Here is a 115,897-nt window from a genome sequence, read left to right as displayed (position 1 = left end):
CCTGTCGCCCGCACTTTTGTCAACCGGCCAAAGCATTTTACGTAAGTTCGACATGAATTTTTGTCATTTTTGTCGCAAATATTTTATCTTTTGTGCAAAATATATGAAGTTTTCATTCAAAATATTCTGATCTTCAAGGAATCCAGAAATGTCAATTATATTATCCTAACTTTAGTCTGAGTTATTATTTATTACTAAAAATGTAATATACTGTTTTCTCCCAAACATTTCTGGTAGGGAGGGAAGGTGAGTGAGGGTAGGGGAGGAGGGACCAACCCAGCTAGGGCGAGGTGGGTATTTGATTGACAGATAGTGTCTGAAGAATATTTTTGTTTATTTACTGAAGATATTTGTTTTAGCTCATAAATTCATACAAATTACCCGGCCAGAATATAATTTACATTCTGGAATTCTTATAATATGATGATCATTTTGAATATAAACATCATGGATTTTGCATTAGACATACAAATTTTAGATCTGTAATAATTTGGTTTACACAAGCAAATATTTTATCTTTTGTGCAAAATATATGAAGTTTACATTCAAAATATTCCCTGACCTGAAGGAATCCAGAAATGTCAATTATATAATCCTAACTTCAGTCTGAGGTATTATTTATTACTATACGTTAAAATCTAGTGATTTCACCCAAACATTTCTCAGAGAGGTAGGGCCAGTGAGCTGGGAAGAGGGGGGATGAGTCCAGTATTTGAATGGACATTAACCTGGCGACTGTATTTTCTTAAATACTGTGTGTGCATACCATCATAAAATTAAGATGTTATTTTACTACAACATAGGTATTGTGTCGAAAAGTGGAGTTTGGGTGGGCCAGTCTCTATTGAATTAATCCCATATGTTCTGTTGTTCACTCTCTCCTGTACCCGTGTTCAAAATGACCGTAAATCAGGGTACTACCGGACTTAAATATGTTCTTATGTTTACTTATTTTATGTTGACGCAAGCATGACCTTCAGTATGATGCTGACCACTAGAGTACAGCCCTGGGAGTATAATTTAATCCCTGAGTATAACTTAATCCTTTCAATATGACGATTTAACCCTTTAAGTATGATGATTTAATCTCTTGAGTATGATGACTTTACATCTTGAGTATGATGATTTTACACCTCAATATGATGATTTTACCCTTTGAGTATGACAACTTAATCCCTGGGTATGATAACTTTACATCTTGAGTATGATGATTTAGTTGAATGGAATGATTTAAACCCTTGAGTATGATGACTTTATCCCTTTAATATGCTAACTTATTCTCTTGAGTATGATGAATTAACCCCCTTAAGTATGATGATTTAACTCCTTCAGTAAATAAATGTCTTAACTCAAGAGGCTAAGTCATTTTCCTCATGAAGTTAATTAATTTTAATTAAAAGCTTCAGACTACAGTACAGTACTATTTCATCCCCTGACCAAAACTAAATTTACCTACAGTGATTACAAACATATCTCTCACCCACCGTGTCCTGGGTTTGAGTCCTGACCTTGGACATATGTGAAGGGTAATCAGTGTGACACTACCAAACATGGCAGGTTTTCTCCAGATACCCGATTCCAGTGCTAACACGACAATGTCATAACAGAGCACAGTAGTACTAACAGCACAGACCAACTGCCTGAATGACTAGTAAAATGATATCTTCATTACCGAACAATTGCAGAACACTTCCGGGAATGAGAGATTTCCGGTAACAAGATGACTCTCAAAGCCGAAAATAAATTCCTCATCCCTGAATTTTACGAAGTAACGAAAAATATTCTTGAGATTTCGAAATTGTGCATTACATCATCCTCAAACAACTAAAATTTTTCCGAATTTTCGGTACCGAAAATTTAATTGAATTTTCAGAATATGTGCCCTCAAAATTTGCTTCAAAGCCAGAATTTTCTGAAATTCTGGCGGAACGATTTTCAAGAAAATTTAAATTCCAGCTATCGAGGAGCTCCGGGTTTGAGGATTCCGCCACGGAGATATTACTGCACTCTGATAAGTGGTGAAATTATAACTTAAATTACTTAAAATTAAACTCTAGGATACTTACTTATACAGTATTAAATATACATAATTAAACATAACATAAGCTAAACACTTAATTTTTATGATCTAATATCCAGGAAGGGAATACCATAAAATAACACATCTATCAAAACAGACAAGTCCTGTCGCTGAACCATGATTCAGACTGTGAACCTGCAGGTAGACACTGATACATTATTCTGTCCATAAATGCTTCGATTCAAGAGTCTGAATCCGGGTCTCATGGTTCGCTGACAGGACTTTTTGGGTGACTGTACTGTACTGTACTCAATTTGCATTTGTTACTTTTTCATTTCTTTTTGGCAAGAACAATTTGTTTTAGGAAGGTACTATACTATACTTACGATTTAAATTCAAGGCCAGTACCACTGAAGACCCTACTGTAGCGTGCAAGAAGGTTCTTGTTGGGTCTCCCAGCACCACATTCTCTTCAGGACGCTGAGCGGTGATTGTGACAGCAGTACAAGGGTCACTGCTGCTCTCTGTTGTCTGGTGATTCACATGAAGTTGATACTGTGAAGAAAGTGGAAGTCAAAACATCACAGTATTTGATAATTGATCGTCATTATTATTTTTATTTTTTTTATTTGTATTTTATTATTATTATTATTATTATTATTATTATTATTATTATTATTATATTATATATCTTTGCCCCCAGGCCCTGATGTGGGTCATTGACCTGTACGGGTGGGCTACTCCCCTAAAAAAAAAAAAAAAAAAAATCCAACACCTGACAAAGCACAGTCTTATCAATGCATCCCAGCACAGTTTAATGGAGAAAATCCTGCCTAACAAATACTCACTTTCCTTCAAAAGGTAACAGGGTATGTGGACCAAGGGCTACCAGTGGATGGGTTGTACTGTATATGGATTTTTCTAAGACTTTTGACAAGTCCCACATGCAAGAAGGGCCTCTAAGATCCAGGCACAAGGCAATATATTGAAATGAATGTACAGTTGGCTAAAAGGATGGAATTAAATGGGGTAAATTCAATTTAGAAAAAGGTTCTGTCCTTGGACCCACCCTATTTGTGAACTAAATTAATGATGTAGATGATAGTATATTACCACACTGTAAAGATTGTGGACAACACAAAGATATTTGGGAAGGCACCAGGTCAAGATGATGTCACATCCATGCAAAAAGATCTGCTGGAGCTGTGCAAATGGTTGTATGGCTAGCATAGGCTTTATATCATTATATAATGAAAGACTGCATGTAAGGTACAATAACCCTAATTGCAACTATTCTGTTAATAACACTTTCATGGACACTGTTAAGGAAAAAATCTAGGCATTGTGATAAACCAATCACTGAGGGCGGCACAACAAGTAGGGGCAGCGATGAAAAAAGCTAACCAAGATTTAAGAATTAAAAGTAGTACCTTCAAATATAAAGCTAAGAAAAGGCTCCTTCAACCTTATAAGTATCACGTAGGTAACCATCTGAATTACTGTATTTAGGCACAGAAGCTTTACCTCCAGAAAGACTTAACAATAATATAAATGGTGCAACACAGAGCGACTAAGATGATTCCTGAACTACGGTACATCATCCCGATTATCCACGTAGACTGAGTGCCTAAGGACTAACAACTCTTCAGACAAGACACAATATGGCAGATCTCATAGGGACATTCAAAATCATGAAAGGGATGGAAAATGTTAACCTGGGCCATTTTTTGTGATGTTATGCACCACCAACACGAGGGGACATTACTATAATTTCACCAAGTTGTCGTGCAGGACAAATACTATAAGGAAATACAATACTTCTTCACAGAGAGGCTGGTAGACCTACAGTATGGAACAGTCTACCAACTCAAGCTGTGGAATCGAGAAAACAGAACTGGGTTTCAAAATAGCCCAATACAAGATTATGAAGAATGATGGAGGGATCCTACAAAGGCCACTGGCCTTCTTCCCTCTGTATGGCCACCTGTAGTGGGTGGCCATTAGGTAAATAAGCTAAAAATAAGTTAAGATGAAGATAAGACCATGTTATTGACTGTACTAAAACTTAAAAGGCATCTATGAGCACCACAACTGCAAATTTGGAAGTACAATGAACATGGACAAAGATTCCAAAGAGATTGTGAATAAAATAAATAAAATTACAGCGTGCTATTTACAAAAAAATCTAAACTGTTTTCAGAGGCGCCATACACAGCATTCAAATAGGATTTGTTTTGTGAAGAGGCTTCTGTTGTTTTCTGAACAAACATGTAAATCATTACCTGTAAAACTATTTCAGTGTCATGATGCATCAGAGCCAGGCCAGTTAACCCTCTCGTAGCCTATCTATGCAGATTGCATTACTGAGCGCCCGTGCTGGCGTGAACCCTCCTGCTCAGCAGTCTCACACTGAGAGCACCCATCCTGTTAGCAGAAATGCAGAAACAGTGGACAAGCCCTATCAACCACTTAGCTCCTCTCACTAGCCTCATGGGCTGGCAGATGCATCTCTAAGGGTGCAAATTAGGTCTGGATCACTCTACCCAATGTTTACAAAAATGGAAAAATCATTCCTGTTACCGATGCAACCTGTGTTGAAAGACTGCAAGGGGTTGAGATTTCTAACCATGAGTACCAGAGGGTTTACCTTTCCACTGTCATCCTGTTTCTCAGGCAGCTCTAAATGTGCCTTAGTCCAGAGACAGCATTCAGCTTCAGAAGAACCTACTGGAGAGAGACAACCAATAGACAGTAGTTCATACAGATTTAGAAATACTTTACATCTGTCACAATATATGAGATTCAATGAAATTAGATGGCGACATTTCTTTTTTTGGTATTCAGAGTTTTCCGGCACCTTAACTCAAAAGGGAGAGAGATAAAGCAAAGTAAATTTTCCAAAATAGCAAATTATTTACAAACAATGCCAAGGATATTTTTACCTTATTTATTTGTTTTTTATAATTTTACCACTTATTAGATTACTAGCCATTTGGAATGATTTGGAAGAGGGCAGCACATGTCCTTGACTCTGTATTAAAGTGGGTTTCCATCTCATTTAAAAGGTGACCACGGTATGGAATGGCTAGATTTTTACTGTAGTTGCAATTTACTTGATGCCTACTGTACTTATACATGACTTTGATACCATTTCACCAACACTCTCAACAAGCTGGGAGGCCTTGGTCAACCTCATACTAAAGTTAAAGTAATCTTTCAGATCACTATTAATTTCCTTGATTTGTTCAATGGCCATGTTTATCATTTCGTACACCTCAAATTAATCTAAATTGTGAGGCTGAAGTTTGGCAGAAGCGTGTCAATTCAGACATGCCTGTTTGAATTGTACATGCTCAGCCAGAAATTATTAGATAGAAAGAAAGCCTTCATTGAAGATGTGATTGATCATTTTGGAGTTAATCAGCAAAGCCTGAAGCATTTATTTAACCATTGAAATTATGCTGCTAATGTTCTGAGCAAGTCACCATCGTGACAGACAGTCATCCCTAGATTTTTACAATCAATGATATAAATTTAATTATTTTCTTTAGTTTTTAATGCTTAAGGTCAACCCTATGATAATTTCAGTGATTAATAATTTGGTGATAACACTAATAAGAGATATTGCTGATTATACATTACTGGAAAGTAACTACAATACTTTATCATACTTTTATATGGATCTATGCAAGTGTATGTACCTGTTTTGAATAAACTGATACGTCAGGTCTTGTCTTGCTTTCTTGCACCGCCCCCCACCCGGAAAAATCCTACGGCCGCTAGTGGCAGCACCTGTCCTCTCTTGTATTGGTGAAGGAAGGCTACGGAAGCTTGATATCCTGCAAAACGAAGCATTGAGAATAATTTAAGGAAGTCAAAAGAATGCAATGATTGAGATAATAAATATGGAGCTAGGGTTACAGGACATTTCACACGGGGTCAATGATATTAATACAGTTGCAACAATTAGATTAATGAGAGAGAATAGTGAGGGTAAACTTTTACAAGATATAGATGTTGGCTTGAAAAATGAAAGGACCTTCTGGAGGCAAGGTACGAGAGGATACATGAAAGGATTAATTAACATAATTTTAAAATATAATCTGACAAACTAGTGTACAGTTGTTTGGAAAATTTGTAAGGATCCACCCTGGGAGTAATAATTTACATAAAATAAACACATTGCATGTATATTGTGATGGTTCAGCTGTGCCAAGTGGCAGGGCAGGGTGTGGGATCCTTATAAGGCAGTACACAGAACAAGGTACTGATGACACCAAAACTGGACTTCGGCTGATCAATTTAAATCATCATCACAAGCTGAGTTACAGGATATGCAGTGTTAGCAGCATGGGAAAATGTTGTAAAGAGGAGTAAAGATTTTTTTTTTTTTTTTTAGATAGTCCAGCAGCTGACTTGTGTGCAGGCCATTAAGAAACAACTTAAAGACTTTTTTTTTTTAAAGAACTTTCTATCCGGACCTTCTGGCATATCAAACAGAAAGTACTTATTTTATAATATCTGGTACTAATGAAAGCAACTTTCTTAAAGTGGCATTGGTGTAATTGTGCATTTTTTGTGGACCTGAGAGTATGCTCGGACTGAAGAGACTGCATTGACTGAGACCAAATGTGAAAAAGACTTGGGTGTGTATGTCAACAATGGACTTAAGTTCTCGGGCCATTGTGAAAAGAAGGTGAAACAGGCATATAAGAAGGTCATTTAGAGTGAGCTACTTCCCCATCTGGAGGTATGCTAGAGACTGTCAATTGATTGAAAATGTCCAAAGGAGGGACACCAGACTGGTGCCTGCTCTATGGAACCTCAGTTCCACAGAGAGATTAGAATGCCTGCAACAACCAAGCTTATACTACAGAGGGGCAAGGGGCAACCTACTCAGTCAAATGTACATGCCTGGAGCTGGCAAACATCCACCCCACAAGGGGTCACAGCTCAAGGTTGAAGAAGCCAGAAAACTGTGAGGGCGAGCTTTTTTGTAGTGAGAATTGTGGACTCTTGGAAGTATCTGTCACAGAGCGTTGTGGCGGCACCGAGTGTGAGCTCATTCAAGGCCAGACTTGACCATCACTGGAGCAGGTTCCGATATATTCAGGAGCCAATGCATGCCTAGTACTAGCCAACAGTACAGAACAGAGACGTGACCGACCGTCCAAGCAGCTAACGAGCCAATCAGTGGCGAAGAGGGTAACTGTAAAAGTAAAGTAAAGAGCAGGTCGTTTGTTGCCCTGAAAAAAAGAGCAGATGACAACATGCACCGAAAAAGCAGATTTTTCTGTGGCATATTTACAGCAAATAATTAATTTCTTCATGTACAAAGCATGTACAGACATCATTTTAGTGTTAAATGATCAGTTATCACTGTTTTATCCTGCAATTTCCCTCACCCTTCACGCCCTGCACACTACAGGTGATTTATTATTGTCGAGAAAAACTAAAAAAATATAAACAATTTACTTATACCTGTAATTCAAATAAAGAGGGTGCTCCTATAGCATGCAGGTTACAAGACATTTAGGCTTGGTTAAGTAGGGTTAGAATAGGTCATGTTGGGTTAGGCTAGGTTGGGTTGGATTAGGTTGGGTTGGGATGGGTTAGGTTATGTCGGGATGGATTAGGTTATGTCAGGTTGGGTTATAATAGGTCAGGTTAGGTTGGGTAAGATTAGACTAGAGATATCTTTGTAGATGGCACACTATAGTAACACCATAAAAAGTTCTTGCATGGCTTTATTACTCCTTCTGGTGTTACCCGCCTGCTGCAGTATTACCGTAAATTTAAAAAACAAAACACAGGTTTGAAAGTTAGGTTAGGTCAGGTTCTAATAGGTTCTGTGCATTCTCACTTCCATTTTCGTGTTAGGTATCATATAATATTATCTCCAGAAATTTTGGTTCGATTCCATAAGTTATTTCTGGTATAAACCTTCACTCAGCTCACTATTCATGGTAAAAAATCGCTTTATCCCAATTTTCCCAATTTGTAGAAGATATCTTTCTGGTATATTGGTGAGGTTAGGTTAGGGTAGTAGGTACATGGTAACAGGCTAGCCTATTTTGGCATGATAAATAAATTTTCTGGTGAATTTTGTATTTTTTAGTCGATTCTGAACTTGTATTCTTTCCAATTTTTATGAGTATATTAAAAGAAACGACAACTTTCTATTATAATTTTAAGTATTTTTAGGAAATTTTTATTTACTCTAACCCGCTTCGCAATTCTCCTCCCGGCACCAATTTTGTTGTTCATCTCGCTAAATCCATTTTCAAGTGACGTTTCCTAGTGATGGTAAACGCTTCCACATATTCCTCCTCGCCATTGCTGATGGTACATCAACCTCAATATTAAGATAAGTTGTTTAACACATAAATTAACACGATAATGCATAGAACCTTATAAAATCTGACCTAACAAACCCATAGGTTGGCTATGTTAGGTCAAGTTCTATTTGGTTCCATGCATTGTCATTTCCATTTTTGTGCTAAATATCATATTAGTGTGTAGAAAAAAATTCAACCAATTTGGACAATTCCTTCTTGTGGTCACCCTTTTCTACACCTTTACCAAAAACTAATCGTATTGATAATGGTAAAAAATCTGGGTACTGTAGTTATATAGGACTAACCGGAGAGCGAAATTGATTGAAAACAATTATAAAAACGCCGGATTTTCATTGTTATATTATCGTGGGCACTGTTGTAGTTTGTGGAAATTTGTTAAAAAAAAATTATTTTTAAAATAAACACTTCTTAACATTTGTGGGTATGAAGAACAGACCTAACCAACCAAGCCAAACCAAAACAAACCTACCTAACCTCCCCGGTATATTAAACAGAATAACGGTACAGTATTTTTGCGTTTACACATTCCACATTCCTACCACTAATCTATTATCATATTCTAATAAGACATCTAATTATAAGATCATTTTCATCTATTACATTACCGTCGCAAATGTATAATAACGGAGATATATCCAAAATTTTCTCTATTTCCTTCCGTTAATCTTCCGCCATTATCGCCTACCTCACCTCTCACACTGTCTCTCCTGCGTATCTTCTTCATAAATCATAACGTGCATAAATCATAACGTGATTTGTGGTTTAATTCGCGATATTTTTGGCCCAATCAAAATCGATTTTTATTTTGGGTCTCATATTTCGAAATTCAACTTCCTTTCCGACCATGGAAGTCTGCGATGGGTGTCACTTCAATTGTATGGAGCTGATTGAGAGTTTTGGGGAAAAAACGAAGAAACTAAAGCATTTTCTCGATCACATGGTGTTCTTCCAACCCCAGTAAAGTGTCTTTAGTGCAAGACAATGTAAATATCGCAAAGAACAACATATGTGGCGTTGTGTAGAATCTCAGACTCCAACGACGAACAAGAAACAGCCCAATAAGGTAAGAAAAAAGGTGATTCCATCATATGGTGAGTCACTTAGGTTAGGTTTGTTTTTCTAGTGTGTTTTGGTGTATTTTTTATTCGCTTAGCCATTAATTTTTTTCGAAAAACGTGCAACGAAAAAAAAAAACAGGCCAATTTCCGACGGAAATGAAGGTCATATTCGGTCTAAACATACTGTACACAAATACACTAGAAAAATATATTTTTGACTTTCTAACAAAGTGGGAGGTGGAAGTGCAAATTTACCGAAAAAACTTACTATAATACAGTGAAATTTGAGGCATTTTTTGGACGGGAGATAAGGCCACATCGGCGGTATGCAGCACTGACGGGTTAGTCCTCTATATTAACCAAAATCTGAAATACCTATTGGGATAAAAACGAATATTAGCCCAATTAATTTTTGTCAATTCACCAAATCGTTGACGGCAATTAATTATTTCTTACTACAAACACCAATATAAACTACACAAATACCAAGGCAGCATAATATATAAAATGGCGCAGTTTATTTTTGCAATTACCCTTTCATAAAACATCTTCACCTGAATTTCCATTTGATGACGGATTAAAACTCAAAAACTACTTGTTGGGTTGACAAACTACCATGGCGGTGGTTAACCAACTCTCTAACATCACATGTAACTTAATTATGAGAATAAAAATACCAACAATTTACTCACCACAGAGGACGGTAGCGACATAAGCTTGTGTTTAAATAACTTAATATAAAAATTACTAAAAATTTAATCACAACACAACAGCCAGTCGAAACACATCTTTCCCTCACGGCTCACTCGGGCAAATGGCTTGTTAGCGGCGTCACAACGGTGTGTTATACCCAAGATAGGAAACCGTCTACTGAGCTCCGATCTCGCCATCTGTTGGCAACGCGGCTAACTAAAAGCCCGGGGCGCGCGAGGGTAGCATAACCATGTTTCCGTGGTAACCAACGGAGTGAACTTGTGTTTCATGTTTTCACGTTGCTATATATCATTGATCATATAGAATTTACTGTGTGTATTGTATTTGTGCGTGTCAGTATGTTTGTGTACGTGTCAGTATCTATGTGTGTGTGTGTGTGCATGTGTACACCTTAAGAACGTCAAGGCAAAGACGTTCTTAAGGTGTACACACATACATACATACAATATCACACAGTAAATTCTATATGATCAATGATATATAGCAACGTGAAAACGTTAAACACAAGCGCAGGGTGATCTGTTAAAGGCACGCGGGTGATGGTGACGCCCATTCATGGTTAAATGTCATGGTCTTCATGTAAACCATGGGTCCGCAACCTTTTCATACTAGTAGGCCAATTCAGGTGGAAATGATCAGCGATCTGCCGCAGCTGTACTCAGAACACAAAAGTCAGCAACGCATTCCACAGGATTGATTGAGCAACCAGAATGCAGGAATATATTTTACTTGAAGAATAATTCTTACAAACTACACCGATATAAAGGCATTCACATTTTAAATAAAACAATACAAAAAACTGAGAAAAGTACTTAACTATATATTGTAGAGCAGAAACAACAAAAAAACCTTGTGATATTTTTAAAATAAAAATGTCTTTCAGCTGTTACTATAAGGTAGCATAAAGCTGACTTTTTGCAATGCAAAATAAGGGTTCACACTCCAAATACAGATACACAGAACAATACTAAAACTAATGAGAGGGTTGAGCCTGGATATGATTTGCAATTTCAGCAAAATTTGATTTAAATTTGGTAACAACAGCTTTCACAAGTTCTGTGATGTGAATGTTGGTGAGCTTTGAACGGAACTTGTTTTCACAAAGGTAAGCAAATACAGTTCTGATTGTATTTCAATAACAAAGAATTCTCTTTTCAAAGAGGGTTAAATTTGCGATATTCTTCTGCAATGTTTCGTTGCAGAGTTGCCAACTTAGCGACTTTGTAGCTAGATCTAGAGCTTTTTGTTTTTTTCTAGCGACATTTTAGAGCGATTTGCGACTTGTCGCAAATCTAGAGATATCCACAGAAATCTAGCGACTTTCTGGATACTTTTGGACTGTCCATGAAAACTCGGTTTTCCTAATTTCGAGCCATAATATATAGCAACGGGTTACAGGGACAATAAATAATAAGAAAAGTTTAATACATTTGAACGGGTCGTGGTACAGAAGGAGGGACACGTCTATTTCCTGATCACTTGATGTCAGCCCGTCCATGCATCTAACACCCTAAAATTGTGGTCAGAAGTGGCAAATTACAGAGATGCGACAGGTGAAAACCCTTACCATGATCTGGCTGAAATTGCACTCGCTGCCTTATCTCTTCCGCATTCAAACGCAGATGTAGAGCGCACATTTAGTAGTATGAACTTTGTGAAATCAAAATTGCGCAACAAAATGAAACTATCGACATTAAAGGCAATTCTTACAATAAAGTATGGGTTAAAAAGACAGAACACCTGTTGTGCAAGTTATGAACTTCCTAGTGATATTTTAAGAAAGATAGGGACTGTGGAGGCATACAGTTACAAGAGAACCTGAACCAAGCACTTCACATGCTTCCAGCTCTACAGTTGTTCACACTGCCGACGACTACGAAGAGGACTGGGATGCAATTACTATTGAATAATAGGTAAGTGTGCACATTAAGCTTTAAAAAAAATAATATTTTTATTTTTACATAATGCATTTTATTTATACTCCGTCCATTATAGTCGGCATTATGAAAATATTATTTGCATCAAATTATTGAAGGGGGGGAATAATAGCTAGCGACTTTCCATGGAAGATTTAGCGACATTTAGCTACTTTTAGGTACCAGCCTAGCGACATTTGAAAATCCGAGTTGGCAACCCTGTTTCGTTTCTTTGTTGTTGGAGGAGGCGGCATGTCAGGTCTGACACAGAATACCTACAGTATATTACAGAACCTCTCCCTGCCACTTGACTAGAGTCACTCATATTTCAAAAAGTATTAATTATAGCAATTAATTATAGACACAGTAATTGGCAAAAGCTAAATTTGTAGGTTATTAAAAATAAGGTAAACAAAATGCAATACAAAATTAGCCTAGCCTTGCCCAGCATTCTGCTGAACCAAGCAGACGAAACTTGTCAGCAAGCAACTTGTCCCTACACACAGCTGTGATGTATGCACAAATCCCCTCGTGTTTGTTATAAAAGTGTATATGACCATCGTAATTCCAGTGAAGTTATCGGAAATATCTACGGTAGTGGGCGTAGACATCAGTTGATGCAGTTTTGAGGTAACAACAGACGAGTTGCGATAACACACGCTCTATTCTTCTACATTACGAGTAAATAATTCATTGTTATATAAACTACCTTGTTCTACACATATCCACGATTAATTTATAATGTTATTATGTATAAAATTTACCAATAATTGGGGCTGTGCAAAGAAAACTAGGGAGCACTCAGCGTGGATCAAGCCTGGGATGATGTCACGGTTTGTAGTGGAGCGGCAGCTGTCAACGTCCACCAGCAAGTCGCACGAATCCCATGCTCGCGGTTAAAACCTCCGGCCGCATAGCCCGAATTTTGAACGTCTTTCAGCTGACCGCATGTATATCACTTCCCGGCCACGTACGGCCGGAAAAAGGAAGGTTGCGGATTCCCGACAGACTACGTTCAGACGACCCGCGTCTTGAACACTACCGCCATCTGTTGATCCTGCGGCCAACTGTATGCTGTAGCTAACGCGGTTTTCGCCTTGCGTTCCTGTCTTTCTTATTATATAATCTTTGTTTGGGTATAAGTATGGGACCCAAGCTTGTGCATAGTGGTCAATCACTGCTCAGGTATCCGTGTTCCTTAACAAAGACAATACTTGTTATTATTTGATACAGAAGATGAACTGTGATGAATAATCTTTAAACAATGTTTAACAGAAGGTCCGACCCTCAGATGATTTAAATCCTATGGGAAGACATTATGATGATGGACATGCTGCTAATGGTAAATGTATTTACTCACTTTTTTTGTTGATTAAGCAGATTAATTTAAAGGGAAGCGTGCTTGACTATTTGCTTATACGTACAGGTATTAGAATGTACAATTAAGGCCTGAAGGGCTTAAAACTCCCAGTAAAAATAGTCATCTTGACTAGATTTATTCCCAGCATACTTCAGCTATCAAAATTATGAACCTGAATTAACCCAATAATTGCGTGGGTGTACACCTGCTCATCTCCTTACAGCTGTTCTCTCTGGGCTGTAAGCTGTGGTCTGATAAACAATCAATAGAGACACGGCAGGGTATAGTAGGACACGGCGGGGTATAGTAGGACACGGCAGGGTATAACAAGACACGACAGGGTATAACAAGACACGACAGGGTATAACAAGACACGGCAGGGTATAACAAGACACGGCAGGGTATAACAAGACACGGCAGGGTATAACAAGACACGACAGGGTATAACAAGACACGACAGGGTATAACAAGACACGACAGGGTATAACAAGACACGACAGGGCTATAACAAAGACGGGCAGGGGCATAACAAGACACGGCAGACATAACAAGACACGACGAAATTATAACAAGGCACAGGGTATAACAAAGACACGACAAGGGGTATAACAAGACACGGCCGGGAGTATAACAAGACACGGCATAACAAACACGACAGGTATAACAAGACACGACAGGGTATAACAAAGACACGACAGGGTATAACAAGACACGACAGGGTATAATAAGACACGCCAGGGTATAACAAAGACACGGCAGGGTATAACAAAGACACGACAGACAGGGTATAACAAGACACGACAGGGTATAACAAGACACGACGAAGTTATAACAAAGACACGGCAGAATTATAACCATACGGCAGGGTATAACAAGACACGGCAATATAACAAGACACGGCAGGGTGTTATAACAAGACACGACAGGGAATATAACAAGACACGGCAGAGTATAACAAGACACGGCGAAATTATAACAAGACACGGCGGGGTATAACAGACACGACAGGGTATAACAAAGACACGGCAGGGGTATAACAAGACGGCAGGTATAACAGACACGGCAGGGTATAACAAGACACAGACAGGGTATAACAAGACACGGCAGGGTATAACAAGACACGTAACAAGACGGCAGGTATAACAAGACACGGCAGAAGGGTGGTATAACAAGACACGGCAGGGTATAACAAGACACGGCAGGGTATAACAAGACGCGGTAGCATGACGCGGTATGGGAACGCGCGAGAGTAAAATATTGAGAAGGACTTGACGGATTACGTAAGCATTAGCCACTACAGTTTATTTCACCTGGGGTTGGGCAGGGTGGAGTGGGGATGGGATGGGGTTGGGCAGGTTGGAGTGGGCGTGAGGTGGGGTTGGGCAGGGTGAGTGGAAGTTGGATGGGGTTGGGCAAGTTGGAGTGGGCGTGAGGTGGGGTTGGGCAGGGTAGAGTGGGGGTTGGATGGGGTTGGGCAGGGTGAAGTGGGGGTTGGATGGGGTTGGGCAGGTTGGGGTGGGGTGGGGCGGAGTGAGGTGGGGTGAGGTGGAGTGGGGTGCAGTGGGGCGGGGTGGAGCAGGGCGTGGTAGGGTACAGAGAGTAACGATAGTAGGTGTTATAAAAACTCCCCCTGTGGCACACCAGCCCAGGGAGAAAGTCATTCCAGCAACCTGCGGTCATCCATTCACTCACGACCACCTCAACCTTCCCTCTTCCTCTTCTTCGTCCGGGTTATTACTTCCACCACCACAACAATGTCCGTCATCACCACCACAACCTCCACCCTCACCACAAAAACCACCACTATCACCACAACAATAACCTAAAGTAATCATATCCTCCACAACACACACATTAGTCGACTCTGAACAGGCCTCTTACACAGTCTATTACTATAACTGGGTCTTGTATTAACCCGGCGTGTTAAATGATAGACTATTGAACATTAATGAAGTATCTTATGGATAATAGGGACGGTAGGAATAAATTGGTTGGAAATAAATCGTAGCTTTATAATCCCATGCATCATTATTTGTTGACGATATAAAAAAAACTTTGGGAGAGATGAGATAATGGTTACTATCAAGCCTATTAAAACTTGTGAATGAGTGAAGGTATTTGGGATTTCAAGAAGATTAGACACCCCAGCTTATTTCACCTAACGATTAAACACCCTAATGGTCACCTAACCTAACTTAACACAGCATAACTTAATCTAATAAAAATAATAATAATAATAATAAACGGTTTATTAATAGAGTTGCAGCCGGTGGCTGAAAATATACAGACTTACATTTGATTTAGACATAATGATATAATATGCGTTGAATACATTTACAGGGCTGTGCAGTACATAAATCAGGAGTTGCTTATTATTTTAACAATAGATGGGATGGTGCTATTCTTATATCTATCGGTGCGGGCTCTTATGGGCTGAATTTTGTTGTAGTGGCGGACTGCGCGAGGTGGGTGGGGGGCTGCCGGTGGCAGGAGGTGGCGATGACGAGGGTGATGCATTAGTTGGCTGCCAAACCTTTCCAGTGCATGGTGGTGGAGGTCACTAAGGGATGGCATTTCCAGGGTGGAGAGCGTTGATGTAGCCAGAGTATTCTGCGCCGAGCATGATTCCGCAGGCCCTTTTCTGTACCTTCTCTAACCGACGTTGTTGGGTGGAGTTGAGAGAAGACGTTACACCCAGGAGTTTGGCAGACTGCACCAGCTGGAGAAGATGGGCACCCACTGTGACTGCTGGGGTCTTGCACTGGAGTGGTGGCGGTATTGATGTGCATGACTATGGTTTTGGTGTGGTTGATGTTGACCTTGTTCTCCGTAGTCTATGCCTGTAGCCCCCTCTAACCCTCTCATGTATGCGTTAGGGTGTTTAATCATCAGGTGAAATAAGCTGGGATATCTAGTCTTCATGAAATTCGATCTATGAAGCAGGATACGGAGGTATACTTTATGGTATGTAAGTGAGGGAACCGTCGTGGTGTGTGTGTGTGTGTGTGTGTGTGGAGAAAGGGGAGGTGGAAGAGATAATAAGTTGTGACAGTGAGCAAAGTGAAAGCAAAAGGGAGGGTGTGCCCTGGGCTGCCCTCCCCCACTACCCCAGCCAGTAGGTGGGGCGTCATACTTGCCCGTCAGTGACTCGCCCGCATCTCCTTCAGCGCAAACCAACTTTTCTCCACATTGTTCACAAACCCAGTTTTTCTTCACACAATACGAGACAGTACAGTATACAGGTCATGAGGTCCTTCCATTATAGAGATGGTGTGTAGTGTTTATTATAGGGAGGCTACGTGGTGGTCAGGTTCTAGTACAGCCTGGATGTAGTGTACAGTACATACTTGTATTAAAAATACATCTCTCAAAACGCCTACCCGGTACTCCGTGGTATTCATCTTCCTCAAGGTTCCTCTTACAGGTCTCCAGAGGAAACCAGGGCTCTAGAATTTGACGTGAGCTGGGTACAAGCTACCCGATGTAAAAGTTCTAAATTCATTAAGTTCAGGAGGAAGTTGACAAATATTCGTAAATAAAGGTTTCAGGTGCTGCTATACCCCTGTAACATTCTCAATGATGCTCCTCTTAACTCTAGTAGTGTCTGCCAGTGAAATGTTGGTGACGTCCTACCATAGGTCATGGCACCTGAAATCAAAACAATGTGATGTCACCTGAGGCCCACACAGTGTGTTGGAACTTGTGTCAAGGTGGGTTCCCTACATGGTGGCAGGACCTGGGGCCTCACACTGCATCGAGAGGAGGGCGTGGAAGAAGTGAGGTAAAGGTAGTGAGTACCTCCATCTCGGCCAGGTGGCTACACCACCAGGGAGCAGATGTACCCACACCATCACTGCGCCACACCATATGATCAAGTCCAACATCTGATACGAGTATTTGAGATATAAAAAAAACAGGGAGATAATAAGTAGGAAGACGGAGAGGAGGTTGTCTGGGCGTGGCGCACCTGGTCAGTATCGTGGGGTCGCTCCTCACCTGGGAGTCAACAGTCGTGGTGAAAACCTTTACTAGCTACAGGAGAAAGTCAGCAAAAACTTGAAGTCGTCTTATTTTCCTTAGTTAGTTCACGATGCAAACCTCAGGTGGTGGAGCGATGAATCAGCGAGCATGAGGTGAGGTGTGTCGCTGTTGGCTATGATCGTGAAGCCGGAAAAGGAGGAAGATACGGCCTGTGTCGCCACCTACCCATATCTCCCACACCTCCAGCCACTACCTCTGCTGCAACACATCTCGTTCTCCAGTAACACAGAGATTATGAGTGCAAGAAAAAACCGTGGTTATAAACGTGGTGGTGTGGAAGATGTGCAGGGTGGAGGAGGGTGAAGTCTGCGAGTCACCTCCGGTCAAAGTGAAAGCTGCGCCGCCCCCATGACGAGTTCGCCAGACCATATTCCCAGCAGGACGACGATGGATTCCGCCGGCCAGGTGCGCCACTCATTACCTGCCTGCTGTGAGGTAGTGAGTGTCACACCCCTCCACACTCCACCCCACAGTTGTATTAACGTCAACAATGGTTACCAACATCCGGTTCCGCGTTATTCACAATCGCGTGGTTATGACGTCACACATGGTTGGTGCGAAAGGGAGAGTGGAACTTCTACTGGCGTCCACACGGCGCCACTCCTCGGTTTTGTTTATCATATGCTGCAGAAAGTGAGAAGTGCGTCCCTTGTTAAGTGTAGTTTCTCTGCACCCAGCAAGAGGAAGTATGTGAACCCAGTGTGTACACCAACAAAACTTTCACTGCTTGCATAAGTGCTCCCCCGCACAGCCTTCTCCCACATGCTTGAGTAACCCGTCACCACACTCCCCACACTCCAACATTTATATAACCCAACATTCCTCCCTGTAAGATAACCTCGTAAAAATGGCTCCTCCAACACTATTATCACAACACGTATCAGAAACAAAATAAAATACTGGTAATAATAACTGAACTTACATATATATTCAGTAACTACTCTATTTGTTTACTAAGCTGCATCTGTCTTTTTTTCCATTTCCCACGCTCGTGTAAAGTAAATCAAAGGTCACGTGAGCCTTAAAGAAGGAAAGTAGTATAGTCACAGGTGAGTCAAGACAACACAACATATCCTTAACTTGAATATGCAGTACAATATACAGAGTGACTCTTCGCCATCCATAATGATTCGCAAACGTTAAATTAATTAACCATACATACTAAATTATATTTTCTTAAGAGGGAATCAATATAGAGAGAGAATGACAACACGAGACAGATTTACGCCAATAAATACACATTCTCAACAGTAATGGGTGACTGTTAGCGACCAACACTGGCGGTGGAGGAGTAAAAGTAAAACAACATAATAATACAGTAATAATAACCACAAAAACTTACCAGGAAATTAACAAGAAAACAGTGTTAGCTTTATGTCACACGAGTTAAAATAACCCTCAATTAATTATTTCCCCTGAATCATTGTATAAAAATAATTCCATTGTATACATCTGTGAACGAGGTCCCTGGTGTGGGGAATGACGCGGGTCCGTCCTCTTACTGTGGCCTGTCCTTATGAACGTGATAATTCTTAGAGGATGAAAATATTTTGAAATTTGATAGGAGCACTGACCACCCGTCCATCCCTCCAATCCCAAAAGCTGTGATGAGTCAGTGATGAGAGTTAATACCAACACGATTCCTTAAAACAATCACTAACAACACTTCTATACAGTATCAACAACAACACACAGGCGACACAACACATCAAGCTGTCAACTTCTCCCTCCCGACAGTTGTCAAAATAGAGCTGTCAACCTGAGGGCGAGGGAAACCAGTCATGTCATACAGGAATAGAAATGTCCCCAGTGATATATATAGTGAAGGTAAGTATAGTCACCGTGTAGACTACTGATGAACCTTTGTTTTGGTAGAAGAAACTCGTATCAGTAATACGGCTTCATAAGAGAGAGCAAGGACGTGCATGCATAATGGCTTCGTCAAGGCTTCAGACTTTCAAAACCTCCAATGTTAAATTTCCTCATGAGTGGATGTGAGAAAGTCTAACTAGCTGACTTAAATGACGACATGTTGATGACGCCCAAAATGATGCAGAAATTGACTCAGACACTTAAAATTCATCCCAATTTACAGCAACACTTGGGGAGGATTATCAAAGGTTCGTACATTAAAATTTCCCCTTAACTGTAGAGGTATAAGCTCATTTAAGTGGCGGACTTCAGTTACAGCGTAAAGATGTGTCCAAATGAGCAACACCATGACACTAACGGGTGGCAGACCGTGTCAAGAGATGGGTGGTGGTGACGACGAGGAAGGGGGGGGGGGTTGTAGGTGATGGTGAAATGCAGCCACCATCAGCGTCTCCTGCGCCGCACTCCTGCCCATCACGAGGTTGTGTGCCACATTATCACACCCTAATACCCACCGCCGCCCCTTCCCACACACCCCAGTACCCACCCTCCCACACCGTACCCAGTCACCCACCCATCACCAAGGATCCATCAGTAGTGTTTCTGCACCAACTTGTAACTAGATCACCTTAAACTTTACAAGAATGGTTCTTAACGAAGTTTTCACGTTACCATACAGCATAATGCCTCAACAAAAAATACAAGTATGTAGTAACAGTGAGGACGTCTGGAACACTGTACTGATGTTGATGGTATAAGGCTGACCTCTCACTACTGCGACCTGGGTATAATTCCCTTTTGGGTGAGAAACCAGATGAATGCTGTCTAGTGTGACCCCCACCGAACCATGGACACACACACACACACACACAGGATGGCTCCGTCTGAAGAAAGAAAACAAATAGTAAAATAAATTAAACTCTGAACTTACAGGCGTAAAAGCTTCCGTTACCCTAAAATGTACCACAATTCCTGCAGGTAATGAAAGCATCTCGCCCAGCTTGCCTACACGTACTGTATACGGACGTTCCTACACGCCGTCCGCAGTGGCCTCCATGTACCATCAACACACCTCGATTATAAAACTAAAACACGATCAAAATAAAACGTTGTGTGTTGATGAATGATACAGTAAATTGCTTTAATTAAACTGAGTTACAGGGAGGTACTACCGCCTGGGAAGTTATTGGAAGCATAATGTATTGTCTAATGGTAGACCCTGCTGCCATATGGCATCAAAAAAGTTGGAAACAAAGTCCCAGGTTGTTGATCTGACTTTGTCTCATTTACACACAATTGCAGGGTCTCAATTGTTTCTCTTACCATTACAACACAACATACAGTACATATATCGTTTCTCACTATTGACTTTTTTTATTTGTGGTCCTTTATTATTATTATTATTATTATTATTATTATTATTATTATTATTATTATTATTATTATTATTATTATTATTTTTGTTTTTATAATTATTATTATATAAATAGTCTATTATATTTTTATTTAATATTTTAATTTTATTATTATTATTATTATTATTATTATTATTATTATTATTATTATTATTATTATTATTATTATTATTATTATTATTATTATTATTATTATTATTATTATTATTATTATATCCCCCCCCAGGCCCTGTTGGGTTAATCCCGTAAAAAAAATAATAATAAAAATAATACGAGCCATACTATCAACAACAAATATGGTGGAGTCTTTTAAGAGCTCAAACACTTTATATGGGACATGATGTATAAATTTAGATAATATAAATAAATACATAAATAAATAAATAAATTAATTAATTAAATAAATAAAACGCGTTAGTAAGACGAAATGAGAAGACAAAATCCTGTACCGATTCATCCCTTGGCGACATTTAAATATACCGTAGTGTAATATCTAACAGTTGAGTACAAGTTAAGTGAAAGTCGGTAGTCATGAACAGCGAAAGTTAATATTATCACAGGGTCATGTATTTTTTAATTAAAAGTTAACAACCAAATATAATTACCATGGTGTTATCAAACTAAATTTAATATGAAGAACGCGTGTGTTTTGTACTGTGTATCAAGGGACCATATAACAGTGATTCTCTGCCGGACCGCAAGGTGGCTTTCTCATCATTATCTCATTATTTCATTATTTAGGTCAATTTTTTTTTTTTACATCACACATCACTAACTCACACTATCCCTATATATTATTTTAATGGGATTATCTGAAGATTAGCCATTTCCTCTTTGCTTATTTCACCTTATGATTAATCACCCTAATGCTAATCTAATCTAACCTAACCTCATACAAACACCCATACAAACACACCTCCCACACACACACACCCATACAAACACACCTCCCACACACACACACCCATGCCCACACACACACACACACTCCATACAAACACACACACACACACACCCATACAAACACACCTCCCAACACACACACACACACCCATACAAACACACCTCCCCACACACACACACACACCCATACAAACACACCTCCCAACACACACACACACCCATACAAACACACCTCCCACACACACACACACACACACACCTTTTGAAACCCCCGAAATGACCCGTAAAGGCAAGGATATAAACACACTGCAAACCTCGTGTCAAATAAGAGCTGACAATATACCAGTCCATGGAACACACACTGTCACACACCCCCGAGCTTAACGCAGTCTGTCTTGCTGTAGTGTTTGTCGCGTCCATCTTTGGTGTAAACTGGACAGCTCTTGAAGGAATGGACGGATCTTTCTTTATCTCTTGAGTACGATGATTTAAACCCCTTGAGTACAATGAATTAAACCCTTTGAGTACGATGATTTAAATCCCTTGAGTACGATGATTTAAATCCCTTGAGTACGATGATTTAAACCCCTTGAGTACGATGATTTAAATCCCTTGAGTACGATGATTTAAATCCCTTGAGTACGATGATTTAAACCCCCTTGAGTACGATGATTTATATCCCTTGAGTACGATGATTTAAATCCCTTGAGTACGATGATTTAAACCCCTTGAGTACGATGATTTAAATCCCTTGAGTACGATGATTTATACCCCTTAAGTATGATGATTTAAACCCCTTGAGTACTATAACATAATCCATTGAGTGTGACGTCTGAAAATCATCGTATTCAAGGGAATTAAGTCTATCGTACTCAAGGGGTTAAAACACTATGATTTCCCAAACAGCTCGGATAAATTTAACAAACACAGGGATTTTTTGACACTTGGGAAATGATATACTAATTAACACTCCAGCGAATTGTGCAACACGAGTATCTGAAAGAGTCATTAAAAATTCAGTTTTCTTTAGCTTACTCTAAGTCTAAGGTGTAGTGAGAGAGAGAGAGAGAGAGAGAGAGAGAGAGAGAGAGAGAGAGAGAGCTGGGGTAAGGCGCAGCACGAGAGTCTTCACCAACACTCTTATTAACACTAAGACTTGTTCCTCGTATGTCGCTTGTGCCTTCAGGTTCCTGGATCATATTCTATACTGCCAGTCTTCGTTATCTAAACATTCTTGTGTGTGTTTCAGGCATCGTATGAGGTGTCGTGTCGTCATAAATCTTGCCGTTCTGTTATCATAAAAACATATCATATCAGGAATACTACACAATAGGGTCTCGTTCAACGCAGATTTGACTATATAATTAAATAAATGTTTAGCCACAATTTATATCTAAAATAATACAAAGGGACAACAAAACTGGTATAAATTCTACTGATCATTGCAAACAAACAAACACACACACACACACACACACACACACACACACACACACACACACAAGGAAAAGACTTCCAGTAACAAGAGGAAAAAACAAAACATTTATTCTGATAAAACTTGTTCCTCTGTCACGTTTAAAAGATTCAGTAAGTCAGGTCATTCACATTCACTATAATTCAGAGGAGATTAGAAAGTTTAGATCACGTAAAGATTAGTCCCTATCCCCCCTCCAGCTTATTTCACTTCAGATTAAACATTCAAGAATCCATGGAGGGGGTAACTCAAGAATGCATGAAGAACTCAAGAATCCATGGAGGGCACTCAAGAATGCATGAAGGGGAACTCAAGAATCCACTCCATGGAGAGGAACTCAAGAATCCATGGAGGGGGCACTCAAGAATGCATGAAGGGGGAACTCAAGAATCCATGGAGGAAAACTCAAGAATCCATGGAGGGGGGAACTCAAGAATCCATGGAGGGAACTCAAGAACCATGGAGGGGGGAACAAGAATCCAAGAATCCATGGAACCCATGGAGGAACTCAAGAATCCATGGAGGGAACTCAAGAATCCATGGAGGGGGAATCAAGAACATGGAGGGGAACTCAAGAATCCATGGAGGGAACTCAGAATGCATGGAGAAACTCAAGAATCCATGGAGGGGGAACTCAAGAATCCATGGAGGAACTCAAGAATCCGTGGAGGGGGACTCAAAATGGAGGGGGGAACTCAAGAATACATGGAGAGGAAACTCAAGAATCCATGGAGGGGGAACTCAAGAATCCATTGAGGGGAACTCAAGAATCCATGGAGGGAACTCAAGAATCCGTGGAAAAATCCATGGAAACTCAAGAATCCATTGAGGGGAACTCAAGAATGGAATCCATGGAGGGAACAAGAATCCGTGGAGGGGGAACTCAAGAATCCATGGAGGGAACTCAAGAATACATGGAGGAAACTCAAGAATCCATGGAGGGGGAACTCAAGAATCCATTGAGGGGAAGAATCCATGGAGGAACTCAAGAACATGGAGGGGTAACAGAATCCGTGGAGGGGGAACTCAAGAATCCATGGAGGAACTCAAGAACATGGAGAGAAACTCAAGAATCCATGGAGGGGAACTCAAGAATCCATGGAGGGGGGAACTCAAGAATCCATCAAGAATCCATGGAGGGGGAACCCAAGAATCCATGGAGGGGGGGAACTCAAGAATCCATGGAGGGGAACCCAAGAATCCATGGGGGAAGAATCCATAGGGGGGGCTAAAGTCAAGAACCGTCAGAGAACTAATACACGTCATCATACACGTCATCATTACTATTACACATCAGCCGAGGTTCTCTCAGAAGTCCGTAAGTGAGGCGTTGATGTGAGACCTGTACCGAGACTAGGACACGACGCCCCTGGGTGAACACACACACACACACACACACACACACGGGGAAAACCGAGGCTACAGGCACCAAGGCCCAAGGACGAGCCCACATACTGGACAGACACTTAAGATCTCCACACCCAGGTAGAGACAGTCACAAGCTTAGCAACTTTGTAGTAAGTGCTGGAACGCGGGAAAGTTTTAAAAGGAGGCTAGATAGATTCAGGGATGATAGAGAGTGGTTGTAATTCTAGACAGGAGCTGCTATGCACAGGACAACCGGCCTAGTGCAGACTCCTTATTTTCTTATGTTCTTATGTACAGCCCCAGGTAGAGACAGTCAGATTTACACACCCAGGTAGAGACAATCACATGTATACACACACACACACACACACACACACACACACACACACACACACACACACACACACACAATCAAATTGGTATTTTTATTACTAGCACGCTCGTCCAATCACTCACACTTGTTATTGCTTGGTTAAATACAGGTAACAGTGGTAGGACATAACAGGTAGACGGTGATGTAGGACCTCCACCACTCAGCAGATAATCTAGTATATCACCATTGAGGAGATAAATGTCGAATTGAAGTTATGTTTGAGGTTAGTGTTTATAATATATCCTTGACCCGACAAGCATTTGTTGGTGAGGAAAACCAGAGAGAGAGAGAGAAAGGAAAGTGAGAGTTTAAGTCCCACGTCACTGTGTCTGTCTGGTTCACGCGGAGACACGCACGTAGATACTCTTTGGTGGGCAGTGAACCAACCCACAAGGGCACACACAGACATCGAGCCCACCATCCGCAGCCATCACGTAAAATTGCTAGAAACTTTATCTAATAATCTGTTCAAATTTCCATTCTGTGATTTTTGTTAAGAGGAGATTCTTAAAGTGATCCAATAAGTCATTTAGAAAAAAAAATCCTGGCAGTAACCTAAGTGATAAACTCCATGCACGACCTTCTTGTGTCTTGAGCTGTGCGTCTACTGCGATGAATCTAACATACTGTAGACGGGTTTCACGACTACACTTTACTATTTTGCTATGATATGGAAATTGACCGTAAAACGAGGATGATTATGTCCTGTAGTGTTGAAAGCCAAACTCTGTTGTAAAGGAGGAGGGAGACAAAGGTTCGCAAGTGGGCGTCCACAACTTGCTCCTCATCTAGTTTAACACAGCCAAGGTTATCACCACCTTGCCAAGACGACGTATAGCCACACCACTGAATTGCAAGTCACACTTGGTCAACAAAACCAGTCGCCTAGTTTAATGATTACAGGGGGAAGAAGGAGCGGCCCAGCTTTGGTCACAGCACCCGGAGCTGCCTGGGGGCTTTAGTGTATAAAAAAGAAAAGAAAAAAAAGTAAATCATGAACTATCGAGCCCAGCATTGGTAAACTTGATACAAAGAACATAAGAACATAAGAATGGAGGAAACTGCAGCAGGCCTATTGGCCCATACTGGGCAGTCCCATTTGCACCCAGTCCCTATTGCTCATACAGTATATCCATCCAACCAAAGTTTGAAGCTATCCAGCGCATTCGAGTTAATGATGATATTTGGTAACTTGTTCCAGTCGTCCACTACTCTATTTCCAAACCAATGTTTACCTGTTTCGCGCCTAAATCTAAATTTGTCTAATTTAAAACCATTGTTACGAGTTCACTCCTGGTTGGAAAGTTTGAGTACCTTTGTAATGTCCCCTTTGTTTAGCCCTGACTTCCATTTATACACCTCGATCATGTCGCCCCTCACTCTACGTCTCTCGAGGGAGTGCAAATTAAGATGCTTTAACCTGTCACTGTACTCAAGGTTCCTAATGCCCGGGATGAGTCTTGTCATTCTTCTCTGAATTCTTTCCAAGGATTCTATATCCATTCTGTAATACCGTGACCAGAATTGAACTGCGTAATCCAAGTGAGGTTTCACAAGGGCAAGATATAGTTTTAAGATGACCTCGCTAGTCTTGTACTATATTAGCTTTGTTTCGAGGACTCCGCAAAACTACAGGAGGATCTAAAAAATTTTTCGAATGGTCTGAAAAATGGCAGATGAAATTCAACGTGGACAAATGTAAATTACTCAGTATAGGAGATGTAAACAGGGAAACCAGTTACCAGATGAACAACGATGCCATTGAGAAATCCGACTGCGAGAGAGATTTAGGAGTAATGATAAGTAGGAACCTTAAGCCACGTAAACAATGTGTTTTTGCTCGTAACAAGGCTAATAAAGTAATTGGGTTCATACAAAGGAGTGTTAGTTACAAGACTAGCGAGGTCATCTTAGGATTATATCCTGCACTTGTGAGACCTCACCTGGATTATGCAGTTCAGTTCTGGTCACCGTATTACAGAATGGATATAGAATCCGTGGAAAGAATTCAGAGGAGAATGACAAGACTAATCCCGGGCATTAGGAACCTTGAGTATATAGACATGTTAAAGCATCTTAATTTGCACTCCCTCGAGAGACGTAGAGCGAGGGGCGACTTGATAGAGGTGTATAAATGGAAGTCAGGGCTAAACAAAGGGGACATTACAAAGGTACTCAAACTATCCAACCAGGAGCGAACTCGTAACAATGGTTTTAAGTTAGACAAATTTAGATTTAAGAGCGAAATAGGTAAACACTGGTTTGGTAACAGAGTAGTGGATGAATGGAACAAGTTACCAAATATCATCATTAACTCGAATATGCTGGATAGTTTCAAACATAGGTTGGATGCTTATATGAGCAATAGGGGTTGGGTGTAAACGGGACTGCCCAGTATGGGCCAATAGGCCCGCTGCAGTTTCCTCCATTCTTATGTTCTTAAATACACATTGTTTACTTGGCTTAAGATTCCTACTTATCATTACTCCTAAATCTCTCTCGCAGTCGGATTTCTCAATAACATCATTGTTCATCTGGTATCTGGTTTCCCTGTTTACATCTCCTATACTGAGTACTTTACATTTGGCCACACTGAATTTCATCTGCCATTTTTAAGACCATTCGAAAAATATGTTTAGATCTTCCTGTAGTTTTGCAGAGTCCTCGTCAGATTTAATTACACGTTCTATTTTAGTGTCATCAGCAAATTTACTTATGTTGCTGTTTACGCCGATATCTATGTCGTTTATGTATATAATAAATAATAATAGTCCAAGTACTGAGCCTTGGGGAACTCCACTAGTGACGTTGCTCCAATGGGATTTAGTGCCTTAATGTTCACTCCCTGTTTTCTGTCCTGTAACCACGCCCTAATCCATTTTAGAATATCACCTTTAATACCGTGAGCCTCCACTTTTCTTATTAGTCTTTCGTGGGGTACTCTGTCGAAGGCTTTGTTAAAGTTGAGATATACCACATCATAATTGTGCCCCTCGTCCACTGATTCGAAACTCATGAAAAGAATGTTAATAGATTAGTTAGACAAGAACGCTCTCTTGTGAAGCCATGCTGGGAATCATTGATCAATCAGTGCTTCTCCAGGTGATTTCGAATAGAGTTTGAAATGATTGCTTCAGTAATTTGCCTACGATTGATGTTAGACTGATTGGACGGTAGTTAGAGGATAGTGGTCTATCTCCCTTCTTGAAAATCGGTATTACATTCGCTATCCTCCAGGATTCTGGTACTACACCTGTTTCTAGGGACATGTTAAAACAATTTGCTAAGGGCATACTTAGCTCTGCCTTACATTCCTTTAATACTCTGGCAAATATCTCATCGGGACCAGGTGATTTATTAGGCTTTAGTTTGTCTATTTGCTTACTAACATCGTTACTAGTCACTACCATTTCGCTTAATTTATTTTCTTCACTATCTCTGTATGGCTACCAACTAATACTGTAACATTAACTCTTTATGATAATCTAGTAAGGTTTTCTCAAATTAACGAAGAATCTTTCACAACACATATTTGGGTGTGTGTCAAGGAATTATTTTTAGGGTAATATTCGTCACAGGTGAAGGTAAATGATTGTGTGTTGGGCGAGGTCTTGTGAACTGATCGTCCACCAGGTTGCTGTGTTTCCTTGGTGCTTTAATATTTTGACTTAAAATAATGCAGTGTGGGAGTTTAAACCTTCAACTTATGCTGGTGGTTGTGTTAGTGTTATAGTGGTGTTGTGGTGGTGTTTTGTTGTGGTGGTGTTATGTTGAGGTGTTCTGGTGGTGTTGTGTTAGTGTTGGTGTAGTGTAGGCGTTGTCTTGAAGTTGTGTTGGCATTGTGTAGGTGTTGTGAGGCGTTTGTTATACATATAAAAACAAAATCTATTGAGAATCCAAAGGAAAAATGGCAAAAATCTCTCGTCACTACCAGGTCGGCTTGTGTCTGGTAATGGTCAGCCATAAATCTTGACAATTTGGAGGGAACAGAGGACACAACAAGACGGGCGTCGACATCTAGTTTACTGAATCAGATCATGTGCGAAAATTTTACACTTACACAAATAAAAATAATAATCTAGTGTGTTTGTTTTTATAACCTACACATGAAAAGAATATAATAACAAAAAATATATATGTATATATTCAAGACATTTGAAGATGTCTTGAATAAAGACGAAAGCCAAGGTGCTCCGTTGTTTCCCTTTTCCCGTGTGGTTTTATCAAGGTATATATAAACGTATACTTAAAAATATACATTATATGAAAACACAACAAGGTGACTGTATTGGGTCAGGTCACCCGGGGATGAGGAGGGGGTTGAAGAGGGGGGGTGGAGAGGGGAAGGGGGATGGAAGAAGGAGGGGAGGGATGGGGAGGTAGTGTGGTAAAACCTCTATTGGTCAAGGAAATGCCACTTACACCGTCATAATGTTAATAAATATAATGAAGTAAGTAATAGAATACATAATGGGAAAACCACTACGAGAGACAGAGGAGGAGGAGGAGGAGGAGGAGGAGGAGGAGGAGGAGGAGGAGGAGGAGGAGGAGGCAGAGCAGGTGTGAGGAGGAGAAGACTGCTTGAAGGCTCCCAACACCACACCCACTTTATACCATACCACCACCACCCATCACACCCACACTATACCATACCACCACCACCCACCACACCCACACTATACCATACCACCACCACCTTCCCGAACACACCTGCTCAGAGTATCTTTCTTCATGCCCCCAAGTGTAATTTCTCTTAGGTATCTCCACTCGCTTGTGAAGGTGGCTGCTCACACGAAACGTATCCATTGGTCTCTTGTGCCGGTGTGTGTGTGTGTGTGTGTGTGTGTGTGTGTGTGTGTGTGTGTGTGTGTGTGTGTGTGTGTGTGTGTGTGTGTGTTTTGTCTTGACGCAATCCCAAACTTCCCTAGAAATACATACCACGACAATAAAACAAAACTGTGATACACCAACCCGTCACAGTTGGTGTTTCATAAACTTCCAAGAGTGTTACACAATGTTACACTTAAATGGTTAAGAAAAAAAGAAAAGAAAAAAAGGCTGCAAATCTTGATCTCTTAAAAAATGGACCTTCTGTTATGAGAATATTTTGAGCATTTGTGTGTTATAAATCCTGGGGGGGCTAGGTTGAGATATCAGTAAAACGAAATACCTTCCGTCACCATATCTACCATCCCTCCATCCTTACACCCCTACCATCCCTCCATCCTTACACCCCCTACCATCCCTCCATCCTACACCCCTACCATCCCTCCATCCTTACACCTCCACCATCCCTCCATCCCACACCCCCACCACCCCTGCATACCCCCACCACCCTCCATCCTTACACCTCCACCATCCCTCCATCCCTTCCTCCATCCTTACACCCCTACCACCCTCCATCCTTACACCTCCACCAACCCTCCATCCTTACCTTCACCCATCCCTCCATCCATACACCCCTACCATCCCTCCATCCTTACACCCCCATCACCCCTCCATCCTTACACCTTCACCATCCCTCCATCCCTTACACCCCTACCATCCATCCACTTCTCCATCACCCCTCCACCACCCACCCCCACCCTCCATCCTTACACCCCACCACCCCTCCATCCCTACACCCACCCCTCCATCCTTACACCCCCACCACCCTCCATCCTTACACCTCCATCACCCTCCATCCTTACACCCCACCACCTCCATCCTTGCACCTCCATCACCCCTCCTCCTTACACCCCACCATTCCTCAACCTTACACCTCCACCACCCTCCATCCTTACACCCCCACCATCCCTCCATCCTTACCCCCCACCACCCCTCCATCACCCCTCCATCCCTACACCCCTACCATCCTCCATCCTACACCTCCATCACCCCTCCATCCTTACACCCCATCACCTCCATCCAACACCCCCACCACCCCTCCATCCTTACACCCCATCACCCCTCCATCCTTACACCCCACCACCCTCCATCCTTACACCCCACCATCCCTCCATCCTTACACCCCACCACCCTCCATCACCTCCATCTTTACACCCTACCATCCCTCCATCCTTACACCTCCATCACCCTCCATCCTTACACCCCACCATTCCCTCAACCTTACACCTCCACCACCCCTCCATCCCACACCCCCACCATCCCCTCCATCCTTACCCCCACCACCCCTCCATCACCCCTCCATCCCCTACACCCCACCATCCCTCCATCCCACCTCCATCACCCCTCCATCCTTACACCTCCATCACCTCCATCCTTACACCCCCACCACCCTCCATCCTACACCTCCACACCCACCACCCTCCATCCTTACACCCCACCATCCCTCCATCTACACCCCCACCACCCCTCCACCCCACCTCCATCTTTACACCCCTACCATCCCTCCATCCTTACACCTCCATCACCCCTCCATCCTTACACCTCCATCACCCCTCCATCCTTATATCCCCACCATTCCCCTCAACCTTACACCTCCACCCTCATACCCACAAGAGGAGAGAGAGGGGTCAGTTATGAACAAAAAAAACTATTGCCAGACACTCACTTGAAGGCTAGTTACTCCAAATACCTTGAAGTCAGACAGTCAGACAGTCACTAATATGAAGGTCAGTTACTCCAAATACCTTGAAGTCAGACAGTCACTAATATGAAGGCTAGTTACTCCAAATACCTTGAAGTAAGACAGTCAGACAGTCACTAATATGAAGGTCAGTTACTCCAAATACCTTGAAGTCAGACAGTCAGACAGTCACTAATATGAAGGCTAGTTACTCCAAATACCTTGAAGTCAGACAGTCACTAATATGAAGGTCAGTTACTCCAAATACCTTGAAGTAAGACAGTCAGACAGTCACTAATATGAAGGTCAGTTACTCCAAATACCTTGAAGTAAGACAGTCAGACAGTCACTAATATGAAGGCTATATAATCTCATCCCAGTCACGAGGAGAAGACAGTCGTCACAACATTAGAGCAAATGTCTCACAGCAGAGGAGAGAAGGAGGGAGGGAAGGGAGAGAGGGAGGGAAGGGGTTCAGTCACATGTTTATCAGCCACAGAATTTAACGAGTCACACACACACACACACACACACACACACTATTGACTGAGCAGCAGCAATGGCGATGGTAGTGGTTAAAACTTTCTCAGGAGGAAAAGTTCAGAAGGTTAATGTACTGAGCGAATATCACCGTATATATATACCGTTGAACAGGAAGACGACCCCCCGACCCCCCGAAGCTCTTAAAAAACAAACACTCTCTCTCCCCATCATTGTGTCTCCGGGAAAATTGTTGGTTGTAATTAGTTTTAAGGTCGAATATAAATGGAAGTTTCTATATTGTGGTTTACTGTTGATTCTTCATGATGCTCTATAATACACACAGATAAACAACATTGTATTATATCTTCATTATTCCTAGTTTCCATACACAGTAGTAGTCATTTATAGGTACAATTATCCCACAAAAAAAAATCCTGACTAATTTGGTTGATAATAATTGCAAAACACACATAGACACACATACAACACATCCCACCACACACCCCACACACACAACACATCCCTCCACACACAACACCCCCCCACACACCCCACACACACAACATCCCCCACACACAACCCTCCCTACACATACACAGTTTTAAGTATGAAGTTAACAGATCCCGGGGTCATGTTATAGAAGAGGAACACCACAAGAGACAAGATGATACAACAGCCACTAAGAATGAATGACGGTGAAGGGGAGAAAGAGAGAGTGTGTCTGTGTGTGTGTTGGTCTGGGTTAGACTTCCTACGTGTGCCCAAGAGAGAAAGTTTTTGTAAGAGTATGAGAAAAATATTAATGAATTAGTAAGTCCCTGTGTGTGTGTGTGTGTGTGTGTGTGTGTGTGTGTGTGTGCGTGTACTGGCCTTAGTAATATGATCACATTATTTAACCAAACACCAACTTGGAATAATTCTCCCACCAGACAGACAGACAGACAGACAGACACATGAATCGATCCACCACGTCCCTCAGTATCTCCGTGTTATAAATCTCCTGTTGTATGAACATGTGCTTGAGTTGTTCTTCTATCACCACCTCCTCCTCCTCCTCCTCCCTAACATGGAACACTTGACGTCAATGTATTGTTCTTCAGCACCACACACACACACACACACACACACGTCAGCTAGCATTCCTCCCACCCCCCCAATACACTCTCTCTCACCTCCACCAGCCAGAATCATCATCTTCACTACATTACACACTCGCATTCTCTCTCTCACCTAATGGTTCAACATGCAAACAGACAGTGCAGGTATAGAATGATAAACAATATATGAATTAATTTAACCAAGGATAGCCGAAGATAGCTGACAAATGTCTATATATCCATTGGAGATCCTTAATTTACCTCACCTGAACTAAATTCACCAAACTTAACCTAAACTAACCTTACGTAACCTAACCTAAACTAGCCTTACCCAGCTTAACTTAACCTAATATTAAGTTGTGTGGTGTGCGTGTGTGTGATGTGCGTGTGTGTGATGTGCGTGTGTGTGGTGTGCGTGCGTGTGTGTGTGTGTGTGTGCTGTCTCTTTCATCATGTTTCTGTAAATAAGGAAATGCATCTGACTTGCATATACACGTCATCTGGAAGTTGCACCACCTTAACACACACACACTTGCTTTACCCACGTTTATCATCCTTTACCTCGTCATCGTCAGCTGTCGCTCTTTTGTTTTTTGTTCCCACTACTTCACTGTCACTTTTTTATGTGTATCACTTAACATAAATAATGGTAAAACTCTCTCTCTCTCCAGTGCCGGATTTAGACCTGTAGAGGCCCATGGGCAGCCTCTTTGTGGAGGCCCCCCTCATTATAACTACCCAAGAGGGTGGAGTGGCGAGTGAAGCGAGCCTAAACATCTGGGAGTTCCGGGAGGCGCTGTAAGCCCCCCGGGAAAATTTGAAATTTGAACACTTCTTTGGAGAATTTTGAAGCCATATGCAGTTATATTAAAAATATTAAAAATACATGGTTCATAGGAAAACCAGGTATTCATGAATTTCAAGGAGTAGCTAGCCTAATTTCTATCACGCTTCTTGCTGAACATAGTTTTACGTGATGGAATAGATAAACATGAATTTTAAAGAATGAAAATAAAAATAATCCAATTGAATAAACAAACAAATAAAATATTGTAATATGTGGAGGCCCCCAGATTGTGGAGGCCCCTGGGCAGCTGCCAACTTTGTCCACTCCTGAATCCGGCCCTCTCTCTCTCTCTCCACACACAATATTGATAAAAAACTATTACAGTACTTCTTATAATCCTCACCCTCCTCCTCTTCTCTTCCTTTTCTTCCTCCTCCTCCCCTCCATTTCCTCCCTTTTCCTCCTCCTCCTCCTCCCCTCCTCTTCCTCCAAATTAGTGAACATACACAAACAGAGTCATACAAACAACATTACTCTTATACCCCCCCTTCCCCCATTCATGTCACCCCACCCTCTTCCCTCTCATCCTCCTTATCTATTAAAGCCTATATCATTACGCTGGGTAGTTCATGTTTCACACCAACCAGCTATAAGTATACGTATTAGCTGGGTCGGTCACAGCAAACAACGGTGCTGGCGAACACAAGGACGAGAGACGACAACAAAAAATCCTAACATGTTTTTCTGATAGCTGCTATATACTGTAGATGACGTGACCAGCGGTACTCGTCCTACATATCTGTGCTGATGACTATAGATACCGAGAGAAAGAGAAAAAGAGAAAGAAGAGAGAAAGATAAATAGAAAGAGAGAAAAGAAAGAGAAAGGGAAAGACAAAGAGAGAGAGAGAAGTACAAATATGTATGTTACTCACTTATGTAACTTCCAGATAGAGCAGCTGCGGGAACTGTGGTATGTGACACAATACTGGCACACAACACCAATGAGGGATGGCGTATGGTATTGAGGTGAGGTTAGCCACTTCCTAAACCTGTCATAATACTGTCCACTCACCACTAATAATGAACAGTTATACAAACAGTACACACGTACACACAATAATGGTTGCCCTTCGTGTAACGAGGATGACCGGTCCTAGGGCCACCTAGGTGTGAAATTGTTTAAGGTATAGAAGCTGTCGCCAACGCAACAACCACACCCTGAGTTAACGAACTGCATGACCCAGTGTCAAGCAATAGTCCGAGAAGACCGGACAACTCGCCAACTGCACTGGCTAGCCATTACTCCGGAATACGATCCGCAAATCGATTAACATCCAGGTTCCCAATTACTGCTGGGCAGACAGAGGCAAATGGCGTAAAGAAACTTGCCCATAGTTTCCCCCTGCCCGGGAATCGAACCCGGGTCCGCTCGCTTACGAGGCGAGCATGCCGATCGTTACACCACAGGTCGCCATACACACACACACACACACACACACTTACAAAAACAACAAACACCACATCAATACACAACGAACAAACACACAACACACCAATATAATTCTAAACTTCTCTTAAAGCAGAACTTTTACCTAACGATGACTGGCCAGATGTATTGACAGAATGAAGAGCAGAACAAATATATTACCAGGAATTACTCACTTTAAATACTTGTCAGCGTGGAGACTTTAGATCTGGGAACACAGGTAAGAGGTGACCTTTACTACTTAATTAATAAAAAAAAGGGCATGGCAATATGAGGTTTGAGAGAATTTCGTTTATTTATTAAGAAATTTCAAAGGGTTAACACACAGTTTATGTCACCTTAACCACCCTAATGCTAATCTACTAACTTAACCACCCAGGTAACTTTAGGGTGGGTGATTAATCCTCATGTGATCTATAAGTCTCCTCCACCCGAGTGCTCATATGTTCCCCTAGCAGTTTAAAGACTTCAAAATATGTCGAAGTCTTTAAACTGCTAGGGGAACACAGTAGCACGGGGGTGGAGGAGACTGCAGTGGGAGCGGGTAAACAAAGTGAAAGGTTACAGAGAAATAGTGCTAGGAATTATGACAAAACTAAATTAGGCAGGGAGTTAAAACCTAAACGCGTCAAAGAGAGGACTCAGAATACGACTAACTTAAATGTCTACTATGCAAACAGTAGGAGTATGAAAAACAAAAATGAATGAATTCAGGACGTTGGTATGTACCGAAAAAAATCGATATAATAGCATTCACCGAAATATGTATAAACCTAGACTCACGTGAGTTACCTGTCGAATGCCAAATTGCAGGTTACAAATTATTCCATGCCGATAGGCAGATTAGGAAAGGAGGCGGTGTAGCAATTTATGTCAGGGATAATCTGAAGTGTGAAAATAAGGAAATAAAAACTGAAGTGAATACAGAAACAATTTGGATAGAATTTGCCGATGGTAGGGAAAAATTAATCACAGGAGTAATATATAGACCTCGTAATCTCGATAGAGTTAATGAGCGACTTATTTGGGATGAAATGCGCAGGGCTTCTAGACATAGCAAAGTCTGTATAGTAGGCAACTTTAACTTTAGCCAAATAGATTGGATCGACCTTATGGATAACTCAGAATTAGAGGATTTTCTTGAAGCAATCCAGGACTGTTTCCTAAGCCAACATATAACCGAACCCACCCGAGGTAATAATATACTCGATTTAGTTCTGTTAAACAGAAAAAACCTCATTGGTAATGTTGAGGTAAGAAACGAACTTGCTGACAGCGATCACAAAGAAATGAGATTCCAATTAGAATTTAAGGGCAGTCGCAAGGAAAATTCCATTAAAGTCCCAGATTTTAGAAGGGCAAACTTTGATAGTTTGAAGAGGCAGCTGAGAGAAGAGGTATCAAGCTTGGGGGTGAATTACATGACCTCACGTGAGGTGATCACACACAATGTACCCACAGGGGGCGACCTCACTTTACCTGGAGACCTGAACGCGATAACCTCACAAAATATGACGGTTGAGGATGACCTGATCACGAGAGATCTGGGGTTGACGAGTTTAACAACAATTTAAATAATGAGTTACTTAATGCACAGAGGCAGAACATACCATACAGAAGACTCAGATCAAACAACAATGACCCTAAATGGATAAATCATTATTTTAATAATATTATTGGACAAAGGAAGGCTATGGGTAGGAGAATAAATCGTGGTGAAGTTTACCTCCGACATTAGTATAAGGTAGGAATAATGAACTGAAGATAGCAAAGGAGGTGAAGTCAAACCCCAAGGTGGTGGTGATGTAATATGCTACCAACTGTAACAAAAATTAACGTGGTCACTTTATCATACTCAAGGTGGTACATTGCGTGTAACTCCTTAATCTACTACATACAGTACGTCATACCACGTGCCTACATCCACCTTCCTGTTACGTCATAGCTCTGCAGTCTCCAGAGATGCCTCAGTGTGGTCATTACAATGCGCAAAGTCACCATTATTTATTGCACTGCGCATCAACCACCTCTACACAGTGGTCACTCAGCCATGGAGCTTTCAACCTGACGTATAAGAGGTAAGTGGAGCGGCACCTCACACACACAGTAGGTATTGTGAAGCTCTTCGCCAGCACTAGGGGAGTCATCATCCCTTATCACAAAGAACTGTATGTTTAATTGATTATAATGCACCTGGTCGCGTCAACATAAACCCCAGGTCACCAGATCCTTCGGCATCGGCCATAATTGTTGTTGTTGTCCTCTTGGCTCTCAATAAACACCGAGACACAGACCAAGGCACTGTCTCTTCCTCCCAGGCACCACTATCCAGGTTCATAAGAAAATAAGGAGTCTGCAATAGGCAGGTTGGCCTGTGCATGGCAGCTCCTGTCGAGAGTTACTACCACTCTCTACCATCCATGAATCTATCTAGCCTCCCTTTAAAACTATCCAGCGTTCCAGCACTTACTGCAAAGTTGCTAAGCTTGTTCCACTCGTCCACCACCTTATTTGTGAATCATTTCCTTCCTATCTCCCTCTTAAACCTAAACTTATCCAACTTAAATCCGTTGCTACGAGTCCTATCCTGCTCGGATATTATAAGAACTTTATCTATATCGCCTTAATTGATTCCTTTCGCCCACTTAAATGCTTCTATCATATCTCCCCGCACTCTTCGTCTTTCTAGGGAATGCAAGTTTAGTTTATTGAACCTATCATGACCTGGAAGGTTTCTAAGTCCCGGAATCATTTTCGTCATTCTTCGCTGCACCGACTCCAGTGAATTGATATCCATTCTATAATAGGGGCACCAGAACTGAACAGCATAATCGAGGTGCGGCCTGACTAACGCAAGATATAGTTGCAATAAGACCTCTGCACTCTTATTACTTACACTTCTAGATATAAAACCTAATACTCTGTTTGTCTTATATCGAACATTAACGCACTGTTTTCTAGGTCGTAGGTCCGGGCTTACAAGTACCCCTAAGTCTCTTTCACAAGTCGACCTCTCTGGGCTAACAACAACTCACAGAAGCTCTTTAACACCCAGATCACAACTCCTGAACGTTACTTATAACACAACCACAACGACTTCAATATCCATTGTACTATCAAACCAACACTGACACAAAATATTAACTCAATGCAGTTTCTAAATCCATCCACCTCCTCTTCAGTTGACTGTAGTGTACTGGGAGGAGTGAGACCCTCTGTACATGACACTGAAGACCATGCCATTGTACCATAGCTAAACAGATTTCATCCATCAAAAATGCATCGTGTCCACCTTTTTTGTTCTCATCTAAACAATACATCACAATAGACAATGATCTTATTTAACCACAAGACATGACTCCACCATCCACTAAATCAGTACAGGTCTATTGTGTTTACGTCGGCAGCCTCCTCGTCACGCGGGGGAGGGGGGGGGACCCTGGTAACTTTCACCTCTTTGTAACAACGAGTGTAGCTCAGGTGGTCTTGTGCTGAGGTGCTTCTTAAGGGCCTAAAGACTGGACCATCTGTAGCCTGCTGAATGTTTTTTTTCCTATTTACAATTAGGATAAATAAATTACACTATAAACAAAATACTGTACTGTATTTGAGTGGTTGCCGCCAAGAATTATTCAGACATAGCAAGACTTTAATTAATTTTTCTATCCATGTCTAAGAACACGTAGAATTGCAAATACCGCATTAGCCAAGTAGAATGGACGTTACATAAATGATGCGCCTTCCATATTACGGTTAGACCGATGCAGACTACACGAAAATAATTATGCAATACGACCATTTAATTATTACATCATCATGCACAGGTCACTTTGATACACAGATGGGTAATTAATCAACTAAACTAACCAACCAACTAATGACCTAACCAACTTATTATCTATTTAACTAACTACTTCATATGAGAGCATCACAGCCTAGTCTGGATAGCGTACTCGATTCACATGAAAATTAGACATCCCAGCATATTTAACGTGAAGATGGGTTTAGGTTAGGTAAGGCTAGTGTGAGGGTGGTTAATCTTCAGGTGATAAATCAGCTGGGGTGTCTAAGTTCAGGTAATCCAGGTGTATATAACAAAATCAAACTCAAGTGCATGAAACTTAAATAAAAGCAAGTAAGCCTTTACATAATAAGGTTAAACTACAAGTAACCATTTGCGTAGAGTGAGGGGGCGATAAGATAGAAGTGTTTAAATGGAAGTCAGGGCTAAACAAAGTTGTTGTTTTTTTGGGGGTCACCTACATCCTTGTGTAAGGTAAAGCGCAGAAGCGTTTACAGCTCCCAACAGGGAAGCATGCTAAGTTCATGCGTAGAAGCCTGAAGAGTCAAGGGCGTAGAAGCCTGAAGAGTCAAGGGCGTAGAAGCCGGAAGAGTTAGTGGTTTATGTCATCAAGTTATTGGAAGCTCCAACAACTCCCTGAATACGAATTCGCAACTCTCGATTTGCAACAGGTACCTACTTTACTGCTAGGTGAACATGGACTAATGGGGGCTAGGAAGTAAGTCCAAACAACTTCCACCAGCCCGGGAATCGAACCCGTGACAACTCGCTTGCGAAGCAAGAACGGTACCGCTTCTACCACCGGTCTCCCCCCTAAACAAAGGTGACATTACAAAGGTACTCAAACTATCCAACCAGGAGCGAACTCGTAACAATGGTTTTAAATTAGACAAATTTAGATTTAGGCGCGAAATAGGCAAGCATTGGTTGACTGGCTGGGAGGCTGGCTGGCTAGCTGGCTCAAAGGCTGGCTAACTGGTTCAGCGGCTGGCTGAATGTCAAGGCGTGTGTGAATGTCGTATATCCCCCCCCTCCCCCCTGGAGTAAAGTGATCCCCCAGGGAACCAGGGTCACCTTCAGGTAGCTCCTCCCCCCAATTACCATCCATCAAGCTGCCCTCCAGATACAAATAAACCGGGTAAAATTATTCGGTGGACTGGTAGGAGTGATGCAATACTGATATGGTCACTATTCGGCCGCATTCCATGACCGGGCGTATGTGTGTGAATAAATATTTTTCAACAGTTTTCACCATCGAAAATTTAAATATGATACCCGAGGCACCGACTCTATTCAGAGATAGTGAAGAAAACAAATTAAGCGAGATAGTGGTGACTAGTAACGATGTTAGTAAGCAAATAGACAAACTAAAGCCTAATAAGTCACCTGGTCCCGATGAGATATTTGCCAGAGTATTAAAGGAATGTAAGGAAGAGCTTAGTATGCCCTTAGCAAAGTTGTTTAACATGTCCTTAAAAACAGGTGTAGTACCAGAATCCTGGAGGATAGCGAATGTAATACAGATTTTCAAGAAAGGGGATAGATCACTATCCTCTAACTACCGCCCAATCAGTCTAACATCAATAGCAGGCAAATTACTGGAAGCAATCATTTCAAACTCTATTCGAAATCACCTGGAGAAGCACAAGTTGATCAATGATTCCCAGCATGGCTTCACAAGCGGGCGTTCTTGTCTAACTAATTTATTAGTATTCTTTTCATCAGTTTTCGAATCGGTGGACGAGGGGCACAATTATGATGTGGTATATCTCGACTTTAGCAAAGTCTTCGACAGAGTCCCCCACGAAAGAGTAATTAGGAAGGTAGAAGCACATGGCATCAAAGGTAATATCCTTAAATGGATTAGGGCGTGGTTACAGGACAGGAAACAGTGAGTGAGCATTAACGGCACTAAATCCCATTGGAGCAACGTCACTAGTGGAGTTCCCCAAGGCTCAGTACTTGGACCATTATTATTTATTATATACATAAACGACATAGATATCGGCATAGACAGCAACATAAGTAAATTTGCTGATGACACCAAAATAGGACGTGTTATTAAATCTGACGAGACTCCACAAAACTACAGGAAGATCTAAGCAAAGTTTTCGAATGGTCTGAAAAATGGCAGATGAAATTGAACGTGGACAAATGTAAAGTACTCAGTATAGGAGATATAAACAGGGAAACCAGTTACCAGATGAACAACGATGACATTGAGAAATCCGACTGCGAGAGAGATTTAGGAGTAATGATAAGTAGGAACCTTAAGCCAAGTAAACAATGTGTATTTGCTCGAAACAAGGCTAATGAAGTACTTGGGTTCATACAAAGGAGTGTTAGTTACAAGACTAGCGAGGTTATCCTAAAACTATATCTTGTGCTTCTGAGACCTCACTTGGATTACTCAGTTCAATTCTGGTCACCATATTACAGAATGGATATAGAATCCTTGGAAAGAATCCAGAGGAGAATGACAAGACTAATCCCGGCCATTAGGAACCTTGAGTACAGAGACAGGTTAAAGCATCTTAATTTGCACTCCTTCGAGAGACGTAGAGTGAGGGGCGATATGATAGAGGTCTATAAAGGGAACAAATGGGACATTACAAAGGTACTCAAACTATTCAACCACGAGCGAACTCGTAACAATGGTTTTAAATTCGACAAATTTAGATTTGGGCGCGAAATAGGTAAACACGGGTTTGGTAACAGAGTAGTGGATGAATGGAACAAGTTACCAAATATCATCATTAACTCGAATACGCTGAATAGCTTCAAACATAGGTTGGATGCTTATATGAGCAATAGGGGTTGGGTATAAACGGGACTGCCCAGTATGGGTCAATAGGACCGCTGCAGTTTCCTCCATTCTTATGTTCTTATGTTCTTATGAATTGTCGATAAAAATGGCTTGGAAGTTTAATGGTCACAGAATTTATAGGACATCAGACATGTGTAGGTGAGCAGGTGAGAGGCGGCTCAACAAACACACACACCTGTCCTCTAATAGTGTGTAGAAGCGAGGTATAAAGTGTCATAATCCACACGACCTACGAGTCTCCACCAGGAAGTGTCTTGAAGGTTGAGTAGGGCTAGGCTGGGCTGGGTAGAGCAGGTTAGGGTAGGGTACGGTAGGGCTCGGGAGGAGGGCCAGTACCGCGGTGTGATGTCTTCCTGGTACTCCCTCAGGTGGCCTTGGTTGGTCCTTTGCGTGAAAATCCTTCTTGTGTTGGCCACCTGATGATGACTCCCTCCAGCATGACTAGCAACTTAAAAGGGTTTACATGATGTAATGTTTGTGGTCGTGATAGTGCAATGTACTGGTGTGTGGGTGGGTGAGTGTGTGTGTGGGTGTGGGTGGGTGTGTCTGGGTTGTGTGTGAATGCCCCTGACCCCTAAACACTAACTACCCCTTTAACCATTAAATGAAACCTCAAGAGTGAAAGATCCAACCTTGCTTCTTGACCCAATACCATCCCCTTTCCGGTCCGCCACACAAGCTCAAATTTCTCCTTAGTGTTCAATTACGTCTAACTTCACACACTTGTTCGCTCGTCTGGTCAAATATTCCAAATTAAAGTTTATTGTTGATGCTTTTGTATTTCATATCCAAATGTGTATTCATTATTTACAGTCATTCAAATTCATTATATAATTGTTTTTTTTTTTTTTCAATTTGGTTACCTGTTAATATCTCTCTCTCTCTCTCTCTCTCTCTCTCTCATACAAGTACTGGACTGTTAATCATCACTCGGTCCCCTAACACCCACTTACCACAACCCAGACCCACCTACCATACCAACACATCCACCTACCATACCAACACATCCACCTACCACACTTAACACACTGGATTAACTAGTATCTTATCTAAACTGACGCATGGATCTTTCCTCACCGTATCTGTGTCAATACATTATACACCGCACAATGTAACACCCACACAGTTTATCTATAGCCAATACCGCCCCAGACTCTTAACACAAGACGTCGACACTATCACGGTAAAAACCTTGACGAGGAGGTAAAGGCAAACACCCACAGCGAACGACACGAGGCACTAAAAATAAATACCTTTCTCTTTTCTGCCTCGTAAAACCAAGCTTAAAATAACCTCTTGGATGGTTTTAAGATGCATTCTAAAAATATTTATTAAACCATTGGGCATAAATAGTGCCACGAGTAAAGTTTAGATTAATACGTATTTTATAGTTGATTTTATTGATAAGTAAGTAATAAGGAAATGTTGTTTATGGTCTCAACGTGAACAGGACCACAATGTGACCCCTCTCCTCATTCTAAATAGGTCATGAGAGGTCACAGATCTTTCGGTGTAAAATTAAGTTAGGTCACATATTTCGTGTAAGGTTAGATTAGGTCACAGATCCTTCGCTGTAAGATTAGGTCCCAGATCATTCCACATAAGGTTAGGTTAGGTCACAGATCTTTCAGTGTAAGGTTAAGTTAAGTCACAGATCCTTTGGTCTAACGTTACGTTAGGTCATAGATCTTTCGGTATAAGGTTAGGTTAGGTCATAGATCTTTCGGTATAAGGTTAGGTTAGGTCACAAATTCTTCGGTGTACATAAGAACATAAGAATGGAGGAAACTGCAGCGCCTATTGGCCCATACTGGGCAGTCCCGTTTACACCCAACCCCTATTGTTCATATAAGCATCCAACCTATGTTTGAAGCTATCCAGCGTATTCGAGTTAATGATGATATTTGGTAACTTGTTCCACTCGTCCACTACTCTGTTTCCAAACCAACGTTTACGTATTTCGCTCCTAAATCTGAATCTGTCTAATTTAAAACCATTGTTACGAGTTCGTTCGTGGTTGGATAGTTTGAGTACCTTTGTAATGTCCCCTTTGTTCAGCCCTGACTTCCATTTATACACCTCGATCATATCGCCCCTCACTCTACGTCTCTCGAGGGAGTGCAAATTAAGATGTTTTAACCTGTCTCTGTACTCAAGGTTCCGAATGCCCGGGATTAGCCTTGTCATTCTCCTCTGAATTCTTTCCAAGGATTCTATATCTATTCTGTAATACGGTGACCAGGTTAGGTTAGGTCAAGTCACAGATCCTTCAGCGTAAGGTTAAGTTACGTCACAGATCCTTCTCTTTCTCACTTACATACCTTCACCCCCCACCCTCCTCCCTCTCACTCCCCATCCCCTATATGAAAAACAAACCTAAACCAGGATTTAAACATCCCTGACCCCTATAGACACCCCTCCCCCCTCATTGCCTAAGGTGCTGTGACGAGGACGACTACCGGACACAATGGAGGAAACAGTAAAGACGCCTACTGTCAACAGAGTGTGTGTGTGTGTCCTTCCTGCAGTAGGACACAGGCGATTGTGACTCATTATAACGATGGTGTGGTATTTTCCTGTGTTGGCTTCACTGGTAGAGGAGTTTAGTGTGGCTGACTGGGAGAGGTGGTGAGCCACACAACTATCCAGAGGTCAGGTACTTTCTACTTCCTGTCTGAGCCACAGTGAAGGTTGTCTGAGCCGCGAGATGTGTGCACACTGTCTCATATGAAAAAAAGTAAGTTCCCCCGTGGTAATTTCTTCATGAAAATGTTATTTACTTCGAGGGAACGATAGTAATGAGTGCCATCTAGTGGTATCTCTCTACACTACACCTCATCCACTCATCTCATCCCTCACATATCCCCCAAACCTCCAATATGCGCCTTTAAAAAAAGTTTAATAATAATAAAAATAATATTAATAACAGTTTAACAAATGCAGCAATCATAAACTGAAAATATACAAATGCGAAGGTGTGTACAACGGTCTACCTGCAGTACCTCGTCAGTGGTCCAAGAACACCACACTGCCCTGCAGGTGCCCCAAGCAGTTTGTAATCCACGCTTGCCTACCTTGTTACAATCTCCATGCTAACCACCTCTTACGCACACGCACGCACACACACACACTAATATTGTCCTTTCACTTTCGTCTTCAGTTTCCTTCTTGAATTCAGAATTAATATCATTGTATTTTTTCAGTTTCTACAGACATTTAGAAGACATACCAATTTTAGCATCATTTTCTTTTTTTCTTTTTTGGGGGTAAATTAAGACAAAACAGAAAGGTGACTGATGCAGTTTATATATCCTCCCCCCCCTCTCTCTCTCTGGGGCTGGAGACAGATGAAGCAGGATATTTAGAGGTATTTGAGATTACATGATAGCTGAGACTCACAGTGTTGGCTACGAGTCCTGTTATGCGCTTCCACTCCATGTCATAACAATTCCCACAACGAAGAAAGTATCATACCTTAAGTTCATACAATAAAGAGTGAACGTGATATGAATGTCAAGGTAGACTGATAGTATACACGTGTGGTGCTTTGAGTATGATAACTTAACCTCTTAAAATACAAGGACCTAATCTTTGAGTACGATGACCTTATACTCCTGGGGGGGTAGAGTCATCGTGCTGAAGAGGTTAGACACACACACACACACATATATTAACCCGTTTCTAAGCTATAAGACTTGCAATACAACTTACCAGGCACCAGGAAGCTCTTTGTTGACACGAGATTACAAAGCCGTTTACCTTGGCAAGAAAAAACTTCTTCTCCGTGCTTTCAATGTTGTCAGTCACATGTGCTGGATCAACGACCACCTGTGGAGGATGGTGAAAATGAGACCACATGGTCATCTTCTGGTGAATGTCGCTAACCTACCTAACCTAATCAGACGACAACCCTCAATGCTTGGTAAATGTTAAATTGGGATGACATGTACGCTTGTTAAGGGTGTGATAATTACCGGTTTTTATGATAAATTTAAAAGAATAATATTGAATTGTTATTTGGTTACTCATTATGAATATCCCATAGACGTTGTTCATTGGTCTGTGAGGTGTGTGCTGTGAGGTGTGTGCTGTGAGGTGTGTTCTGTGAGGTGTGTGCTGTGAGGTGTGTTCTGTGAGGTGTGTGCTGTAAGGTGTGTTCTGTGAGGTGTGTACTGTGAGGTGTGTACTGTGAGGTGTGTGCTGTGAGGTGTGTTCTGTGAGGTGTGTTCTGTGAGGTGTGTTCTGTGAGGTGTGCTGTGAGGTGTGTGCTGTGAGTGTGTGCTGTGAGGTGTGTTCTGTGAGGTGTGTGTGAGGTGTGTGTGAGGTGTGTTCTGTGAGGTGTGTGCTGTGAGGTGTGTTCTGTGAGATGTGTGTTGTGAGGTGTGTTCTGTGAGATGTGTGTTGTGAGGTGTGTTGTGAGGTGTGTTGTGAGGTGTGTGCTGTGAGGTGTGCTGTGAGGTGTGTTCTGTGAGGTGTGTCTGTGAGGTGTGTGCTGTGAGGTGTGTGTGTGAGATGTGTGTTGTGAGGTGTGTTGTGAGGTGTGCTGTGAGGTGTGTGCTGTGAGGTGTGTGCTGTGAGGTGTGTTCTGTGAGGTGTGTGCTGTGAGGTGTGTTATGTGAGATGTGTGTTGTGAGGTGTGTGCTGTGAGGTGTGTGCTGTGAGGTGTGTTCTGTGAGGTGTGTTCTGTGAGATGTGTGTTGTGAGGTGTGCTGTGAGGTGTGTGTTGCGAGACGTGAATTGTTGTGAGGTGTGTGTTGTCAGGTGTCATGAGTGAGTTAGCCTACAAGTGATATAAACGCATGTAAACACACTCAAGGGTGACCAAGGCAAGTCATCGGCGGCCAAACACAAGGAATGAATGTTAGATGAGTGAAAAGACCATGAGAGGTGGTGACGCTTCACTCCCTGTACCTAATTTAACCTAACCTAACCTAACTTAACGTACCTTAACCTAATCTAACCTGACGTACCTTAACTCAATCTAAGTTAAGTTTAATTTTAGGTGAGGATAGGTTAGTAATAGGTTAAGTTAGCGTTAGGTTAGCATTAAGGTAGTCAATCTATGGGTGAAACAAGTAAGGGAGCCTAATTTTCAGACTACAGCATACGGCCAAGAGACCAAACATTATCGGTAAGAATGTTGTCTCCCGCTGCGACCCCCATCTCCACCACCCTATCACCTATATCTTGCGCTTGTGAGACCTCACTTGGATTACGCAGTTCAGTTCTGGTCACCGTATTACAGAATGGATATAGAATCCTTGGAAAGATTCAGAGGAGAATGACAAGACTAATCCCGGGCATTAGGAACCTTGAGTACAGAGACAGGTTAAAGCATCTTAATTTGCACTCCCTTGAGAGACGTAGAGTGAGGGGCGATATGATAAAGGTGTATAAATGGAAGTCAGGGCTAAACAAAGGGGACATTACAAAGGTACTCAAACTATCCAACCAGGAGCGAACTCGTAACAATGGATTTTAATTAGACAAATTTAGATTTAGGCGCGAAATATTGGTTTGAAAATAGAGTAGTGGATGAGTGGAACAAGTTACCAAACATCATCATTAACTCGAATGCGCTGGATAGCTTCAAACATAGGTTGGATGGATATATGAGCAATAGGGGTTGGGTGTAAATGGGACTGCCCTGTATGGGCCAATAGGCCCGCTACAGTTTCCTCCATTCTTATGTTCTTATGTTCTACAGTATATGTGGTTGTAAGCTGAAAAATGAACGATGTAAAAAAATATATATCTTTAAATATTCGTGTTTACCAGAATGTATAACTGCTCAGTAGAGCATTGGTGTGTGTGTGTGTGTGTGACCGGGTGGAAGTAGTGAGTTGCGTGCAGATCATAACAGTGGTGGTAAGTGAAAGTTCTTACTGTGTGTGTGTGCGTGTGTAGATGAGATTACTAAATACATCTGATGCGGGCTGAGCTTAAGTTATTTTTAGGTTAGGTTAGGTTACGTAAGAGTTAGGTTAGTTTAAGTAAGATTAGATTATGTTATGTTATTTTAGGTTAGGAATAGATGAAGTTACATAAGATTCAGTTAGGTTGGGTTGAGTTAGGTAAAGTTAGATACTGAACAAGGAATGAGAGAGCATAAATGTGCCCTCAAAAGTTGGACAGGTGAGTCTGGTCGTCCACCTCCCCAGCACCACACCTCCTGATGCTCACAGTGTAGCGGCCTAGTAGTTACTCTGGCTACTCCACTGTCCCACATCCTACAGATTTATAGTGTTATTTCTTTGTTACCTAACCTAACCTAACCTAACCTACATATACTGTACTGTACATACTTAGTTAGTCTTATTTCTTTATATGTAAGATTAGAGTACAGACACACATTAAACACATTAACGCTAACTTAACTTAATGCCACCTAACCTAACTTAAACTAACCTATCCCAACCTAACCTATCCCAACCTAACCTAAACTAGTCTAACCTAATGTACCCTAACCCAACCTAACGTAATGTAACTCTAACATAAGAATGGAGGAAACTGCAGCAGGCCTATTGGCCCATATTGGGCAGTCCCATTTACACCCAACCCCTATTGCTCATATATCCATCCAACCTGTAGACATGACACAAGATTACGTGGATGAAAGTTTTAGCATCATGAGCCAAGACGATCTTCCTAAAACACTAAATAATGGAGAAGAAAAATATTTCATAACTAACACTGAGATTCACCATTAGATTCACCCGTGCAACAAAAGGTTCTTTATGTCGTCTGTGTCAGTGATGGATTACTTCGACCTTCGTGAGGATAAAAGTTGTGTAATACTGTACTTCCATTGGCTGGCTGACTGACTGAGGAATAACATTTAATGGGGGAGGTGGGGAAGTGGTTCTTATCTAAGGTTCAACCATGGCAGTATAGTGTGTGTGTGTGTGTGTGTGTGTGTGTGTGTGTGTGTGTGTGTGTGTGTGTGTGTGTTTGTGTGTGTGTGTGTGTGTTTGTGTGTGTGTGTTCTGAGGTTCAAAGTTGGCATGCCACTGATTAGTATGCCCCCAGACACCCAAGCACGCACACTCTCTCTCCATGATGCAAGCAAGTGTACTCGTCTACGACTACGACACACTACTGCAGCAGTGTCACACAGTCTCTCCACCACATGACAGTGTACCGTATGATCCGCGGCGGTATAGTTAAGTCCAGTCTATTTTATGATGTGTAAATAAGGAAAACCTAACTTGTATCTCCTGTTCCATCGTTAATCTGAAACATGAATATAGTTTTAAGTATCTGACTCATCAACATCATCTGAAGCACTGTGGAGTCAAAACACATATTAAATAAACACTGAAACGAACCTAGGTGAAGTGAGTTATCTGACGGGAGTAGACAGGGAGAAGCACACAGACACGCTAGGTGGGTCCGGAAGTTGTGTAATACTGTACTACCTGTGACGAAGCCTTGATAGTGACGTGATTTCGAAATTCTTTGCTGTTATGTAAAATTTGCGCAGTTTTTTGGCTGAGCTCCAAGTGCAACACAATTCTTTCTTTTCATTGTTCAAATACTGTGACCATGAAATTATAAATGAATAAATATGCAATTTACTCACTTTAAGGAGTTAATTCTGCAGTTAATGATAGTAATAACGTAGGAGTTGTAAGTGTGGAGGTGGGAAGGGTAGGCATTACAGCTCACATTCAGGTCAGGCCGGACTCAATTATACAAGACCTGACATATTAAGCGGCCTTTATGTTAAGGTGAATTTTAACTCTGCGCTTCAACATGTAACGTCTTTAAGCTCATGTTTATCAAAGGATGTGTGAAAAACTGCATATGGGCCCACACCTGCTCTCTCTGTCGGTGGGTGAAGCAACACCTGGTCACCGTGACTGGGTAGTTCTGGCGGGGAGGTTCATATGCAATTTTAGATCTCTGCAAAAGTCAGGCAGAGCTTGGAATTGTGTCGACAGTCACGTAACAACGGTGAACAACGTCACACACGCCCAGTGCAGAACCAATCCACGCTCTGGTCCCCACATTTGTCGTTGAAGATTCCTCAGTGAGTGTTAACAGTAGGGACACCAAGAGAACGAACCGCAATGTTATTTTGGTGTAGAACCTCGGGAACCGCTTTCATTGGTGGTGAGTAAATATACACATTTGAACTCTTTAGGCTTTGTTATATGCTAAGCTACGCGGTACTGTATGTTATATTATGCTTTTTAATACGTTATAATACACAAATAAAATCCGGAGAAGGATATAAAGAAAACATATATGTAAACTTAAGAAAACAAGACGAAATATACTCAATTGGCAACGTCGCGATCATGTCAACAAAACCCAGGTATAGTCGGGGGAGGTGGAGGGAGACACCAGACAACCACATCTATAACGAGAACTTCAAGACTAAAAACATTCACTAAGAGTATTAACTATTACACAGACTTTCCACGTATAAGTCTTGCCTATTTGTGGATTTTTTTTTGTCTGTAATTAGTCTTTCGTGTTGTAAGAGAAAGTGGAGGACGTTAGAAATCAAAAGTGGATTAAACACCCTAATGAAAACCTAACCTAACCTAACCTGACCTAAACTTAACCTAACCTAAACCTAACCTAACCTCACATAACCTAACCTAAACCCCGAGTTAGGGTGTTTAACTATCAGGTGAAATAAGCTAAAAGGGAAAGGGGGTTAATTTTCAGGTGATATGCCAAAGCTAACAGACTCTAAAGCTAACAGACTAAGTTTTCGGTTGTGTTGATGAAATATGTAAATTGTGTTTGTGTAAGGGGGGAGAAAGTCACAGGGTGAATGTCAACTAACTCTCTTTTAGCTTTTACATAAGAGAAAGTAATTTGAGAGAAAGCGAACCATGTGTGCAAGTGATAATGTCAATACCACATGACGCTGCAAACATGGTCACAAAAACCACACCATAAACCACAAAAACAAACAAACAAGAAATAACAAAAAAAACAATAATAAATGACAATACAATACACTAAAATAACAAATTAAATATACAGACAAAACAATATTAAACAAACAAAGAAATTAACCCAGAAAAATATGAATATCATGTGTTAAAAAAAATATATATGTCTTTCTTCATCCTGCACCTACCACCACCACCACCACCACTACTACTACCTTCTATTGTCACTATCACCACCATCACCACCAGCCTCTCCTCCGTCACCATCCGTCAACTATCACTACCCTCCATCGCCACTATCAACACCACCCTACTGGCTCCACCCTCGCCACCCTTCGTCACTATCACCACCATCCTCCGTCATTATCTCCACCACCATCTCCACCACTATCACTCCCACCATCACCCTCTTCCCTCACCAGGTGGCTACAGGTGAGAACAAGACGTCGAATGTTTGACCATCTTCAGTAAAATAATGACGGGGCGTAAACTTATAACCTATTGAACGTAAAACTGTAAACTGTTCTTCTACAACTATAACCTAACCTAACCCAACGCTTTAGTACACCGCATGTTGTTGTGTTACTGTGTGTGTGTTGTAGTGTTACTGTGTGTGTTGTAGTGTTTCTCTGTGTTGTTGTGTTACTGTGTGTGTTGTAGTGTTACTGTGTGTGTTGTTGTGTTACTGTGTGTGTTGTAGTGTTTCTCTGTGTTGTTGTGTTACTGTGTGTGTTGTAGTGTTACTGTGTGTGTTGTTGTGTTTCTCTGTGTTGTTGTGTTACTGTGTGTGTTGTTGTGTTACTGTGTGTGTTGTTGTGTTACTGTGTGTGTTGTAGTGTTACTGTGTGTGTTGTAGTGTTACTGTGTGTGTTGTTGTGTTACTGTGTGTGTTGTAGTGTTTCTCTGTGTTGTTGTGTTACTGTGTGTGTGTGTGTGTTACTGTGTGTGTTGTTGTGTTACTGTGTGTGTTGTAGTGTTTCTCTGTGTTGTTGTGTTACTGTGTGTGTTGTAGTGTTACTGTGTGTGTTGTAGTGTTTCTCTGTGTTGTTGTGTTACTGTGTGTGTTGTAGTGTTACTGTGTGTGTTGTACTGTGTGTTCTCTGTGTTGTTGTGTGTACCGTGTGTGTTGTAGTGTTTCTGTTGTTGTGTTACTGTGTGTGCTGTGTGTAGTGTGTGTGTTGTGTTACTGTGTGTGTGTTGTGTTACTGTGTGTGTTGTAGTGTTACTGTGTGTGTTGTTGTGTTACTGTGTGTGTTGTAGTGTTTCTCTGTGTTGTTGTGTTACTGTGTGTGTTGTAGTGTTACTGTGTGTGTTGTAGTGTTTCTCTGTGTTGTTGTGTTACTGTGTGTGTTGTAGTGTTACTGTGTGTGTTGTTGTGTTTACTGTGTGTGTTGTAGTGTTTCTGTGTGTGTTGTAGTTTTTCTGTGTGTGTTGTAGTGTTACTGTGTGTGTTGTTGTACTGTGTGTGTTGTAGTGTTTCTCTGTGTGTGTTGTGTTGTTGTGTTACTGTGTGTGTTGTAGTGTTTCTCTGTGTTGTTGTGTTACTGTGTGTGTTGTAGTGTTACTGTGTGTGTTGTTGTGTTACTGTGTGTGTTGTAGTGTTACTGTGTGTGTTGTAGTGTTTCTCTGTGTTGTTGTGTTACTGTGTGTGTTGTAGTGTTACTGTGTGTGTTGTAGTGTTACTGTGTGTGTTGTAGTGTTTCTCTGTGTTGTTGTGTTACTGTGTGTGTTGTAGTGTTACTGTGTGTGTTGTAGTGTTTCTCTGTGTTGTTGTGTTACTGTGTGTGTTGTAGTGTTTCTCTGTGTTGATGTCGTTACTGTGTGTTGATGTCGTTACTATAATAATCAATAGTTTCAGAGACATATAATTCATGATTAAATTTTAAGGAATCTTTACGGATAAATTTGGTTTAAGAGTTAAGGGATCACCTGAAGATTAAACACCCTAGCAATATCCAAACCTAACCTAACTCACTAACTTCAACATAACCTAACGCTAAACTCTACTTAACCTAACACTAACCCAACCTAACTTAAACCACACAAGGTCAAATTAATGATGTTGTTACTTTTCAGGTGAACTAAGCTGGGTGGTGGTGTAGGGAGGGAGGTAGGAGGGGAGGCGGAGGCGGCGGCCGACCTTCAGCTAATCGGGGTTATATCGTCAACTAACATTAATAGTCTTGCCAGCCAGTTCAATGTATAAGGCCAGGTAACCCACAACACTAAGCTAGGCACCCCACAGTATTAAAGAACCGGTCTGGGAATTACACAAGACAACCTATAATTGTAAAAAATAAAAAAGATAACCCAGCCAGCAGTTCTTGGTCACGTCCACGGGCCCTTGGGAATGACCACCACGGCAACACCTGCACAGCACCCAGGGGTGTTTGCATTCAGTCCTTGCAACAGAAGGTTTACACACACACACGCACACACTTGAGATGTAAACTCCGGCAGGGTATTTACAGTACGCTCTCCTCTAACAGTTGCTAAATCACTGACGGTGGCAGCGCGGCGTCTCCCCTGGCAACAGTGAGGGTAGGGGGGAACTCTGTGTATTAGACGATTACATCCCACTTGGACGATTGTCTGTTTTATGTAATTTAACCTAATCTAATCTAAAGTAACCTAACCTAAACTAACCTAACCGCGATCATATTTCGATTTAGGCGCGAGATAGGTAAACATTGGTTAGGAAATAGCTTCAAACATAGGTTGGATACATATATGAGCGATAGGGGTGGGTGTAAACGGGACTGCCGAGTATGAGCCAATAGGCCCGCTGCAGTTTCCTCCATTCTTATGTTCTAAATTAACCTGACCCAAATTAACCTAACCTAACCATTTACCAAATAAAGTAAATATCGCATACAACAGACGATCGTTCGAGCTAGATTACACCGATTAGACACCCAGCTTATTTTACCTAATGATTAAACATCGTCATGCTACCTAGAGAGGGCATTAGGTTAGGTTAGGTTAGGTTAGTATGAGTGTGTTAAATCAACAGGTGAAATAGGCAAGGGGTGACTAATCTTCATTAGATGCGTCTTTATATTCAGGGTGAATTTGACTCTACCCAAAACAATAATAATACAGTAATACTACTACTACTACTACTAATACTACTAATACTACTACTACTAATAATAATAATACAATAATACAACAATAATAATAATAATAATAATCCTCCTTTCGCTTTCATCTCATACCAAATTGCCAATTACAAAAAAAAATCATGACAGCATATCCTCCCGAATGGCTAGTTAAATGGGGGGAGGGGTGACAAATAAACAAAAGAATATATAGAGTTGATGGGGGGAGGGAGGACTAGAGGGGGGGGGTGCGTGTAGGAGCGGCCACACAGTACATCAGTGCGATCATCCACACACCACCAATCAGATGAGAGTTGAGACGCCTCACCCTGCAGGATCCACTAGTCAAGTACCCCAGTTATCATACCTCACCGCCCGCCATACTTTTACTTACAAGGATAAAGTTGCTCTAATAACCTCCTATATTACTGTGGAATGTTGCTCACTACACGAGCAACTTCCTCTCCTCCCCCCTTTTTAACAGATGAAGATCTACAGGGGCGCACCCAGAAATTGAGTAGGGGGGTTTCCAGATTACTGAGAAGTCTGGCGAGCGTAGCGAGCCCTTTCAGCTGACCAATATTTGACGCCATTTGCACTGAATCTTAGGAAATAATCTGAGGTTGAAGATGGTGTAATTTAGCATCCCAATCCTTGTATATAGACTTATATTACAGGATAATAGAAGTCATATTTTTTTTAAATATTTTATTTACACAATTTTAAAATACATGAATTTACTGCACTAAATATAGAGTATATAATATGGTTATTACTGTACTGAATGTGTAACAATCATTAAGCATTTTAATACTTGTATATAATGACTAACTAACATTGAACACTAACAGAGCTCATACAATTTGCTTAACAGTTTTTGAACACCCGTAAAATACATTGCCTTTATTTTTCTGCAAGTACATTGGCAAATTTCATCTTCCTGAGATTTCTCTGTGCAAATGTGTCAATTACTTGGTTTATATCCACTGGTATATCTCGGTGCATGTGCAGTAATGTCAGGCCTGTCAGTCTCTCATTCTCCATTGTTGATCTGAGTGTTGTGTTTATTCGTTTCAGTCCACTGAAAGATCTTTCTGCAGAGCATGTCATTACTGGCAGGGTGCACAGGATAATGAGCAGGGTCCTCACGTTGGGGAACATGGAACTTGGTGTCTGGGAGAGGGTGGTGGTCAGTGTAGTTGGAAGACTGGTTGGGCCCGTTCTTTGGCTTTGTTTTCCCACCTGACACGCCAGGTATGTACCTCACTGCTGACGCTGCCAGGGGATGGCAAGTCTGCCCGGTAGAGGTCAGCCAGCTCCTGTATTCTTCTGTTTCTCTCTGCTGGTGTCACAGTTGCCAAGATGGATGGGATAATGCTGAGTCCCTGGATGGCTTCTGGTACAGGTGGGTGAACCTCTTCTCCAGCTGTGCCAGGAGATGATCTAGTAATGGAATGGCCACAGTTCTCTTGTAGTATTCAGCTGGTCCGTCAGCTGACATGTTGTCTCGGTGTTGTTGGCGTTTGCAGCGTCTGGGCATGGAAGGTGTGATACCTACGGCCTCACACAGCTGTTCTGCCTGACAAAACCATACAGTGTAGTGATCATCCATGTTGTTTCGGACGTCTTGTAGTGCTGCTTTAAGATAGTTAACTTCACTGCTGGCCTCAACTATGTCTTTAGCCTCTGCCTGAAGGCTAGTGGTCACACCTTTCAGGTACCCTAGTGCATTGTTGGTGATCACCAGGGACACAATGAAGCCTGTGCTGGTGATGGCGAGAAGCAGGGTCTGGGCATCAGTCAGTGAGACTGTGGACCAGATTGCAGGACCACCCTCCACAATCTTCTCCAAGCAGGCCACCACTGTGGGATGTAACTCCACAAAGCTTGCTAGGTGTCGCCAGGTCAGGTATTGGTTGGCCGCACCATCCAGTACCTGGAGGGGGAGGTTTCCGGGCAACCAGGAAACCTCCCCCTGTGTGCGCCACTAATCTATAAGGTGGGGGTAAAGTCAGGTCATAGTGTACCTGCCATGAACATGAAATGCTAGTGACAGGGGGGGAAGGAGGTTCAGGGGAAGGATACAGGGAGGATTGAAGTGAATTTTAGGAGGAGAGAACAGGTGCAGTGGCTAAACACCGCTTGCGTGAGGGAGTATAAGTTGGAGGCAGCAGCAACTCGCCCGGACGCGGCCAGGAGGCGGCAGGACAGAGTCAGGTTAGAGTCAGGTCAAGCGTCAGGTGCGTGTTGGGTTGGGCCATGGTTTCTCAGTGCTTGGTCGGCTTGATTGTGTGTATTGTTTTCTTGTGCAGAGGAGATGTCTTGGTATTCTTCTTAGCTTGATGTTGATTTTCTTCTAACTCTCCTCCTCTTCTTGCTCTCTTGAAGTGTCCATTCATTCGTGTTTGGGTCTTGTTGTTCGTCTTCCTCGCATGACCTGAACCAATTTTACCCATCCTTCCCCACACCCTCCTTCCCTACTCTGTACTCGGCTAGGTCTTGTGTTAGTCAGGGAATAGAAACTCACAATACTTATGTTTATTTTTCTATCAGGATCAACACGCCCATTCTTGTCGTGTCTGGTGAAGGAACACGTCTAGAGGAACCAAACAAACCACCTGAAGACTCTCCACCCCAGCTTACTTCACCTTCAGGAAGAGTAACTAACCTAACCTAGCTTCACCCACTCCCAAAATAGTATTAGCTGGGGGGTGGAGATCCTTCAGGCGATCCGTAACTTGTTCTCTTAGGTAGTGAAAGATGTTAATACACAGGCTGATATCAACAATGAGGGTGTGTAATATACTTTCCAGGTTGTTAAATTTTCAAATAAAAGTAAAAATGAAAAATATATATATTATGGATTTAGTTTATAATAAATAAGATAGAATACAACCTTTTTCTCACACGCACGAAGGAAGGTTAGAGGAAGGAAGGTGAGAGGTGGAGGTTGTTTATATATACAGTACATAACAACAACACTCCAGTACGCATTACCTCGTGACGTAATGACACTGATTAATTCTGAAGATGCAATCCCACTGTAGAGAGAGGAAGGGTGAAGTCGGGGAAGGTTCTGTGGCCTTGTAGCAGGGACACATAAGAACCCTTTTCCTACATCCTCCTAAATTTCTTCAATTTTCTAACTATTAACCCTGTTCCTCCCCCGTCTAATCTTATTTCACCCATTTGCATAACGGAGCGAGAGAGAGGGAGTGGTAGAGGAGCCATTAGTACGAAGGAGAGGGAGAGAAACGGGGGTGAGGGACGAAGGGAGAGGAGGGATAGATATGTATAGGGGAAGACTACCTTCAGAACCTCCACCCCAGCTTAAACGATTAACCATCCTTACGCACACCTAATCTAACCCAAATAGTATTAGGGGTGGTTAATCCTTAGGCGAAATAAGCTGGGGTAGTGATTCTTCAGGTGATCTGGTTATGTTAGGTAGGAGACAAGACGGAGTGGCGTAAGTGAAGTGGTGGGGGGGGCGTGAGGGATGGACGTAGGGAGATGGGGAGGAATAGAAGAGTGTAAAGGGAGGGCATTGGGAAGGGATGTCGAGGCGGGGCGCAAGGGAGGTATAAAGGCGTAGGGAGGGGGGGCAGAGTGAGTGGAAGGGGTAGGGGAAGGCAAACCTTGAGAAAACCTGAGCCCTGAGCACAGACACCTAGTCACCGTCCTCACTAAACAATGTCAGTTCCCGACAGACGCAGGTGCAGGAGGACGCGGTGTGTGCAGTGTTTTGATCCCGACTTACGAGTGAAAATAATAGCCATGAAGTTGCGGCGAAGGTGAACCTGTTTAGAAATACTACACGACACTCTGGTGGAAAGAAAAGTAAAAAAAAAAAAGGTTATAAAGTGTTAGTCTATTAAGTGGTTACGATATGGATACGACATTGGTGCGGGGATTCTTGTCCTCCGTATCATATCTACTGTCCAGAATTAAACAGCACACAGCAGGTAAGTCAGCCACGGGCAAGACGTTATACTTAGTGATAATTAAAGGTTTATTAGAGTGTGAGGTGGTGGAGGACTGGAGGGTAGTGGGTGAGGGTTAGAGCGACCTGAGACCCAGACTACGCTCGCTCCCTCCCTCCAGCCCTCCTACTAGTTATACCACTCACCACCACCCAGGTGAAAGTACCAACACCGCATGAATGAATTTATGTGTGTTGTTGGCCATGTGGACACACTGCCTGGTCTTAACCGCCGACACATGGAGCTATGGCTAGAACATGACGCCTGGCACTGGACGTGGGCATGAGACAGTGCCGTGTGAACAATACTAAATGGGGGTTAAACAAAGGACACTAAACAAAGCAGCAGCTGATACGAGGAAGTAGTGAGGACAGCTAGCTACAAGGTTGTAGAATGGGGGCTGGAGGCGACGTAGTGTATGTAACACCTGTCTCAGCAGTAAATACAGGTATACAGGTATGAATCAGTATATGAGGCCTCAGGTCACGCTGTGTTGTATCTCACCAGTAGGAGGAAATACTCACCTCCCTACCGAACACTCCACACACACACACACACAGCAACAAGCAAAGTTCATATACGAGGCAGCAGGAGAGGCAATGTATGGGGAGGAGAGAGGGGGGAGGGGGGGGGGTAACAACTAACAATCAGGATAGGTAACGCAGAGTCAAACTAGAAACCTTCCATATCAAGACAGGTTAAAGAAACTAAACTTGCATTCCCTAGAAAGACGAAGAGTGCGGGGAGATGTGATAGAAGTATTTAAGTGGGTGAAATGAATCAATAAAGGAGATATAGATAAAGTTCTTATAATATCCAAGCAGGATAGGACTCGGAGCAACGGATTTAAGTTGGATAAGTTTAGGAGGGAGATAGGAAGGAACTGGTTCACAAATAGGGTGGTGGACGAGTGGAAAGCAGGCCTATTGCAGGCTCCTTATTTTCTTATGTTCTTATGTAGTCAACGAAACAAATGTGTAAAGCATTAGCGAAAGTTAAAGATGGCGCTTGCCCTTCGTCTAATCACTCCACTGTAGATCACTCGTTACCAAACCATGACGCAACACAACACTGCAACCGCTCGAAAATTTAGCCGCAGAGAATAATAATACAAAAAATGAATTCGAATATTTCCTAGCTTAATGTCACCTAAGTATTATGACATAAACTACGCCACCTACCATCACAGGAACGCGATAATAACCAGGAAATTCGGGCAATAGAGAGAGAAAGTTGCTGTTTTTGTGCAATAGATGGCGTCATTCATGCGTGTTTACCTCATGCACGCTTCTACGTAAGAACTGGGTCTGACACCATCATTTGGCTGTACAGTAGTGTATTTGTTGTTTCAGTGTTTAGTCATGGTCGTTCATCATGAAACATAGCGGTGTGGTGTGGTGTCCCCCCCCCCCTTCCAGAGATGACTGAACCGGAGCCTGGTGGTTTTCTTGTACACATACATACAGTACATACATACATACACCTTCACACAAGCACACACGCATTCACACAAGCACGCACACATTCACACAAGCGCACACACCTTCACACAAGCACACACACACATTTACACAAGCACACACACATTCACACAAGCACACAGACATTCACACAAGCACACACACATTCACATAAGCGCACACACCTTCACACAAGCACGCACACCCTTCACACAAGCACACACACACATTTACACAAGCGCACACACCTTCACACAAGTACGCACACATTCACACAAGCGCACACACCTTCACACAAGCACACACACACACACATTTACACAAGCACACACATTCACACACACATTCACACAAGCACACACACATTCACACAAGCGCACACACCTTCACACAAGCACGCACACTTCACAGAAGCACACACACATTTACACAAGCGCACACACCTTCACAGAAGCACACACACACATTTACACAAGCGCACACACCTTCACACACCTTCACACAAGCACACACACATTCACACAAGCACACTCGTGCGCACGCACACACACACTAATATAGGTTCAGGGAAATGTAAAAAACGTATCTACTTGAGAAAGGATTTGTATTACCAGCCTTTTGTAACCTTTGTAGTTTACAGGTTACCTCCCACAAATCACAAACTGAGCTTTTATTGGACTACTGAACCCTAAGCAGCTCTCTGGTAGGGATGGCGTCTTCGGTACATTAATATAAGCGTTGATATCACTTGAGAGTCACCACTGAGTCACCCGTATCTGCTGTGGTTAGTTGGCGAAGCTGTCGTAATTTACCCAACTTCCTCTCTTCTACCATCTCTCCAACACTCCCTCCTCACCCCCCAACACTACCTCCTCCCACCACACGCCCCCCAACACCACTCCCCTCTCTCTCTTCGCGAGTCGTGTGAGAGGATTGCTAAATAACGTACTCACAAAGAATGCAATTAACTGGGGCCCATTGCCTCGTTAGCTATATAAAGACCCTCCTCAACTCCCCCTCTCTCTCTCCCTCCCTCTCCCCTTCTTCTCTCTTCTCTTCCTCTCCCCCTACCTCTCTTCTCTTCCTTTCCCCCTCCCTCTCTTCTCTTCCTCTCCCCCTCCCTTTTCTTTCTCCCTTTCTCCTCCTCCTCCTCCTGGTCAAATCGTCAAAATTTTCACCCAGGCCTTTGTATGGTAGGGAGGAGAGGCCCCGATAACCACGTTGCATTTTCCCCTTAACTGGCATCAAAGGTAACATCCTTAAATGGATTAGGGCGTGGTTACAGGACAGGAAACAGGGAGTGAGCATTAACGGCACTAAGTCCCATTGGAGCAACGTCACTAGTGGAGCTCCCAAAGGCTCAGTACTTGGACCATTATTATTTATTATATACATAAACGACATAGATATCGGCATAGACAGCAACATAAGTACATTTGCTGATGACACTAAAATAGGACGTGTAATTAAATCTGACGAGGACTCAGCAAAACTACAGGAAGATCTAAACAAATTTTTCGAATGGTCTGAAAAATGGCAGATGAAATTCAACCTGGGCAAATGTAAAGTACTCAGTATAGGAGATGTAAACAGGGAAACCAGATACCAGATGAACAACGATGCCATAGAGAAATCCGACTGCGAGAGAGATTTAGGAGTAATGATAAGTAGGAACCTTAAGCAAAGTAAACAATGTGTTTTTGCTTGTAACAAGGCTAAGAAAGTACTTGGGTTCATACAAAGGAGTGTTAGTTACAAGACTAGCGAGGTCATCCGAAAACTGTATCTTGCGCTTGTGAGACCACACCTGGATTACGCAGTTCAATTCTGGTCACTGTATTACAGAATGGATATAGAATCCTTGGAAAGAATCCAGAGGAGAATGACAAGACTAATCCCGGGCATTAGGAGCCTTGAGTATAGAGACAGGTTAAAACATCTTAATTTGCACTCCCTCGAGAGACGTAGAGCGAGGGGCGACCTGATAGAGGTGTATAAGTGGAAGTCAGGGCTAAACAAAGGGGACATTACAAAGGTACTCAAACTATCCAACCAGGAGCGAACTCGTAACAATGGTTTTAAATTAGACAAATTTAGATTTAGGCGTGAAATAGGTAAACACTGGTTTGGAAACAGAGTAGTGGATGAATGGAACAAGTTACCAAATATCATCATTAACTCGAATACGCTGAATAGCTTCAAACATAGGTTGGATGCTTATATGAGCAATAGGGGTTGGGTGTAAACGGGACTGCCCAGTATGGGCCAATAAGCCCGCTGCAGTTTCCTCCATTCTTATGTTCTTATGTGAGATCACCTTGGGAATATGTCTAGTCACCGTTAGCCAGCACTACAGGCGCCTTACAAGTGTTGAAGAGCAAGTGTGACGAGCTTCTTGAGACTTAAGTGTGTTCTGAAGGTCAGTCTATGCATTAGTTATGTTGTTCAGCTTTGCTGCGCAGTTGGCAATGTCCTTCAAGCATTGCCTACCTTGTGCGGGATATTTACGTTTTGTTGTCAAGAGGAGACACTCCATACAACACCATGCTAAGTAGACTACCTCGTACAACACCATGTTAAGTAGACTACCTCGTACAACACCGAGTTAAGTAGACCACCTCGTACAACACCGAGTTAAGTAGACCACTTCATACAACACCGAGTTAAGTAGAACCACTTCATACAACACCGAGTTAAGTAGACCACTTCATACAACACCGAGTTAAGTAGACCACCTCGTACAACACCGAGTTAAGTAGACCACTTCGTACAACACCATGTTAAGTAGACCACCTCGTACAACACCGAGTTAAGTAGACCACCTCGTACAACACCGAGTTAAGTAGACCACTTCATACAACACCGAGTTAAGTAGACCACTTCATACAACACCGAGTTAAGTAGACCACTTCATACAACACCGAGTTAAGTAGACCACCTCGTACAACACCGAGTTAAGTAGACCACCTCGTACAACACCGAGTTAAGTAGACCACCTCGTACAACACCGAGTTAAGTAGACCACTTCGTACAACACCGATGTTAAGTAGACCACCTCGTACAACACCGAGTTAAGTAGACCACCTCGTACAACACCGAGTTAAGTAGACCACTTCATACAACACCGAGTTAAGTAGACCACCTCGTACAACACCGAGTTAAGTAGACCACTTCATACAACACCGAGTTAAGTAGACCACCTCGTACAACACCGAGTTAAGTAGACCACCTCGTACAACACCGAGTTAAGTAGACCACCTCGTACAACACCGAGTTAAGTAGACCACTTCATACAACACCGAGTTAAGTAGACCACCTCGTACAACACCGAGTTAAGTAGACCACTTCATACAACACCGAGTTAAGTAGACCACCTCGTACAACACCATGTTAAGTAGACCACCTCGTACCAACACCGAGTTACCATCATACAACGAGTTAAGTAGACCACCTCGTACAACACCGAGTTAAGTAGACCACTTCTACAACACCGAGTTAAGTAGACCACCTCGTACAACACCGAGTTAAGTAGACCACCTCGTACAACACCGAGTTAAGTAGACCACTTCATACAACACCGAGTTAAGTAGACCACTTCATACAACACCGAGTTAAGTAGACCACTTCATACAACACCGAGTTAAGTAGACCACCTCGTACAACACCGAGTTAAGTAGACCACCTCGTACAACACCGAGTTAAGTAGACCACCTCGTACAACACTGAGTTAAGTAGACCACCTCGTACAACACCATGTTAAGTAGACCACCTCGTACAACACTGAGTTAAGTAGACCACCTCGTACAACACTGAGTTTAGTAGACCACCTCGTACAACACTGAGTTAAGTAGACCACTTCATACAACACCGAGTTAAGTAGACCACCTCGTACAACACTGAGTTAAGTAGACCACCTCGTACAACACTGAGTTAAGTAGACCACCTCGTACAACACTGAGTTAAGTAGACCACCTCGTACAACACCGAGTTAATGACCACTTCATACAACACCGAGTTAAGTAGACCACCTCGTACAACACCGAGTTAAGTAGACCACTTCATACAACACCGAGTTAAGTAGACCACCTCGTACAACACAATGTTAAGTAGACCACCTCGTACAACACTGAGTTAAGTAGACCACCTCGTACACACTGAGTTAAGTAGACCACCTCGTACAACACCATGTTAAGTAGACCACCTCGTACAACACTGAGTTAAGTAGACCACCTCGTACAACACCGAGTTAAGAGACCACTTCATACAACACCGAGTTAAGTAGACCACCTCGTACAACACCATGTTAAGTAGACCACCTCGTACAACACTGAGTTAAGTAGACCACAAGTTACCACCTTGTACAACACCATGCACCACCTCGTACAACACTGAGTTAAGTAGACCACCTCGTACAACACTGAGTTTAGTAGACCTCGTACAACACTGAGTTAAGTAGACCACCTCGTACAACACCATGTTAAGTAGACCATCTCGTACAACACCATGTTAAGTAGACTACCTCGTACCATGTTAAGTAGACCACCTCGTACAACACCATGTTTAGTAGACCACCTCGTACAACACCGGTTAAGTAGACCACCTCGTACAACACTGCATGTTAAGTAGACTACCACGTACAACACCATGCTAAGTAACCACTATACAACACCGAGTTAAGTTAGACCACCTCGTACAACACCGAGTTAGAACCACCTCGTACAACACCATGTTAAGTAGACCACCTCGTACAACACCGCCACCTCGTACAACACCATGTTAAGTAGACCACCTCGTACAACACCGAGTTAAGTAGACCACCTCGTACAACACCGAGTTAAGTAGACCACCTCGTACAACACCATGCTAAGTAGACCACCTCGTACAACACCAGTTAAGTAGACCACCTCGTACAACACCGAGAGTTAAGTAGACCACCTCGTACAACACCGGTTAAGTAGACCACCTCGTACAACACCGAGTTAAGTAGACCACCTCGTACAACACCGAGTTAAAGTTAAACCACCTCGTACAACGCACTGAGTTAAGTAGACCACCTCGTACAACACCGAGTTAAGTAGACCACCTCGTACAACACCGAGTTAAGTAGACCACCTCGTACAACACCGAGTTAAGTAGACCACCTCGTACAACACCATGTTAAGTAGACCACCTCGTACAACACCATGTTAAGTAGACCACCTCGTACAACACCGAGTTAAGTAGACCACCTCGTACAACACCGAGTTAAGTAGACCACCTCGTACAACACCATACTAAGTAGACCACCTCGTACAACACCGAGTTAAGTAGACCACCTCGTACAACACCGAGTTAAGTAGACCACCTCGTACAACACCGAGTTAAGTAGACCACCTCGTACAACACCGAGTTAAGTAGACCACCTCGTACAACACCATGTTAAGTAGACCACCTCGTACAACACCGAGTTAAGTAGACCACCTCGTACAACACCGAGTTAAGTAGACCACTTCATACAACACGAACGCAATCACACACTCCCAAAAAGACCTTGAAATAGTGATGTCTTATCCACCAAATCGGTCCAATTCGTACCACAAAGAGTATAACGTTTTTATACCTGAGAACACACATCATGCGACTCCCATCTACATCAATATTGTAATGTATACAATATTTGATCTAATCCTTTTCTGTTAGTTTCCAGAGCAACTTAACGAGCAGAACTGGACGCTATTTTATCTCTTAATCAATTTATTTACGTTTTTCTGGTCACTTTCATTGTTAATTTGGATGTCATGTTTGACTTACTGACACAAGTAATGATTTACCATCGACGAACAGCTACAATGAAGGGGAGTTATGTCGAGTGGGAGGAGAAGACAGGTGGAGTGGGAGGAGAAGACAGGTGGAGAAGGTGGAGTTAGGGGAGGAGGAGACAGGTGTAGGAGGGGGAAGACAGGTGTAGGAGGAGGAGACAGATGTAGGAGTAGCAATTAAGTGAAGGAAGCGAAGCAAACTTTACTCCTCCCCCCCCCCCACAATGTAGAATTAGGCTGTTTATTGGTCAATCTTCAGGTGAATTAAGTTAGGGTGTCTAATCTGCGTGAAATAAACATCATTACGAGCTGGAACTTCAAGGTTTGGGATTGAACCGTCTTATTACGTATAACAATTGGCATCATCATCATCATCATCATCTCCCTCCCCGCCTATCAGTACCACCGTCATGTAAGGTGGGACTTGACTCACAATTATTCCCCAACACAACTTTAAGAATATTAATGTCTAATTGAGGAATAATCACTGAATATTAAGTGTTTTATTTACTTTTTTTTCATTTAGATTATTATTATTTTTATTATTATTAGTGTTTTTCAATCAATCAGAATGCCGTCATCATATCTGAGGGTTGGCTACGACAGTCCTCCGCTCTCAACGTTCTGGAGCTGTTCTTACTAATCCTCCAAGAATTTGTATCTCTCTGTGGACCCAGTTTATAATTTCTTCCATTCATCCATCCCTGTTTCTCCCTTCCCATGGACCCCAATTCACCCATTAGTATTTGTTATTAATCCCTCATCCCTAATTATATGACCAAAGTATCTCATATTTTTTTTTCCGTAAATTTCAAGTACCTGTATTTACCATGAAGTTTTTGCTAATCTTATTACTTCTTCATTTCTTTTCCCGTCAGTGTAACTTATTCTTAGCCTTCGCCTATAACACCACATTTCAAAGACCTCTAAACTCTTCCTGGTGTCTGCCGCTAGTGTCCATACTTCTGACCCATACATCAGTCCTGACCATAAAATAGCCTTTCACCAGCCTTAGTATACTATTATATTATGCCTATATATTCCTAGTACATGTAGTCTATTATTAATACAGCACAGTATTACTATTATATTAATCATTATTGTATTATCATCATCATCATCATCATCATCATCATCACACACGTATCCAGAAGACTAAGCAAAGATAGTGAGGCAGACAGCACCCACACGACGAAGGGTGTCCACGAGGCACTGAACATACGAGGGTGGTGGTTGTGAGGAGCAAGCCAGAGCAACACAGTGGATATGGCAGTCAACACATAACACTGAACAACAGAAGGAGAACTAGAGTAGTGGCTGAATATATATATCTAAACATAACCCTAACCTAAACATAACCCTAACTTAAACCTAACCTAAACCTAACATCCCAGACCTCTATGGAAACTGCACTGCGTCATATTCACCAGAGAGAAAAACAAAAACATTATGTGTGTGTGTGTGTGTGTGTGTGTGTGTGTGTTATAGTCTTAGGAAACACGTGTGGTAACTTCTCAAGGAGTGAGAGGGAGGAGGAGGAGAGGTAAGGACGCCAAGCTATTCACCACCGACAATCACCTTATAATAAAATAAATACCACTACCTTAATACCTCACTACCGTTACTCAAGGTCTCAGTCTCCCCCTCATTCATTGACGGAAATGAGATAATGATTTTTTTTTACCAGAGTACATAATGAGAGAGAGAGAGAGATAGACAGACAGAGAAAGACAGACAGAGAGAGAAAGGTAGACAGATAGAGAGAGAGAGGCAAACGGAGAGAGAGAGGAAAGCCAGACATAGAGAGAGAAAGGTGGAGAGTCATTAAAACACAACGTCTAGCATCGTCTGGCTTTCTTTCATAACGTTTGTCTGGGTTAATTTATTGAGAAAGTGTAAGAGTATGTTATGATGTATTACAGCGCTTTAACAACTCCGGTAAGGACTTGTAAAGGGTCGTTGAGGTTATAATTGTACAAAAACCACAACTGCCACCGTACAAAAACCCCACATCACAACTACAACTACGAAACTCACAACATCTGGTATTGTATATAAAGACATCAATATTAATTCATAGGTGTTGACAACAGGGAATATAGGACAAGTACTCACGGGACAAACCCAACGTGATCTAACATGATGTGGTCTAAATAGTGCGACATTTAACCTTCAGTACACCTAACGTTAATGTCGTGACATTTAACCTCGCCTTAAGTTAATATCGTGACATTTAACCTAGCTTAACGTTAATATATTGTCAGCTCTAACCCAGCCAGTGAGTTTCTGTCCTTGTACCGTTCCAAGCGACCTTCGCCCCTGATGAATGTGACTGAATTTACAAGGAAGAAACTGCCTCTTTATATTTTCACCTCGCTGTTCTTGTTAGATTTTTTTTAAGGTTTGACGTGACAAATTGAAAGCTGTCATCAGTAAGGTCGGTTAAATGCAAAAGGTTACTGCCGCTTGTTTTTTGTTTCATGACACGAATGCTGACCTTCGGGCTGCTCAACTTTTTCAATAAACCGCTACTTATTATTACACATGGAGACACCGGGTGGTGTGGTGTTCACTTAGTGTAGTAATTCGTCCGTCAGTGTTAACACGTGGTCATGGAGACACTGTGTGGTGTGTGTGGTGTTACAGTACTTCATTCTCTGCTAAGCAGTGTTGTGTTATCTTATGGTCAGGTGTAAAGCCGACCCACTGTTGTTCCCAGGGTGGACTGATTAACACCGTCTGGCCAGATGATGGTTCCCAGGGGTGCTTATCTCACTGGTGGGTCACGGCTCTCGCTGGTACTGTCTAGTGCTGATGGTGTGTGTGTGTGTGTGTGTGTGTGTGTGTGTGTGTGTGTAAATAATAATAATAATAATAATTAACGGTTTATTGAAAAAGTCGGCAGCCCGAAGGCTGAAAATGTACATTGGACAAAAATTACTTATTACATACAAAGACATGGGGTGGGTGGGTGGGTCGTTTAACAAAAGCTTTCATTACCGAAAGAAGAAGGAACATGAATTGAACATACAAATTATTATAGTTTACAGTTGATGGCCCGGGCCTGGACTGGTCATGGGGTGTGTGTGTGTGTGTGTGTGTGTGTGTGTGTGTGTGTGTGTGTGTGTGTGTGTGTGTGTGTGTGTGTCCTTGGCTCATCAGTAGTTCCAATTTTAAAAGTCACATTAGCTGTTATTGGAACCTGTGTGTCTATCGGACTTGATAAAAAAAATCATTGTGCAACATCTTCAGACATCAATGTATATCAGTGAAATATATAGGAAATTGAAGTACAGCTCAGTTTTCACTAACCCAGAGGTTAGGGCTTGAATGGTTCCCAAATAGACGTTAGGGCGCCAGGCTCAGGGTGACGTTATAGCTGAGCACGTTGGCGCCCGAGTTTTCAAGAGAAAAATAAACTTGACCAAGACACTCCCCTCTCCCCCCAAAAAAGCCTTTACACATACTGTACCGACAACCGACAATAAATCGAGAAAAACAGTGGTTATGAAGTTGATCTTTTGAGTGTAGTTGTGGTACTGAATGTTTTCATGATGTAGCTACACGCCAGTTCAGCAGGAGACGTCTATGTTACACTATAGACACAGCTCACACGGGAAGACAGTGAACCTGGTTTGAGGATGATACTTTAACTGTATTGTTTTGTTAATGTGGAAGACAATGGCCGGACATACCAGAGACGTCACATGATGCACACTACCGGACGAGTGAGTTGTTATATCTGACGTTAGGTTAGGTTGAGGTAGGTCGCATGAAGGCACGTGACAGGTGGACTAGAGGTGGACCACTAAATGGGAAAGGTGGGAGAGGAAGTAGGGGAGGGGGCCCCACTAAATGGATCAGTTGGGATGGGACAGGAAGTGGAACAGTAAATGGGAAAGGTGAACCAGCAAACAGGGAACGGGTAGAACCTGTTGTGGGAATAGGACAAGAATTTCCCCAGGCGGATGTTTCATTTCAACGCCACTCACACACTCCTTCCTGTACCCACACACATCATACTGCACCTAGACACGTTATCCTGTACCCACACACGATATCCTGTGCCCACACACTTTCCTGTACCCACACACGCTATCCTGTACCCACACACGCTATCTTGTACCCACACACGCTCTCCTGTACCCACACACGCTTTCTTGTACCCACACACGCTATATTGTACCCACACACATCATACTGTACCCACACACGCTCTCCTGTACCCACACACGCTTTCTTGTACCCACACACGCTATATTGTACCCACACACATCATACTGTACCCACACACGCTCTCCTGTACCCACACACGCTATATTGTACCCACACACATCATACTGTACCCACACACACCACCCTATTCTAGGTTTAGGGATTATTATTTTTGTTGTTCCTTCCAATCCTGTCTATAAGGCGGCATACTGTGTGTGTGTTCGTCTCTCACCAGTTCCTACCTAAATGACCTCACCAGCTCAGAGGTCCAGTTTCCTTTGGGTTTGCTTAGGTTAGCATTAGGTCAGCATTAGGCTAGGTCAGCTTCTCCACCAACAGCCACCAATAATACCAACACCTGTCTAGTTGTTGACCTCGACCTAAGTAAAGCTGACTGTCCTGGCCTGCCACCTCCTGTAGCTATACCTTACCATAGTTACCTTGGCTTCCATTCCACCAACTCACTACCTGCTTCCCTCCCTCTCTCCCTCACACAACTTCCGTACCACCATCAACCTCTCCCTCCCTCCCTCTACCACCGTCCACACCACATATGAGAGGTTCTCCGGGCCACAACTAGACAAATGACAAAGCAACACACATTGATCACAAACACACCAGAAACATATCCTCTTCTACACAGGTCTCCCCAAACAACAATAAACCATCTATAAATTCCTTAAACTGACTTAAAAACATTCATCTTGATAAAAACGGTGAGGGAAGTTACCTTTTCAGTCAAGTCGATAATCCCTGGTGATGTGTCGACCAAAAGGGAGGGAGGGAGGGAGGGGGCATCTTATTTCCCACGATAAACCATCACTTCTGGTTACGACTTCATCCTTGTATGGTTCTGTTCCTTGTGTTCACTGCAGTCTGGTAGCTTGGTAGACAATTATTTCATTTAGCTAGTTTAATTTTTGCTGTTAAGATTCTTCGGCATTGAAAATTGATGAGTGTTATCTCTTCAACGCGTGATAGTGGTTGTTTCCAATGGGTGATGAATGTTTGCAGAGGGTGAGTAAAGCATTTTCATGACTGGCACATCCTGCTTTATATATTACCCGCAAGAAGTTAAAGGTATTAGTGATGTATGTATGACTTGATTCACGAGTACATTTAAAGACATCCATGTGAGTCTTGCTTCATGATACACTTTAAGATATTAATGATATATGGGAGAGTCTTGTTTCATGAGTCAATACATGAGTGAAAAATATGAGCCTTGCTTCACGAATCACTAAAATAAACCAACTCTTCCATTACATCACAGTAAGTATATAGATTTAAAGGTCAAGTCTTTAGTAAGGTCAAACCACACCCCTAATGTTCACATACACTTTAAATAACATATACTGTAAATATTAACACACACACACACACACACACACACACACACACACACACACACACACCTGTGACGAAGATCAATAGATTGGTTCCGCATGTGCGTAGACAATATACACAGTGTATAAAATGTACCGAGTTAGATTTAATCTTCGGACAAAACCGCGACACGACTTTTCTCTTTGATTGTACATAGGCAATGCAAGTATACAAACAATTTACATACAGTACTGGTATACAAAATGGCAAACAGTAAGATTAGCTTAAAAAATGTCACTATAAGCTTGTAACCATAGATTAGACTTATATAACTCCAGTTGTGTGTTTCAGGTGTGGAGAGTGAACCGCCAACACACACATCCCTGCACGATGACCCTTGCTACACCACAACCACCACCACCACCCAACAACTCTTCCCTCGCTCCTCCTCCTCACCATCGAGAGTGGCGCCCTGTACTCCTAAGGCTGCTGCCCCCTGCCACGATGCCCGAGAGCCCAGGTGGGTCAGGCCCCTTGGGTACTGTGAGAAGCTAATGACCTCTGCACATCGTTTTGGCTGCATGACCACCGTCTATGCCCTCTGGCTGGACGCAAGACAAACCATCGACTTCGACGTCATCAAACACGCCACCACCATAATGTACAGGTTGGTAGGAAAGTATATATAAATACCTTTTATACTAATTAAGTGAAAAGTTTAATATACAGTGGCCAGGTAATATGGAAATTTGACCATAGCTATAATCAAGATGTTTTCAGTAAGCATCTAAAGGAGTCAACATGTTCAAGAATATATCCCTGACAGGTCAGTTTTCAAAGGTGTATTATTGTTACTTTTTGACAGGGTGCAACCAAACTTTTATATTTGAAAATGTATAAACGTGTGACAAACAAATAAAAATAATAAAAGCTCAAATTTTCTTACAAATAATATAATATACTCAAAATACATGAATTGGCATCAGTTTGTTGATGTTGGTGATGTGGCAATATCACTCCCGCCCAACTAAACTCTTGTTTCACTAATTTGGGAACCTGTGTGTGTGTAACAAACGGGGGTTCAATGCTGGATTGTCACTCATTTATAGGCCCATAAACACACTATATAAAGTCATGTTTAAACACACACACACACACATCCCATAAAACAGTATTGTGCCAACTTTGAACCCCTGATATCACACACTATTGCGACCAAACATACATACACACAAAAAAAACGAGAAGGAAACATGCTATAGGTACCAATGTTAATATAGTGATGTATTTGTGTGTATTACAGGAAGATGCCCCACTTGCGGGTGGTGTTGGGTCGTCACCAGGGGAAGCTGTGGTGGCGGGAGATGGAGGTGCCGCTGGTGGACGTGAAGGAGCTCGTCACCGACGACGTGGTCACCACTCTCGAGGCACTACTCCGCCGCCGCTATTGCATGGAGGAAGGACCACTCTGGTTCGTGCGTTTCGTGTCTCTCAACCTAGATGGAGAGTGTACTCGAGACAGGAACCACAACGAAAAATACAAATATGCGTGTATCTTCGGCTTTCATCACAACGTGAGTGACGGAACTACAAACATGAAATTCTGTAAGGTGTTCCTCCAGGTGCTTAACGACTTGCTTCAGGGAAAAGACATTGACATATGTGAGGAAGGAACATTTGCAGAACCGCTGCATGACAGAATAGCCGACATGGCCACCTCCCAGTGGTCATTATTCACACTATTCCTTAGTCGGTTTTATAAAGGAGTCCTCAGCTACGGAGCCTATATTAGTAACTTCACGAGGCTCTTCCAGATGCCCGCCCACAATGATGCAGCGACGCGTGTGTTGCAATACGAGTTAGACGATATTACTTCTAAGAAGTTGTACCTCCGGTGCAAGATGGAAGGAGTCACATTAAACTCGGCCTTCACAGCTGCCGCCAACCTCGCACTCTACCGAATGATGTCGTCTAAGAGCGACTCCCTCGATATCACGGATATAAACTGTGTACAAGCCATAAACATGAGACGCTACTGGCCTAAACAGTTACAACCAAACACATTTGGGTGCCATATATCCACGTTAGACGTGGGATTCCGAACTGAACGAAGAAACCTGGAAGAGTTCTGGGAGTACAGCAGACAGGTTCACTCTGATCTCGCTCACCACCTCACCACAACACAACGGGCTCTCTCTGTACAACCCATCAGCGAGCGACTCAAACTGGTAATCGGCAGTAACTTCTGGCTGGATCAGGTAGGTCTGCCCTCCACTAACGACAACCACTACTGCGTCACCAACATGGGCAACCTTAACAGTACCTTTCCTGGCACTGGAGAGGAGGTAGAGGTGTCCAAAGTGCTGCGCTCTGTGTCCTGCCACTTTATGCCCACACTCTGTCAACACACAGTGCAGACCTTCCGGGGCCGCTTCTGCTACTCCCTCGACTACTACACCCAAAAAATGAAGCGGGAAACAGCTTCCCAATATGCGCAGGATATCATCGACACCCTCATCTCGTCCATCCACACACCTAACTGACCATAGCCTGGAACAACATACTATGACCAAAGGGCAGTTCCCACACTTGGGGATTTCATTACTACCTATATGTACAAATGTGTTTTGTTACTCTCACACACTGTGAGTATACTTGCCAGTATTAAACTGCATGACGTGAATGCTTGGGTTTGTGTTTCCCATTTGAATACCACAAGACGCATTAGTCAATTTTGCTTCATTCACTATGGTAAGTGTTGAGGGCATCTAGCACCAAGTGTATAACCTAATTACATGGTTAACCTAAGACTTGTATAACACTTGATGGGCTTGACTCTTCCATTGGTGGATCTTAATCAATAAATACTCTACCTGTGTGTGATGAACATTCCCCCTGAAGAGTAGAATGTCACCATCCTTGAGTGAACAACCCCAGCATGGCGCCTCACTCATATTAACTGTGATAACTGTGCACAATAAACTCTCCCACACTCTTTTTGTTAGTCTTTGTGATGATAATCCTTTTGGGATCACCTGAAGAATCGTCACCCCAGAATTTGGCAGGGTGACAATTCTTCAGGTGGAGTCAGGACCCTCCACGGTGGTTCAGGCCGAACCTAACCTCATCTAACCTAACCTCACGTAACCTATCCTAAACATTGTAATATGCATCGTGTATTTTGGAATATTGAGTAAAGTATTTTTTATTTAGTAGTGTGTATTATGGGGCGGACACGGGTGATGATATATAAAAACCAGGTGAAGTTAGGACACGCGATTTTGGCACACTTGAGAACAGATTCGTCATTAAGAAAGTGGAAAAGTAAGTTGAGGAAACATGATTACAATACTAAGGGCGTGGATGATTACAATGGTCATGAATCACTACCATAGTAACGTCGGCGTGGATGACTGTGGAGGCATCTACACTACCATACCATCACCACTACTAATGCCACCACCACCAATGCCATCACCACCACTAATACCACCATAACTAATGCCACCACCACCACTAATGCCATCACCACCACTAATACCACCATAACTAATGCCACCACCACTAATACTATCACCACCACTACTAATAATGCCATCAACACCACCAACACCATCATCACCACTAACACCAGCACCACAACCTCCAACAAAGGTTCAGGGTGATACTGACGGGGGGGACAATCCATCTTCCACTTACAATATCAAGCCTACCTGTGTTATTTTCCCAGACAGGTGAGATCATGCTGGGTGGACGTGCAATTAGCAGCAGGAGGAAATTAGCACGTACAGGTAGATGTCCGGGGAGGGGTGGATGAGAATGAGTATTAAATGTAGGTATCGTTATTCACTTGTTTCACCACACGTTCTTATCAATATCCATCTCCGTGTGTACCTCATTCGTCATCTGTAAAAAACAAAAAAGTAAATAAATAAATACAAAATTAACCTCAAAATAAAGTCAAAAAATACAATGAAACAAAATATCACACACAGACAATAAAATACAATGATAAATAAAATAAAACATAAAATTCCCTCCAAAAATAATGATACTTTTTCCTGTTATATTAATATGAAAGAAAGAAAGAAAAATGTAAGAGACTATGAAATCAGAATAACAAGAGAATCCAAGGCGAATCCCAAGGGAATTTTCCAGGTATATAGAACAAAGGTCAAGGACAAAGTTGGGCCTTTAAAGTCAGGGAGGGGGAAGTGATAAATGGCAGTGAAGAAATAAGAAAAGCATTGAACAGCTACTTCTTATCAGTTTTCACAGAAGAAATTCGTGAGGAAATTCCAGAGGTGGAACTGATATTTAGGGGAAAGGAAGAAGAGAAATTAAAGAATATCACTATCAGAAAGGAGAATGTTCTTAAAAGGAAAATTAAACTAAAGAAGACAAAATCCCCAGGGCGGGATGAAATTTTCCCTCGAGTCTTGAAAGAGTGTAAGGAACAGATTAGCGGACCCCTCGTAAATTTATTTACAAAGTCATTAGACACGGGAGTTGTGCCAGGCTTGTGGAAACAGGCAAATGTAGTACCCATATTAAAAAAGGGAGACAGAGCATCAGCGTCAAATTACCAGCCGATCAGTTTGACGTCAGTAATGGGGAAATTTCTTGATCAATTAATTATAGCAGATAGCATCCGATCGCATTTAGAGGAAAGCAAATTAATCTACGACTCTCAACACGGGTTTAGAAAGGAAAAATCTTGTCTAACAAATCTGCTAACGTTTTTTAGGAAAGTCTTCGAGGTAGTAGATAATGACGAAAATTACGATGTTATTTACTTAGACTTTAGCAAAGCATTTGACAGAGTACCGCATCAGAGGCTTCTGAGAAAAGTTAAGGCTCATGGTATCGAGGGGAAAGTTTTAAATTGGATAAAATCATGGCTCACCGATAGAACACAGAGGGTCAGCGCAGATGGTGTTAAATCTGAGTTGGGGCTGTGTAACTTGTCGCGCGGGAAAGGTTGGATGAGGTTAATCCACCCCACCACATCCCCAACCCAACTCAGTACCCTTAAACTCGCTCTACCTGTCCCATATCTGCCACATCTCACAATATAATTATCACCATAGAAGTTCATGGGTATTTTTAATCCTTTTTAGGGGGCGATACACGAGGCAGTCCACGACATGATACAACCACGACACGATACAGCCACGACACGATACAGCCACGACACGATACAGCCACGACACGAAACAACCACGACACGATACAGCCACGACACGATACAGCCACGACACGAAACAACCACGACACGATACAGCCACGACACGACACAGCCACGACACGAAACAACCACGACACGATACAGCCACGACACGATACAGAAACTTCATTTTACATAGGGGAATGACCTGAAGATTACGAACCCAAATGCCAGGCGACGGAGAAATGAGCAATAATCTGAATAAATATTTTTCAACAGTTTTCACCACCGAAAATTTAAACATGATACCCGAGGCACCGACTATATACAGAGATAGTGAAGAAAATAAATTAAGTGAGATAGTAGTGACTAGTAACGATGTTAGTAAGCAAATGGACAAACAAAAGCCAAATAAGTCACCTGGTCCAGATGAGATATATGCCAGAGTATTACAGGAATGTAAGGAAGAGCTTAGCAAATTTGTTTAGCACGTCCTTAAAAACGGGTGTAGTACCAGAATCCTGGAGGATAGCGAATGTAATACCGATTTTCAAGAAGGGAGATAGATCACTATCCTCTAACTATCGTCCAATCAGTCTAACATCAATCGTAGGCAAATTACTGGAAGGAATCATTTCAAACTCTATTCGAAAACACATGGAGAAGCACAAGTTGATCAATGATTCCCAACATGGCTTCACAAGCACGCGTTCATGTCTAACTAATCTATTAATATTCTTGTCATCTGTTTTCGAATCAGTGGACGAGGGGCACAATTATGATGTGGTATATCTCGACTTTAGCAAAGCCTTCGACAGAGTCCCCCACGAAAGACTAATAAGAAAAGTGGAGGCTCATGGCATTAAAGGAGATATTCTAAAATGGATTAGGGCGTGGTTACGGGACAGGAAACAGCGAATGAGCATTAACGGCACTAAATCCCATTGGAGCAACGTCGCTAGTGGAGTTCCCCATGGCTCAGTACTTGGACCATTATTTAGGCGCAAAATAGGTAAACATTGGTTTAAGAATAGAATAGTGGACGAGTGGAACAAGTTACCAAATATCATCATTAACTCGTATACGCTGGATAGCTTCAAACATAGGTTGGATGGATATATGAGCAATAGGGGTTGGGTGTAAATGGGACTGCCCAGTATGGGCCAATAGGCCCGCTACAGGTTCCTCCATTCTTATGTTCTTATGTCAGCATTCACATTACCACACAAGACTAGAAGGGGGTTTTCCCGTAAGGACCAGTACAGCGTGAGACAAAAAGATTCACCACTTTCATTCTAATCGGGAAAAGAATTAAGTCTACGTGAGGTTACCGGCCATTGTGGGAACAGGTGTTAGTATTGGAGGTGTCAGCTCGGCCTCATTGAACCCTGCAGGAGGAGGGGTGGTGGTGGTGTGGGAGAGGTGGTTTAAGATGATGGTGGTGTTGGAGAGGTGGTTTAAGATGGTGGTAGTGTTGGAGAGGTGGTTTATGACGGTGATGGGGAGGTTGTTCCATGGTGGTGGCGGTGAAGCGGCTGTTCAAGTGTGGTGCTGTGGCAGAGATCCTTCAGTAAATGTATGTAAACTTATCTCGAATAATGAGACACACACACACACACACCACACACACACACACACACACACACACAAACACACACACACACACACACACACACACACACCTGAATAAGATACTGCACAAGACGAAGAAATTTCCCTTAATAAAAAATATACACTAAAGACGGTAAGATAAGTATAAGAAGTGTCAATAAAAACAAATAAACAGACAAAGAACAATACAAGAGGTGAGGCACTAAGAACACATTCATTCCCTTCAAAAACCAACAACAACAAAAACCCAAAATTTATACCACCTCCACTATCCCCCTCCCCACCATCACTACCACCACCATCGTTATCACCACCACATAGCCAACATCACCACCATCGCCTCCCACACTCCCCCAAGCCTACCAGCAGACGCCAGTGGCCTCTCAACCAAGGCTCACCTCTAATTGTATACACAAGGTTGTATATCACCTACTCTCATCTAAGACTATCAACCATAATGTCTTGGGGAGGGGATACCTGTGTCTTTATGGGGGAGGTGGGGGATGAGGTGAGAGGTAGGCATAGATGGTCCAAGGTTAAGAGATGCTGGAGGGATAAGTTTTCAAGGGGGATGGAGATGGGCGGCGGGCGGCGGGGTCTGAAGGGAAGGCAAAAGGAGTGGAGGAAAGGAAGAAATAAGAAAGCTGGAAGTAGGAAAGGAGGGGATAAGAGAGAGAGAGAGAGAAATATGGGGGTTGGGGGAGATGTCAACTCGGCTTATAGCTCCACCCTACGCATTATATAAACACATCTGGCAGCCTCATATACAAATTTTCGCCATTGTCATTAACCTTATATCTTGATAATCTTTATATATTGGACACCTATATGTATACGATGAGGCAGTATAGGTAGCATGTTTATTATGATGAGAGAAAAAAAAAAAAAAGATACACAAAGAGAAAACGAGATAAAGAAAGAAAGAAAGAAAGAGTCCGCAACAAGAAGAACCAGAAGAAGCGCGAGAAATGGCTCTTCTAATTCCTGCTTCTCGACCGTGGCCTCATACCTGTTTACTAAGAGTTTAAGTTCACCGCTTCCCGTCCACCTGACCCTTCCTCTCAAGGTCCCCTACACGTCCTCTCCTCCTCCCCTCCACGTCCTCTCCTCCTCCCCTCCACGTCCTCTCCTCCTCCCCTCCACGTCCTCTCCTCCTCCCCTCTACGTCCTCTCCTCCACGTCCTCCCTTCCCTTCCCTCTACGTCCTCTCCTCCTCCCCTCACGTCCTCTCCTCCTCCATCCTCTCCTCCTCCCTCCTCCGTCCTCTCCTCCCCCCCTCCACGTCCTCTCCTCCTCTTCTCTACGTTCTCTCCTCTATTCTAACTCCTCTCTTCCCCTCCACATCCTCTCCTCCTCCCCTCCACGTCCTCTCCTCCTTCCCTCTACATCCTCTCCTTCCCTCCTCGTTAGCTCGCCATCTACTACTACTATTACTACTACTACTACTACTACTCCTTTTTTTAATATGGCCTCCATCCTCCCCTTATAGCAATACCTTCGCCGCCATTTTATTACCTTAAAATTAAATATCCTAATACATAAGTAGCTATCCTGGCTATGTTGAGTTAGTTGAGCCGCAGATCTATGAGGCATTCAGTGACTGTTGCCTCATAGTCAATATCTACAACTGTTGTCGGCTTTAACTACTACTACCACCACCTACACCTCTGCAATTTCCGAACTATTAACCCTCTTCCTCCACTAATCTTGGTGGTGTGAAAAGGCTCTGAGGTCCATCCTGGCCAAATTGGAGCTGCACTCCTGTAAGTGTTAATTTACCAAGACTGGATTATAAAATGACACACACTGGGTTATGTTGTAAACTCTGTTGTGTTTCTGTAACCTACCTTACTGTTAAGAAGAAGAGGTAAGAGAATTTAACAAAATAAAAAAAAAGATTACATTTTTTTACCACAATTACAGTCGCAGGCAGTTTTTAAGTTTAACAAATTTATTGGCAAAGCTTGTAGTACAGTTTGCCTATATTGAGTAATTCAGTCAGGTCTTGACACTGAGGGTGGTATCACTTCTCACTGCCACGCCGGACAGAGGTTCGTACACAAAGAAGGAAATACATCATATTCATTAGCAGTATATATAGGTCAGTGGTTCACATACATTGGAGTCATATTCTAATTGAAGACTAATCAGTGTGGGCTAGCAAATTTGGGATAAATAGCAAGAATGTCCTCAAGCACCCCTGATTCAATGTAGTAATTACATAGTAAGGTAGGGAGACGCACACACACACATCCTTGACCACCGAAGGGCCAAGACGTACCTGGCGCTCCTCTAGGAGCAGCCAGGTCAACTGTTAAGTTGGCCCATACCAACCCCTTCCCCTGAACCCTCCTCCCCACCAGAATATCAACAAGTTCTCGCCAGAAGTTACAATTTCATTTAGGAAAGGAACGGAACCAGTGATAAACAGAGGTGAACAGTGCTTTAGTCAGTGACAACAACTCAACAGTAACAGTCGTACCCAAGTTAACCTTCACACAGTGAGGTCCCAGGTACCCAGTGATAACGGCCAGTGAGACCCAACAACAACCAGCGATGTGTTAATCCGTCTACGATAGGAAGGCCTAAGACCAAACCTCACTCATATAACACCATCTGTGAGGGAATTACTACACCACATGTCCTTCATAACACCATATGTGAGGGAATTACTACACCACGTCAAGTCCCTCATCACACCATCTGTGAGGGAATTACTACACCACGTGAGGTCCCTCATAACACCATCTGTTACTACACCATGTCAGGCCCCTCATAACACCATCTGTGAGGAATTACTACACCACGTGATGCCCCTCATAATACCATCTGTGAGGGAGTTACTACACCACGTGAGGCCCCTCATAACACCATCTGTGAGGTAATTACTACACCACGTGAGGTCCCTCATAACACCATCTGTGAGGGAATTACTACACCACGTGAGGCCCCTCATAACACCATCTGAGGGAACTACTACACCACGTGAGTTCCTCCTAACACCATCTGGGAGGGAGTTACTACACTACGAGTTTGCTGTTCAACACCTACAATAATCTGTATGTTCACTGTATGTTCCTTTACCTTTCTCTAATGAAGGCTTTTGTTAAACCACCAATGTATGTAATAAGTCATTTATCCAATGTATATTTTCAGCCTTCGGGCTGCAGAATTTTTTCAATAAACCGTTATTTATTATTATTATTATTATTATTAAGGCTCTTTTTTTCTTATTCAAGGAAAATGAAGCAGGTGGTGGAGCAACTGTCAAGAACTTACTGTTTTTTAATATAAATAACGAGTTCTTGTGTTGTACAGTAACTACTAATATTCAACTCTTCGTCCATTTACTTCACTACACCCACTGGCTCCGTTGCTCAGTTGGTGTAGCGTCACCGCCCCTGCACCTTCTCAGTGAAGAGTCAAAGGGGTTCGATTCCCGAGTGGACTGGAGGGGCTGAGTTTCTTCCTCATACACTAAGTGATAACTGAGTACATGATAAGGTGAGTGACGGAAGGCAGTGTATGAATGTATTGTACACACTGTAGAACCTCACCACCACTATCATCTCCTCCATCATCGCCATCAACAACACCATCATCATCATCATCATCGCCACCACCACCATCATCTCCACCACCATCACCACCGCCTCCCACACCTCCTCAAGCCTACCAGAAGACGCCAGTGTCCTAATGTCCTACCAAGACGGTAAAGTTATCCACGAGATGATTACTTTTAATGATAGGAAGCAGGAAGTCAGCAGCTGCCTGTCTTTAATCTGTTTTTGAAGCAGGAAAAGGGAGTAGTACATGAGAAAAAAAATATATATACAGTATTTTTTTTTATCATGCATTAAAAGTGGCGTCTGGTAGTAACAGTTGACTACCTTCACTATCCTAGCTGTAAAGTTAGATACCATTTCACAGCTGGAAGGAGTGTGGGTGCCCAAGACGAGGACCCAGTCAAGTCAGTCTTAGGACAAGAATCCGAATACAACTGCCGGAGGGAAACGAGCTCCATGACTCCACCTCTCCCTCACTATACCCTGTCTCCCTCCCTCACTCCTCCTCTCCCTCCATCACTCCACCTCTCCCTTACCCCCCACGCCACTACCCACACCTACAGGATTTCAAGGCCTACACTACACAACCCACTCTCAAGTTTTTCTCCACGCAGTCGGGTTCTCATACCGAGTGCCATATGCTGTGTATAGATAGATCAGTGCTGAATTAGACATGATACGTGACCTCTACTCTCTGAGTGTCGCATCATAAATGAGCAGAGTGTTTCTGGTGAGGGTTACAGCAGGTACAGTTACAGCAGGTATAGTTACAGCAGGTACAGTTACAGCAGGTATAGTTACAGCAGGTACAGTTACAGCAGGTACAGTCTAGTCTGTATTGGTGTATAATAAGCGTTGATCACCCTGATAGTAAGTGGTCTTCCTCATCATCCTGGCCTCCCTCACCACCCTGGCCTCCCTCACCACCCTGGCCTCCCTCATCACCCTAGCCTCCCTCACCACCCTGGCCTCCCTTATCACCCTGGCCTCCCTCCCACATCATCCCTGGCCTCCCTCATCACCCTAGCCTCCCTCATCACCCTGGCCCTCCCCTCACCACCCTGGCCTCCCCTCATCACCCCTAGCCTCCCCTCACCACCCCTGGCCTCACTTATCACCCTGGCCTCCCCTCATCACCTAGCCTCCCCCTCACCACCCTGGCCTCCCTTATCACCCTAGCCTCCCCCTCATCATCCTAGCCTCCCCTCATCCACCTAGCCTCCCCTCATCACCCTGGCCTCCCCTCACCACCCTGGCCTCTCTCATCACCCAGGCCTCCCTTATCACCCTGGCCTCCCCTCCCTGCCCCACCTGGCCTCCCTTATCACCCCTGGCCTCCCCTCACCACCCCTGGCCTCCCTTATCACCCCTCCACCTCCCCTCATCATCTGGCCTCCCTCACCACCCTAGCCTCCCTCATCCACCCCTAGCCTCCTCCCCCACCACCAGCTCCCTTATCACCCTGGCCTCCTCATCATCCTGGCCTCCCTCACCATCCTGGCCTCCCCTCATCACCTAGCCTCCCTCATCACCCGGCCTCCTCATCACCCCAGCCTCCCCTCCTACCTGGCCTCTCCCATCACCCTGGCCTCTCGCTCACCCTGGCCTCCCTCATCAGCTTGCCCTCCTCATCACCCTAGCCTCACTCATCACCTGGCACTTCCTCACTACCCTAGCCTCTCTCCTCCTCCTGGCCTCTCTCATCCCTTGGCCTCCCTCATCTGCCCTGGCCTCCCCTCCGCTCTTGAGCCACCCCTCACTACCCTGGCCTCTCTCATCCTTTGGCCTCTCCACCCTGGCCTCTCTCATCACCCAGGCCTCCCTCACCACCCTGGCCTCCCTTATCACCCTGGCCTCCCTCTGCACCCTGGCCTCCCTTATCACCCCTCCCCTCCCCTCATCATCCTGGCCTCCCCTCACCACCCTGGCCTCCCCTCATCACCCTGGCCTCCCTCATCACCCTGGCCTCCCTCATCACCCTAGCCACCCTCACTACCCTGGCCTCTCTCATCACCCTAGCCTCCCTCATCACCCTGGCCTCCCTCATCACCCGAGCCACCCTCACTACCCTGGCCTCTCTCATCAACCTGGCCTCTCTCATCACCCTGGCCTCTCTCATCACCCTCACCTCCCTCATCACCCTGGCCTCCCTTATCACCTGGCCTCCCCTCACCACCCTAGCCTCCCTTATCACCCCTCACCTCCTCATCATCCTGGCCTCCCTCACCACCCTGGCCTCCCTCATCACCCTAGCCTCCCTCACCACCCCTGGCCTCCCCTTATCACCTGGCCTCCCTCATCATCCTGGACTCCCCTCCCACCCCAGCCTCCCCTCACCACCCTAGCCTCCCTCATCACCCCTCCCTCATCTCACCCCCTGGCCTCCCCTCCATGCCTAAGCCACCTCACTACCTGGCCTCTCTCATCACCAGAGCCTCCCTCATCACCCTGGCCTCCCTCATCACCCGAGCCACCCTCACTACCCTGGCCTCTCTCATCACCCTGGCCTCTCTCATCACCCTGGCCTCTCTCATCACCAGAGCCTCCCTCATCACCCTGGCCGACTGGAGTCGGTGCAGCGAAGAATGACGAAAATGAATCCGGGACTTAGAAACCTTCCATATCAAGATAGATTAAAGAAACTAAACTTGCATTCCTTAGAAAGACGAAGAGTGCGGGGAGATATGATAGAAGTATTTAAGTGGATGAAAGGAATCAATAGAGGAGATATAGATAAAGTTCTTATAATATCCAAGCAGGATAGGACTCGTAGCAACGGATTTAAGTTGGGTAAGTTTAGATTTAGGAGGGAGATAGGAAGAAGCTGGTTCACAAATAGGGTGGTGGATGAATGGAACAAGCTTATCAAATTTGTAGTAAGTGCTGGGATGCTGGAAGGTTTTAAAAGGAGGCTAGATAGATTCATGGACGATAAAGAGTGGTAGTAACTCTCGACAGGAGCTGCCTTGCACAGGCCAACCAGCCTATTGCAGACTTCTTATTTTCTTATGTTCTTATGATATCATCCTGGTCTCCTTCAACAGTCACCACACGGACAACAACTTAATCACTCACTGCACCACTTTTTACTTTCCTCCCAAAGAAAAAAAATCGATTCTTCGCACACAAAAAAATTATTCAGCATAAATGGGGAATTCCCCCAAAGCATTCTAATTCCCTGTATCATGACGTCAAAGCACTAAATGTAAATAATGTATACCGTATGTATAATGCACACTGCATGTATAAAATAAAACAATATACGTCACCTTCAAGGAATAACACCTCTCTCCCCGCCCCCCTGCAAACAAAAGAACATCGTTAGGTAATAATATAATTCTCACGACAACATGCAGGATATTACATCACTGTTTACCCGTCTGTACATATCCGCATCGTGATACATCTGTTATGTTTTTCACCTTAAAACAGATATGTCACTTTGTCCATAAAATAAAAAATGCAAATTCTGTTTTTCAATCCTTACGTTCCCGGATCCTGAGATCATTTTAGTGTATTTATAATATCGGATCACCAGAAGATAAGCCCCACCAACTAATTTCACCTGATCCTCAAACACCCTCCTCCTAACACTACTTGGAAGGGGTTAGGTTAAGTTGGATTAGGCTATGTCATGTTAGGTTAGGTTAGGTTTGGTTAGAATGAGGGTGAAATAAGCTGGGGTGCCTAATCAAATAATCCATAACATCCTAAATTAAAGTCATGGACAACAGAACGGCTCATAAGAACACGTCCGTCATCCAGGCTCCTTAAACAACGTCTCTTGCCTCTGTAAACAAAACCCTAGAATGAACAAGTGTTCCGGGTACGACTGGAGGGCAGTGTATATACGGTTAACGGGGCGCTACTGTCACACACCCTCTCTCTCTAAACACTGAGGCGCCCCCTGTCTCTCACACACTCCATCTCTCTCTAAACACTGAGGCGCCCCCTGTCTCTCACACACTCCATCTCTCTCTAAACATTGAGGCGACCCCTGTCTCTCACACACTCCATCTCTCTCTAAACACTGAGGCGCCCCCTGTCTCTCACACACTCCATCTCTCTCTAAACACTGAGGCGCCCCCTGTCTCACACACACTCCATCTCTCTCTAAACAGTGAGGCGCCCTGTCTCACACACCTCCATCTCTCTCTAAACAGTGAGGCCCCTGTCCCACACCTCCATCTCTCTCTAAACACTGAGGCGCCCCTGTCTCACACACTCCATCTCTCTCTAAACGTGAGGCGCCCCTGTCTCTCACACACTCCATCTCTCTCTAAACACTGAGGCGCCCCTGTCTCACACACACTCCATCTCTCTCTAAACAGTGAGGCGACCCTGTCTCTCACACTCCATCTCTCTCTAAACAGTGAAGCGACCCCTGTCTCACACACACTCCATCTCTCTCTAAACAGTGAGGCGCCCCTGTCTCTCACACACTCCATCTCTCTCTAAACACTGAGGCGCCCCTGTCTCACACACCTCCATCTCTCTCTAAACAGTGGGCGCCCTGTCTCACACACTCCATCTCTCTCTAAACAGTGAGGCGACCCTGTCTCTCACACTCCATCTCTCTCTACTGAGGCGCCCCTGACTCACATACACTCCATCTATCTCTAAACAGTGAGGCGACCCCTGTCTCTCACACACTCATCTCTCTAAACACTGAGGCGCCCTGTCTCACACACACTCCCATCTCTCTAAACACTGAGGCGCCCCTGTCTCACACACTCCATTCTCTCTAAACACTGAGGCGCCCTTCTCTCACACACTCCATCTCTCTAAACACTGAGGCGCCCCCTGTCTCACACACACTCCATCTCTCCCTAAACAGTGAGGCGCCCCTGTCTCTCACACACTCCATCTCTCTCTAAACACTGAGGCGCCCCTGTCCCACACACACCACACACTCCATCTCTCTCTAAACACTGAGGCGGCTCCTGTCTCACACACTCCATCTCTCTCTAAACACTAAGGTGCCCCTGTCTCTACACCTCCATCTCTCTCTAAACACTGGGCGCCCCTGTCTCACACACACCTCCATCTCCTAGTGAGGCGCCCTGTCTCTCCCTCCATCTCTCTCTAAACACTGAGGCGCCCCTGTCTCACACACACCACCTCCATCTCTCTCTAAACACTGAGGCGCCCCTGTCTACACACACTCCATCTCTCTCTAAACAGTGAGGCGACCCCTGTCTCTCACACACTCCATCTCTCTAAACAGTGAGGCGACCCTGTCTCACACACCTCCATCTCTCTCTAAACAGTGAGGCGCCCACTGTCTCTCACACACTCACTCTCTCTCTCTAAACACTGAGGCGCCCTGTCTCACACCTCCACTCTCTCTCTAAACAGTGAGGCGACCCTGTCTCACACACTCCCACTCTCTCTCTAAACAGTGAGGCGACCCTGTCTCTCACACCTCCCATCTCTCTAAACACTGAGTCGCCCCTGACTCACATACCTCCATCTATCTCTAAACAGTGAGGCGACCCTGTCTCTCACACACTCCATCTCTCTCTAAACACTGGGGGCCCCTGTCTCACACACACTCCATCTCTCTTAAACACTGAGGCGCCCCTGTCTCACACACACTCCATTTCTCTCTAAACACTGAGGCGCCCCTGTCTCTCACACACTCCATCTCTCTCTAAACACTGAGGCGCCCCCTGTCTCACACACATATCTCTCTCTAAACAGTGAGGCGCCCCTGTCTCTCACACACTCCATCTCTCTCCAAACACTGAGGCGCCCTGTCTCACACACACACACTCATCTCTCTCTAAACACTGGGTCGCCCCTGGCTCACATACACTCCATCTATCTCTAAACAGTGAGGCGACCCCTGTCTCTCCATCTCTCTCTTTGTCTCATCCTCTCTAAACACTGGGGGCGCCCCTGTCTCACACACACTCCATTTCTCTAAACACTGAGGCGCCCCTGTCTCTCACACTCCATCTCTCTCTAAACACTGAGGCGCCCTGTCGTGAGGCCCCCCTGTCTCACACACTCCATCTCTCTCTAAACACTGAGGCGCCCCTGTCTCACACACCACACACTCCATCTCTCTCTAAACACTGAGGCGGCTCCTGTCTCACACACACTCCATCTCTCTAAACGGGTGCCCCTGTCTCTCACACTCCATCTCTCTCTAAACACTGAGGCGCCCCCTGTCTCATCTCTCCCTAAACAGTGAGGCGCCCTGTCTCTCACACCTCCATCTCTCTCTAAACACTGAGGCGCCCCTGTCTCACACACCACACACTCCATCTCTCTCTAAACACTGAGGCGGCTCCTGTCTCACACACTCCATCTCTCTCTAAACACTGAGGTGCCCCTGTCTCTCCTCTCCTCACACACACTCGGCTCCTGTCTCCACACTCCATCTCTCTCCTAACACACACTCCTCTCTCCTAAACACTGAGGCGGCTCCTGTCTCTCACACACTCCATCTCTCTCTAAACACTGAGGTGCCCCTCTCACACACCACACTCCATCTCTCTCTAAACACTGAGGCGGCTCCCTGCTCACACTCCATCTCTCTCTAAACACTGAGGCGGCTCCTGTCTCTCACACCACACCTCCATCTCTCTCTAAACACTGGAGGCGCCCCTGTCTCACACCACACACTCCATCTCTCTCTAAACACTGAGGCGGCTCCTTTCTCTCACACTCCATCTCTCTCTAAACACTGAGGGTGCCCCGTCTCACACACACTCCATCTCTCTAAACACTGAGGCGGCTCCTGTCTCTCACACTCCATCTCTCTCCTAAACATTGAGCGCCCCTGTCTCACACACACTCCATCTCTCTCTAAACACTGAGGCGCCCCCTGTCTCTCACACACCATCTCTCTCTAAACATTGAGGCGCCCCCTGTCTCACACACTCCATCTCTCTCTAAACACTGGGGCGCCCCTGTCTCTCACACACTCCATCTCTCTCTAAAACACTGGGCTCCCTGTCTCACACTCCATCTCTCTCTAAACACTGAGGCGCCCCTGTCTCACACACTCCATCTCTCTCTAAACACTGAGGCGCCCCTGTCTCACACTCCCATCTCTCTCAAACACTGAGGCGCCCCCTGTCTCTCCACTCCTCTCTCTAAACACTGTGTCTCTCCATCTCTCTCTAAAAACCTGAGGCGCCCCTGTCTCACACTCCATCTCTCTCTAAACACTGAGGCGCCCCTGTCTCACACACTCCATCTCTCTCTAAACACTGAGGCGCCCCTGTCTCCACATTCATCTCTCGAAACGCTGAGGCGCCCCTGTCTCACACACTCCATCTCTCTCTAAACACTGAGGCGCCCCTGTCTCACTCCATCTCTCTAAACACTGAGGCCCCTGTCTCTCCACATCCATCTCTCTATCTCTCTCTCTAAACACTAGAGGCGCCCCTGTCTCACACACTCCATCTCTCTAAACACTCGCCCTGTCTCACACTCCCTCTCTCTAAACACTGAGGCGCCCCCTGTCTCACACACTCCATCTCTCTCTAAACACTGAGGCGCCCCCTGTCTCACACACTCCATCTCTCTCTAAACACTGAGGCGCCCCCTGTCTCTCACACACTCCATATCTCTCTCCAGACACCAAAATTTTTCACTACCTTACTACATTATACACATGTAGAGCTCTGATTATCTTAGAGTGAATGTAGGGTGTTTGATTTTGCCGCTTACAGCGGCTACTTTATTGTGCACCCCACACTCATCCTGTGAGCGGTAGCGCAAAAGGATTACAGAGTAGAGTTTACAACGGGTCATAATAATTAACCCCCGTTGTCAGGATATTATGGCACTGAATGTTACACAATATCTCAATTACATTATTTGTTTATTTCTATCCATAAAAGGTAACTTATTCACAAATGCGTGAGTACAGGCGTGTGAGGCAGTATGTCTGGCCGCACACTTTGTTATTCACATATGCGTGAGAAGTATTCAAGCACATTGTGTATTTGGTTCTACACATAGCACCTCCCTAGCACGACTATTACAACGACTGTCTTTCTAAAAGAAAACAAAGGAATTTAATAAGTATTTTGTACAGTTAAATTAAATGTAAAATGTTAATTGACAAACTAATATTCATAATTAACTATAAGTAGGAGGGTGTATTGGGGTACAGATACAGGTGGGTGGAGGTAGTGTACGGGGGTTACCAGTATAGGTGGGTGGAGGAAAAGTACGGGGGCAAAGGTGGGTCAGGTGGGTGGAAGTTGGGGGGAGGTGTGTGTGTGTGTGTGTGTGTGTGTGTGTGTGTGTGTGTGTGTGTGTGTGTGTGTGTGTGTGCGAGAGGCGGAGTATAAACGTGGCCCAGGTTGCCGACTTGCCGTCTTCCCCAGTGTTACATAGAACTTCGCCCGGTGAGGGTTGCGTTGCCTCGCTCTGCCAGGCCACCAGGCGCCCCCAACCCCCAACATAGTTTAGCGCTTCCAGGTGGATATACGTCCCCAATGACTGTTTTTTGTGCCCAGGAACTTAGTAGTGTGTGTATGTGTACATGTTGAGAACCACCAACACCGTGACATTATAATGGTGCTGTGAACAACAAATCGTCTCTCACTTCATCCCATACACTACGACAGTACTGAGGATGGAGACCTTCTTGAAGACGTGTTTATCGTCGGCGTTGGGCCTCATTTCTGGCTCGCCCTTCCATGCCACCGGGACAGGTAAAACGCGACAGGTGGACTCTCTACTCTTGCTAGTCTTATAGAGAGTGATAGTGGGGGGAGGGCAGCCAAGCGACGAGGACTGTCTGACCTATATGAAGAGTGGATGACCTAAGTGCGGGGAGCTGGCTGCTCTCCTGTACCCACACACCTTACCCGCATACAATGTTCTTTTCAGGTGGCCTAAGCTGCCTCTTGATGATGATGATGATGATGATGATGATGATGATGATGATGATGATGATGATAATTCAATAGAAACGTTCAGAACCCACCAAGTTAATCATTCATGTATATACGAGTTTATAACCTTTGTGTTATACGAAAATGAGATCAAAGTCAGCGATTCACGACGACATGACTAATAAGACGAATAACTGGAAACTGACATTTTACTGTCCACTATATTAATGACTCGACCACCATAATATTCCCCAATAGAAATCTTCACTACATCACTGACTATCACCAATAATGTTCTCTCTAATCTTACCATGGACTAAAAAAAAAAAAAGATCTGGGCGACAATTAACTTCTCTATGCCTGCAACTCTCTCTCTCTCTCTCAATTGCTTATGCTAATTAAGAGCCGCACGGACAGACACATTAGCTACATGGATAACAAACTCAACTGAAGTGAAATGAACGTCAGTGGTGAAGGTAAGATGTTTAATTAACTAACTAACTAACTAACCCATGCCGTAATCACCTGCATCAAGAACTTACAAACACTTATGATGGGGTGAGAGTGTGAGGCCCTTGGGTGATGGGGTGAGTGTGTGTGAGGCTCTGGGTGATCAAGTGAGTGAGTGTGTGGCCTTGAATGATCAGGTGTGTGTGTGTGGCCCTTGGATGATCAGGTGAGTGTGTGTGGCCTGGATGATCAGGTGAGTGTGTGTGAGGCCCTTGGATGATCGGTTGAGTGTGTGTGTGTGTGACGCCTCTGGATAATCGGTTGAGTGTAAGTGTAAGGCCCTGGATGATGGAGTGAGAAAAGATAGATTAAGTTCATTTCACCTGAACACACACACACACACACACACACACACACACACACACACACACACACACGCACACACACACACACACACACACACACACACACACACACACACACACACACGCACGCACACACACGCACGCACACACACACACACACACACACACACACACGTCATGATTCAGTGGGTAAAACTGACTGGTATGAACAACAGGGGTGAGGGTGAGGGGGAGGCTTACACTAGTGACTGTACACATTGTGGTTCCGAGAGGTGAAGGTAATGTGTTATCGACGAGGAACTCCGGCCATCATTACCTGCGACAAGTGATCATGTACTGCTCAAACTCCTTCCTTTCCTGGCGTAGCTGCGGGGCGGGGAGGGAGAAGGAGGAGGAGGGAAGAAGGAAGAGGAGGAGGAGAGGAAGGAGGGAAGAAGGAAGAGAAGGAGGAGAGGAAGGAGGAAGAAGAGACAGGAAAGGACATCTATTACACACACGAAACACGTTTCTTATCTCACAAATAAATGTCACAGAAAAAAAGTAATTCGTGAAAACTGAAAAAATATCACTTAAGGGACTCGTCGATAGCTATTCAATCCATTAATTAGGGTTATTATTCATTCTTTCATTTTTAGTGTTATTCAGAGATATAAGTATAGATCTTAATTCGAAAATAAACTTGTATTATTAGAAACATCTCCAGGATTTTTTTTAAATGTTTCAAAACAAAAATATGATTCCTTAAAAGTAATTTTATAACAGAATATAACAGACCAGTGGTGCACAATAAACTAGCAACTGAGCCAAGAGGGAGTATATGTTAGAGAGGCCCTTCATTGTGTGTGTGTGTGAGGCCCTTGGATGATGGAGTGTGGTTGAGGCCCTTGGATGATGGGGTGTGTGTGTGAGGCCCTTGGATGATGGGGTGTGTGTGAGGCCCTTGGATGATGGGTGTGTGTGTGAGGCCCTTGGGTGGTGGGTGTGTGTGTGTGTAGGAGCCCTTGATGATGGGGTGTGTGTGTGGGGCCCTTGGGTGGTGGAGTGTGTGTGTGAGGCCCTGGGTGGTGGGGTGAGTGCGTGTAGGCCTTGGATGATGGGGTGAGTGCGTGTAAGGCCTTGGATGATGGGGTGAGTGCGTATAAGGCCTTGGATGATGGGGTGTGTGTGTGAGGCCCTTGGGTGGTGGGGTGAGTGCGTGTAAGGCCTTGGATGATGGGGTGAGTGTGTGTTTGTGTGAGGCTCTTGGATGATGGTGTGAGGTGTGTGTGTGAGGTCTCTGGTTAAGGTGCGAGGCGACAACAGACATACATACTCGCACTCTACCGCCAAGAAATCTCAAGATCATTTACAAAGTAGTATAGTCATTTGTGTTTATGGGACGCCAATCAAGGGGTTATGTGTTGGGAAATCACTTTACCGGACGAGTAAGGGTGACAATGGTATTCCTGAGCACAAGGAACCTTTAATATAGAGACATATCAAGGTTAAATAAAGGTGATTTAACTAAGGTAAAGTATTTAAAACTAACGATAAAAACCGACGGACACGTGGGAATAAATAACACAAAGTGAATGTGGAGCAAATCACCAAGAATTAGTATTAACTTGAACTCGCTAAGAAGCTTCAAGTATAGGTTAAATTGGACAGACAGAGGAATGACAAGGGCTACCTATAGTCTGGGCCAATCGTTCAACTGTAGCTCTCTTCACTCTTAATGTTTTTATACTGGCTACTGTGAGCACACCTGGTGGTATATAACGTGGCAAGGGATTCATTGTTCAAGGCGCTCCTCTTACACCAGTTCCTTCATTGTCTCGCCTCAACACGCCCTGCACCAACCACATACACTTTGTCCTCTTTGCTGTTGGTCACCTTACTGGTAGATCGGTCGGGCAGTCTACGAGCTCTGTTACACACTCTTGGGAAGTGCTGAGCCATGTACTACCTCTATTAAGAACATGGGAATGGAGGAAACTGCAGCGGACCTATTGGCCCATACTGGGCAGTCCCATTTACTCCCAACCCCTATTGGTCATATATTCATCCAACCTACAGTATGTTTGAAGCTATCCAACGTATTCGAGTTAATGATGATATTTGGTAACTTGTTCCAGTCGTCCACTACTCTACTTCCAAACCAATGTTTACCTATTTCGCACCTAAATCTAAATTTGTCTAATTTAAAACCATTGTTACGAGTTCGCTCCTGGTTGGATAGTTTGAGTACCTTTGTAATGTCCCCTTTGTTTAGACCTGTCTTCCATTTATACACCTCTATCATGTCGCTCCTCACTCTACGTCTCTCGAGGGAATGCAAATTAAGATGCTTTAACCTGTCTCTGTACTCAAGGTTCCTAATGCCCAGGATTAGTCTTGTCATTCTTCTCTGAATTATTTCCAAGGATTCTATATCCATTCTGTAATACGGTGACCAGAACAGAACTGAGTAATCCAAGTGAGGTCTCACAAGCTCAAGATATAGTTTTAAGATGACCTCGCTAGTCTTGTAACTAACACTCCTTTGTATGAACCCAAGTACTCTATTAGCCTTGTTTCGAGCAAATACACATTGTTTACTTGGCTTAAGATTCCTACTTATCATTACTCCTAAATCTCTCTCGCAGTCGGATTTCTCAATAACATCGTTGTTCATCTGGTAACTGATTTCCCTGTTTATATCTCCTATACTGAGTACTTTACATTTGTCCACATTGAATTTCATCTGCCATTTTTCAGACCATTCGAAAAATTTGTTTAGGTCTTCATAATTGTGCCCCTCGTCCACTGATTCGAAAACTGATGAAAAGAATGTTAATAGATTAGTTAGACATGAACGTCTGCTTGTAAAGCCATGCTGGGAGTCTTTGATCAACTTGTGTTTCTCCAGGTGATTTCGAATGGAGTTTGAAATGATTGCTTCCAGTAATTTGCCTACGATTGATGTTAGACTGATTGGACAGTAGTTAGAGGATAGTGATCTATCTCCCTTCTTGAAAATCGGTATTACATTCGCTATCCTCCAGGATTCTGGCACTAAACCTGTTTTTAAGGACATGTTAAACAACTTTGCTAAGGGCATACTAAGCTCTTCCTTACATTCCTTTAATACTCTGGCAAATATCTCATCGGGACCAGGTGACTTATTAGGCTTTAGTTTGTCTATTTGCTTACTAATATCGTTACTAGTCACTACTATCTCGCTTAATTTATTTTCTTCACTATCACTGTATACAGTCGGTGCCTTGGGTATTATGTTTAAATTTTCGGTGGTGAAAACTGTTGAAAAATATTTATTCAGATTATTGCTCGTTTCTCCGTCGTTATCAGTTAGCAAGCCTGTATCTGACTGTATTGGTCCAATCTTTTCTCGTGTTTTAGTTTGATACATTTGATAGAATCCCTTGGGGTTTGATTTCGCCTCCCTTGCTATCTTCAGCTCATTATTCCTCTTGGCTTTTCTTATCTCGGTCTTCACCCGACCGGCCAATACCTTATAGTAATCCTGGAGGTAAACTTCACCACGATTTATTCTTCTACCTATAGCCTTCCTTTGTCCAATAATGTTCTTTAAATAATTATTTATTCATTTAGGGTCATTGTTGTTTGATCTGAGTTTTTTGTATGGTATGTTCTGCCTTTGTGCATTAAGTAACTCATTATTTAAATTGTCGTGGAACTTGGCAACCTCAGATCTCGTTATCAGGTTAATCTCAACAGTCAGGTCTCCTGGAAGGGTGAGGTCACCCTCTGTGGGTACATTGAGTGAGGTCACCTCATGTGAGGTCATGTAATTCACCCCCAAGCTTAATACCCCCTCTCTCAGCTGCCTCCTCAAACTATCAAAGTTTGCCCTTCTGAAATCTGGGACTTTCCTGGAATTTTCCTTGTGGCTGACCTGAAATTCTAACTGGAATCTAATTTCCTTGTGATCGCTGTTTGCAAGTTCGTTCCGTACCTCGACATTACTAATGAGGTTTTTTTCTGTTTGACAGAACTAAATCGAGTATATTATTACCCCGGGTGGGTTCGGTTATATGTTGACTGTGGGTGATATATATTCACTGTGAACACGATCAGGAAGCGAGGTACATCATGTGGTCAGCCTGACGCCTCAACTTTTTACAGATACCTTGAAGGTCACGTCTTGGTATACTGTAGGTCATCCTATCCAGGGTTTATATAAATTATTCGTTTGATTATATTACCAGTAATATAAATCACATGAACAACCGCCTCATGTGTACAATATAACATGAACAACCGCCTCGTGTGTACAAAATAACATGAACAACCGCCTCGTGTGCACAATATACCAAGAGCGTTGCGTAATCTTGAAGTTAATCCTGGAAATGTCGGCACAAACTGGCACTATCCTGACGTTTTCTCTATTTGCTTTATGAACAACGAAGAAAATGTGGTAAAGAACAGTATTGGGCTTCACAATGGCCATTAACAAAATGATCAAGAACAACGAAGGAATCCTACATTGGCCTCCTTCCTTCAGCATGGTCCACCTTCCCTCACCATGGCCACCTCTCGTGGATGGCCATTAGGTAAATAAGATAAACTGTAAAACTACTTAACTTATAGTAGATAGAAGATTGACAAATTCCTGAGTTGGGATCCGTAGTTGTAAGTAGGTTTCTCATCACGAAATGTAGTTTATCCGATCACATCTTCATTATTAAATATGATAATGTTCGATAATATAACACTCACGAAACATTTCAAGCAGTGTCCAGTAACAGTTGGCGTTGAAAGTCTGGTCCAACAAAACAAGCTACTTCTCGTGGGTACTGTACCAGACCAAGCAAACCCTCCTACTGCCAATGTCACTAACGACGCCTCATAGGTGTCCAAGCCTTAAAATTCACGCATTCGAAAACTTGCAATCATTCCTATATAATCACATAATTTTAATATTTAAGCAAGTCTAACAATTATATAAAATAATCTAACTTTACAATCATATTAATACCAACTCCTACGATGATTAGCTATAGACTATTAATTATATTCCCACATAATTGTATATTTACAATTAACCAAGCCACAGTCATCATCCGAACATAAGATAAAAAAAAAATTTCATCGGCGATGGTATTAAAATTACTACATTCTTTAGCACTTAATTTCTCATTCATTATTTAAAAGTTAGTTATATACACTATTTAGTTAATTATAATCCCAGATACAACTTTTATTATGACAGGAATCATTTAAACGTAATAGGTTTAATGTTTGTTACCCTTGACTTAAACTACTGAATCATTAAGGCTTTAAATTCAGGTGTATTGGGGGTAATAAGCACCTGCCTTTTGGTATTAATAGGTTAAAGTTCAAATGGTTCAGAGTTATTTTTAAGTTAACACACACAGTATAAAGGTCTTTACACACACACACACACACACACGTATTTATTCACTAAAATTGTCTTGCAAGTGTACTTGTATATACACTCACAGTTAAGAATGGCAGGCGAGAAACAAATACACACACACACACACACACACATGTATGTTACCGTATGTATTTGTTTGTGTGTGTGTGTGTGTGGGTGTGTTTTCTTCTTGTGATCAAGAGAGCCAACACTTTTACCTACATGAAACTGCAGGAATCGGCACCTTATCCTTGACCGCGCCGCTGAACTGTGACACACACACACACACACACACACACACACACACACACACACACATACAAGAAACAAGCGAAAAGTAATACTTGTACAGTTTTAGTCCACGTTTCCGCCATTTACAAGCGTCATGGAGAGAGAGAGAGAGAGAGAGAGAGAGTAACCATCTGACACTTGTAAAGGAGAGGAAGTCGGTCTAGAGGAAGAATTAAAATACTAATAATAAAAGTAAATATATCATGTTCTTTATTGATATACTTGTGTGTGTGCGTGTGTGTGTGTGGTCAGGCTCACACAACAGGTCAAGTCTTGGTAGGGAGCAAAAACTGGCCTTTGGAACCTGTCACACTTTTACCCGAGGATGACACACCAACTTTCAGAAACTCTCGGGTTTTGGGTGATGGTGGTAGTGGTGGTGGTAATGGTGGTGGTAGTAGTGGTGGTAATGGTGGTAGTAGTGGTGGTAATGGTGGTAGTGGTGGTGGTAATGGTGGTGTGTAGTGGTGGTAATGGTGGTAGTGGTGGTGGTAATGGTGGTGGTAGTAGTGGTGGTAATGGTGTGGTAGTAGTGGTGGTAATGGTGGTAGTGGTGGTGGTAATGGTGGTGGTAGTAGTGGTGGTAATGGTGAAGAGTGGTGGTGATGGTGGTAGTAGTGGGTGGTAATGGTGGTGGTAGTAGTGGTGGTAATGGTGGTAGTAGTGGTGGTGGTGATGATGGTGGTGGTAATGGGTGGTGGTGGTAGTGTGGTAATGGTGGTAGTAGTGGTGGTGATGGTGGTAGTAGTGGTGGTAATGGTGGTAATAGTGGTGTGGTAGTGAGTGGTAATGGTGGTAGTAGTGGTGGTAATGGTGGTAATGGTGGTGGTAGTAGTGGGTGGCAATGGTGGTAGTAGTGGTGGTAATGGTGGTGGTGGTGGTGGTAATGGTGGTATTGGTATTGATGGTTGGTGGTAGTAGTGGTGGTGATGATGTGTAGTGGTGGTAATGGTGGTGGTAGTAGTGGTGGTAATGGTGGTAGTGTGGTATGGTGGTGTGGTGGTGGTAGTAGTGGTGGTATGGTGTGTAGTGGTGGTAATGGTGGTAGTGGTGAGTGGTAATGGTGGTGGTAGTAGTGGTGGTAATGGTGGTAGTAGTGGTGTGATAATTAGTATGGTGGTGGTAATGGTGGTAGTAGTGGGTGGTGATGGTGGTTAGTGGTGGTGATGGTGGTAGTAGTGGTGGTAATGGTGGTAGTAGTGGTAGTGATGGTGGTAGTAGTAGTGGTGAGAAACTCCAACACTGGCCATAGTAAACACGAGATACTGTTAAAGAATGTGTGTGTGTGTGTGTGTGTGTGTGTGTGTGTGTGTGTGTGTGTGTGTGGTGCGTAGAGCAAGTATATCCCGTCAAGAAAATTAATGCTTTATAAATGTGAAACAGTAGAGGCGCTGTGTAATGAGATAGTGCATGGGATGGGATGGAATGGGATGGATGGGATGGGATGGGGTGGGATGGGATGGATGGAATGGGATGGGATGGGATGGAATGGGATGGAATGGGATGGGATGGGATGGGATGGGATGGAGTGGGATGGAATGGGATGGGATGGGATGGGATGGGATGGGGTGGATGGGATGGAATGGGATGGGATGGGATGGAATGGGATGGGATGGGATGGGATGGGATGGGATGGGATGGATGGGATGGGATGGGATGGGATGGAATGGGATGGGATGGATGGGATGGGATGGGATGGGATGGGATGGGATGGGATGGAATGGGATGGGATGGGATGGGATGGAATGGGATGGGATGGGATGGAATGGGATGGGATGATGGAATGGGATGGGATGGGATGGGATGGAATGGGATGGGATGGGATGGGATGGAATGGGATGGGATGGGATGGGATGGGATGGAATGGGATGGGATGGGATGGAATGGGATGGGATGGGATGGAATGGGATGGAATGGGATGGGATGGGATGGGATGGGATGGGTTTATTAGAGTTCATGAGAGGGCGAGGGAATGGAGTATAAAGAAAGGGAAAGTGACCGAGACCTGAAGGACACGCAACTTGGTCAGTGGTCATGAGTTGCAAAGGGAAACATGACACAAGTGGGCAGCGAGTGTACAACAGTGTATAGGGTCGGCAAGTCCAAGGGACAATGACTTCAGGGCGAGGGATGAGGACTTCAGGACAAAAGAATAATGACTTTATGACGAGAGAATAATGACATCAGGGCGAGAGAATAATGACATCAGGGCGAGGGGGGAAATGTGTTAAGGGCGAGGGATAACCCCCTCACTCCTGTCTATTTCTTCATCAATCAATTGGACAAAAAAAAAAGGTTAATGAAAGTTAAACCTTCACTAGATCTTCCGTGTGTCTAGGGAATGACAAGACAATTTTATTTATGGTCAAAAGTTCTTAGTATCACGTTTGGTGCCGTTCCCTGCCCCGCCCCCTGTAAGAGAGTCCTGAAGAGTCTTTGTTACCTGTCTTTTAATACTTCCGTCCAGTCACTGTCCTATGTAATCCCTCCTGCTTTTTTTTTGCCTCTGCATATATAAACTTCCTGTATACAGAAACATCTATATATATACTGTACAACCAAGCACAGAAAGTTCACCAGGAATAAGAGGGTCTTCTATAAGCCAAGTGCTTCCTTCTCCGGCGAGGTCACCACTACTACACATAATGGCCGCAAAGCACAGAGCATTTCTTTGAGGGTTAAGAGTGAGTCCTAGAGGTAAACATTTCCGTGTGTGATGATGATAATAACTAGGTGGTAGGAAGGAGAGGAAGGGAGGAAGGGGGTTAATGGTAGGAGAAACAGGTGTTATTAAGAAGCAGGTGTTATCAAGAAGCAGGTGCTATCAAGAAGCAGGTGTTATCTTGTATTATCCTGCCTCTTCAAGTTACAAAATGAATAGAGGAATGATATAGGGTTAAATTAGTCTCATGATATTTAGAAACCCCAGCTTATTTCACCTGAGGATTGAACACCTGAATGCTAACCTAACCTAACCTACCTAACCTAACCTCCCCACTCTACCGTCTTCACCTCAACAGGCATTAACCAGCTATTCTTAGAACAGACCTCATGAAGCTATATCACCATGACTTAGGGTTTACGAAAACAAAAAAAATCTCGAAGCAGTGAAGGTTTGACTTAAATCCTCGGTACTTGACACTCGCCTTGAGGCACCTGGTTAGGTTTTATGAGACCCATGAGTCACCTGGTTCGAGTCCCCACCTTCGGTTCCTGAGTGGGGAGCTCACAGTCGACCCAGCTGCAGGGTGGGTACCTCACGACAGAGCTGAGGAAGTGAAAGGCGTTTGAGTGTACAGTAGTGTCTTCCACTCTTCTCCTTGTGTACCGAGAAATTAAGTCTTCAACCTAACCTAACCTAACCTGACCTAACCTGTCATATCCTGACCTAAACTGTCATAACCTGACCTGCTCTCACCTAACCCAACCACACCTAAAATAATCTAACCTAACCCAACCCAGCCAAAGCAAACCAGGCAACCCAACCAAACCCAACCAAACCCAACCAAACCCAACCTGGGAACCTAAACCAACCCAACCTGGAAAGCTAACCCAACCCAATTTAACCTTCCGTAACCAAACAACCTTAACTTTAATGGTAATCAGTAACCGTGTATGGGGTGTGGAAGGGAAGGGAAGGGAAAGAGTAGAACCGACTTATCATTCAGGTTTGGTAAGAACTTGTTGCTGGATCTGAAGCCGTCCACCACAACCCTTGACCAAATATTTAGTTTCTTTACTTTTACTTTTATCATTTAATTTACTTGATTTACTTATAGCAAATTTGTTCTCTGTTGTCTGTTATTATTCATACGTTATTATTATCTGATTATCTTATTTATTTGGTCACTTGAAGAAAAACCGGTATGGTTAACAATGATAATTTCTAAATAAAGCATAAAATTTATTATCATGAGTTGAATAAACAATGAACAGGAAAAACATCTCCATTAACACTCATGGAATCAGTGAGAGTTGAGGGGAGGAAAACAGCTGATTAATCTAAGTCAACAATACTGGAGAGAGAAATTACTTGTTTTCACAACTGTCAGAAGGCGGCCTCCCCCTCAAGTTTCCACAAGACAGTATATACCCGCTTTCCTATAAACAATATTATTCGTCGCCAAGTTACAGGTTTATGAATTAGTTATTTGTAATGTTTAGGGGATAAAAACAAGCCTATTACTTCTCTCCTTTCTTCGCACCACGTTATTCTCTCTCTCTCTCTCCTCCTCCTCCCCACGTCTCCCGTGAACATAACACACACGCAGTCAGTTACATGTTACAGTGTGATCAAAAAATCCCTGTGAACCTCCAGTAATTAACAATATAGATTTCCCTTGTTATACCGACATTGTTATTTACCTTGTTCTACTTACAGTGAACAACAGAAGTGGTCACAATAAACGTAGGAAATAAGCTGTAAGTTCCAATATTTACTGTTAAGTTGAACAGGGTGGGTGTATAACAATTTAGCTATATCAAGGAACAACTATATTACTAATTACTATACAGGTGCACAGGGATTTTTCGATCACCCTGTATAATGGCGGTCATATATTGAAAGGAATATCGTTAGTTTTATCCATGTACTCATCGCCTCCGTTACTTTGTTCAGAAGCCGCTAACGTCGCCGTGCTCCCGGGTATATAAACGTCTAAGATGATTCAATTTCTACCCAGATTTTAAACGGATGATATTAGGCCGTGACAATTTTTTTTTTTATCGGTTGGCAAAATTTTCGTGATCACAACAATATCCTCATTTGCGTGACAGCTCTAAGACAATGTTGTATTCACGCCATCTCCACGACAGTCATTTAAGGCAGCGTGTACTGTATACATTTTCCTGTGTTCTGCATTTTCTTCCGGGAATCGCAAGGTGAACTACTAACCAGGTGAACACTCTTTTTTGCGGATGTCTGACGCCAATTATGTTTGTAAGGCCGCCAGTGTTTCAGGTCTCTGTCTCACCTAAAGTAATGTATGTATTCTCTCTCTCTCTCTCTCTCTCTTGCTCTCTCTCTCGCTCTCCGTTTTAACAAATACTGTCGATTTACCTAGGACACTGAACCCCTGCGTAGTATTAAGCTGCACCTAATAAACGTGTCGAGTCAACCTAACCTAACCTAACCAAAACTAAACCTATACTACACTATCCTAACCAAACCAAACCTGACCCCACCCACCCCAAGCTAACCTAACCTAACCAAACCTAACCACTCCTGAGCAGAAGGAAGACACTAGCGCTTGTATGGAGGTGTTCCTTGACTGCCTCCACCTGGTATTGACACAGCTAACAAAAAAAAAAGAGAAAAAAAAAGTCAAACCACAAGAGACTCCCTAACCCACAAGGCCACACATGGGCTAATAAGCCCCAGGAAATGCAGCTCCGGGAAATGCTCACTGGACCAATAGACAGATGGCATTTGAGTACCAGAGAGTTTTTTGGCGAGTAAAAAAATAATAAAAAACACTCCCTTCCATTTTAGATGCAGGAATGCTAAGGTCAGGTGTGTTAGGAAGGTCCCTCGAGGTTTAAAAATAAAGTGTTCCTCCTTACCTGGGAGTTATATCAGTTCCTATATATGTTAATGGTTAGGTTAGGTCCCCCTGGTGTTACTTCCTCCTTACCTGGGAGTTATATCAGTTCCTATATATGTTAATGGTTAGGTTAGGTCCCCCTGGTGTTACTTCCTCCTTACCTGGGAGTTATATCAGTTCCTATATATGTTAATGGTTAGGTTAGGTCCCCCTGGTGTTCCTTCCTCCTTACCTGGGAGTTATATCAGTTCCTATATATGTTAATGGTTTGTATGCTTACTATTTTACAACGATAATGTTCTCTTGTGACGAGTTTAGTTGATGACTTGGGATTTTATAGATAGCCATGGTAGGGTTAGGTGAAATATACTTGGGGGGCTAATCTTCAGGTGATTCAATTTTACAGCATAGCTTCTTCTCCACAATGGATACAATGATCGTGTAAACATTTAAATTCCCATTGTGTGTTACCTACCAATACAAACTTTTATCTCAATATCGCTCTACGGTATGTTGAGAGAAAGCAATTACTGTGCTCCTACTAACTTGAAACCGGGAGTACTGTACATGTTTACACGCTTATACTAAGATTCTAGTATCAGCAAAAAAGTACCAGTATCCCATCTCTGCCTCTTTTCTCACTGAAGGTTCCATCCTGCTCTAACACTAAGCCACTCTGGTAACACTGCTTGGATAAACGACTTAACATAGGTATCGTTTCTTCTAAGCTTGTGTTAGTGTTCGCCTTAGGTAATCACATAATATCATAGTATGCCTTCCACTGATTTTCTCTCACCCGTTTTCTGAATCACTTGCAACGACTAGCAAAAAACGGCAATAAAATATATTCGACAACATTTAAATAATATTCCCAATACAACTATATATTTTACGGCCATGTCAACAGAGGCATCGTACATCTGTTATTATGGTACTTTTTCTGTATTGTGTATTGGTGGTACCTGTGGTTGGTGGTTGTGGATGGTGTCAGTAGCTGGGGTGGTGGTTACGGGTGTGTAGCAGGGCCGGATTCAGGAGTGGGCAAAGTGGGCAGCTGCCCAGGGGCCTCCACATGTGCGGTAGTAGCTATATCAGGGCTGGTCGACTTGAAACCACATGAATGACTCCAGTCATGTCTCACTTTTGTAAATAATAATAATAAACGGTTTATTAATAGAGTTGCAGCCGGTGGCTGAAAATATAGACTTACATTTGTGTGTGTGTGTGTGTGTGTGTGTGTGTTGGGAATTTGTACACTATCAATAAATATACAGTTAATTAAAAATTTCTCAATTTTCTAATTTCCTCAATATAACTGCATATGGCTTCAAAATTCTCCAAAGAAGTGTTCAAATTTCAAAATTTTCCCGGGGGGCTTACAGCGCCTCCCGGAACTCCCAGATGTTTAGGCTCGTTTCAACTCGCCACCCCACCCTCTTGGGTAGTTATAATGAGGGGGGCCTCCACAAAGAGGCCGCCCATGGGCCTCCACAGGTCTAAATCCGGCACTGGTGTGTAGTAGGGGAAAGTGGCTAAGACAGAGTGGAGGGAAGCCTGCAGATACTAGAGTGTGTACGGTGAGAAAAAGTGTATAGGGGGAGGGAAGAGAACACTCTACCTGCAAGAAAAGAGGGAAGGGGAGCAGGGGGGCGGGGGGGTGCTACGTTACACCATCCCACAGTACACGGCAACACACTGCTTCTACGACACCAACTTTCTCGACACACATACAACACACACACACACACACAAACGCACACATACTGTATATACGACACACACACACATACGTTAGGGCGTCTAATCATCCGGTGAAATAAGCTGGAATGTCAGCTCTTCACGGAATAAGATATATCACCCTGTCTCAAAGAATTGTATACACACCGCCTTACAGATTTTCAATGTGATCGCGTATCAATATCCTAAACCATGGAAGACGTCGCCCATCAATAAAGAAGGACAATGTTATTGTTTTAACAGATACAGTCGGGGTCAAAAGTTCGCTCCTTCCCAAAATGAAACAGCATTGACCCCAAACAAGATGAAACAGTCAGGGTAAGTCAGTTCGGAGACACATTCCCGTGGCTCAGTCTCACCACGGGGAGCGAACTTTTGTCCTCGACTGTACATACTCCTCCTTAGTCAGTTTGTAGTCATTTTTCTGAGACACTCTGATTTACACGTGTAATCTAGCCTAAGTATGATATAACATTGTAAGTATTTCAACAGGCAGGGTTAAGCAGGTCGCCATTTCACCAACGAAATATCAACAAAAAAGACCAGTGTTACTATTTTTTCTCCATCAGCTGGGAATGGCCCCAAAAAAACAACAAGGTGACGAAACACAAAAACTTGCTGCTTTTGCATTTTTTGGGTTTTTACCTTCTCCAATCAATTGCTTAAGCTCTTACCCAATTGTCTTGTTTCTTTGACCAATTAAACTGCGCAGTCATGACAAGTCGATCACGTGTTTTACTTTCTTCCGCAATGTTTTACAGTCGCCTTTTTTTTTTTAATTCTACCAAGACCTTTTCCTTCACAGAGCCGAGTGGGTGTAATGTTTAGCAACAATAACATCACCACCAACACCACCATCACCACCACCACCACCAACACCACCACCATCACCATCAACACCACCACCACCATCACCACCACTACCACCACCACACGCTCTCCATTCATTCACTGTAATTCTTGTAAGAGATGCATATTGCCGCAGTCCTTGTAATGGTCCCACGTGAATATTAGGCACCCCTGCTTATTTCACCTCATGATAACCTAACCTACCCTAATATTGACAAGATAACTGGTAAACACGGTGTCAATTTGTCTGTCTCCGCCCTTCGCCTGCATGATAACTTTTTTATGACACACACACACACACACACACACACACACACACACATACAGACGCATTTCCATTTCGTCATGCAAGTCGAATCGAGGCTAAGTCGTGACTAGAGCCAAGGTTATTTTTTTTATTATTATTTTTATAGAATACGCCAGACATAAAGTGTTTCTGTAGAGGTGACTTTCCTAACAGGGTGTTGAGTGCAAGTGTGTGTGTGTGTGTGTGTGTGTGTGTGTGTGTGTGTGTGTGTGTGTGTGTGTGTGTGTGGTGTATAGTAGAGTCAGAATGTAGGGAAGAGAGTAACAGGGAAAAGGTAACGGGAAAAAAATCAGGAAAAACGTAACGGCTAAAAAGTAACAGGAAATAAAGTATCAGTAAATACATGGTTTCCTCCAAACTACTTAATTACCTCTTTGCGCGGTCTAACCTAACCTATCATAACCTAGCCTAAACAAACCTAACCTAACCTATCCATCCCTAAACCAGCCTAACCAAACCAAACCTATCAAAACCAAACCTATCAAAACCTAACCTACTAACCTATCCTAATCTAAACCCACCCACCCAACCTAACCTAATCTAAGCTATCCTAACCTAACCTAACCTTCAGAACACCTCCCTCCCCGCCTCCAAAAACTGTCAACATCTTCAGAAAATAAAGAAATTTCCTCACCACCTTCAGGATATCATACCTACTGTACTACTGAAGAATAATGTATTAATAAGTATTTTATCAATAAAGTGCTTGTATGTATGTTTGTATTCTTATTTTATTTCATGTATACGCTGTTACTTTTTTCCAGTAAATTGATACTACCACTGATACTTTTTTCCTGATACTTTTTTCCAAGCAAAATTTTTTACTTTTTTTCCGTTACTTTCTATCCAATCACCGTAGAGTCAATGGGTGGACTGAGGGTGGACTGATGGGTGGAGAGCTTGTGGGTGGGTGGACGAGTGGAGTGGATAGTGTGTGGGCGGGTTTGTTTAATGGGTGGATGAACGGATGAAGAGATAGAGAGTGTGTGGGTTAGTAAGTGGGTGGGTGAACGGATGAAGAGGTAGTGAGTGTGTGGGTTAGTAAGTGGGTGGGTGAATAGGCGGGCGGGTGGATTCGTGATGCAAAACTCCTTGAACATTCTATTCTTTTTCACTGAAGTGTTATTCATTACAGTGTACTATGCAATGCTGCTAGACCCCGGAGTTACTGACAACCTCTCTCTCTCTCTCTCTCTCTTTCTAGCTCTCTCCTACTGTAACGCTCAAAACTCAACACATCAAAAATAAACTCCACGGTTGATATTTCTTCTCAACGTTGTATGAGAGTAAAAAAAACCAATAAACGATTTAGTTAATGTGTTAGGTAAGTAATAAGGGCATAATTAATATATGTCAAGAGTTATAATTAAAAAAAAACATGATTTATCAGTTTTTCTAATTGTTATTATCTCTCTAAAAGTGGATAGATATGGCGCTGAATAATAATAATAATAATAATAATAATAATAATAATAATAATAATAATAATAACAATAATAATAATAATAATAAGAAGAAGAAGAAGAAGAAGAAGACCGCCCTCAGCACATCACTTGGGCAAAAATGGCCTGGAAATAAAAGCCCCGATACCTGTATAAGCTAAGCAAGGTCAATATTGATCTTGAAGCTAACTAACAACAGCGCTGCGTCATCAGTATTTATCGTAACCTTTCCAACACGAGGATCTAAGTTGTGCCCACGTTTTAAAGCATATCTATCTATCTATCTATCAATCTATCTATCTATCTATCTATCTATCTATCTGTGTGCCTGTTTTAGAGCAAATCTTTATCTAGCTAATGTTTCTATCTAATTTATCAATATATGTATTACCCTTTCTAATTTATCTATCTTCCATAGCAGACACATCAAGGTCACTGATCAATAATTGTTTAAATATTAGTTACCAGAAACTTGGGATCACCTGACGATTAGCCACCCCATTTTATTTCACCCGTTGACTAAATCACTTTAATGCTACTTGGAACCGGGCGGAGGTTAGGTTAAGGTTACAGTAGATTAGGTTAACATTAGGTTAGGTTAAGGTTACAGGAGATTAGGTTAACATTAGGTTAGGTTAAGGTTACAGTATATTAGGTTAACATTAGGGAGGTTAATCTTAAGGTGAAATAACCTGGTAACATGGGGTGCCTAAGCTTCACGTGGTCTGAAACCTGTTCCAACATCAGAAACAAGTGTGGCGATAATGTTTACTATACTGGACTACCTTCCTTATACCGTTGGTCAATAATTATAGTCACCGTTGGAAAAACACAACTAACCCTTGAAGCTAACTTTCTTAAACTGCTTTTATTTTATTTATTTTTTATTCTGAATTTACAGTTAAGGAACATTATTACTTCTATACATTTCTATGTGTTCCTAGTCTGATAATAATGATTACTATTATTCTCCAGGATACATTAACACTTTACGTCCAAAAGATGTCAATTAAAAATAAATGTTTCGTGTGATCTCTAAATACAAGTCAGCAAAGTAACTGTAAATAGGTTAAAATATCCGAATAATGTTTTATATATGAGCGAGACGAAGATTTAAAACAAGTTATAATTGGCGGAGTGGATGTTGTGGAGAGTGATGTCATGGGTGTCGACTCTCACCGTCACTTAGCCTTGCCTGGAGCTTGGTACAACCACACAGTTCATATAGCACCTAAACCTAGAAACTTCTAGATATCAACCAAACTAGAAAAAACTGGAAAATTAATCATTTTTTATCGCAATTCAAAATAAATTGACTACTAACTCGGTTTTCATAATAACCTTTAAGATTGGTGAACTGATGAAAGTGCTGGGGTAGGGCAGTGGGCAGCCTTGAATGTTGCTTTAGCTACTTGTCCGGCATGGTGGCACTGAGAGGCCGGTTAACCCTGGTCCTCCTCTCAACAGGAACCTCCAGCAACCACTTTTATGCCGGTCGGTTCCGTTGGTTGAGAAAGAATATTTATGCAATATGATCAATCGACACGTACTCGTAAGATGATGTTCCTACCCACACCCAGCTCCTACCCACACCAAGCCCCTACCCACACCAAGCTCCTTCCCACAACAGATCATACACACGCACACAATGTTCTTATCCACAACAGATGTTACACTGAATATTATTTATTTGGACAAATGGTTATGGTAGCACGTCAGCTGGTGGGTGACGTCACGTACAGCCTCTATACATCTATCGTGAGAGAATATCTAACTTAAGAGAGAATCCACCAACGCGTCATGAATGAAAGTTAAATGTTAATAATTCACGCACTTGGTGGAGCTCGTGTAAACACAGGTCGTGTAGAAAACACTTCCTCGCGGGTGTTTAAACTTGATATTGTGTGAAAACTTTATACCATGGGGCTGAGATGTCGGTAATGTTAGTGCATACACCAATTTATTTTGAACAAATGTACTTTTATACTTACATGTCTCAGGATGACCATAGGGACACTTTTACCTAATTTGATGCAGTGTGGTCAATTTGATCCTAGTCACGGTGACAGTCTGGAACAATTATTGTAAGACGAAATTACAGCAAAGTTTTTACTAAAGTCTACTTGTGCTCACGTGTTACTGGCTTCCAGTTGGACGCTTAATAAATCAAAGTGGCAGCAGGCGTCGTCCAAGTACAGGAGTAAAGCACCTCTTTTAAGAAAGGGCACTGTAAACCCTGTCTGCTGAAGGTTCCAAACTTCACTGCTGAGAGAACGTCACTCGGTACTCCCTGAAATAAAGTAAAATATTAGTTTCTCTTACACAATCAATACAAAGCTTCACAAATACCAAGAGCAACATAATAAGATTCGCTGAAGTTGTCCAAGAGCAAAGACAGAGTTGTGAGACAGTGGAGGATGTTGGTAAGTGACAGGACACTGATATTCAAAGTCAAGGTCTGCACTTTGTTTAATAATTTATATACATTTCAGCATGTCGACATGAATCCAAACGCGTCGGTGGAAATTCTGGTGTGCTGTAAACCGTCGCCGCCTTTTGTAGCAGTGAACGAAATATGAAACGAAAATGCAAGAGAAGGCATTACGTAACTTAAAATGTCCAAGGCCTAAGATTAATGGTGTTCTGCCACGTTCGGATAAAATAATTTATTATTATTACTGGACTTCAAAATTCCCTACAAATTAGCTACTACAATATTATGCATCAATACACTTAAGCCAAATGCTATTCGTTCAGTTTATAAAGTAAAATGACTTTTGGAGCTGACTTTGGCATGCTCGAGCAACATAGGAGGCCAGTTATGCTGCAAAAATGTTTGGACTTTCTATCGACTAGCAAACACAGCTGGCCGGACGAGTGACCTATCAGAAGCGCTCAGGAGCCACGCCTGACTGGATCACCTGACCAACACACACACACCCCTGACCATGTCTGACTCCACCTTCACCTGCATCAGTTGCAAATAGTCATGTAACAAAATCAGAACCAATATTTTTCCCATCTACTTTCTCTCTTTTTAGTTCGATAACCGTGAGGGAAATTTCTCGACAATGATTACGCTGGTGCAAATGTTATACGTTACTACGTTCATGAAGTTTTATAATTGTACACTGTACATTACGAAGGATCAATAAGACACAAACAAAATTTAAAATACAATAATGCCTAAGTTGATATAATTCCGAGGTTATGATTGATAGAAAATTTAAATATGAAGGAAATGTCCCATACGAATGGTCAAACAGAATCTGAGGGTTGGCGACCATAGTCCACTCGAAACGTTCTCGGGCTGTTTTTACCAAGGTTTTCTATCTCAATTTATCCATCCCAGTCTCTACCTTCCCCTGGCTTTCCTACCCCTCAACTTTGCCCATTAATATTTCTGTTATTATTCCCTCATCCCTATTACATGACCAAAGTATCTCATTTTTCTTTAGTTTTTGCTAATCTTAGTACTTCTTCATTTGTATTCCTGTCAGTGTAGCTTATTCTTAGTAGTCACCTATAACACTACATTTCAAAGGCCCCCCTAACCTCTCTCTGGTGTCTCCACGCTTTCTGACCCACACACCAGTTCTTACCACGGCATAAAAAGCCTTTGAACAGCCTTTTTCTCAAACTGAAGTATAAATTCTGACGTCACTATTTTTCCCTAAATTCAGTGTTTATCAATATTAGTGAATATGATGACAGGATGTTGTGACACTATCTTTAACAACCAACACCCATAGTCAACTACAAAATATGTACTGTATTCATTATGTATTGATCGTCTATAACATTAACCGACAGTGAAGTGACCCGACTCGACATTTTACTGCATATATACGGTATAATATTCAACAAATCTGCCCATATGCTTGTCCAGTCGTCTTAGAAAGTCGTGAGTTTTGCCATTAAGGAAGAGCCTACACAAAGCCCACCGTGTATATGTCAGCAGGTTATCCGGGTGCACTTGTGTTTGTTGATGACTACTGAGCGTGCTGATCTAAATGACATCGATCGCCTCCTCCGCATCGCTGCTCTTCATCCACCTTACCCGCCCCCCTCTCTATAACGGCCATAAAAATCATCCCCTCGAGCGCCAATTTGTTTATTTCTTACGTCATATAATGCAAATTTTGTTTACTGCATATTTGTGATGTACTTTAAACAACTTGAAGGGACAAAAGTGAGGGCATTGTGCACTTACGAGCTGTTTTGCGTTTCTCAAATATTTTTCCTCATACTGTATACCGGTATGGCTCTCCCTCACATTCTTTTGAAAAAGTTTAAATAACATCTAGTATATAAGTCCAATATGAAGCACAGTCTCACAATGTTGTCAGACGGCTTCATTCCTTTCACTGGCTACAAGTAAGTTATTGCAGACTTTTTTCACATTGTATTACGCATTTTCAACTGGTCATTAATCCTATTCGTGGCGCTAATGAACAATAACTTGGCTAAATCTCCCTAACCATACTCGCTTGTTCGATAATTGTATATTGTGCTTGTACTGCGTTGTGGTCTTGACACCGTAACGAAGATAAACAATAACTCGTACAACACATGTTTGGGTTACGACTGTCATGTCACGCAAGAGGCCGAAATCCAGGACTTAACTCGAAGACTTCATTCATAGCAGACGTTTAGTTGATTAGTTTTAGAAATTAAGTTATTTTTCTGGTGCCTTATAAAATATAAACTTAAAGACTATCAAAAATACAGAATGTTGTAGATGATTTTACCTTTACCTTTGTGTTGCAGGTGTGGTGGATGGCGCCCAGAAGATGCACTTGGTGAACAACAGCAACGGCTCCACACATCCTTCCGTCATTTCTCCTCACTCCTACAAATCAAATACTAAGTATAAAACCCATACAAACAAATCTACCAATTTAATGTTAGAGGATTCATCCAGCACTATACCTCCTGACATCCAAGCGTCGCCAACTATGACAGGTACAGACTACAGTACGTCAGGGCGCTGGGTGCGGCGCCTCGGGTACGCCGAGAGGTTCATGAGTCAAGCACATGATTACGGCTGCATGACAACCGTGTACTCTCTCTGGCTTGAGTCTCGTATCCCACTCGATTATGAACATATAAAACAAGCTTCCGTCATTATGTTCAGGTAATTTTGTTGAACACTAAATGTTTTATTCCAAATATAATTTTAGCATTAGGTGTGATTCTGATTCACTGTTAAACAATACTGCACTTTGTGAATGTTTAATGCTACTCTAAAAAGGTATAAAAGTGTCCAATCACTTTAGTAATTTATGACGGGTGCTGGAACGTGTTCCTAGAATTTAAATAACCAATTGGCCCGCCAGCCCATTTTGTTGACACAACCAACAAATCAGTAGCGAAAAAAGCTGCAACAACGACGCCTAACTTAGGATAGATTGTGGTACTGAGATTCCTCCCGCTACTGATTTTCTCTAAGAATAAATCGCATATTGACACGTACTGCCAAATGATACCTGATCACCCATTTTACTCAACTAATAAATGATTTTTACCGTTTACAACAAATTTAAACCTGTATTATTAAAGTTACCACCAAATGTCTTAAGCTCTCACCTACAAAGTACCTTTATCCATTACTCAATAACTGAACTATCCATTGGAAAAAATACATTGAACTGGAAATTATTTCTTACTTCAACGTCATTATTCAGTTTCTAGTTAAACACATTGACCTGTTGTCGATGGACTTAAAAACTAAAAAAAATATCAACATAACACTTGTTAGATGATTGTTTTAATCTATCAGGTAATCACTACGCCAGATGGTCTCATTCATAACAGAGTATACGCACGAGGAGATTCTTCAGGTGATGTTATGGCAACGCTATCACATGGTAATTTTTTTAGCCATATAACAAATCCTCAACCGATAAGTTTATGTTTCTTCACATGGTATCGCTCAAAATCCTCATTTACAACAGTTCCCAATTACCAATGTTCAAACTCGCTGTCTTTAACAAAATTAGAGACAGAACAGAGAAGTGGAGTAATGAATCTATGGTTCGACACAAAAATCCATTAAAATGCAACATGGCGTCACTGACTGCCTAGAAATCAACAAAAACTATAAGAAGTTTTCAAAGAAAATCGAAACTAAACTACATCAGCTTATATTCAAGTTCATCTTTAAAATTATCAAATAGTTCACGAGACAGTTCACTTCAGTAGTCACAAGTCGGGTGCGTGTTGGGTTTTTCATTGTCTCGCATAATGTTTATGTTCTTATCCATTCTACCCATTTTTTCACTTTATATTTTTAACATCTCTACTATGACTCCATTCACACCTCATGCTAGCTTACTGCATCTCACTTTTCAGCTATAGTCGTTCAAGCTTTGTAATTTTCATTCCTCCAAGTTTTAAGCAATTATCTATCTCCGTTGATCTCTAATTTTAAACATCCAATAGATTAATTATGTTAAAATTCTTCCACAGAAAAATGCCGAACCTGCGGTTGCACCTGGACCATCTAGATGATGACGTCTGGTGGCGAGAGATGACGAGGGAGGTGGTGGATGTGGAGGAACTCGCAACTGACGATGTGGAGGCTACAATTCAGTTGTTGGTTCGCCGTCGTTACCACATGCAGGAGGGTCCACTATGGTTTGCACGCTTCGTTACCCTGGACCCCAATGAGGAGTGTGTGCGAGACAATAACCACAATTTGAAATACAAATACGTGTGCATTTTTGGCTTCCACCATAATATCAGTGACGGAAGCACGAACATGAAGTTTTGTCAAGTGTTTCTCAAAGTGCTTAATGACCTGGTGCAGGGGAAAGATATTGACATGTGCCAAGAGGGAACATTTGCAATGCCTCTTCAAGACGACCTCGGTAACAACTTAGCATCAATTTGGTTTGTAATGGGTATCTTCTTGAGTCGTCTCTACAATATTATCCTCACACATGGGTTTCCAGTGTGGAACTTTATAAATTACTATCGCATGCCAGTAGAGATGGAAGCGGGCACTCACGTACTGCAGCAGAATGAACTTGACGAAAATGTCACTCGCAAACTAATAAGTCGGTGCAAGATGGAAGGTGTGACTCTAAACTCGGCATTCACTGCAGCAGCCAATCTCGCTATGTACAAAATGATGTTGGACAAGAACAGTAATTTGGATGAAACTAATCTGTGTTCTCAACAAGCTATTAACATGAGGAGATACTGGCCAAAGCACTTACGGCAAGATGGATTTGGATGCCATATATCTTTATTGGATGTAATTTTCCCAACAAAGAGAAGTGACCTTAACGCATTTTGGGAGTATGCACGAGGCATCCATGGCATCTTGAATTACCACCTGACCGAGACCAAACGAGCCATTAAACTTCTGCCAATGAGCGAGCGTCTCAGCATTATCATTCGTCACAACTACTTGATGTCTAAGCTAGGACTGCCTTCTGCCAGCGATAACCATTACACTGTGACCAACATGGGCAACCTTAACAGCACCTTTCCTGGCACTGGGGAGGAGGTGGAAGTCTCAAAGGTTTTTCGCTCTGTGTCCTGCCACTTTATGCCCACACTCTGCCAACACACACTGCAGACCTTCCGGGGCCGCTTTTGCTACTCGCTCGACTACTACGCCCACAAAATGACTAGGGAAACAGCTTCCCAATACGCTAAGGAGATCATCGACACGCTAACCTCGTCCATCCATGTACCCAACTGACTTCACTAAGAGTCCCCCTTACACCTCCAGGTTGCGAAGGTTACATCCAGTGACGAACCAACACCCGCCAAAGAAGCTTCATTGCCAGGCCATCAAACCTGCATCATGACAGTTCATTCACCATTACCACACAGCTCACCGACAAGGACACAGCTATGACTCCTACCTCCTGCCTCGTATGGCAGTTAATGTACAAATCCCATTTATGCATTTTGGACATTGACCAGTATTAAGTGTGAGTCTAACACATAAACCCTGACTCCTGCTATATTATTATAAGGTGTAGAATTCTTGTTTAGAATGTATTGTCAAATAAGCTAAAGAATAAATATAAGTATTTCTATTCATGTATTAAATTTACACCTTACAAGTAGCCAATTTTTCGGCAGAGGTTTGAAATATATAGAAAGTCAAATTGATCAACAGATATAGTGTATTAAAAAAATACCAAAGGAAATTAAATGAACAAATTAATGTGTTAGGCACTTAAAGACAGCCTACGCCAGCAGCTACGAAAGCCTGAAGAGAATTGTTGAACAAGGATATTTATCGTTTATTTAGATAATGTTCATACCGTGCATACACAAAAGTACTAAACACGCATATACACAGTTCACATAACTAGTCCACAGATGTACAAAACATATAAACACCAGACATACTGTACACCGCATACGAATGCATAAACAGAACACATTCTGCCCACTAGAGCCTGTTTTTACAGTTGAAGCGATACGAGTTCTCTCATGGACACAGTATACATGATTTTGTTTAGACAAGTGACGTGCAAGTAAACGGTAAAACATTAGGGGACTTTAAATTTAATTTCTAAAATATAAATCCTTATGTAATTTAGTTGACGTAAATATTTACGTATAGGACTGTAACTTGTTTCGGTGATAATAAGGTTGACGTTCCTGACAACAGTAATTGCAGCTGAATAATTAATCGGTAGACAGTAGGACAAACTTGAATGTTGATCCCAACGCTGATTAGCGACTACCAGCCTAGTCCTGCTACTCTCACGATATTCAGTCTAAAGATCTGTAAGCATTGTCCAGCAATTACATTTACCTTATTACTGACATGGCCACACCGCCCTGTACTACTTGTCGTTGCTACTAGTTATGAACCAACAAAGGTGACTGAATCGTCTCGCGCCACCTTAATTAGGCTCGGAGGTAAACATCCACCGGAAATAGCGAATCGGATGAATCTTCTACGGCCCTGAGTTGTTTTATTATGTAATGCCCATGAAAAACAGAAAAAAATGGTTGAAAGTTTGGTCAATTTGTAGTTTTAACCAAGCACGCGCGGATCACGAGTCGTGCAATGTGTTTTTCTGGTGGTTTAGACGATTTTAAGACACTTATCTTCTATGACGTTTCCCTCCACCCCCCTGGATCCCCCCGGTATATTTAAGTCATTTGCGAGGGAACGTCATAGAAGTCTCTTAAGATTGTCTAAACCACCGAAAAAACACATTGGCTCAACTCGAGAGCCGTGGTTGGACGAAACTACAAATTGCCCGAAGTTTTGTATTGCCAACAATTCAACTATGTGGAGACCTGGAGTGGACAAGTTTAATAAATGAAAAAAAAAAAAAAAAACACACTCAAGTAAATGTTATCGGATGTCACAGAATTAAATACTTAAAAATATACAAAAAAATACAAATGCCCCTACTTCCACATGCAAGGGTATTTTTTTCTCTCATTATACAGATACAACAGCAATACAGTAGTGTGGCCCAGCACAGCTCACATTCTCCACCAGCTGGTATCAGGGATACTGGCAGTACGGCAGCAGTGGTGGGTTGGTTCTTTTGATGATCCAGCTCTTCATCGTCGACTCTTTTGACGTCAGCACAGCACGTTTTATGTCTTCTCTC

General features: G+C 42.8%; 2 protein-coding genes and 1 long non-coding RNA gene across 6 annotated transcripts in view; 2 read left to right on the top strand and 1 right to left on the bottom strand.

Moving 5' to 3' along the window:
• LOC121878350 overlaps window positions 1-10,281 on the bottom strand; it is a 25,088-nt gene extending 14,807 nt beyond the window's left edge. The window contains exons 1-3 of the long non-coding RNA XR_006091136.1: window positions 10,130-10,281; window positions 5,722-5,859; window positions 4,668-4,747 (exon numbers count right to left, since the gene is read on the bottom strand). This is a non-coding gene — a long non-coding RNA (uncharacterized LOC121878350). The remainder of the gene's footprint in view (window positions 1-4,667; window positions 4,748-5,721; window positions 5,860-10,129) is intronic.
• Window positions 10,282-48,957: 38,676 nt separating this feature from the next.
• On the top strand, window positions 48,958-73,403 carry LOC121878391. Of its 3 annotated transcripts, none has more exons than XM_042384596.1 (3): window positions 48,958-49,087; window positions 71,072-71,387; window positions 72,024-73,403. In XM_042384596.1, exons 1-3 carry the CDS (start codon window positions 48,982-48,984, stop codon window positions 73,261-73,263), a joined length of 1,662 nt encoding a protein of 553 aa, XP_042240530.1. In that variant the 5' UTR covers window positions 48,958-48,981; the 3' UTR covers window positions 73,264-73,403. The 3 variants fall into 3 exon arrangements, with proteins under 3 accessions (XP_042240530.1, XP_042240532.1, XP_042240531.1); XM_042384598.1 differs by lacking the exon at window positions 48,958-49,087 and adding an exon at window positions 49,870-50,040; XM_042384597.1 differs by lacking the exon at window positions 48,958-49,087 and adding an exon at window positions 57,604-57,903.
• A 16,019-nt stretch (window positions 73,404-89,422) lies between these two features.
• Window positions 89,423-114,349, top strand: LOC121878421. Of its 2 annotated transcripts, none has more exons than XM_042384650.1 (3): window positions 89,423-89,745; window positions 111,063-111,429; window positions 112,764-114,349. In XM_042384650.1, exons 1-3 carry the CDS (start codon window positions 89,667-89,669, stop codon window positions 114,004-114,006), a joined length of 1,689 nt encoding a protein of 562 aa, XP_042240584.1. In that variant the 5' UTR covers window positions 89,423-89,666; the 3' UTR covers window positions 114,007-114,349. The 2 variants fall into 2 exon arrangements, with proteins under 2 accessions (XP_042240584.1, XP_042240585.1); XM_042384651.1 differs by lacking the exon at window positions 89,423-89,745 and adding an exon at window positions 89,785-90,404.
• Window positions 114,350-115,897: the final 1,548 nt, after the last annotated feature.

The sequence above is a fragment of the Homarus americanus genome, unplaced genomic scaffold (genome assembly GCF_018991925.1).
Source record: "Homarus americanus isolate GMGI-L3 unplaced genomic scaffold, GMGI_Hamer_2.0 scaffold41027, whole genome shotgun sequence".
NCBI classification, from domain to species: domain Eukaryota; kingdom Metazoa; phylum Arthropoda; class Malacostraca; order Decapoda; family Nephropidae; genus Homarus; species Homarus americanus.
This window is presented reverse-complemented; position numbering and strand designations above follow the sequence as displayed.

Excerpts from the sequence above, each read along its gene's own strand:
- LOC121878391 (XM_042384596.1), top strand. The coding sequence starts at position 48,982 with ATGATGCAAGCAAGTGTACTCGTCTACGACTACGACACACTACTGCAG. Across the intron at positions 49,088-71,071 it reads GTATGATCCGCGGCGGTATA|GTGTGGAGAGTGAACCGCCA; the intron begins GTTAAGTCCAGT and ends TGTGTGTTTCAG. Across the intron at positions 71,388-72,023 it reads GCCACCACCATAATGTACAG|GAAGATGCCCCACTTGCGGG; the intron begins GTTGGTAGGAAA and ends TGTGTATTACAG.
- LOC121878421 (XM_042384650.1), top strand. The coding sequence starts at position 89,667 with ATGGAGACCTTCTTGAAGACGTGTTTATCGTCGGCGTTGGGCCTCATT. Across the intron at positions 89,746-111,062 it reads CTTCCATGCCACCGGGACAG|GTGTGGTGGATGGCGCCCAG; the intron begins GTAAAACGCGAC and ends TTTGTGTTGCAG. Across the intron at positions 111,430-112,763 it reads GCTTCCGTCATTATGTTCAG|AAAAATGCCGAACCTGCGGT; the intron begins GTAATTTTGTTG and ends ATTCTTCCACAG.